The 144,179-nt window shown below is 41.1% G+C and overlaps 3 protein-coding genes across 3 annotated transcripts; 1 reads left to right on the top strand and 2 right to left on the bottom strand.

Annotated features, from left to right (window-relative positions):
* Positions 1-35,185: 35,185 nt before the first annotated feature.
* Positions 35,186-42,294, bottom strand: C1H3orf38 (chromosome 1 C3orf38 homolog). Its single transcript, XM_065423746.1, is given in 4 exon segments — positions 35,186-36,041; positions 39,671-39,891; positions 42,037-42,217; positions 42,220-42,294. Coding segments are annotated over 4 exon segments (1,083 nt in total). The 3' UTR covers positions 35,186-35,435.
* An 18,827-nt stretch (positions 42,295-61,121) lies between these two features.
* Positions 61,122-121,745, bottom strand: ZNF654 (zinc finger protein 654). Its single transcript, XM_065418666.1, has 9 exons — positions 121,614-121,745; positions 98,453-98,598; positions 91,127-91,208; positions 88,836-88,971; positions 75,599-75,801; positions 74,577-74,716; positions 68,173-68,314; positions 62,585-64,883; positions 61,122-62,145 (listed from the first exon to the last, which is right to left on the bottom strand). The coding sequence occupies exons 1-9, from the start codon at positions 121,743-121,745 to the stop codon at positions 62,138-62,140; spliced, it is 3,288 nt and encodes a 1,095-aa protein (XP_065274738.1). The 3' UTR covers positions 61,122-62,137.
* Positions 121,746-123,811: 2,066 nt separating this feature from the next.
* LOC135895535 (CGG triplet repeat-binding protein 1) lies at positions 123,812-124,367 on the top strand. The gene has a single exon (XM_065423651.1). The coding sequence runs from the start codon at positions 123,812-123,814 to the stop codon at positions 124,313-124,315; it is 504 nt and encodes a 167-aa protein (XP_065279723.1). The 3' UTR covers positions 124,316-124,367.
* Positions 124,368-144,179: the final 19,812 nt, after the last annotated feature.

The raw sequence follows: 144,179 nt of genomic DNA, 5'->3' as shown, positions 1-144,179 counted from the left end.
CGTTTTCTTGGTAACCAAAAATGGGGGGGGAAAGCATTTCCTCTAGTAGCTGCAGTCCCAGACAGAGTAAAGAATACCCTTAGCAATGCGTGATATTGCAAAAGAACGAGGCTCCATAGGGCTCGGATTTCAGCAATGGTATTTGATATGGCCTCTTACTTGCCCCTATCTCCTCCTTTGTTGGTATACAGAGCCCTGATTGTTCTCATCGGGTAAATATGGTAGATTTGTGATTATTCAAGATCACTGTAATTGTATTTGCTGAAATACTTGTTACGTTTTTCTGCCTGTGTAACATTGGAGGCAACATTGCTGAGCAATTATTTATGTCTCAGCAGGTGGGTAATGTACACATGCTGCGGGGGCCATTCTGCAACTGGTTTTGCATGCTTGCTTTGGCTGCGTGGACAAGATCCCACAATTAGGCCTAACTAAAAGGTGTGGTCAGTCCCCCTTCCTTCCAAAGTAGGACACCACGGAGTGCATTTCTCCATGTGCTGCATGCCTGTCCTCCAAGAGTGTTATCCTCTGCCGAGAGGATGCTGTGAATTAACAGCCCAGAACATCCCAGGATGCACTGATAAAAATAGTTAGGCAGCAGGATAGGTGTGAAGTCACAAACTCAGTTGACAGATTATTGTGATGTAAAAAAAGCTGCTGTGAGGAGAACTTTCAACCATGTTTGCAGTAACCAGGTCGGGTGACAGTCAGAAGCAGTTACAGAAATACGGTTGTACTTGCAGTACACGTGGAAGCTTAAATCTCCCCTCATTTTTTTGCCCTTCGTGTTAAGCAGTGAAACGGATTTGATCAACAACCATAGGTAGCAGTTATCTTTATCTCATTCCAGCCATGTTTATTGTTAGATCTCCTTAATTGCAATAAATAATTGCTTTTAGACTTCATACATCTTGTTTCATGGTACTTTTTTGGAGGCTGTTCGGGTTTGTCTGCTGTCTTTTTGCTCTCTGTGCCTAGCCCAATAGCCCTGAGTGGGGTTCTCTACACACAACTGCAATACAAATAATAATAGGATTAAATTCTGAGCACCTGCTGCGGAGCCACGATTCCTTCCAAAAATCAAAAGATGACCAGATTCTCTCAGAATTTGACCCAAAAGCCTCACACACTGTTCGGTGAAAATAAAGTGTAAAATTCAGGACACACAAAATTTGACATATTTCAAAAGCTCTTTAATTCCCTAATAATTCCCACATATTAGTCTGTAAATTTATTTGAAAATTACTTTTAGAAAAGTTTTTTTAAAAAAGAGTAATGCTTTCTTTGCTGTAAGAAAAGAGTAAAAACCTCAGAGGCACATCCTCTGAGTATGCAAAGGGGTGTATGGAGTTTTGCCATGTAGCTCCCATGATTTTAATGGGAATCACATGTTTTAAAAACCCTACACAATGCTTTGAAAGCATAGGGAGATTATGGCCTATTACCAAGGATGTCAAATGCACAAGAACATCTGTATTGTACAAAGAAAAATCTAAGCTGCACACAGGAAAATGTGTGCCATACGCATTTATTAGTTTAAATAGGAAAATAGAGACATTTCTTTATGATAGGAAGTGATATAATTGACAGGAAAATCAGTGTGGCCAGTGCCAATCAGAGACCGAATGAGACCACAGTGTGACTCAGACATTGCCTAGATGGGATTGTGTTGCAATAGCTCCACACAGTGGTTACAACAGGAATTGTTCACAATTCAAAAGGCAGTGCCTGCACTTTCATAGCAAAGAGATAGCTTTTCTGTCTATGGCCGAAGAGGAATGGAGTGCAGCACTCTCCATACACAATGTTCTGTTCAAGTCTTCATCCTAGTAATACCTACCAAATTCCTAAGTATTTGTAATAGAATGCTCTGGGCACTACCAGAAACAACAATAAATATAATTGGCCTGGCTGGGAGTTTCTCACAGAGTACTTTTCACCAAGACAGTGCGAGCTTGAGCAAAGAGATAATGTATTCTTCTGTCTCTTCTTATCCCATCCCTCTCTTTCCCCACACTATCTTTTCTGCTTTTCTTAGTTCCCACGCCACCACTGATCATACACCTATTTACGTTTAGAGTCAAAAATTCTCACACAAATTGCTCACTTTCCCACAAGTCTAGCTGTAGTTTGTAATTCCTCTTTAGTTTATCAGGCAGCCTGCGATTTCACCATCAACCTTGATAAATCTCACCCACCTCAATGAATCATGTCATCTTACCATAAATGACAAACAAGATACTCTGAGTGTGAACTTTCTTTTTAACCTATATTGAAACGATTGTCTGAACTCTCCCTTGGTACAAGGACCACCTCCCTTGTAGCTCTGTCATCGCTTTTTTTTTTTAAACTGTATATTTATATCTAAGATGTTATATCATAAAAAGGGGCTTCACAAAACAATGTTTTTAATGCAAAATAAATCTCACATCACTGAAAGCTTTCTGCAGCCTTGTTTAGTAGTTGTGTCCCTCATTTTCCATCTTTGTCCCTTATATGAACTTCAGGAAATGGAGAAGAGTGGCTTTGATATTCTTCTCTATTAGTATTTGCAAATTTATTTATTCACGAAACACCTATGGACTTCACGGTCATAAATAGTATTTAACACACATGATCTTCCATATCAAAAATATCACACCACCCAGTTCTGATTGTGTTAAAGGAATCGCTCCTAGTTGTAATATATCTAGAAGCCCAAGAACTAGTGTGTGGTACTCACATCTACAATGCTATGTACTTATGTTATGATTTACATATTTCAGAAATTCTGCCCCGCAGAGGGCAATGATGTGTACACACACCACCCATGCATGACACATTACATATATCAATTGCACTGGTACAAACAGGCACAATCCCACTAAGGTCAATGGAATTGTGTCCATTTATGTTGACAGTCAGTATGGCCCATTCATCTTAAGTAATATTAACTTTTTCCCCATTACTAGATGACAAGACATTCCTCTCCCTGATAATTTAACGTTGCCATTGAAATCCTCTATCTCCCCTGCCCCCTCCCCTTTCAGTGTAATCACACCAGGACACACCTCCTTCTTACTCCTTCCTCACGGAGCTGCATGCTTTTGTCATCTTGTTGCCTTCAGCAGATCCTCTCCTGTACGATCAGCTGCTTTTATGTTTGAAAAACAACAATCAAACTCCCTTGTCATAACTATAAAGGGAAGAGTAACAGCCCTCCTGTGTACAATACTATAAAATCCCTCCTGGCCAGAGACTCCAAAATCCTTTTACCTGTAAAGGGTTAAGAAGCTCAGGTAACCTGGCTGACACCTGACCCAAAGGACCAATAAGGGGACAAGATACTTTCAAATCTTGGTGGGGGGAAGGCTTTTGTTTGTGCTCTTTGTTTTGGGGGTTGTTCGCTCTTAGGACTAAGAGGGACCGGACATCAATCCATGCTCTCCAAATCTTCTGAACAAGTCTCTCATATTTCAAACTTGTAAGTAACAGCCAGGCAAGGCGTGTTAGGTTTATCTTTGTTTTCTCAACTTGTAAATGTACCTTTTGCTAGAGTGTTTACCTCTGTTTGCTGTAACTTTGAACCTAAGGCTAGAGGGGGTTCCTCTGGGCTCTTTGAATTTGATTACCCTGTAAAGTTATTTTCCATCCTGATTTTACAGAGATGATTTTTTACCTTTCTTTCTTTAATTAAAAGCCTTCTTTTTAAGAACCTGGTTGATTTTTCCTTGTTTTAAGATCCAAGGGGTTTTGGATCGGTGTTCACCAGGGAATTGGTGGAGTCGTCTCTCAAGGCTACCCAGGGAAGGGAGTTAGCACTTGGGAGTGGTGGCAGCAAAACCAGATCTAAGCTGGTAGTTAAGCTTAGAAGTTTTCATGCAGGTCCCCACATCTGTACCCTAAAGTTCAGAGTGGGGAAGGAACCTTGACATCCCTAAACAACAAAGAGTCCAGATAGCTTTTAAGCCTTAAGAAATAGAAAAGCTCAAATAAAAAAGGAAAGGTCAGATACTCCCAATGATTGATTTTCCTCCCTTTCTCCTCCTCTCCCCAATGTGTTAAAATAAAACACAGCCCTGATGGACACAACAAACTTTTACTGTCTTCTTAAAGACTGAATGAGAGACAATAATGTTCTACTGGGATTGAGCAAACTAAATTAGTGAATTAGAGCACGTCCCAAAGTGTAACGGCCCATGTTTCGCATTAAAAACAGAGCTTTAAGAACACGCAGAGTACTCTAATTCCACACCTGCACAAATTCGATTCTGCCACACTAGTTGCTTTTATTACATTGTTAGAGTTGATCTTGGATTTTGTTTCCACATCCTGAAGCACTGTAATGCTGTTTGCAGATCTCACTACAGTTGTATGGCAATTTGGCTTTGAATAGATAAATGGCTGAACTAGGGCCAGAATTCTGAGGTTTGGCTTTGACTGATAATATCTTTTAGAAACTGAATAATTAGAAGAAAGCACCACTTTCCTCAGCCAGTGCCATTGACAACTCAATTACTTCTTCTCCAGGGCCTCTTCTGATGGTGGCCCAACATGCCCTGGGATGGTGAGGAGGCTTTTCTGTCTCTCCTCCTTATGGCCAGTCCTGGTAAGATCCTCTTCCAGATGTTTCTGCAATACCCACTTTTCCGGTATCACACCATCCCCTCCGTTTAGGGGTGAGCAAGAAACTTAAAATCACAGATTGGATTGGAACTCTGTTTATAGGGCCAGATCCTGCACCACTGAAGTTAACTAGAGTTTTGCCATGGACTTCAGTGGGAGCAGGATGTGCACCGAAGTCTTCCAAGCAGCTGCTAGTCCCATTCTTCACTCTTGCAATCTGCATGTTGAGAACAGCTTTTTACCACAATTAAACCTCTACTTAAAGGAGGCAGATTTTAAACATGGGTGTTCACTTATATTAACCCCCTACTTCAATAGTACAAGCAGAAGAGCATTTTAAGTAAGGTCTTTGATCATTCCAGAGTGTGTTAGTCTATTTTATTGATCGAATACCAAATAATCACTATATAACAGTTTTTATAATTGATAGACTGATCAATTGTCTCTTTTTTGTAAAGGGTAATAATCGTTAATTGTGATTAGGGGTGGTATGAACTTTCCATATAGCAAATCTAATTGGGCTTAAATTAAATCTGCTATATTTTTGTCACTACACATTACAATTACAACAGCAAGTTATTAAAGTATAATAGGAACAGTTATCCTGAACTAATACATTTGGTTTTGCGTGGTTGACTAAATATTGACTTTTATTATTAACTGCAATAAGTGATTATATACCATACAGGTGACTGTATCCCCAGTCTGGCCAAAACCAAACAATAACTCAAATATTTGAGATTTGGACAAATATCACCCTAATTACACAAAGAAATGAACATGCAAACTCTGTATAGTATCTTTTCTATGAAATTGAGTTGCATTAGCATTCACTGCTACAAGCTTTATTTGGTCTTTCTTTTTCTTTTTTTTTTAAATGTGCATGTTTTGTTTTTCAGTTGTATCTATTTTGCATTCAGAGAACTAGAGATGACCCAAAGCAGGAACCATTCCCCAGACACCAAGAAACAAAATCTCAGTGGTTTAAATTAAGAGGACCTGGATCTGAATTACTCCCAATATAGACATTTGGATTTACAATGCAAAAAGCGTGGCCAACAAAATTTTACAAAACCCAGTTTTCTCCTTTCTATTATAAAGTGGGTGGCATTCCAACCTTCTTCCTAGCATAGTATATGCAGACAGATCTCATCCAAACTTACCACCTTCCTTAAGTTTGCCTCTGTTAACTCAAACAGCAATAAAAACTTCAGCTCCGTTTCTCCAGAGCATGGCTCTTCCTAGAGGATTTCCCTGGCTGGACATCTCTATACCTTGCCCCTAATTCCCTGTACTTCCAAACATTCAAACCCTTTCATACTCCTGGGTTAGAGCTAACAGAACTACCTGGTCTGCTAGGGTGAGTAAGCAGTATAAGCCTTCATTTCTATGCAGGGTCCTAGCACCTGAGATGAAATGGAGTCCGCAGAAGAACTCTACACATCACAATGGAGATCCAAATCTTAGCACAAATGTGAACTGTACAGCATTGGGGGAGGAGGAGGGAGAGGGAGAAGATCTACAATGAGAGATGCAGACAGCCTGGAAAATCTGTTCATCTATTACAGATGATCAGCCACCCACATTGCATAGCTTGTTTTTAATGAGAAAGTGTTTACTGAACTTCCGTATTATTGTTTTCTCTATTTGGGGTGTGTCAGTTACTGGACAAACGGCACCTCTGACCTGCTTCTGGTCTCGTCAAGTTCACCCCCTCTATGTCTCAAGGCTTGGGCCATCTCCAGCTCTCAGGGTGTAATCATGTTATTTTTTCCCATTCTCAGACTGGGCCCTAGTTGCAGTCCCCTGGTACCAACCAGGATGACCTCAGCGGATCAAGGCTCAGACTCTTACTGAGCTAGCACAAATATAGATAGCAGCGTAGTTGCAGTAGCACAAGTAGCAGCAGTGGAGGCATGGCTGAGCCATGAGCGAGCGTGCGTATGTGTATACAAGCAGGGGAATTAGACCCCTGGCTCGTGGAGTAGACACAGCCTAAAAGAACATAAGTAACTAAAGTGACATTAGGAAGTACTGCAAAGGAGAAAGAGCACAGCTCCTGTGAGTGATGCAATGACACTACTTGAGGATAAGTCTCTGATGTCTTCAAAGATGCAAACTGCCCTACAAGAAGAGAAATTAGACACCCAATACTGTAAGAAAGGTGTCAGGAGGTATAAAAGGCAGATTTTGCAAGGAGCTTGACGGACTAATGATGTTGGGATAGTGAGGGAAACAGAAGAGAAAAGTGCCTGGATTAATATACTATTTTTAGATGAAAAATGATGACCTAAGGGCTGTATGTAGACTGTAAGGATCATAAAAAAACATTTCACGTAACAACTAAGACAGACATTACCAGTGCTACAGCAAGACCAAACTTATTTCCTGTGTCACTTCCAACGTGAAGCTTTTATGATACATCTCTGGCTGAAAAAAGCAAAAAGCCAAATTGCTTTTGATACACGATTTGGCATTGTGTCCTGAGAATGTTGTTTGGCATGCGTCCCCCAGCTGAGATATTCCACAATTAACAGGTAGAAATTGGAAGAATATATTTAGAAGATATTCAAGTTAGCAGATTGCATAAATCAAAAAAGCATTAAACCAAGAAAATAGATTTGAAATTAAGCCACATTAAAGACCAATCCGTTGAGAATGCAGAAACTCATCTACTTCGGAGACAAGCTTGCAACTTAAAAGAAATAGCTGGACCATGAAAAGTTAGCTGTAAAATAAACATTTAACTCAACAGCACTAAACAAACCTTCACATTATGGCTTGGGATTTAAAGTTTATACATCTATGCTTGATTCGGATGTTTGTTCAAAAACTGTATGCAATTAGAAAAAGCACCTGTATTGCTATATACTTCTACAGGCGGCACAATTTACCCTTTGTACCACTCTTCTTGCTTTAGTGCAGAGGCTCTTAACCTTTCAGGAGCCTGATTTGTCTTGAGTACCCCCATGTTACACCTCACTTAAAAACTACTTGCTTACAAAATCAGACAAACATACAAAAGTGTCACAGCAACTATTACTGAAAAAGTTCTTACTTTCTCATTTTTACCCATGTAATTATAAAATAAATGGACTGAAATATAAATATTGTACTTACATTTCAGTGTGTAGTATATAGAGCAGTGGTTCTCAAATTTTAGCAACCCAAGGACCCCCATTTTGATTTAAAAAATTTTGCAGACCCCCAAACTCCCACTCAGCCCCAGACCCTGCCCCCACTCCACCCCTTCCCCCAAGACCCCACTCCCTGCCCCACCTCTTCCTGCCCCCATTTCACCCCTTCCCCCAAGGCCCCACCCCTGCCTGACCTCTTCCCACCCCTGCTCCACTCCTGCCCCTCCTCTTCCCCATCTCTTTCCACCCCCTGCCCCAAGTACACCACATCCCTGCTCCTTCTCCTCCCTCCCAGCGCCTCCTGCATGCTGCTGAACAGCTGTTCCCCAGCGTGCAGAAGGCACTGGGAGGGAGGGGTTGATCAGCGGGGCCCACGGACCCCCTGGAGTACCCTCACAGACCCCCAGGGGTCCGCAGACCCAAGTCTGAGAAACACTGGTATAGAGAGCAGTACGAACAAGTCATTGTTTATATAAAATTTTAGTTTGTACTGACTTTGTTAGTGTTTTTTATGTAGCCTATTGTAAAACTAGGCAAATATCTAGATGAGTTGATGTATCCCCTGGATGATCTCTGTATACCCACAGGGTACATGTACCCCTGGTTGAGAACCACTGCTTTAGTGGATCTGGGAGAGTCTCTCTAACCTGGTTCAGATTTTCCAGATCAGAAACAGTAAAATGACTTGGAGAGTCACTGTTCAACTTTTATCTCTACCCATACAGATGTGTGTGTTGTTTGTGTAACATGCCTCTGTGTATTTTTCATGCCTCATTCTGCCTGAGCAGTCCAGGACAGACAACAAACATACAAGTCATTTTCTTACTGGACATAACATAATGACTCAGATTAATGTTATGTGAAGGGGAGGGGGAAAGAACCCACTGACTGGCTGAAAATTAAAACACTGGAGATCTTATCCAACACCTACATTAGCAGAAAATGTGTGTGCGCATGCACGCACACACACACACACGTTCAAATCAGATACATGTTCATGAACATAACTGGCCATATGCTAATTTCCAGTTTGCATGCACACAATTTGTTCATTCATGCTGAAGTTAGGCATACACAAATTTTGGCATGTACCTAACTGAAAACCCTGCCTACAGAACAATACATATAATATAGCAGATAACTGCTACTGTCCACTATAATTAAGAATCTCACTTTCTATCCAAAGTGTTACGCTACATCCGTCTCAGTAGTGTCTGAGTACTAGGTGATCAGAACTTAATTAATCTCGTGATTTTTGAATGCTTGAGGTTAATATTAGGGCAAGCCTGGTGCTGCTTCCAAGTGCAGGGACTGTAAATCTGCCTGACCTGCCTGTAGGCTGTGTGAGGCAAAGGGAATATAAAAGTACCAGGTGTGTAACGTTAAAACTTCCCTATTTGGATCCAACCATAACCCATTAAAGGGATGTCTGTTCATGGTGATGACAGATATGGGTAGCTGTCCAAAAGCACTATTTAGAAAAACTGCAGGAACTCATTGCGGAGGCATAGGGACTGCAACTAGCCTTTCAGTTGTATGGATGCTTCCATTTTTTGATGCTGCACACTGGTGGCTCTGAGGCCTGGCCTATACCTAAAAATTAGATTGACCTAGCTACTTCACTCAGGCCTGTGAAAAATTTTACACCGTGTGTGACACAGTCAGGTCAACCTAACCCCCACTGTAGATGCAGCTAGGTCGACAGAAGAATTCTTCCATTGACGTAGCTGTCGCCTCTCCAAGAGGTAGATTACCTACATCAATGGAAAACACCCTTCCAATACATTGGCATAGCTGCAGCACTGTAGCTATGGTGCTGTAGCTGCTGTAGTGTAGACATGGCCTGAGATATTAACTGAGCTCTGAGAGTGCTAGTGAGACAAGGTGGGTGAGGTAATATCTTTTATTGGACCAACTTCTGTTGGTGAAAGAGACACGCTTTCGAGCTTACACTAAGCTTCCAGAAGAAGAGTTCTATGTAGCTTGAAAGCTTGTCACTCTCACCAACAGAAGTTAGTCCAATAAAAGATATTACCTCACCCACCTTGTCTCTCTTATGTCCTGGAACTGACATGGCCACAACAACACTGAATGCAACTCTGAGAGTGCTGTCAATGTAATTCTGAAGGAAAGTATTGGAAAGGAAAGTTTTAAGGCCCTATTAATAAACAGGATCAGATGAACATCAAGCATTCAGATTTGAACAAGACATGGCAAACATTCCAAACCTAGAATGCAAATATATTTCTATCTTTGTGGGGACTAGGGGAAGTCTCCTTCCTTACCTTCTCTGGGCTCTACCTGCAAACATTTCTTTTTCCTGTTCCTTTAGGAGGAGCTGTGAAAGTCAGATCTTCACTTCTGTCCCCTCTGAAGCCTAGAGAGGGGAACACAAATAGACGGAGCTGCCCTGGAAGTATTCTTTCCCCTTCTGACAGTAGAAGAACCACCACACAGGCAGAGATAACAAGAGCTCTGACCTGAATTCATATACTGAGTTTGCTGCTATCAGCAGCAGACTGATGAATGGGTGACAAGAATATACAGCAGTCAGATATTTTCGGAATGGGATTTGAACGTATTCAGCCAGTCTAACACACTGATACCCATGCTATTTGGCAAATGCATGAGTTAGCTCACCCACCCCTACTGATAAGCTAGAGGCCAGCCAAATGGGGGCAGTGATCTGTACTCATTTCACCTGCTCTATTGGCCTGTTTTACATGAAGGAAAATTTTTGAATCTTCTTTGGCTTCTTATTGGAAGAGGATTAATGCTGTAGTATAAAAAAGCAGGATCTCGTCTGCACCCACTCAGTCTGAGCTTCACACAAGGCCTGCCTTTGTTGAAATGGGATATAAAAGTGTGGGAGGGCAAATCAATCATTTGTATTCCTAGTACTAAGTTGCTCGAGGTTTGTTTTCCCTTAATGCAAAAAGCTTATTTTACAATGTTTTAATTAGTTCTTAATGGGAATCTTCTTATTGTGACCTAATTGTTTTATTGTAATTGTACTGCATAATTGCCAGATTGCTTAAGTGTGTGGTTACTTGTTTGCCAGCCACTTATAAATAAATGGTACATTGGACTGAAATAATTGCTATTTTGTCAATTGCTTTCTTCTAACTTCCCTCAGAAATGGAAGGGCGGGGAGAGGAGGCTATTTTCAATATTAACTGAACTTGTTAATTAGGCATCATCAATTTTAATTAGTATATAATAAGGCCTGATAGGACCCTTTGAAACTCCCAGCCTAAGTCAATGGTGTTAGGTGCCCCACTCATACTGTAATTCAATTAACTGGGAGTATGGTATCTAACGCCCTTCCGCACCTTTGAAAACCCCAGCCATACTCATTATGTACTATTAATTGACATTGGAATATGCTGCATAATAATCAATCGTAGCTGCAACAGGGTTTTTTTCCCTTCCACATGTTTTAATATTAGTGGTTGAGAAAGCTGGTGACTAAACAGCAGTGGAGACTGATGACTTTTATTTATTATAGCCACACACAATTAGGCTTGGTTGACAGTAGGGAGTTTTAGAAGAATATTCCTATGAGTTCTACCATTGATTCAACTACACCAATGGTAGCCCTAGTGTAGACAAGACTCTGGTGGTTTATCGTCTGTATTTGTATCATGGGAGGGATTGTGGGATCCTACCAGGACCCCATGGTGCTAAGTGCTGTACAAAGACAAGATAAGAATTTGTCCCTGCCCTAAAAAGCTTCCTGCATATCTCCCACTGTGTCAGTTAAACCTTTTCCTCAGAAGCAAGTCTAATTGACTGAGTACTGAAAATGGTGCAACAGCTGACACCCAATCTAGACTGGGACACTCAACAGAACAAATGTTAGTAAGTGAGTAAAATGTTTCAAACATTTCCTTAGCACAGTCAGGGCTCCAAATAGAACAGCTAGTCCCTCTAATGCAGATGGGGCATGGAGATGGAACTTCCTGTTCCATACACATTCTCTGTTGAGATTGCCAGCAAGGGGGACAAATAGTGGTGGTAATTTTTTTTATGATCTAGACACTTGTCCAATAGGAACAAGACTGAGCCCACTACCTGATTTCCTATAAGCCATTATAGAGAGTTCAGACAGCACATGATTTTTGGTCACAATCCATCTGGTTTGGATTTGAACTACAGCTTACAACATTGTCAAATCCAGAGCCCAGCCCCGCACCCAAGAATTTAAAAGTGACAGTACTCAGTATCCTATAGCAAATTCTACACATCAAAGGGCTGATGCTGAGCGAGCTCCACTGCTATTGACTTCACTATGAATTGAAGATGCCAAGATGATCACAAGGTTAGAGCCCTATTTACAACATTTGCAATTTTAATTTAAAACTAGCTCCCTGGGAGGCATGTCATCAATTTACCTTGGAAATAACCTATTACAAAATTCTGAAAAATGTCTATTCATGTCAAATAATTGTCAGACACATGCCATGTCTTGTGAGTAATGCAAGACAGAAAGTCTATTTCAGTACTAAAGCTCTATCGTGAAAATGCAAGAATCAAATGGATTAAAGAAAATCCTAAAGTTCAAGGTAATGCATCACACTAAGCATCCGAATGGGGTTTTCTCACCATTAATCTCGTCAGTACTTGAGGCATTGTGTAAATAGATCTAACGGGTAATTACTGAAAAGATGTTACAGAAGACCGATCCATTTCAATAAAAAATGCAAACTACTATAACAGTTCTTTAATACTTGAAATCAGGACCAGCAATAAATAATATTAATGAACTGAGAAAAGAAATTAACAGGCGAACAAGAACTGACATCCTGTCACCTGTCTATTGCTATTGCAGAAGAATTGGCAATTACTGTGTTTGAAGTTAAATTCTATTGAGGAAACAGCTGGGGAGTAGGAGTGAAGGCTCTTGTTAAAATAAATGATTTAGTTCAATATATATCAAGACTCAACTAAAGGGGAGGTCCAACTAATTAGACAGACTACCAGTTGAGTCTTAATAAGGATATAATACAATTTTAGCATATTAAGTACCACAGATGGTTCACATCCAGGGCCAATAATTTTTAGGCACAATTCACCATAGAGTTCATTCAAATTTCTGCACTATATGTCCTATGGCATACAACCACATCAGTTGGATGTTCATATGATGGTAAAGGAGTTCATAATAGTCTTTCATCTACTGAATGGACATGGATATTGATGGAGAGCTGATGAGACAGATCACAGAAGGCAGAATAATGTTTGCTCACCACTTCCAAATCCTTGTGGGAGCCTCTTCAGTGAGTGAATCCAGAACTAAACAAAATCAGGTCTGCTATTTTAGCAATAAAGAACAGCCCTATGTGATTGTCATTAGAGCTCCTCAAATTCTGTTCAATTGAGGAATACATTGGTAACTTGCCAGAGGCCCTCAGACCACACCAAGCTCTAATCAAAAGTCCATGGAAATCAATAGGAGTCTACATTTACATCTATGGGTTTTGGATTAGGTCTCTAATTTGCATAAATGGAACTTGTAGTTGCTGTGCTCCTCTGTACTGCAGAGGTGTAGCATGTGGCAATGACAGATCCCAATGTGCAGATGCTCAGCCTTGATACAAGCAGCAGGATTGCATCATGCTGGGACACATACTGTCTGTGGGACATGTTTTTCTGCTAAGGCTGGAGCAGCTGCGGATTGCAATGTAGAACTTTCTGTGCCACTTTCATCCTTTCTTGAGAGCATGGGAGGATAGAAGTGCTGATCTGAGAAAAGATTATTTCTGGAAATAGGTGAGAGTTGTCTATTCTTATTTCTAACACCAGATCCACTAATTCTTGTTCTGATTTATTTGCATTATTGGTAGTGCATAGGAATCCAATCAAGCAACAGGTCCCTATTGTGCTAACTGCTGCATAAATAGCAAAACAAACTGTCCCTGTCCCAGAGACCTGAGTCTAGGGTCAGAGGGGAAATGACTGATGGACAAAAACAGAACAGGGTGCATCTGTGTGTGAGGTCAAGGTAACAAAACGTAGAGGATTCAGCAGGAAAAAAAAAGAATTTGTCTCATCCCTGCTCTCCTACGTGCCTTGTTATGCAAGATTCACCTCAACCACTTATGTGCACGCTATTGTGGTTCTTCTGCATTCTCTCCGAAACACAGTTGCGATGTTATCTCTAAATGGTAGGTGAGGTGGGGGAGGCATGTATCAGCGTTCACATCGCACTCCCCGTCAGTACCCAGCCTGGGCCGGGGAAGCTAATGATCCAACTAGTGGACCAAATTAGGTGATGAATCCTGGTCCCGAGCCACCTGAGGCACGTTGTGCATACGCTAAGAAATATGGCGGGAGGGGCGATTTCAATACTTTATGGCATCAGCAAAGCTGGAAGGCTGGAGGCCTCATAGTAGAAGTACTGTTCTGTGTTTTTTGGTCAGGGGACTGACCAAAATGTCTCTGTTTAGCGATGAACATAACTAGGTTTGCCATTTTTAAGACTTCTTGTTTCTTTTCTCGTTCATAGTTGTTGTATAGTTTAATTTTATCAACTGTTTTTAATCACGGCTTGACAAGTTCACTCTCACACATCAATGGTGAGTAGGAAGATTCCTCTGGTGAGTGGGGAATTTACACCCATCTGTTTCTGAAGATATTAGGCTTTCATTAAAAAATAAAATTGAAAAATAATTCTCCATCTCTTGCAGTTGTGAACAAAACTGACTGAGGAAATAGTGCAGGGTTCTCAGCGAGAATCTGCAGAAAGACAACATCGAAACATTAGAGGAGGCAAACATTGCTGACTCCAATTCACAGCGTGAGCACTACAGGCCAGATGTTCAACAGTATTTAGGCACCCAAAGATAGAAATAGGCACCTTACCAAAGTTCCAAAGTGGGTTATGTGCTTAACTCCTATTGATTTCACTGGTTACATGCTTTGTTAACCTGATTGTGCACATTTGAAAATCCCAGTGGGCACCTACCTGAATCTTTAGGTGCCTAACTACCTTTGAGAATCTGGTCCTGAATCCTTGGAGCTACAGTAGCCTCCACAATACTTTCCCTTGCAGTACAAGAGGAAGTGACTGGTGGATCCAAGTAGTAGCATATCCATCTGACCTGCCCTCCACATCACCAGTGGGCTCTAGAGACCTTCCAAGCTGTGCACAGGAACCACACTGGATCTGCTACAAGAGGGCTGTCTGCTTGACCCCACCAAGGGACTAAGTTTAGGATCTAACAGAGATGAGAACTGTTCTCTCTGAAGTCTCTGTATTTGTCTTAATTTTACTTAAAACTGCTATATGTCTGGAACTTGCAGGTAGCTGCCACGTCCCTCTTCTGCACAACCCGAACCCAGCCTGCACTTTGAACATTGGCAGTTAATATGATAAACTGCCGAACTAGCGACCTACTGTGATGATCTGGGAAATGTGTACAGTTCATTAATTCTGCGTGACATTATGAACTCTGTGTGTATCTTTACCAGACGACAGATTCCATTTTGTATATGGGGTTCTTCCCCTTCTTTGTTGTCCTGTTGCCGCCGTGTTGGATTAAAATTCCACAGGTTGGTATCAATGGGCTAACAAAAGAGACTCACTGACATTAGCAACTGATCCCTGAAATGTAAACACTCTGGATAAACGGCTTGCCCTGACCAGGAGAGGCAATTTGGCAGCGGAGAGTCATCTAGAAATGAAGTTACTTGGTAGGACTTTACGGTCACCTCTTGAGACTGACCAGGTGATTACCTGACTGAGGAGATTCAAAGTTTATAAAGGTAGAAAATGCTCTATTCACTCTCTCTGCCTTTTTTTCACCAGTTTAAGAAGAGGGAAGCTGCTGCAGGAACTGGATGAAGCAGGGGGTGGAGGGTGAAAGAGATGGGGACACTGGCTGCCTACCTACTTGAAAACAGATGGTCCCCCAAGGCCTTGCAAGGGAAGAATGAGCTAGAATGAGAGGAAATGTGTGTAGGGTTTTTTTTAATGGGTCTGTGTATTTCTCATGTGATTACATAAAAAGCAGCAGGGTTGTAGAATTCTGTGCAAAGTGCCTGTATGTGTTATATGCTACATCTACCATGTGCCCTCTGAGAGAGTTAAACAGTAACCCAGAAGGCTCAAATCTTAGGTGGAATTCTGGGAAAGGGTGTGTTTAAGCTATAAGGGGCTCTAAGGAGTCAATACTACTCCCAGGGCTTGGGCAGGGGACTGCTAGAAAGAGGATCTGCATTCCAAGAATGTGCCTAGGAGACAAGACTGGGAAAGTGTCTTGGGCTCTGTTTAGACTCCACAGACTTAAAACATGCAGAGATTCAGCGACTGGATTCCCCTCACAGCAGTCTTGGGGGCAGTCTGCTGGGGAATCTCAGAAGAATGGCCATACAGGGTCAGACCACAGGTCCATCTAGCCCAGTATCCTATCTCCCGAAAGTGGCCAATGCCAGGTGCCGCAGAGGGAATGAACAGAACAGGAAATCATCAAGTGATCCATTCTCTGTTGCCCATTCCCAGCTTCTGGCAAATAGAGGCTAGGGACACCATCCCTGCACATCCTGGCTAATAGCCATCGATGGACCTATGAGCCATGAATTTATCTAGTTCTTTTTTGAACCCTGTTATAATCTTGGCCTTCACAACATCCTCTGGCAAGGAGTTCCACAGGTTGACTATGCATTGTGTGAAGAAATACTTCCTTTTGTTTGTTTTAAATCTGCTGCCTATTAATTTCATTTGGTGACCCCTAGTTCATGTGTTATGAGAAGGAGTAAATAACACTCCCTTATTTACTTTCTCTACACCAGTCATGATGTTATAGACTTCAATCATATCCCCCTTAGTCGTCTCTTTTCCAAGCTGAAAAGTCCCAGTTTTATTTATCTCTCCTCATACGGAAGCCTTTCCATAGACCTAATAATTTTTGTTGCCTTTTTTTGAACCTTTTCCAAGTCCAATATATCTTTTTTGAGATGGGGCGACCATATCTGCATGCAGTATTCAAGATGTGGGCATGCAATGGATTTATATAGAGGCAATATGATATTTTCTCTCTTGTTATCTATCCCTTTCTTAATGATTCCCAACATTCTGTTCGCTTTTTTGACTGCACATTAAGTGGATGTTTTCAGAGAACTATCCAAAATGACCTCAAGATCTCTTTCTTGAGTGGTAACAGCTAATTTAGACCCCATCATTTTATATGCATAGTTGGGTTTATATTTTCCAATGTGCATTACTTTGCATTTATCAACATTGAATTTCATCTGCCATTTTGTTGCGCAGTCACCCAGTTTGGAGAGATCCTTTTGTAGCTCCTTGCAGTCTGCCTGGGACTTAACTATCTTGAGTAGTTTTGTATCATCTGCAAATTTTGCCACCTCACTGTTTACCCCTTTTTCCAGATCATTTATGAATATGTTGAATAGGACTAGTCCCAGTACAGACCCTTGGGGGACACCACTATTTACCTCTCTCCATTCTGAAAACTGACCATTTATTCCTACCCTTTGTTTCCTAGCTTTTAACCAGTTACCAGTCCATGAGAGGACGTTCCCTCTGTCCCATGACAGCTTACTTTGCTTAAGAGATTTTGGTGAGGGATCCTGTCAAAGGCTTTCTGAAAATCTAAGTATATTATATCCACTGGATCCCCCTTGTCCACATGCTTGTTGACCCCCTCAAAGAAATCTCAGCTGGAGCTGTGACACCTACAGTATCATAGAATTGTAGGACTGGTAGGGACCTCAAAGAGACCTGCACTCAAGGCAGGACTAAGTATTATCTAGACCATCCCTGACAGGTGTTTGTCTAAACTGCTCTTAAAAATCTCCAATGACGAAGATTCCACAACCTCCCTAAAGCAATTTATTCTAGTGCTCAACCACCCTGACAGTTGGGAAGTTTTTCCTAATGTCCAACTTAAACTACCCTTGCTGCAATTTAGGCCCATTGCTTCTTGTCCTATCATCAGAGGTTAAGGAGAACAATTTTTCACCCTCCTCCTTGTAACAACCTTTTATGTATTTGAAAACTGTTATGTTCCACCTCAGTCTTCTCTTCTCCGGACTAAACAAACCCAATTTTTTCAATCTTCCCTCATAGGTCATGGTTTCTAGACCTTTACTTATTTTTGTTGCTCTCCTCTGGACTTTCTCCATTTATCTACATCTTTCCTGAAATGTGGTACCCAGAACTGGACACAATACTTCAGTTGAGGCCTAATCAGCATGAAGTACAGCAGAAGAATTACTTTTGTGTGTCTTGCTTACAACACTCCTGCTAATACATCCCAGAATGATGTTTGCTTTTTTCGCGAAAGTGTTACACGGTTGACTCATATTTAGCTTGTGATCCACTATGACCCCCAGATCCCTTTCCACAGGACTCCTTCCTAGGCATCATTTCCAATTTTGTATGTATGCAGCTGCTTGTTCCTTCCTAAGTGGGATATATTGCATTTGTCCTTATTGAATTTCATCCTATTTACTTCAGACCATTTCTCCAGTTTGTCCAGATGGTTTTGAATTTAATCCTATCCTCCAAAGCACGTGCAACCCCTCCCAGCTTGGTAGCATCCGCAAACTTTATAAGGATGGTATGTCAAGGGCTGTTTTTTCTGAATATGACGACTCTTTGGTAGCATGTACAGTAAAACTCTTCTTATACAAACTAATTGTGGATTGAGGAGATCATAAAAATTGAAAGTCATAAAATTGAACATCTCAAAATTTCAATAGGTATGGACCTATGCATAGGTCCATACCTATGCATAGGGTGCACTATGGTAGATTGCATCACTTTCTTTTTGTCTTTCAAACCACTGCAAAGACATTTTCAATGCATTAAAGACATCAGAACATCAAGGGATCTTCATCTATATCACCTTCCTTATATATTTTCCCCCTCCCTTCTCCAGTCAGGAAAAATGGTTCCAGTAACTGGTCATTTGTAATAACAATGTTTGTAAAATGGAGGTTCTACTGTATGCCGTTTACTGTTAATTAGTGTATTCAGTGACATTTTAAAATCAGCAAAAGAAAGAAAATATTCAGAATAAAAGTTATGCTGCAGGACAAGATCATCCTGAAGCAACAATGCTAGCATTGCTACACACACACACACCTCTGCCTTGACTCACAAACATTTCAGCCTAGTGATGCAATAGTACAACACAAGGACGTTGCATCAGCTCTGAAGAAATTTCAGGCTGGCATGACCTACATCAAATCTAGCCTGCGAGGTGGAAATGAATCACCTTATTTACCAGCTGGCAAAGCCACACAGATACGAGGATTAAAAACTGGAACAAATAGCTTGGATGTGTTTGGTCTGAGCTGTGTCAGTTCACAAGATACAAAATGCATAATGCTACCTTGTTTCACCAGCATATTCTGGGATGTTTAAATATCAACAAGGGCTTTCCCTACACAACTCTCAGTGAAGTTACTAGCAATTTCACAATCAAATCCATATGCACCTCCATGAATATATACCTAGCAGCCTCCTCCCTACATGAAGTTTTCCTGTCCCCCAGTTAAAAAAAAATACAACTCTGATGCAATTGTGCAGGTAACTAGCACGTTACAGGGCAGCCTGCTATACTTCGATTGCCTAACACTTCCCACTATAATTATTGCAACTTTTTTTTTTTTTGGAGGAACTTCAACACATTCCATTGTTTGCAGCAGTCCTTTGAAATTTGACAGGGAGACAGCCCTTGCACTAAAGAAGAGCCTTTGCTTCTTTCCATTAAATCTATTCAGGTTTAACTGAGTTACAAACTGTTAAAAATGGCCATTTCCTCTTATGTCACTTGCATTGCTCAGCAATATTTTGTTAACATGCCAAAATAAAACTGAGGTTACAAACTCAGGCATTTGAAAGCTAGGAAATGCCAGATTTACTTATGCCCATGCAACCTTAATTTGCCGCCCCCCCCCCCCCCGGTACATATGCATTGTAAGTCCTCAATTATAAGTCATCTACTATTTTTCCTGCACGACCCCTGGCTCCTTCAGTGCACAGGATGGATGCACAAGGGGATAAAACTAAGACCGTCTTGGGGTCCATCTCCCCTTCCAGTTGCAATCCCTCCCACACATCATCTCCCCTCCCATTTGTGATTGCAATTACAGCAGCTGCTTACATAGAAAAGTAATATTAGCTACTGTAATGTAAATTATTATTAATAATTGTAAAGTATTTAGTGTATTGTTAGCTGTCTTGTAATGCAACTTAAAGGCTGGAAAGGAGCAGGAGCCAGTTCAGCTGACCACATAGTTCTCCGCAGACAACTAACAAGTGCTCCACACTCCTTCAGAAGACCACAGCATGACAATCTCTACATTACTATGATCTATGGCACTAATGATCTACATACTATCTGCTCTCTCTCTAAATAGGCCTCAAGAGGACAGAGCCTAGTAGCTCTAGTAGGTCATGGCTAAATTCTAAGCCTAAGTCCTAAAAACAAAATGGAAAGTACTTAACGTATCATATTCTATCCTGAATGTGAGAGTATGTTTTTTGTTAGGTGTTCTTGAGTATGGGTTTTCTCTACTTAAAACAGTGGAAGCATCACAATTGTACACCATATCAGGTATCCCAGCTACTTGCTACCACTGACTGAAATCAATTCCTCTTCCAATTTAGTTTGAGAAGCAATTGTTAAGATCTGCAGTCACCGAGGTAGGCAGGTGAAGGGATATCTATTCTATTGCCATCACGGTTCTCTACATTCAGTCCTGACATTCTAAACCTACTGGGAGCCAGAGTCTAAGAAATGTGTTTAACAAGTCAGTTGAAATGTTGTTGCCAGGCAGCCCTCTCTTTGGCAGCTGTCACAGATAACGTTTCCCTGCACGACCCTAGCAACAATGTGTGTCTCCTGCTTATCACAGCTTGACTTCATTGACCAGAAGGGAGAAGGGCAGGTCTTCAAAACAGTGAGACAGTGTTGTGATTTTTATCAATGGCAGGTGGCTTGCCTCCAAACGTGCTCTCTGATGGGGTAGAAATATCAGGCACTTGGATCGCTGACTGATTGAAAGGATAAAACAGAATGCTGCTCCTGCAGAGAAACCTAGTGCTTTTCTTCTGATCAAGCCTAAACACTTTCCAGTCATTTTCCTTGCTTCCTCTCTCATGTCAGCTCCGGAGATTAAAGATGAGCCAGAAATACAAGCACACAATGAAACTGCCACAAGGTGTCACCAAAATACCATTATGCATATTGTAAACAGCTGGGGGTCTATTATTCAAGATTGCTTGATCTCTATGCAAGGAGTGGAGGAATGTAGAGTACAGTACAACTGTTATCCCCAGTGTGTATTAGGCCTATCTTCCTTAATAGCTCTGACATTTGAAAACTGAATAAAAACCAAGTGTGGTTCTTTGCTAATAGCTTGACTTAGCATTCGGAATTAATTGCCAACTCATTCAGAGCAATTTACATAACAAATTCTAATTCATTCAAGAACAATTAAATTAGTATCATGATAATCAAATCCAGGTCAATGACAATTTCAGAATGTTACAATCTTAGATGAACTATTCAAGGACAATGGCTATTTTGTTGGTATAAATATTCCATCATTTAATCATTGTTCTCCTTCCCTATATGATAAGAACTATTGTAATAACTGCATTCTGATCCCCACCCCATTTCTCATTCTTGCTGGCATTTTGCCTATATATATCACTTAAATATCTGATGTGTCCTTAATCAGAGAGTGTAACCTGCCCTGGTAGGACGATGGGCTCTGTGCTCTCAAGTCCTTTCATCTCTAGCTCCCAAGATCTTGCTGTTACCAGTCTGGGCTGTTTCGTGCTCTGTAAATCTTTCATCTTATCTGTTCAAGTACAGCAATGTTTCCTAAGTGTTGATCGTACAAGATAAAAAATTGCTTTATAACTGAATAGTTTGTGCTAGCTATGAAATATATAGAGCCCCATTTATTTGATGAAGTCCATGTCATTTTACCTAATGCTTCAGCTTTGTTATTAAAAACATGAAAAACGTTGAAATCACAGCAAGGCATCCCCCCCACAATGACACAGCTCTTTAATGCTCACATGTTTAATATGAGCAGCCAGGGGCTCCCAGTCTGGATTTTTTCCCCCTCTCGCTGTACAATAAGCTCCATTCAGAAGGTCTTCTCTCAAGGAAGCAGGAGAACAGCTGTAAATTTAAAACCTGAAGGGCCAATATGGGTGAGAGGTAGTGAATGCTACCATATGTGAATGGTAATGCCAGCAGGCGGTGGAAGTGCGTGATGACAGTGGGAAATTTGACAGCCTCCAAGCACAATGAAAGTGCTGGAATAGAAAGACGTCAGAATGAGGAAGATGAATAATCCTTGAATTTTTCACTTTTAATTGAAAGGCTAAAGGGGGAAAAAAATCTTTTAATTGTGCACTTACTAATACACTGCTTTGGGGAAAGCTCACTGACACTCTGGCAGAACAGGTACCAGCTCATGCCAAGGCCCCTAAGCCTCACTGAACACTGACAAATGCATCGCTGGAAACCAGTCTGGCTCACCTGGGTGCTAGCATTGTTAAAATAGATGTTATGTTTGAACTTTATGAACTGCTTGTGAGTTGCTGCATGCATTAATCTCTCTTATGTTTCCCACGTTATAAGGGAATCTGTAAGTGTTTGCTATGAAACTGGAAAGTCCCACAATCAGGAGAAGCATTACCAAGTGTGAAATACTAGTTTACCACGGGAGGTGTCATTTCCTGCCGTAAAAGAGCAGATCTCTAGAGATACCTGACAAACCATTGTGGAACATCAGTGGACAAAAGACTTTGGTGATAGCTCCCCCACACCCACGAAGAGGGGACATACACAAACCCTCATCGCATCACAGTTTGACTTCTGGGGGAAGAAAATAAAAATACTTGATCCGAAGGAACTGTATCACTATGCTGCTTGGAATCTGGAGATGGCAATACTTCTAAGCTTAAGCAAGGAATCCCCCCAAGCTGTTTAGCTTGGGTTAGCCCTAAAAGACATGTAGAGCTTTCATAATACAGCAGCTTCTATTACACCTTTTTAAACCTAAGACTGCAACTCATTTGTATATGTTTACTGGCTTTAACCTTGTAAATCATTCTACTATTTTCTTTTCCCAGTTAATAAATCTTTAGATAGTTTCTCACAGGATTGGCTACAAGCATTGTCTTTGGTGAAAGATCTAAGGTACAAGTGACCTGGTCCTTTGGGACTAGGAGTAACCTGAATATTATTGTGATTTCTGGTGTAAGGGATCATCTATCACAAGACAGGCTTGCCTGCATAGCAAGACAGACCGGAGTGTCCAAGAGGACTGTCTGTTACTCCATGTTAAGGCCGATCTAATGCTTGAGGAGTTCACTCTTGATACTTGGCTGGTGAATCTAATTATAATTCTGTAATTACAGAACCAACAACCAGTTTGGGGTTTGTGCCCTGGTTTCTAACAATCTGTGCTGAGTTTGGCACCTATGATCGTGAGCCATTCCAGACAGCCTGCCACACACCTCGACACTCACCTCAACTATTGTGATGTTCCCCTCTGGTGTTATCTGGGCCGGTGATCTGCTAGGCCACTCCAATCCTTGACCCTGGGAGCCAGCCTTACCCTGCTCTGCTGTGGGAACCCCCACTCCTGGGCTGTTCACGCACAGCCTCTGGCATGTAAGCTGCTTCCAGCTACTTGCAAGCGAATGACACTAGCCAATATCTCCGGTCCCAGAAACAACCCTAGGAACCTCCATCTTGCAGTGTCCAGTTATGCCCACTGGACGCTGCAAGCTTATATAAGTTCGTCAATTTAACAAAGGAATTGATATGGACCAGGCTTGTTCTCCCAATTGATATGGACCAGGCTTGTTCTCTGACACACTGCAAACCAAATGCACTGATTCAGGTAGAATAAAGAAACAGATTTATTTACTATAAAGGTAGATTTTAAGTGATTATAAGTCGAAGTATAACAAGTCAGATTTGGTCAAATGAAATAAAAGCAAAACGCATTCTAAGTTGATCTTAACATTTTCAATGTCCTTAAAAACTTAGATGCTTCTCACCACAGGCTGTCTGGTTACTTTTCAGTCAGGCTCTCCCCTTTGATCAGCGTTTCAGTCACTTGGCGGTGGTGGTGTCTGTAGATGTAGGTGGAAGAGGGAGAGCATGGCAAAATGTCTCTCCCTTTTATCATGTCCTTGCTTTCCCCTTGGCCTTCCCCACCCCCACTCCTCCTTCAGTGTCAGGTGAGCAATACCTCATCGCAGTCCCAAACTGCCCAAAGGAAGGGGTGACTCCTTCCAGGGTCTAACAGACTCTTTTGTTGCTGCCTAAGCCAGTGTCAATTGTTCCTGTGAGGCTGGGCTTGGTTTGTCCCATCCATGCCCTGACGAGGTGTGAACTGCCTCTCTGTTCTTGGAGAGTTTTTGCATGGGCTTGTTTTAAGCCATTAGGATACATTTTCAGCCTCATAACTAGGTACATGAAATTATAACCTTACTATAACATTACTGTAATAATTACTATAACAGGGGTTGGCAACCTTTCAGAAGTGGTGTGCCGAGTCTTCATTTATTCACTCTAATTTAAGGTTTCGCGTGCCAGTAATACATTTTAACGATTTTAGAAGGTCTCGTTCTATAAGTCTATAATATATAACTAAACTATAATTGTATGTAAAGTAAATAAGGCTTTTAAACTGTTTAAGAAGCTTCATTTAAAATCAAATTAAAATGCAGAGCCCCCTGGACTGGTGACCAGGACCCGGGCAGTGTGAGTGCAACTGAAAATCAGCTCGCCTACCCCTGTACTATAACATCACTATTAACAACCATGCTCAGTGCATCATGAGCCTTCCGAAGACACACAACATGACAAACTTTGCATTGGATACCACACAATCATTTTATAAAGATGAACATGGAGGCGTAGGGTGTTCCCCCAAGGTACAGAGCATCACATCCATCTTTCCACAAACCCTGCAAAAAGGTGTTTAGCAAAGCTGAAACTAACAGCAGACAGGCTGAAGGGTTAAAATCCATGTGCATTTTATATAACAACCTGGTATATGAATTGTGCCAGCTCTTTCTCAGACCCAAAGTCCAGAGTTTGGTCTGGAGACCAGAGGCCTAGCTAATAGTGATTAGCTAAGAAAAAAGCAGAATAAACAAGATGACATTGCCTTTGCTAAGATCTGCTTGGTCAGTAGAAATGCCAGATGTTGAAGCAATAACTGAATAATTATGTTTCATCCAATGTTTCAAATTGAACAAAGGATCCCTGTTCCTATTGTGTTTCTCCTGAAGGGAAAACAGTCTTCCCACAGATCCAACCTTGAGTTTATGAAAATTGGCACATGTCAGTATAATGATATGGCATCCTTCCACCTCCCTTCCAAGGGACCAATGCCCTGCCTTAAGGCATAAAGGAGACAATCTGTATTACCATATCCTTTCACTGTTTCTTTGCTTTATCCCCTAGACATGTACCTGTCGGACAATCAAAGGAGTTGCTCCATTCCTATGGACCCCAAATCAGAATTCAACATATATATTTTATACTAATAACATTTTATCAAAGTATTAATTAAATGTTAACTTGCTAACTTGAGACCATGGGCGGAGACATTATGTAACCTTTTAACCATTGGCTAATGTGCTATCTTGTCTTGCTGCAAAACCTATCCTGGGGTGTGGAACTGCCTATCCCGTCACTTTCCCCCGCCCATGGAAAATCTATATATTTCATTGTAATCAATTGATTGACAGTGTCTCTGAGCCTAATAAGCCAGGTGACACTCCGCCAGCGCTGTGTGTAATAAACCCCTATGCTTTGACCGCTACACGGTGTGGATTTACGTCCTTCAGTTTGGGGGCTCGTCCGGGATACAAGTTTGTAAACTGGCTGAGGATCTGAGACTGAAATCCAAAAGAGGTGAGTATGTTTACTTTAACACCTCATTAGGCCAGGGATAGAAGTCTCATCCCCTTTCAGACACATCTTGTTTCCTTTTTAATTTGTGTGAAGGACCTTAGACACATGTGGTCAAAGCAGTGGGGTTAAATAAGGGTACCACTTGGGAGGGAAGACTTGTGCAAGAGAGTCATGTACTGTTTAAACAACTAAGGGGTGTGTTACGGAGGACTTGAATAACCCACCAGCAAGCGATTGGCCGTGAGTTAAGCCCAGGATTGGCTGGGTACGCAAGCGGTAGGCAGTGCAAACTAGTGGTCCATTTCCTCATTGCACGTAACATTGCAAGTCCTAGGGGAGTGCCCCCCCCCAGGCATGTGACGTACATGCTTTCGAATAGCACAAAGTCTCCAACCAATAAGTCTGGCATGTGTGTGTAATTGAAGACACGCGCGGTATTAAGGGTGGGGAGACGTCCTCATGAAATTCAAGGCTGTGGAGAGTTGAAACCATAGCATAAAAAGGGGGAAAAGTAACTCCTCATAAAGGCTGACAAGCATTTAGGAGGGGAAGACGCACGTTCCCTTCAAGGTCAGCAGCCGGGGTGACGAAAAACCCATGGCGTCAAAAGGAGAGGCAAGAGTACTTGGAATATAAACATGTTAAAACTCAGCAGGAAACAGCTAAAAAAGCAAACTACTCTGCTGCCGGACCAGAGGCAAATCTGGTTACTTGGTGGAATCATCAGAAAAGTGACAAAACAGACAAAGCAGTAGTAGTTATATTGGATATTCTTAACATAAAGAAGAAAGAAATTGCAACTTTAAGATCTCAAAACCAGGCTCTGAAAGATAAGTGCTATGCTCTAAAATATGTAACTGTCTGGAAATTGGAAAAGATCCCAGAGAAAAAGAATCACCCTGCCTGGGACACACCTCCAGATTGGGAGGGGTAGAGCACATTCCTGGCATTTGCCAGCCCACTGCTCCACCGATTAACTATCTGTGGGAAAACTCAGCAGCACAAAGCAAAGGGGAGGAATCAGAACCCCCTCCATACATTTCTTCGCATGACAGGCCAAATTTAAGCACCCACAGAGATAATAAAGGAGCACCACAAGGATTAATTACCCCAGGGGAGCAAGTACAGCGTATGGCTCCAATCAAAACACAGCTAAGGAGGTTCAGAAATGTTAACACGGAGGGTGAACCAGTAAGGGGACTTAGAACAGAAACAACTGAAATTTACCGTCCCTTCACCCCCCAGGAAAAACAGGCACTACTGTCTGATTTACCCGAACTCAAGCGTGATAACAAGACTACTGAGTTCTGGGACAAGCTGGATGGCCTGACTGAAATACATGGCCTCCATAGGAAGGACGTTCACATCCTGGTCAAGTGCAAGTGCCCCAGGGATGTGTGGGAGAATCTAGATAATAAATGGAAGACAGGGCGCTGGGCTGAAGATCATAACCCCAACCCAGCGTGAGGGGATCAGACTGAAGAACCAGCAGGAATCCCAAACCCAGACGCAGGCACTGTAACAGAATTCAGGAATGCACTATCTGTTGTTCTAGGAGCCCAGACCACTAACTGGGGGGCTCTGCAGTCTGTGGTTCAGCAGAAGGGGGAGTCTGCCATGTCCTATGCTGAAAAGAAATGGAATGCATTCCGAGCTTATTCAGGTCTGCAGAATATAACATCCCGAGACCATGATGTATTCCTTCAAATCCTAAAGGAAGGGCTGTCTGCAGATCACCAAGCAGTCCTGGCATTAGGCATCTCAGTGGGGGAGACATACTCAGCAGTAATGAAATGGGCCACAGAAGTAGAAAACAAAAACAAAAAAAGAGGAAGGTAGCAGCAACCACACCCTCCGAAGAAATTGTAGCGGTTCATGCAGTCAGAACCACTATCTGCTTCACATGCAATAAGCCTGGACATCTGGCACGTGACTGTAAAAATAAAAATAAAATCAAAACATGCAGTAGTTGTAAAAGGAGCTCGGGGGAGTAATCAACCCCAGAGCTAGCTGCATTGAATGGGCCAAAGGGTCCAAGCAGAAAAGATCATCTCAAAATTGCCAGTAATAAAGTAATAATACCAGAGTGGGGGGGAAGCCCAGTAGAAACCCTGTGTTCCCTTCACCCTGAAGTGTGGGCAACAGATAAACAAGATTGTGGGCTAGTAAACATAAAGCCTATATCTGTAGAAGGACCAACTCACAAAGCCCACAGGCAGTACCCAATTAAACCGGAAGCCTTAGAGGCAGTTAAAGATATAGTCACTAATTTGGAATTCAGAGGGGTAATTAGAAAAACCACCTCCACAACTAATTCCCCAATTTGGCCCGTCAGGAAGCCAGACGGGACCTGGAGGTTAACTATAGACTACACCCACCTTAACCGGGTGACTCCAAAGGCACATCCTATTGTGGCAAGCCCTGCCACGATTCTTAATTTGCTAACACCAGGACATTTAATATTCACAGTCCTGGACGTAGCGAATGGATTTTGGAGTATTCCCCTTGCAAAGGAGAGTCAGGAGAAATTTGCATTTACAGTAGGAGACCAGCAGTACACTTGGACCCGAGTACCTCAGGGGTTCCATAATTCTCCCTCCATATTCCACAGGACAATGGCAGAAGTAATAGCACAAGTGCCTTTGGAAGGGGATACTGTGATACTGCAGTATGTAGATGATTTGCTAATTGCCAGTTCAAATGAAAAGAACCATTTAAAAACCCTAAACAGACTGTTCATGTATCTTCGCGAGGCAGGATTTAAATTAAGCCCGAAGAAAGCCCAATTGCAACAGCAGCAAGTTTTATACCTAGGGCATAACATATCACAGGGAGAAAAGGCACTCACAATAGACAGAAAGCAAGCAATTCGAGGGTTAAAGAAACCACGGACAGTTAAGGAAGTCTGAAAGGTCCTGGGACTCCTTAATTTCTGTAGAACCTATATAGCGGAGTACTCAGAGATGGTGGAACCAATTCAAAACCTCACTAGAGGGGGAAAGCCTGCAAGTGAGTTAGTAATATGGGGCACAGAGCAAGAGGAGGCATTTATAAAAATAAAACAGGCTTTAGCCTCCGCCCCCAGCCTGGGCTTAGCCGTTCCACCTTTACTGTAGCCATAGCGGGACCCAGTATTCTGCTGTACTAACCCAGCTTCACGGAGACAGACAGCGTCCGGAGACAGACAGCGTCCGGTAGCATCCCTATCTACCATAAGACCCCTTGTATCCCAGGGATTACCGGAGTGCGTAGCAGCTCTAGATTGTGCTACGTGGGCTGTGAAAGCTTGTGAATCATACACTCTCATGGGGAAATTAGTGCTTCATACACCCCATACACTTATCGATCTCCTCAACACCGGGCGATTAAGATCTGTAACAGATGCCCGCAGGAGTCAGTGGGAATCAACATTGTGCTTGCAAAACCCTAACTTCTCCATAGTAAGAGACAAGGGAATAAATGTAGCCGAATGTCTGAACATAGAGGGAGAGGTTCATGAATGTCTTATAGATGGAGAAGAGGAAGTGTTGGGAAGAATTAAAGAAGAGCCATTAGAGAATCCAGATATAGTTTTGTATGTAGATGGATCAAGGAAGTATGAAAATGGAGTGCCACACACCGGATGGGCAGTGGTACTCAGTGATGGGACAGTGATAGCGTCAGGTCAGATGGAAGGATCAAAGTCAGCACAAGAAGCGGAGCTAACAGCCCTCACAGAAGCTTTGAGAGTGGGGGAAGGCAAGAAGCTCACTGTATATACAGACAGCAGATATGCATTTGGAGTAGTGCATGACTACATGGACGTGTGGTCACGCAGAGGTTTTATAACAACAACTGGCAAGCCAATTAATAATATGGAAGCAGTTCAAAGACTAACAAAAGCTGCCAAACTACCATCAGAACTAGCAGTAGTAAAGATAAAAGCCCACAAAAAGATCTCAAGTGAGGAACAAAAAAGAAATTATTGGGCAGATAAACGTGCCAAAGAAATTGCACAAGCAAGTCCTATTAAGATTTGTGCAACTAAAGTGCCAGAAGAGGAAGTGAATTTAAGAAAGCTATATGCAACCATTAGCCCAGAAGAAAAAAGTAAATTGGAAAAACAAGGCTGTGTATATAAAAATCACCTCTGGTATGGGCCGGGGGGGAGGAGCTGGTAGCCCCGGAGTGCATACGGCTCTACTGCTCCATGCCATCCACTCTCCAGCTCATCTGGGGTGGAGACAAATGAGGGCCGCCTTGGAATACTGGTGGTGGCCAGCCATGAAAAAAGATGCTTTACAATTTCTCAAAAGATGTGTAACATGTGCACAAGTGAATGTGGGTAGAAGGAAAAAGATGCCTCTAAATCACCAACCACGACCAGAGGGACCATGGCAAAATTTGCAAATTGATTTTACTGGACCCTTGCCACAAAGCAGAGGGTATACTTACATTTTGGTAATTATTGACACTTTTACCCGATGGGTAGAGGCATTCCCAACCAAGAATTGTACTGCTACAACAGTAGCTCAAATCCTAGCAGAAGAAATAATACCCAGATGGGATTTACCACTGTCAATAGACTCTGACCAAGGAACTCACTTTACAGGGCGAGTAATGAAGGAGGCATGCAAGGCACTAGGAATAAAGCAAAGATTCCATATACCATACCACCCTGAAAGCTCGGGAATGGTAAAAAGAATGAACAGAACAATGAAAACAGTCTTAACAAAAGCAGTACTGGATACAGGAGAAGGGTGGGCTCGTATGCTTCCTGCTGTATTGTATCGAATCAGAGGCAGCCCAAATAGGCTGACTCAATTGACACCCTTTGAGCTAATGACAGGAAAAGCAATGAGAATGCCTAGCACTGTGATCCTCCCTGCGGGGGAGTCAGGGCTTTTTGCAGACAGGCTGCAAAACTACATCAAGGCATTGGACAGAGAGTTGAAGGATTTATACAACCAAGTGAAGGAAAATCAAACCCAGCTGAATAATAATAGCAGTCTGGACAAACCTGCATTTAAAGTTGGGGATTTGGTAATGTGTCGCATTTACCCAGAGGTTAAAGGAATTTTAAAGCCAAGATGGCAAGGCCCTATAAGGGTCCTTCTGACTACTACTAATACATGTGCAAAGATTGGGGGAAAATTGGGAACATTTTGGCGTCACCACAATCAATTAAATTGTTTAAATCAGCATCTGTCAATACTAACAATATTTCCACAAGTGTCTCCACAGGTAAACAACAAAAGGTAAAGGAGGAAGAACTGAAGGGTGACCAGAACAACCAGAGCGACCATGGGGAGGCTTCTGCTGTGGCTCCTGCTGTCCCTGTGGTGCATAAGGAAGAACGCAAGTAGCGTGCCATGTGCGAAGGGGAATACAAAGTCTTGGGCTATCCCTCATTTGAACACAATTACATGGCATATTGCCACGATGGCTTGGGAGGAAACACACAGACCTCGATACTAGAATTTGTGTGGGATTTTGTGGGAAAGAAACCAAACACTCATGAAAAATTATGTGCCAATTATACTGACATGGTACCAGTGAAGGTTGGGCCTGCTGAATCAGAATGGGGCTTACCACTTAAAGCACGGACGGAGGTAACCCCAAAGGCATGGCATACATTTGTTAAAAGATGGCCCAAATTAGAATGTCCACGACTGGTAACAATTAACCGGGTTATCAAAGACAGAATGGAACCACCCGATTGTGTGTCATGCCCTGAACAAATCCCTGTTCCAAAACCAAAATTAATAATAATAGAACCAGCCCTACCGGTCCTCACCTCGGTGGTATTCTACACTTACAGGGTCGAGGTGCGTATTCCTTTAGAGGAAGTGAACAGACAATGTGCAAAGGTCAGGCCTCGAATGAGTAGAAACATCACTAGCCTAACAAACCAAATTGGTGAGCGCTTAACTACACAGAAGAGAGGATTACTAAATACCCTTGCAGGATGGTAACCTCCCTACCAGTATGGAGGAGGGGTCATGTTATTAAAATAGATGTTGCATACACTAAGATCGCTGGAAGAGCATTGTATCCTAGTAAAGGTTGCACCCACTCTGATAAGAAAATTCTGTGTACATGACCATATAATGTTCTAACAAATCTGTCTAGGTTTGAAGTGGCCATTACTGAGAAACTAGCGCACACGGAGCTGGTCCAAATGAACGGTACCTACTGGTGTGTGACTGCCCAGAACCACTCCATCGAGCTAAATGGAAAGCCCTGCCCCTCGAAACATCCATCCGTGTGCATAACGGTCCCCCGAAGGTCAACCCTGACTGTTAACGGGACGCAGCTCCACCGTACTCCACCAATGATGGGTAACCGAACATGGGATCCGGAATGGCACTACGGCAGTAAGTATCTAGAGAAGGGTCTACAGGCCCTGCAGGCGAAGATCGAGGAGTTGGTGGCCGAGGCCCAGAGGCATATTGGAGAAGGCCGTCTGAGGTACACTCAGATAGGGGAAACCGTGGACCAGGCCGATGTGAAGTACTCAGAGGCAAGGAACCAGGCAGTGGAGGTTAAAGCAATGATTATGGGCAATGCCATCTCAGGTGACAAGGTCCCCTCGGAATGGATCTGGGTGCTATTTTGTCAAGTTATGTGGGGAGTGTCTATCCTAACATTCCTGATGGTACTGGTGCTTTATCGGCGACTCCGCAGTAGGCTGGGTACATTAAAATTGGTATATTTGACCTGGCGGGTTAGGGAACCCTAGGGTCAAGAGGAGGGACTGAAGGGTTAAAATCCATGTGCATTTTATATAACAACCTGGTATATGAATTGTGCCAGCTCTTTCTCAGACCCAAAGTCCAGAGTTTGGTCTGGAGACCAGAGGCCTAGCTAATAGTGATTAGCTAAGAAAAAAGCAGAATAAACAAGATGACATTGCCTTTGCTAAGATCTGCTTGGTCAGTAGAAATGCCAGATGTTGAAGCAATAACTGAATAATTATGTTTCATCCAATGTTTCAAATTGAACAAAGGATCCCTGTTCCTATTGTGTTTCTCCTGAAGGGAAAACAGTCTTCCCACAGATCCAACCTTGAGTTTATGAAAATTGGCACATGTCAGTATAATGATATGGCATCCTTCCACCTCCCTTCCAAGGGACCAATGCCCTGCCTTAAGGCATAAAGGAGACAATCTGTATTACCATATCCTTTCACTGTTTCTTTGCTTTATCCCCTAGACATGTACCTGTCGGACAATCAAAGGAGTTGCTCCATTCCTATGGACCCCAAATCAGAATTCAACATATATATTTTATACTAATAACATTTTATCAAAGTATTAATTAAATGTTAACTTGCTAACTTGAGACCATGGGCGGAGACATTATGTAACCTTTTAACCATTGGCTAATGTGCTAACTTGTCTTGCTGCAAAACCTATCCTGGGGTGTGAAACTGCCTACCCCGTCACTTTCCCCCGCCCATGGAAAATCTATATATTTCATTGTAATCAATTGATTGACAGTGTCTCTGAGCCTAATAAGCCAGGTGACACTCCGCCAGCGCTGTGTGTAATAAACCCCTATGCTTTGACCTCTACAGGGTGTGGATTTTTGTCCTTCACAGGCATATGCAGAGAGAACTGAAGGCAACCACTCTCCCCTCAAGTTTGTATGGTGGTGTTGCTCTCTGCTTTCCCCATTCTCTTTTCTTGGGAAAAGTCTTAAACACCAGAAGGGGAGCACAAAATGCTTATAATGTTATGTAATTGAAGAAAGTTCTGTACATGCTAGTTAACAAACACGAATGAAATATAGAAGTTCCATTTGGCTGTATTCCTCTCTTCTGAAGTTGTTTGTTTGTGCACTTTCTGTAGATGTGAGTAAAGTGAGTACATAAAGCATAAATACTAGCATCATTTTAATTTAGCAAGGACAACTAGTTACATTTTGAATGTAATGTTCATAAAGTCATGTTCATATTATTAGTTAGTGCATGTTTAGAAATACCATGAATTTTAGCAAGAAGGGAAGGTACAGTACACTTCTACCGGAGACAAGAAATTTGCTTTAATATTCAGAGAGGTAGCATCTCTACATAATCAAAAGAGGCACTGTTTTTAGTCTTTGGTTTTCACAGTTATTTCCTCCTCTGCACTCCAAAAGTCAAAATCACGAGTATGTAGAGACTTCCCCCACTCCCTCCCCTTTGATAGGTATGCATGACTACCAATAACTTGAAACTAGTAGATTACACGCACGCAAGGAAAGGGAAGTGCTTCAAAGGAATTTAAGAATGAAAGCTACTTTTTCTTAATTAGAAATCAGTAGCTGAGAAAGCCCTCATTATCTCAACAGTTCACTAGGAAACAATGTTTCAAACACTGTCCTTCACTCAGTATATAATCACATTCTTTTTAAACAAATCTTGTTGTTGTTAAAGGGACAACTAGAAATCAGTTGGTTCACAAAAGTGAGTTCAAGAGCTGTTTTCTAGGCGCCACACCTGCCTCGTGTCTTCCTGCTACTTTTTACTAGTTTTAACCACATTTAAACATTTCTTTAAAGTGCAAACTTCTCTCCCACCTTGTGTGATAGACCACACAAATAGGAAATAATTATTGGAGAAATAATGAAATTGACTAGACAAACAACTGTCAAATACTCGAAGCAAGTAAACAGAAAAGATTTTACATAATCTTTTGTGTTACTTTTAAACACATTAAGAAAACAGAGAAGTGTAGTTATTGAAGTTACCTGAATTCCCTTTAACCTCTGAATTGCTATTACTTGTGGCAATGGAAGAGCAAGCTTATCTGGAAAATCTACTTCTTGTTCCAGCTTCCGTGTTTTAAAAACCTGACATATCCAGTTTAATAAGTCTGCAGTAACTGGATACACTTCTTGATTTTGAGAGAACGTACAGGAACCACCACATGTAAGCTATTACATTAAACTCTCCTGTAAGTTGTATACAAAACAAATACCCTATCAAAGCATTTGGCTTTATATGAAGCTTAAATTGATTGACTAAATTCTAATGTTAACCCCTTGATCCCCCAGAGAGTCAGTGCAAGAAATGGATGCAATGGCAACCATTTAACTTTGGAAGCGGGGTGTTGTTTTTTATCGCAGAAGTGAGGTAAATGCTACTGGAAAATGAAAAATAAATGACAACACTGGAAACTTAATTATTAATTCAGAACAGGAAAAGCATTGTCAGCAGCAGGGCTAGCTTTCCCACATCATCTTATTAAGTTCTCTCTATTTTTTAGTGAAGGAATCAATTTTAGGACAAAGAGGAAAATTCTCTTCATGCATTCAGTACTTGACTTCTCCCCTGAAACTGCCAACAAGGCTGCCAGTTTTGTGGGGGTTACTGGCCCATTAAGAAATTAGACCAAGAATCCTAATGCATTTTTAAGCAGCCACCTGAAGGCAACGACTTTCCGACACAATTGGGGTCCAACTTTAACTAGTGGCCTCGGGAGAAGCTCCATATGCTATTGTAAGTCCCCGTGAACTTATGTGATGTGAAGAACACATCAAATGGAAAGAAAAATAAAGTTATTTCATTTCTAAACATGTGTTGTGCAGTTCTAAGTCCTGAAGCAACTTTTTCAATTACATGTTAGTATGGAGGATGGGTACCCAAAAGCAGTGGGGCTCTTTAAGTGTATTTCACTCAGTACTTTGGCACGTCATCAACTTAGCAACCTGACTAAAGAAATAGACATCACCACAAGTCTGAAGTCATTTAAACATTCAAGAATGCACAACTGCTGTATTGTTCTTCAAACAACTGTTATTCTCCCAATTCTGTACGCACATTCCTCAGAATTTGAGGTTCAACCAAGCTCAGTTCTTTCCCATCATATAGCTCTCGCAGTTCATTCGATTCATATTTTATGGAAGGCTTTTGCACTTGTGTCCCAGGCTCCAGAGCATTTTCTCCAACTATTTTAAGGTTCACTAATTTTATTTTCCAGGTATTCTCGCTAACTGGACAGCGGATGAGTCCAAAGATTTGTTCAAAGATGCCCAAGCAAATGTTGCCTCTATGTACTGTGCCAGCTACCGCCACCACTACTAACCCATGTGGAGAAATTACACACTTCAGTCCACCAGCACCCAAGTTGGGGTTCAGTAAGAGATACTCCTCTTTCACCAATGAGAGTAAACGGAGGCTCACCAATTCTGCACCAACGTATTCTTCCATGTTTTTTTCTAACGTGTTGTAACAAAATTTCAGTTTGACATCCTCCCAGAAATGCTGTGGTCCCCACTGTTCTTTGGATTGTCTCCCCAAAGGATGCTGAGAGTTGAGAAGTTCAAAGAACCACTGACAGAATTCTCTTCCTAGTCTGTGCCAATCATTCTCTTCCTGTTGTTTTTGTTTCTGTTCATAGCTCTGTAATCAAAGAAAAAAAATGCACTTATTTTTCTTAGAAGATTTTAGCAGCCTTTAATACAGAAGCTTGCTACTTACTACACACAAGTCTTTAATACACCTCAAAAGATTTGCTGTGCTAAAATTTTATTTTCTATTTTGCACATTCCTGAGTTTTCCAGACAGAATGCTTGAGAAGGAATAAAGCAAGGAAGTCAAACCTAAACCTCTCTTCTTAAATAATGAAGATTCTGCATGCTTGTCCATAGTTGGTGCCCAGAAATCTCTTTAATAGTCACTTTAGAAATACAGTACTTGAAGTAGTTACTTTTAAGAGAAATGAGAAAGGTACTTAAAGTTGGTTTGAGTAATAAGCTCAACAACTCTGGATGAAATCCTAGCTCAATTTAAGTCAATGGCAGTTCTACCACTTACTTCAATGGGGCCAAGATTTTTCACACTGTTTCTAAAGAGTATGATTTAGACTTGCTGTGTAAAAAGGAGTTGTCTGTACAAGTAAATTCTAGCTAAGATTTACACTTAAAACCTAAGATTATGGCAATGCCTTGTCAAACGAAGATAAAATACAGAACCAAATGGCTTACAATACATATCTTCAATAAATATCTCCATTTACTTGGGAGCAATGGTAGTACTTCTAATACTAAAGGTGGCCACAGTAATTACCTCTACCCTTAATGTCTCCCTTTATTGTATTTGTCTTTGACAGATACTAGCAAGCTGCCTTTATGCTTTGGACCCTCAAATGACCAGATGGACACAACCAATCCTGATCAGTATCAGTCATTTTGTGTGTGTCCTTGATGCAACATTTGAAACTGCTGGAGTATCTCAGAACCTACCTGATATTTCAATCCAAGGCAGTAGAAGATGCTAACAAAAAGAAAATCAGTAACCCAGGAAGAACTGGGTAGATCAGAGGATTATTGGGATATAAAACTTTTCACTTCTAGATTACCTACTTGAACCTAGATCGGTTTTGTTAGTGACAGAAAGTCAATACCACCGGAAAGCTGTCTGGTCAACTATGTGAAGGGAGTCTGATCTTCACCATGTTTCTAATAGAGAGGTGTCCAAATCATAGTCTCCAAGGGTATCATTACTGCACTCTTTCATCAGCACTAAGTCTACTGGAAAAAATATTTTAAAATAGTAACCCAAAACAAACATTAGCAGCATGAAAGAATACAAAGAATAGTCTGAAGAGATCAACACAGCTCCTCACACAAACTAAATTTAATTTGTTTAAAAATCTCAAGGCAGCATGGTCCAACAGAAAGAGCAGAGGACAGTGTTAATACTAGGTTCTCCACTAATTCACTGTGTATCTTGGGCAAGTCACTTAACTTCTGTATCCCTGGTTTCCCTGTTTTTACAGGTGGGAAATTAAACTTACCTGCCTTTGCAAAGCATTTCTAAGATCTACAGAGAAGGAACTGCTAAATATTAGAAATAAAGGGACCAAACCAATACTAACCTGAAGGGTTATTTCCTTGAAGCAGCCCGGCGAGGCTGCAGTCTGTCCTGCAAATGCAGCTGAGAATGATGGGGATGAAAGCAGAAACTAAGTTGTTATACGTAGCCAGTAGCAAGGGGAAGATCTCATTGAGGATAGAATAGGGATAAATTGCAATAAATTTAATAAAATGAAACCAAGAATAGCAACTGTTAAGAAAGCTATTGGGGGGATAATGAAAATTAGAATCTTGAAGTGTTTTGTGGCTGTGTGTGTTACCGTGTGCAGAGGAGGAAGAAATATGAAGACTTAAATATTTGGGAAATAAGTTGTTATATTTTAAGTACAGACTGGCAGGTTACTTTTAAAGATACCTTTGGCTGATACTGGGATTCAGAAAAGGAAGTTTTCGGTCATCTAGAGGAAAAATACTTTCCCAGATAAAAGGGAGAGTGAATTCATGCACGTCAGGGATCTGTATAAAGGAGGACTAGACAGTTATCCATTTGTCTCCCAGGTAGGCGCACCTCTCGAACCAACTTTGTTCTTAGGGACATATCCTTTGCTTTCTCTTACAATACTGGCTGGTTTCTTAACTGAATATTTTATGACTGAAACTTTGTGACAAAAAGATCCTTAATTTTCCAATAAGTTCTAGCCTAGTAATGCCAAGCCCCACGTTCCAAACAGTAATTAGATCTATAGGATGAATTGCTCATTTTTCTGTCTGCATTTGTTGAGTGAGATACCAACAACACATATCTACATCTCCTGGTACTTGCCAATTAACAGCATTCCTTAAAAGCAGGTCAAGCCAGAAGCAAGTTCAACTAAGCTTCTGCTAAGGTCGTGATCATTAACTTCTGGAATCAAGTTCGGGTAATAACTTCTGTGTTTGAATTTCATATTTTAGATTAAATATATACTCCAGATTTATGATGCCATGACTTCTCACCCTCACTCCTGCCGCAAAGGATAAGTGGAAGGAGAAGCCTGACCATAAAGCACAGCTGAATTTCCCATTCTTTCTGCATTTCTCTGAATGAGTATTTAACTCACTTTACTTTTAGTGTATCTAATTTCCAGTCATCTATCCTTCACTTTCTTAAATATTGCAAGTTGTTTTCACATCAGTAGCTACAGAGCTCTTTGACAGGTTGGTGACCATTATGTCTTTGAGTCACATAACTACTTAATAGTAACCATGGCCACCTCGAGTTAGAAACTTTAGATCCAAGAAGAATGATAAACTAAAAAAAAACCAACCAAACAAAAAAATATATTTTGCAAAATACAATGAGGAGGAAGTTCAGATCACCCACAAACTTGTTGATAATGAGGCAAATCTAGTCACATCATATTAAGCAGAGGTTAGAAAGAGACCTGTTCAGTAGCAGGGGTAGCACTGCTGCCAGTCCTAAAGTTTCAGAAGAGTTACAATTTTTCAACCTCCATCGTGTATTTCACTCTCCACTTTCCTTAGATACCAGGAATGGAAAGGAACATGGCTTGCAAAAAGTTAACAGCTATTGGAGCATCTAACCAAATGATTTGTCATGTGACCTGTTAGTTAAAAACTAAGGGCAGCAGTGCTGTTTTGGTGCTATTGTTGCTAAGCAAAGTGGGAGAAGGGCAGCTTAATAAATAAAATAAATAAATAAATAAATAAAGTAAGTAAGAGAGAGGGGGCGCATAGTTTATTTTCCCAACAATTGAGACTAAACTTTCAGAACACTTCTCAGAACATTTGTGACCTTGAAGCTTATGGAGCGTCCCATGTCCATTAACATTGTGGCAGTCACATGTCCATCTTTAGAATTATCCAGACTCTGATGTACTATTTTGTCTTAATTTGTGACCTACTGATTCCACTCATTGCAATTCAAAGTCAGTTGTTGTGAGGAAGACACAACACGTTAATTACATACTCAGACACCAACAAAGGGCATTTTATCTATCAAGATAGTTACAGAATTTCCAGATATGAGATTCAATGAGAGGATAATTTTTTTATTAAGTGAAGCTTTTAAATCAAGAAAAAATTCAGTTCCACTACAAACACAGGAAAACACAACCATCTCAGTTTGGCTGAGAAAAAAAAGTCAATGAACTTACAAGCAACAGCTGTTCCACACAGGCAATATTCTTAGGCCTTTCAGAACATAAAACTCACCTGTTTATTTGGATTAATATCCTCTGTCTCTGCAACACGATCTGTCAGCTGCCCACTCCAGTATTGCTTTGCATGATGAATGAGCTGGTGTTTTTCAGAACAAGGTGGCACCACAACTCCTTCTTTTGCCAGGTATTTAAAAATTATTTCTCGATAGACTTTTCTTCGTTTCAAGAGTTCTTCTACACTTTGACTGTAAACTAAAATTGCATGGATGGCTTCTGGAAATAAAGAAAGTTAAGTCAGCAACTGCTTCTCTCATTAGAAAACCAATCTGTTGATTTTCTAACTAAAGTAAAAATTTCAACGAACATTTTCCTCAGTGATGATCAGTAACAAACTCATGCAAATATGGTTGAAAGGCATTCAGCAGGCCATATGCAAAAGCCTGAAATTGATCTGTTGCCTCAATTGCCTAACAGAAACTGATGCTTGAAACAGACCTAACTGGCTGAACTAGAGCTGAACAGTTTGTTTGGGGGCTGAATTGAAGATCCCCAAAAAATGAGTTCAAACCTAACCTGATTTTTTTTTTAAACTTTCCTCACCAAAAAGAAAACCTAAAAAAAAATTCATTTTGGATTAAACAAAATATTTTTTTACTCAAAAGGATTTCAGGGGGATTCATTGTACAATGTAGGAAGGTGCCATTTTTAATACATAATTTTTCGGACAGAAAGCACATTACTATTGGAAACCTTTATTTTTCAGGGGTTTATTGCTCAGTTAGGAAATATTATTAAAGAATATTTGAAAAATAAACAGTACAGAAAATTTGAGGCGTCACAAGCTCAAATTTGCCCTTTAAAGAAGTCAAAGTAGCCCATTCTAATTTTGGCTGATGTTACACATCAAGCACTTTAGTGTTTGACTTAGAACACCTTATATTTAAGAAACGACTGTTTAGTTAAAGCAAACTTTACTTATCCTTATTGTATTCTACAAATAGTACAAAAATCCTTAAGTTAAAGCAAAGCAAAACAGTCACATAAATCAAAATGAGTCCACAAAAAGGGGTGGAAGATGGACAAATGAGAGATACTTTGCCCTATGGGCTAGTAACTTATTTACTACCTGACTGTGCATGTTTCTTTCAACAACTGAGAGCAGAAGTTACTCATGCCAGCAGCAGCATTAACTGGTATTTCAGTTAGCTGTAATGCACACCTGCTCCTTACCCTCTCCCCCCACCTCCCCACTTTTTTTTAAAGGACATAGAACTTACACGAGACACACACTATTTGATAAAGGATTAAAAGGCTTTTAACTCCAACCGTTGTCAAACAGAGGACGGTAAGTGTTGACTATCTTGGTAATTTGTTCAGAAGTCTGAATGCCTCTCAGAGGAGAGCAATCCATGATTTTACTTATTGAAAGCTGATTTGGGTATGAACATGTCTCCTGCTTGTGCAGAGCCTAGCATAATGGAGTACTGATGCTGTTTGCATACCACCACAATACACTGATAAAAAACAAGCTTAAGGCACAGAAAGATCCATGGAGGAAAGAGGCTCTAAACAGGGATACAATCAAATGAAGTCTGAAGGGTTCATACATGGTCTAATTTTGGGGTTATGAAAACAGCTATGGCATTTACCTAATCAAGGAATTATGATTTATTATTTTCGTTGAAAATATCAGAAATCTACTTATAAAATGAAAAAAAAATCTAGAAAGTCCATTTATCCCCCGGGGTTTCCTATTTAAATACTGCATCATGTTTGAAAAGCACAGGCATCTGAGTGATGTGATTACTAAATGAACTGCGTGAAGTCAACAGCTGGGTAACACCACATGCATAAGAGATCACAAAGGTTTCATCCTCGTCCCTGCCCTTGCTCCCACATGCTCTTCCCACTTGTTAAAGAAGAGGACAGCTGACTAGCCAAAGCACAAGACACTTTAGGGGCTGCTCTTGTAGAACAAGGCAGGGCAGCCGGGGCCTCGCATAGGGCCGACTGGGGGAGAGGGGAGAAGTGCTTGGGATACAGCTAACAGCTCGTTACTTGTATTGCGGCCGCGCCTAGGAGCCCGGGCCGCGGACCAGGCCCCCTGTCCGGCACGCACACAAGCACTTGATGGGTGAGGCGAGAGCTGAGCAGGGTCAAGAGCCCGTGACAAGGCCGGGCCTTGAAGCCAACCCCCCGGGGGAGCCGCGGTGACATGGGCTGGGCGAGGCCGGGCGTTCGCGGCTCCGGGCCGGAGACCCAGTCAGTCCCGGCGGACAACGAGCCGCAGAACCCGGCAGCGCCAGGCGCCGCGCGACCCCCAGCCCCAGAGCAAGGCGGGGCCCGGCTGGATAAAAGGGGCGGGGCTAGCGCTAGGACCCGCCCCTTCCCGCACAGCGGGGCCCCGGCCCCACCCACCTTGTCGGCTCTGCGGCAGCACCAGGCGGTTGGTGATCGTGTCTGTCAGCGCCATCAGCTCGTCCGTCGCCATCTGCTCCAGCAGGACCCGACACCCGGCCCGCTCCCGCTCGCTCAGCCCCATCGTCCGCCCAGCGGCAGCCGGCGCCGGGCCGTAGGCAGCCCTCGCGCTCCCCGGCTCGCGCAACCCTGACAACCAGCTAGCGGAAGGAACGAAGCGTCTACAACCTGCGTGCGTGGCTGTAAACAGCCCCTCATGGGCCGCCTGGGAGCAGCAGCTAACGTGGCCCGGCCGGCAACAGGCACCTCCCGGCACTATAGTTCCGCCCCTGGAGGCCGCTCGACCGCTGCGGCGGGGAAGGAGCCGGCGGGGGCGGGGTGTTGGTGCTTTCATAGGGGTCGGGGACACCCCAACCTGATCTCAACCCAGGGCAGCTTCTGCCCCACGGTCAGGGTGATACACCCCCATGTCGCCTCCCACCACCAGGGCAATCAACTCAGCCGCTCTCTCTGCGCAGAGATCAGAGGTTCAAGGGCAAAGGGCAGGTCTACACTTCAGACCCACAGCGCTATAATGATGTTGTGCAGGGGTGTGAAGAAGCCTAACCTCCCCCCCATAGCAAGCCCTGTCAGCAGGAGAGCTTCTCCCATCAACATAGCTACTACCTCTCAGGGAGATGGATTAACTATGCCAAGGGGAGAAGCTCTCCCATGGGTGTAGGAGTATGGAGCAGGTACACGGCTGGAGCACTGTACAGGGAGACAAGCCCAAAGATTCTCCTTTCGAAGCCTTTAGTTACAGGCTGAGTTCAGTTCTGCACAAAGGCAACAGGCATAGGCCAGGCACTCCCTGTGCCACCACCGGTAGAGGGTAGTCCACACCCCTGCCTGACTCTCACTTCAACCCTGCTACAGCTGCACAGAAGGGCTTCCTACCCTGGTGGGATTTTTTTTTTTTGTCACATGGCTACTTGTCCTGGCCTTTGGGAGGAAAGAGCCACCTAATAATAACAGCCTCTCTCTTCACGTGTTTGGCTCGCTAGTTCTTGGTCATATGAACAGGGTCTAACTGATCGCCATATGTAGGGTGGGGAAGGAATTTTCCCCAGGTCAGATTGGCAGTGATGGGGAGGGGGAGTGAGAGAGAAGAGGGGTTGCCTTTCTTTGCAGTATAGGTCACTTGACAGAATTTAATCCTTACCTAACCTTTGCAGGGGCCTGCGGTATTGGTGTTTCTCAGTCCCTACGGGTCTCTGCCTGTTGCACAAAATAGTCTAGGCTCTTGGGGTTTGTACTACTTCTATGTTCTAATTTCAGATGCTGGGTCAGTGTACAGGTGCTGGTGGCCTCTCACATACAGAAAGTCAAACTCACTGAGCACATGATTTCTTCTGGCCTTAAACTCTGTACATCTAGGTCACTTTCAACCCAACCTTGATTTCAAGCATCTCCTTTCAGGTATAGGCTCCATACCCCATTACCAATCCCTGGTGATAATGCATCTTCCTAATAAACTAAACTACAATTTTAATCATACAAATGGTCTAATGTTTAATAATCTTGCATTTAGAGAGCCTCATCAATCCAAAGGGATTCCACAATATTTCCCCTACACATTGTACAAATTATATATACACAGGAATCACTTCTTCAGCAACTGAAATTCAAGTCTCTGGATGGAAATTGATTAACTGGTAAAATAGGAATAGATCTTAATGTCACCTTTTCAGCACAAATGAAAACCATAAGCAATGGTTTTGCAAGTTTAACCCAGTCCGATGATGAACAATGTAACTACACCAGCTCATCAGCTCCTGTTTAATTACTTCAATTACCTTCTTTTTTGCCTCTCAGACATCCATGTTGCCCTTTCCATTGTATACAAAATGCCACTATCTTCCTTTCTCTCATTTTCACTAAGTCACATTCGTGTACCTCAGTATGCCACGCTACCAAATGGGTTAATTTATTAAAACAATTAGAGATCATTGGATGAGTTGCAAAGTACTATGTATCTGAGGAGGATGCCTTTTGACTATTACAGAAGTTGGGTGGTATGCGCCAAAAGCAGGAACAGTGGTTCTAACCAGATAGTGCAGTCATCCATGACAGAACCAAAACGGAAATATAGCTCTATGAATAAACTGATTATCTGGTCATTATGGGAAGAGCACTCAATCTTCTATATTTTAGGTTGAAACGTTCTTCCTGCTAAAGAATGAATTGCAACTCTACACTATTTAACCTAGTTTATTAGTGCATGTTTCTCTTCAGATGCTTTGGAGAACATTTGTAGATTGAATTGTATGTTTATATTCTTATGACCAGCCCTTGACACCAAACAAGAATTATATACAAGATGGTTTAAAAAAAATCAGGTTTGAGTAAAGAAATTCTATAAATTGATGTTTTTATGGTTATAACTTGTTAATATTGCACATGAACTATGTTGCATAGTACAGGTTAAATTATAGACATATGGTTATAATTGTATAGCTAAGGCTTTTACTCCCTTTCCAGCTAAATTTTGCAATCTCCTGCTACTTTACTTACTAAAAAAAAAAAAAAAAAATCCTTTCTACCTTAAACTTCACATGTGTGGGCTCTACCAAGAGAATTTTGTAAGTAATTTTGGAGTTATCTAGATGAGGTATTGAGTGATGGGACCTTACATCAAGTGAAGTGTACTTAACTGTTTTGTAAAACAAAGAGGTCAGAAATTTAAAATGAGTTTTATTCATTAGTCATGTATGAGATCTAGTTCTCATGATGTCTGGCACAAAATTTGAGTGCAAGTATTTTGAGCATTGACCACCCTGTCAGATAATGGAAGATTTTATATGGTTTTTAAGTTTTGACACTGTGCTAATAGAGTTTGTAAAGTATTCTGGCACTGGCTGAAATACTCATGTTAAAAAGTTACAAACTCTGTCACAGTCGATGTGTGTTTCAGTGACTATTGTCTTACATTTCAGTGATTATTTACACCAGTGGTTTTAAAAAATTTTTCCTGGTGACCCAGTTGAAGAAAATTCTTGATGCCTGTGACCCAACAGAGCTGAGGATGAGAGGTTTGGGGTGTGGGAGGGGGTCAGGGCTCTGGGATGGGGCCAGGGATGAGGGCTTTGGGGTGCAGGAGGGGCTCCAGGTTTGGGGAGGCTCAGGGCTGGGGGTGCAGGCTCTGGGGTGGGGCCAGGGATGAGGGGTTCCGGGACTGGGGGGGCAGGGGATTGGGGCATGGATTTACCTTTGGTGGCTCCCAGTCAGCAGCACAGCCAGGGTGCAGAGGCAGGCTTCCCACCTGTCCTGGCTAGGGTCCCTGGGTGCTGAGCAAGGCCACCCAGTGCCTTACATGCCACGACCCAGTACTGGGTCGCAACCTGAACTTTGAAAAACACTGATTTACACAACCTTTTACAATTCTAGCAAAATACGTTGAGAAGTCAGTCTATGCAGTTTCCATAAATGTTTTTAATTACTGTCTAAAAAAAACTAAGAAATTCTCAGTAGAAGTTGCACGGATGTAGAGCTGAGAATTTCAACTACAAACTGTACCGAATAAAGTTATTACAAAAAACAAGCAATTGGTAACTTGGAAATTAGTAATTACGATTGCACAGCCAAACTTTATGTAAGAACATAATATAATCTGTATAGCTCCTCCCATGTTCAAACCACATACATTAACTACTCTTCAAAGCCTTGTGAAGTAGGCATTGTTGAAGCCTGAAGGCAAAACTGACAGAGAGGTTAAGGGGTGGCCCTAGGCCACAGAGGGAATCTGTCAGAGGCCGAAGAAGAACTCGAACTCCTGATTCCCAGTCCTGTGTTCATACCAGCAGATCAACATCCCTCTCTGTGTAAGGTAGATCTGTTCACACCTGTCCATAAACCATTCCTCTTACTCAAGATGTCTGCTATAAGCCACACTCCCTCCCTGTCAAGTTACCTGTTTCTCTGTGCTCTCTCTTCCCTCTGGACCTAAGCCCCTTTCTACCCCTTTTTGGATAGCAGTAGCTGTCTTCACCAATAGCTACCATATGAGGAGATAGGTCAATGACTTGGAGATTGAGGAGGCTGCCAACTACTTTCCTCTTCCTGTGGGATCAGGAGAATCAAAGTCTTCCTGCATTGGGTAATTGGGATGTGCACAGGGATTTGCCAGCTTTGTCCAACCTCTGCTGTTCCCACTCTGTTCCCCTATGTTGCAACCTAATCAAAGTAAATGATGCTGGGACTGGACGACATGGGATGGATCATTTGATAATTGCCCTGTTCTGTTGATTCCCTTTGAAGCACTTGCCATTGGCCACTATCGGAAGACAGGATACTGGGCTAGATGGACCATTGATCTGACCCAATGGCCATTCTTACATCAAATGGTGAGGGGAAAACCTTGCAGCCAGATCTTGGTTCTTTGCTTCAGTGGTAGCCTCCTGTTGGGCTCCTGCTACTACTGTGAGGACAGGATTTACAACTGACTGTCCTTATGTTAATGTTTTATCCTCTACCTATCTGCCATCAATCTACCTATCCCCAACAGCCAATCACCAAATGACCATAAGTGATCTAAGCTTCCCATACAAACCCTGAACTACCATACTGAAAATACAATGAAGATAACTAATCGCAGTGCCAGTTCTTTATCAGGATCAATACCAGAGTGACATTATTTTTGGCTCCAGTTGGTCCAACATTACCTCTTATTACAGTAGATAAAATACCTACCACCTCCCCTTCCACATATTTGTGAGCCAACTCAGACATACTTGGGTCTTCCAATCCTATTGCCCATTAGCATCAGAAGCTCACCACTTCTGGATTATACTGATAAATGGAGAGAGAAGTACCATTTCTTAGCCTACATTCTATGATTTGATGAGGAGTCTCATTTACTCACTAAAATATGCAGTCTTAAACACCCACATGTTCTGACTCAAGTACCACAGTTAGCTGAATTTGGACCATGAATTTCCTGATTTTTTTTTTTTTTTTTTTTTTTTTGCTTTAAAATAACTACAGTATTCTATTTCTAAATATCTTTTTCCAGCCTTATCTAAATTTATCTGTGAATAAATTAAGATTGATATTTAACCAGGAAAACAAATACAAAATATTGTTCTGTGGTAAGTTAACATTGTGATTTAACAGTTAACTTTTGTGTGCTTGATTTCTCAACTCAGTGCTGCCTATATTTTTGATTTTAACTTACCTTTTTTCTTTAAAGGGAAGAATGCTGCAAAAGGGTTAACTACCAAGCCTTAACTGAAGACAGTTGACATAATATGAAAAAACAACATGCATTTCACCTATGTTTCAATGTGCTTCACAAGTATCATCACTAGAGCTACTCCAAACTCAGGATTTCCGTTCCACTGGAAATGACATTTTAAAATTTCCCTTCATCCCAAATCAGAACAAAAAGTTAAATTTCCTATCAAATGAAATTTGAAAACATTTTGTTTCAACAATGTCAAAGCATTTCATTCAGATTTTTATATTATAAATTATCTCCCACAAACTGGAAATTTCAAAAAATAGTTTCAGAAATATCAAAGTGACCTTATTGAAGTGCTCTGAAATGTCTTGATAGGATTTATTTCTAATAGCTGTCAAAAAAAGTAAGTCTTCTGACTTCTAGATGTAGTCTAGACATAGCGATAGCAGTACTAAATCTATCAGTTTATAAACAGGTAATTAAAGCAGTACAACCCCCTTACATGAACACAGTAATATCAATATAATGGTGCTTATATTTACATGAATAAGGTATGGAAAGATAAGAACCTTTATACACACTAAGGGCTCTATTGATTTAACTGCATACATTTCTAAACAGATTGTGTTTGTACCACTATAATGCTGAACATAGACTAGCCCTTAGTTCTGAGTCTAGACAAGGGAATCTTCCTCCACCTTAAACCTCTCTAGGTTAAAAGCAACAGGAAGAAATCAGATTGAAAATTCTAATGCACAGAAATGCTAAATCTTAAATAAATATTAAAAATATTAATAATGTGGTAATAAAAGGCATCGCCTACCCTGAAGACTTTGTAACCTTCCATTAAGTTTTATTTAGACAAGTCAGATGTCTTCAAGTCTGCAGGGCCTGAAAAAACACATCCTAGAACACTTAAGGAACTGGCTGAGGAGATCTCTGAGCCATTAGAAATTATCTTTGAGAAACTGTGGAGAATAGGAGAGATCCCAGAGGACTGGAAAAGGGAAAATATAGTAGCTATCTATAAAAAGGGGAATAAGGACAATCCAGGAACTGTAGACCAGTAAGCTTAACTTCAGTACCTGTAAAGCTACCGGAGCAAATAATCACTTTGTAAGCACCTAGAAGATAAGGTGATAAGTAATAGTCAATGTGGATCACATCAAACCAACTTAATATCCTTCTTTGACAGGATAACAAGCCTTACGGATAAGGTGGGAAGCAGTAGAAATGATATATCTTTACATTAGTAAGGCTTTTGATATTGTCTCACATGACTTTCTCATAAGCAAACTAAGGAAATATAGCACAGACAAACCTACTATAAGGGAGGGGGGTGCACAACTGGTTGGAAAACTATACTCAGTAGTTATTAATGGTTCACAGTTGAGCTGGAAGAGCATATCCAGCAGGATTCCACATAGATTTTTCCTGAGTCCTGTTCTATTCAATATCTTCATAAATGATTTGGATAATGGCAGAGAGGGGACATTTTTAAAGTTTGTAAATAATACTGAGCTAGGATGGTTTGCAGGTGCTTTGGGGAACAGGATTAGAATTCAAAATGATCTGGCCAAACTGGAGAAATGGTCTGAAGTAAATAGGATGAAATTCAATGAGGACAAATGCAAAGTACTCCACTTAGGAAGGAACAATCAATTGCACATCTAGAAAATGGGAAATGACTGCCTAGAAAGGAGTATTGCAGAAAAGGATCTAGCAGTTATGGTGGATCTCAAACTAAATGAGTCAACAGTGTAATTCTGTTGCAAAAAGAGGAAACATCATTCTGGGATGTGTCAGCAGGAGTGTTGTAAGCAAGACAAGAGAAGTAATTCTTCCACTCCACTCAATACTGATAAGGCTTCAATTGGAGTACTGCATCCAGTTCTGGACACCACACTTTGGGAAAGAGGTGGACAAACTAGAGAAAGTCCAGAGAAGAGAAACAAAAATAATTAAAGGTCTAAACAACATGACCTACGAGGAAAGATTGAAAAAAAAAATTGGGTTTGTTTAGTCTGGAGAAGAGAAGACTAAGGGAGGACACGATAATAGTCTTGATACATAAAAGGTTGTTATAAAGAGGAGGGTGATAAATTGTTCTCCTTATCCTCAAAGGTCAGGACAAGTAGTAATGGGCTTAAATTGCAGAAAGGGAGATTTAGGTCTGTCAGGGTTTCCTCCCCAATCTGAACTCTGGGGTACAGATGTGGGGACCTGCATGAAAGACCCCCTAAGCTTATATTCCACCAACTTAGGTTAAAAACTTCCCCAAGGCACAAATTCCTTTCCTTGTCCTTGGATGGTATTGCTGCCACCACCAAGTGATTTAAACAAACATTCAGGGAGGGGCCACTTGGAGCCCTATCCGCCAAAATATTCCCCCAAGCCCCTTCACCCCCTTTCCTGGGGAGGCTTGAGAATAATATACTAACCAATTGGTTACAATGTGAGCACAGACCAAATCCCTGGTTTTTAGGACACTGAAAATTAATCAGGTTCTTAGAAGAATTTTATTAAAAAAAAAGTAAATGAATCACACCTGCAAAATCAGGATGGAAGGTAACTTTACAGGGTAGATAAAAAGATTTAAAACACAGAGGATTCCCCTCTGACTCTGCTTCCCAGTTACAAAACAGGAATGAAATTACCTTTTAGCATAGGGAAAATTCATAAGCTAAAACAAAAGATAATCTAACACATTTCCTTGCTTTACTTACAATTTTTGTAATCTTAGATGCTCATTTCAGGTCTGTTTTTAGGAGATTTTTTTCCTGCCCTGGTCTCTCTCTTTGTTCGAGAGGGAACAAACAAAGAGAGCACAAACAAAATCTCTCCCACCCCCCAGATTTGAAAGTATCTTATTTTCCCATTGATCCTTCTGGTCAGGTGCCAACTAGGTTAATTGAAGTGATTGACCCCTTACCGGTAAGGGGATTCTGTACCTCTGGCCAAGAGGGATTTTATGTTACTGCATACATAAGGGTTGTTACCCTTCCCTTTATATTTATAACAAGGTCAGACATCAGGAAAAACTAAGAATTGTTGAGCACTGGAGGTTGTGGAATCTCCGTCATTGGAGGATTTTAAGAACAGGTTAGACAAATATATCAGGAATGATCTAGATCCTGCCTCAGTGCAGGGGATTGGACTAGATGACCTACTGATGTCCTTTTCAGTCCTACATTTCTCTGATTGCACAAGTTGTTTTCTATATACCGTGCCCAATTTTTGTTTAAATCTATACCTACTTTAAGAGTCTTTTACACTGTCAGAGCAGCATAAAGCAGCATTAGGGTTCACAGTGTATAAAAGCAGCATTAACTCATCCACTTTGAGCACATGTATTATCATATACATTTCACAACAAAAATTAAGCTACAGATTCAACTGGAAAGGCAGGAATAGAAAACATTACTTATGTGCAAATGAGATGATTGCTGTTGAGACCTTCATTTTTGCACTTCCATACAGTTAAAATTAATTGTACAGTCTTAAGGTTGCATTAAGGGATGGTTCTGTACAGTAATTTTCTTTAAACTATATATATATATATATATATATATATATATATATATATATATATATATATATATATATATATATATATATATAAATGCTCAATGTTTGCATTTGAATGTTTCCAGCTGGGTGTGGGCACTTACATCTAACTTTAAAAAATGAAGACTGATTCTGAATATTGTAGAATTCAGCAAAAAAAATTAAGACCCCATAAAATCAAGTGATTTTTGGTCTTTCCACACTCATAATTTTCTTGTTCTGATAAAGGCACTTTTTGGCGGAGAAGATAATGCAGTGTATTCATAAGATACTCATTTTCCTCATGCATACTGCTCCAGCTTCCATCCTTGCCCAATCTCAGACAGGAACTAATGTGCTTTGTTGACACAAAGTAGGAAAAGCTTCTTTAAGTTTTTAGATGGCCATTCAGCATGCTCATGTTCAGAAGTGACTTTTCTAGTGTTTATTGATATTTAAAAGGCTGATTTAAAAAAAATCAAGCAAGGGCAGTATTCCTTAGCAGGACTATGTCAATACCTATTCACTAACCTCTGCTGTTTCTGCTGTAGCCCTCTTAAAACAACTGGTTAAAATTTTTACTGCATGAAAAGGATTCCTCCCCCCCCCCCCCACTTTCCCAAACTCAAAATTGACTATAAAGACTGCTCAAACTTTACATTAAAAATGCCTTTGGCTAGTGACCAAGAATGCAAAACAACATGTCCAAAGGTGAAAGCTAAGGAAAATTATTAACCTGTAAAAACAAGGGTGTATTGCAGAAGCTGTGTTGAAACCTTGAAGTGCACTTGTGCTCTGAAGAGTAACTACAAATGGCACTCTTATTAAACAGATAATTCCTGTTCTTATTCAGTCATATCTACTTAAATGGTCAATTTGTCATTTACTCCTGTTGACACTGCAAAGCTTACTCAAATATCGACTAACATTGTACTTAATACTGTTGCATGAGAATGAATATAGTTCCAAATGTAGGAACAAATACTGCTGTTTCATGTGTACATCCCCAGTGACCATCAATAAGGTTGCACAATTTGACTCGGATGCCAGTTATAGTGCAGACCTTGCAATTTGGAAACAGCTTTTTATTTGAAAACTAAGCAAATTTGATCTGGAAGTTACTGAAACTAAACAAATGTTGATCACGTCAATTTTACAGTCACCTGGTAGAGTAAGCATTATACAGTGGGCACCATCAGTGACTACAACGAATGGCGTAAGTGCAAAATTTTAGTACATTACATGGGAACACATTTAAATCATAATGGGATTTACATTAACCTCCTCTTTACCATTTTGTTATTCTATATGAAGTGTCCCAACAAAATTTGTCATACATATATCAATCCACATTGTTTATATTAATACCTTATTTGTTGTAACATTGTATATCATCTGCAACTATGTACTATATTAAAGCTCAACAAGATACACTACTTTGTTACTGTGCCAAACATAACTTCCAGATTTAACCCCTTTTTCATGTTCATTTTTAGATTGACCTATTTTTAAAGCAGCCAGACTCTCCTGACATTCTATTACCCATTTTTCCAGTATCAGTGTTAATAGGCAATATAGAACACATTTTCAAAAACAACCTCCTTCATTGTATCAAACATAGCTTTTGCTCTTTTCACAACATGAAATCTAGTCTTCTCAAAGCCATTCATGGTCTTCTATCTACCTACGCAGCCTCCTACATCCTCTTTCAGATCAAGGATGCATTTAACATTATCATAACTTTCTCAATATCTTTGATACTTTACTAATTGTTAAGAGTTCCACTCATCCAAAACCCTAGCACCTTCACCTCCTTCCTTGACTCAGATCTCACATTTGCCCCCTACAACCTGGAATTTAAGTATTTGAATCAGGATTAGAGAACATGCCTTATAGTGATAGTCTCAAGCAGCTCAATTTATTTAGCTTAACAAAGTGAAGGTTAAGGGGTTATCTGATTACAGCCTGTCTATATGGGAAACAATATTTGAGAAGGGACTCATCAGTCTAGCAGAGAAATGTGTAACATGATCCAATGGCTGGACAAATTCAAACTGGAAATAAGGCATACATTTTGAAAAGTTAGAATAATTAACCATTGGAATACTTTACCATGGTCATGGTGGATTCTCCATCACTGGCAACTTTTAAATCAAGATTGGATGCTTTTCTAAAAGATCTGCTCTAGGAATTATTTAGGAGAAGTTCTGTAACCTGTGTTATACCGATCAGACTAAATCATTACAGAGGCCCTTTGAATCTATGAAAATAGGAAACCTCCATACTCTTTTGCCACATCTGACAGCTCTAGTAATCTGATGTTAAATTAAATGGGAAATTTGGCATGCAAATTTATGCCAGCCACATGGGGTTACCAAGGAAATATATTACACAAATTCCATCGTATTTTGGAGAGGATAGTTGAAGCTCTGTATTTGACTATATGCCCAAGAGGTAGTTCATATTCTTATTTTTTGATGTTAAACTCCTGTAATTCTTTTATAGGCTAACCAAAAGCCTTTTATTGGGTGCATCTATATATTTATTGCCCTATGTATGTTGAAACTAAAGTTTCGTCCTTCAACTGAATCTAATGTGTGAAAGGAAGATTAACTCAAAAATGAAATGCAATCTTTTAACTCAGCTTTTTTGTTCTGATTTTACTAATATAATCTGGGAGCACAGGGAAGAGACCCCTCAACCTAATAAAAAGTGTCTACAGAAGTAGGTTATAAACAAAACTGGGTGATTGAGAAGTACTTGTTATTACAGATGGGTTTTATAATGGATATGACCCTTGAAAGATATTTAACTCATTAACTGGTGGTTGGCGCAGCTGTTAGTAATAACTGGATTGTAGATTCCCTTTTTTACTCAAGCAAGTAAACGGAGGACCATAAAAGGAATTCCGTAAGTAATTAGAAAAACAGTACACATGGTGAAATTAAATCCTGGGAAAGTATTTTTCCCCTCAAAAAAGGAGTTTGTCTCAGGCCTTATAAAACGAAAGAGGGTTGGAAAGTTAGTTTGGGAAATGAATATTGTCAGCATTCCACCAGGTACAGAGGAAGGGAACAAACTAACTTCTCTTCACCATCTACAGGGCTTGGTAAAGTAGGTCTTGTTTCTGTGTTCTGTAGTGTGCTAATTAATCTGATTAATAATCTGATTAAATAATTCCATTTGAGTCTATTATTTGACAATGTCCAACCCTTATTAAATTCAAACACACAAGATCATTTTCATTTTTGTAGACAAAGGAATGGGTGAGATAATTTGGAGATTAGAACTTCAAAAGAGGAAATATTTCAGTTACTTTGCTAACCTGTGTTACTAATTTAGTGTTTGTTCTTCAGACGCTTTTGTTTTCCAAGCCTGCTTCAAGTTGCATTTTCCTAGTTTTGTATCCTCGTGAATAGGTCAGTAGCAGTATAAGATGAAGTTAGTTAAATACTTATCCATTTTCCCACAAGAGACTACTTTGTTTTAAAGAATGGGATAGAACCTAGAATAAACTCTATAAGCAAAAATCAGCAAGGCTACCTTTATCCTGGGAAAATTTAAACACAGACTATTAGGGAGCCATGAAAGCAAGTTATTTTCCCTACAGTAAAATCATCCAAACTTTACCATGCAGCCATCTGAATAGGTCATGGGCATGTCTGTCTCCAGAACATAGCCCATATGAAACACTTCGGTAGCCCTCTTCTGAGACTGGTTATTCAGGCCTTCCTCTGGTCTTCAGACAAATTCTGGAAAGACATGTGCATGTCTTTGTACATGTGCGGAGAATGTAAATACCCTCCTCCCATTCTCGGATATCTATACTGACTTCCTTCCTATTTCACAGCATTAAGGGAAAGATCTACTCTAAAAGATTCTCCCATTTGCCTCCAATTCCTCAATCTCTTACTTGCCTGTACATTACAAATGCTCTTTAAAAACTGGCTTTTCTTCACAGTGGGTAACAGATCATGGCTTTTCAATAAGTTTGTGGAGGGGATGGTATAATTGGATAGCCTAATTTGGGCAATTAATTGGTCTTTGACTATTAGCGGTAAATATGCCCAATGGTTTGTGATGGGATGTTAGATGGGGTGGGATCTGAGTTACTACAGAGAATTCTTTCCTGGGTGTCTGGCTGGTGAGTCTTGCCCACATGCTCAGGGTTTAGCTGATCGCCATATTTGGGGTCCGGAAGGAATTTTCCTCCAGGGCAGATTGGCAGAGGCCCTGGGGGGGTTTTCGCCTTCCTCTGCAGTGTGGGGCAAGCCTCACTTGCTGGAAGATTCTCTGCATCTTAAAAGTCTTTAAACCATGATTTGAGGACTTCAATGGCTCAGACACAGATTTTATACAGGAGTAGGTGGGTGAGATTCTGTGGCCTGCGTTGGGCAGGTCAGACTAGACGATCATAATGGTCCCTTCTGACCTTAAAGTCTATGATAATAGCCTTACCTGCTGAAACAGCTTTCATTGCAACCGATTTAGTTTCAGACTATTCATATCTCAGAATTCATTCTCTCTGGTGTATAATTCTTTCCCTACCTACAAGTCAAATCTTATTCACTTATCCTACTGGTTTCCCTATACTGACCCACTCTCCCTCATTTAGTATTCATAGTTACCAGGCAAGCTGCACCTTAGTCCATTTTTGTTCCTCAAGTGCACACCATTAGTGACAAACTTGGCTTCCTGCACCTCTCTCTAGATGCAACTATGCAACCCTACCACAGGATATCTTGGCTGCATCCCCCATTTCACAACTATGTTAATCTGACTGGCCCAAATGAGTATGACACCTGTAAGCTTTTTTCTTCAGAATCCTGTGACTGTGGTTGATTAAAATGACAAAAAAACAGCTTCTTTAAAACCAAGCATTCTTTCTTCACCTAAACAACATAGCATGCAGAGCAAAAGGTTAAAGCAAACGTCTACATGCATGATTCTCTTTACCTAATCCTTAATCTTTCATTGTAAACTTTGATATGTTTCATCTAGACCAGCTACGTCCATATCTAACTGGAAGAAGCATGCGTGTGTGTGATGCTCTGCATGCTTGTCAGCTCTCACTGACTCACTGAGCAGCCAAGCCCTGCCCCACCCACCACACATACACTTCCCAAAGGAATCTTCAAGGTTTTGGATCCTTTGATCCTAGGCTTAGCCATGGGAGAACCAAACCATTCTATTCTGGATGGAGCCAAATAATTGGCACTCTCCAATAAACCCTTTCCCCATGTTTTTCCTCAAGGATTCTTATCCATGTGTCATTGTCTTTCCTATTAGGTTCCTTTAACAACCCTTTTGATTCAACTCTATGCACTCAGGCAGGATATTACACAGGTAATCTGAGAGGTATACGATTTGTAAAAACCAAACTAAAAGCCCCAACACATTCTCCTTATCACCACTTTTCACTTCTATATGCCACAAGTTTTGTTTGTACTTGCACAATATATTCTAATCCACGTCTTGTGTTTGCATATATAAGTGCTTCAATGTAGACACTCACTACCGGGTGCTGGAGTTAATCTGCCTCCCCAAGAGGTTGTAGTGAGGTCGACAGAAGAATTCTTCCATTGATTTAGCAAGTCTACACTGGGGGTTAGGTTAGCATAATTACCTCTCAGGGGTGTAGATTTTTCACACCCCTGAGACACAAAGCTATGCTGATATAAGCACCATCCCATAGACCAGGGGGTTCTCAAACCTCATTGCACCGCGACCCCCTTCTAACAAAAATTACTTCATGATCCCAGGAGGGGGACCAAAGCCTGAGCTTCACCGCTCTGGGCGGGGGAGGGGGGGGGGAGGTGGAAGCAAAGCTGAAGCTCAAGGGCTTCAGCCCCAGGCAGGGGGCCTGCAACCTGAGCCCAGCCACCCAGGACTGAGGCCCTCGGGCTTTGGCTTCGGCCCTGGGCAGTGTGGTTCGGGCTTCAGCCCTGGGCCCCAGCAAGTCTAAACCAGCCCTGACGACTCCATTCAAAGGGGGTCACAACCCACTTTGGGGTCCCCACCCACAGTTAGAACCACTGCCATAGACAGATTGAGGAGTGCTGATTTAGTTTTGTATGGATGCTATACTATATAGTATCATACTGCGTGCCAAGTAATGGTAGATACTGTGGTCAAATAATTTTATCAGGCACATTCCCGAAGAGATCACAAGCTCACTTTATATTAACAACAAAGACAATGTTTTATTGAACAAATCTATGTACAGTACAAAAAGGTTTTTAAAATGAAACACTACTGTTGATTTATTGCAGTTTGACGGCTCAGTTTTAATTTGTACTCTTATATAAATGAAAAGTAAAATAATTTAACATTCAACAAGGAAGCACTAATTTCCTTTCTTGCTGAACCTTTAATAGCTTTTACAAATTAACAGAGTCCCAAAATGCATACACTGCATTTAGTCAGAAAGGTGTTATACAGTACCAAATAAATTAAAAAAAATAACACTACTACCCCTTTAAGTCTTTCATCAATACCACTGATGTTAAACAATAAAAGTAAATGAGTACAGCTGAACCTTCACTGTGATATTAAAATCACAAATTTAATGTTATAAATTATCCAAACTATACAATTTATAGTTTTTTTTTTTTTTTATAATGAATATGGCTAAATAACCCAAGTACCAGTAACCTTTCCCCACAGATATGACCATTTTCAACCTACTTAGCACAATTATTTGTGGAGGGTGCCTATCAAGCAGCAACTTTTGAAAATTAGAATTTACATGACCTTTATAATGGAGTGGGTTCAAGTAGTAACAGATGAGCTCTAGAAAACTAACCGCCAAGTCAAACCAAGTTAAGTCCACTTGGAGGAAGATGATTAAAATATGATAATCTGCACAAAAAGCACACAGATCTTGATCCAGCAAAGCACTTCGGTGCATGAATAACTTTAAGCACATCAATACTGCCATTAACTTCAATGGGACTATTTGCATGCTTAAAGTTACACACATTCTTTGCTGGATCCAAACCATACATCAATGTTGGAGTAAGTGTATTTTAAATTACACAATATGACACAGTCTTGGAAAAAAAACAAATCCTAGATTTGGAAACTTTTTTAAACTCTAAAAATTGCCAACTCAATTAAGGATGGTGTCTTACATGTCTCTGAATCCTATAAAGCATGTATAATAATCCCACACATTATTTTCAAATTATAGTTACTTAATACTTCAACTGAGTATGCCAACAGGTAACATTTTACAGAAGGGACAACTACATGTCTTTTGAACTAAAATCTGTACTTCAAAATGTTACCTGCCACTTACTCCTTTAAGTGTTCACCTAAGTGAAATAAAAAACTAGATTTTTCAAAATTATATATACTGAACATGTGATATAAACAGATGGTTGTGTGCAACACAAGCATCTTTAAACAAAAATGAGTTTAACAGGTAGAAAAATTATGGTCACAGTTATATGCATGTACATAGATGCACATAAACTACACACTTTAAACCAAGAAAATACAAATCCCAATCATGTTTTTGAAGCAACACGTGGCGCTTTAGTACCAGCAAAAAAGCATCAAAGACTAAGTACACTTAAAGATTTAATACATAATTTTTTTGATATCTACTGACCAAGTTTTCAAGTTTTTATAACTTAATACTCTAAAATAACCTTTATTTTTTCCAGATGTATTTAAGCAATTTAACTAGACTAAAACTGAAGCTAAAATACAAAGGGGAGCCTGGGAATATTCTAAAGAAGATAACCAGGTTCTTAAAAGTTAGTTGGGTAAAAACTTTACAGTAGATAAGTGGAAGTATGGAAATGCAGTTGACTGACTTGTTCCCTTAATTTCATTTATTTAAAAAGCTAATAAATTTTATACACATGATGCACTTTATCTTGTAAATATAAAACAAAAAATGTGTTCTTTGGTGCCTCAAATGTCATGCAGATCTTTCTAGAAGCGCCCCAGACATTGGTATTAATGTAATGCACACATACCTGTGATCATAATTTTATACCCTTTTACTTTTGGCCAAATCCAAGTTAGAGAATCATTTTCTAGGATTCAAGTAGTAAGAATCTGAGTTAGCATTCTTTTTTTCCCTAAGTGAGGGGAAAAGGAGGGAGAAGTTATATGAACATCTATTTGATTTTACAGAGGATTACTAGCAGAGTAATTTTTCAACTATAGTGTTTTAAGTGCCAGAAATATTTAACACCCTACTTTACAATGAAACCTTTCTGCGTTTCCAAAATGTGAGTTGTTGCTACAATGAACAGATCCTGTATCCATATTTTTAACTAGTACCAATTCTTAATCTGTTGAGTAAGCTGACTGCCTTACTATACTGTACACACATTGTGATGAATCATTCAATGAGCAAACTAATTTAGCTGAGAAAGCCCTTCTGTGTTGTCCTAGATTACTGTGAAAATTTGACTCATGCTCACTGTTTTTATCAACGATAGCTTCTGGCTCTCTGAATGTACCCAACCTTCTAGCTAACAGCACCAAGCAGGGTCCGAAATAAACATACAGTTTGTATGATCTACAAAACAAGGTAGCATTGTTAGTGGGTAATTTTTCATTGCAGTTGAAAATCTGAGCACTTGCAACATTCTTCTTTGATGAAAACTCTACTCCTGGGGGAATTCTGCGCCTCTCTGCATGCGCAGAATTTATGTCCCCTGCAGATTTATTTGCTTCCCTGCAGAAAAAATGACTTGACAGGGAAGCAACAAGAGCAACCAGGAGACCCTGCCTAACAATATGTTTCGGGTGCCCAGGGCAGCTAGCAGAGAAGTAAATCACTGAGGGGGCAGGAGCCGGGACTGGGGAAAACCCAGCTGGTGGCACCTACCCTGTGCCAGGTTCAGCTGCTAGTCCCAGCTGGGCCGGGGAGGACAGGACTTCCTCTTCCCCTGCATGGCATCTAGGGCTGTGTCAGATCCACCCCAATTTCTCCCCTGGCTGTAGGACGCTCTGAAAACTCTCTCCTCCACGCTTCCTGTGACCATCGCTCCTCAGCTGCAGGGGGGAGGGTTAACTGTGCAGGGAGCTGCTGCTCCCCAATCCGCACAACTCCTTTGCATCCAGACCCCCTCATGCCCAGACCCCCCCGCCAAGCCTCACCTCCAACCCACCCAGAACCCACTCCCTCTGCACCTGGAAAACCTCGACAAACCACCAACACCTGAATTCCTACCCTACCGAGCCCCAACCAGCTGTACCTGGATCCCTACCCCACTGAGCTCCACTCCCCCAGCATCTGGACCCCCCCATTAAGCATCCCCCACCAAAACCCCCCTGCTGAGCTCTATTCCCCCCCCACACTGAGACCCCCCCTCCACTGAGCCCCAACCACCTTTACCTGGACCCCCCTGCAGAATCCCATTACCGTTGCACCCAGACCCCCCCCCAAGAAGCCCCTATGCATCCAGATCTCTCCCGCATGCAGATCCCCCACTGAGCTACCCGCACTCAAATCGCCCCACACAGAAATCTCTCAACCCAAACCTAGATCCCCCCACACTAAGCCCCTCCACACTTGGATCCTGCCTTGCTGAGTCTGCCTGCCCACACCTGGTGCACCTGGCATGGACGGGCAGGACTCTGGGCTGTTTCTAGGGCAGGTCCTGTCCTTGCGCTGTGTTAGGGGTGGGTGCAGCCTCATCGCCAAGTCCGTAGCGCAGGGTGGAGGGGGACCTGCACAGTGATCTACCACCTCCGTGCAGCCAGTGCCTGTGCTCTCCAATGCCATGCAGGAGCCTCCACATTTATTTCACAAATAAAATTTGCAGAATTTTAATATATTGTGTGCAGAATTAATTTTTTGGCAAAGAATTTTTTATTTTTTGAAGCAGAATACCCTCATTAGTAAAACTCAGGAATGCCTTTTTGTTTTGTGTGTCTTTAGGTCTGTTACATACAGGTGACATATTGAAACTTTCCATCCTTTCAGACTAATTCTGGATGTCACTTTACCAGCAATCTTTTGCTGGCCAAAGTACTTAAACACTTTGATTTACATTGCTGAGCTCTTTCATTCGTTTCTGATAAGGACCACCACTTTTTTTTCCAGAGAGACTGCTACTGCTGGCTGTACTGTGTTTTAAAGGTTGACCTGTTAACATTTTCCCAGAATTCCTCCTTTACATGACAGAGCATTACTTGGTAAATCAAAACTTAGTGCTGTATTACTGCAGGATGCTGAGTGGGTATAGAAGTTTCTTCCTGATCTATTTTTGCTAACTGACATTCTTTGCTTTGTCTTCTGTTGTTCTATCTTCATTTAACTCACATTTTTCATAGAAAAGCGTCTCTATTAAATTCTGTCCATCAGTCATACTAAGAATTGAAGGACCTTTATATTTGGATATTATTTTAGCGCTATATGCCAGCTCAAATTCATCTTTATTCATGCCGCACATACATTTATTTTTTAGCCTCAATCTGTACGTGTTAGTACCAGCAGCTGCTGTACACATATTACTTGTGTTAAATCTCTGTGCCTGTAATGGACTTTTTATTTAACATTTCCAAAAAGTCAGTATGTGTAGTTTTGCCATATATTTTAAGTGGGCTTTTAAGTGCATCTGAATTGTGTCTTGTACAGCTGACACATCTAATATCAGACTGTTGATACAATTTTCATTGTATATGCTGTACTTTAACTTTTTGGCCATTGGTACACACTGTCCATCTTAGACGTTTCTCTACATTCTTCATTTTGGATTCTGAACACAAGTTTATTAAATGACCTCCGTGATTTTTCGTTAAAGACACAAACGCTGAAAAAAGAATGTCCGTTTCCTCTATCAGATTTTTATACATACGCTGAAAATACATGTAATGTCTCTTTAAATTAAATCTTTTTAATAATGTGGAGCGACACCCTTTCAACTTCCATGGATAGGAAGGGTTTCCCTTATTATAACTTTTTAATCCAGTGGCACAGGTTACAGTGGTGTTTCTTTCTCTACGGCAACAGCCACTTCTCTTCTCTGCCTGCTCAGCTGAGTGTTTTATTTTTCTTAAGCGCTCATGCCAGACACTCTGCTGCTGTTCTTTGATCATACACTGGGAATTCATGGGGCTTTCTGGGTAACTGGTACTTTGGGGAGTTTGTAGCAACCTTTCTGGACTCAAAACCTGCACAGCTCCTACTATTCCTCTGTGAGTTCTATCTAGAAAATGTGCTTTGTCTTTTATCAAGGTCACACTTTTCTTTAGTAATTTGAGTCTGCTTTATGATTAAGGCCATCTGGGAAACAGCAAACTGATGCTTCTTCATGTAGTGTTTTCTCACACCACTCCTCAATTGATACATCTTCCCACAACGTTTAATCAGGCACCTGTAAAACAGATTAAGTTTGTTAGGTTTCATTTTGTTCCCATGCAAATAGTGCTTTAAATTGGAATTTTGCTTGAGTCTGTCAACATGCCTAGTTTTGAACATGCAAGTAGAAAATGCATAAATTAAACTACCCAAGTCTGTCTTGTCTGAATGCGCTCTCATCAAAGCTGTCTGCTGATTTTCAACTCTCATTTCTTTTCCTAAACACTTAGTTTGACTGAGTTTATCTTCCGGTTTATTAAAATACTTGTTTTTTATTCAGGTCATTACCACTCAATTCTAGTACATCTAGTACAGGTTCGAGTACACTGGAATTGGTTATGTGCTCTATTTGTCTTTTTTTAAATCGGTTCTGCCTTGAAGCCTGTTTCCAAGGACCATTTCTCTCTTAGTTTCTATCTCTAAACGTCTGCATATAGAAGCATTGTAAGACTTACTTTCATCATCTGAATCAAATCCAAAGAGCGTCTGACATTTCTTTTGTGCAAGGTGAGCCTCAAGTGCTTCTGAGTTACAGTAGGTGGTCAGACAGTTCCCACATCTAAATCTTTCTGCTGATTTGCTACAAGCTTTATCTTGCTCAGAATGGGCATCTATTTTATCAGTTACAGTTTTTCTACGTTTTGGCATGCTAATGTATCGTTCATCAAGGTAACTTGGAGGCAACGGTCTAACATATGGTTTTGTCACAATTAAGCCATATGAAGTGTTTTCAGTTGTCTGATTTGGTTTGGAAGGTGACTGAGAGACTGCAGCAGTATTGTTTTGTGGTATATCATTGCAGTTCTGTAAAACTGGTATTGACCCATTTTCTGTCCTTGTTTCATCTGCCACTCTGTCCAAAGCTGCATCCGATGAAGCTGAACAAGTCTGCTCCAGTTCAATGTGCCCATTGACCAGTTGGTCACGAACATTACAGTTTTCAGTTTTTGGCTGTACTATAGGCATCTTTTGGTCTATCAAGCTTAAAACTGTAGCAGTAACATCAGATGAATTTTCACTCCCATTCTGAATTACATTGTATGCTTTCTTCTCAATACTCTGGATATATGTCTTTGGTTCTGTAGAGTCTTTCCTTGCCTTCCAAGTTGGAACTGGTAAATCTACAGCTTCTTTTTCGCTACTAGATGCATCTTTTTCTTGAAAACCACAAAGTGACTCTGATAGAGTATCTGATGAATTTTTTTCATTTACTTCAGAACACTCTGTTTTGTTTAAATAATGCTGAGCCTCATGTTCATACAGCAAAGGAAGCTCTTCAAAAAGCTCGCAGCACTCTGCAAAATTGCACTGAGCCTTAAAAACACTGTGACTTTTCGTATGCTCTGCAAGCTCAGTGGACAACTTAAATCTCTGATTACAGTTGAAATGTAAACAAAAGTAAACATTTGGATATACGTGTCGCTTCAGGTGGTCTATGAAATGCTGAGAATCTGCAAACTTTCTCTGACAGAACCGACATTTTCCTTTATTCCACTTCATTATATGCTGCTGCACCTTCAGATCAGTTGGGTGAGCTTTTCTTGCATGTTTATTGAGAAATCTTATCTTTTTAAACACTCTAATGCAACTGTTGGCAGGGCACTTGAAGTTACCTTCTTGATCCATAACATCCAGATCCTTTTGAGAGCACAAAGCTCCATTTACTTTATGAAGTATAGGAGACTCTTGACTTGGGCTACCGCCACCCTCAGGCAAACTCTCTGTAGTTAAAGGTTCAGGAGTATTATTTAAACAGCTGTCACAACTGCCATTTTCAATAACATTATCCTGTTGGCTTACATGATTTTCAGCCACATCCAAGTCCTGGTCATGGTTTTGTACTTCCATATCAATACTTGGAACTATTGCAGCCTCTGATTCATTATCTTTAGAACTGTTAGAATTCCCATTTTCAAAAGAGACGGATGCATCAGAGCAATTTACTTCATTTAAAGCAGGGGTTTCCTGATCATCATGATGGGTAGCAGCAAGATGCTGTCTTTGTATTTTCTTGACATGATTCCTTAAGTGCTTCAGCATGATTCCTCTTTGCCTGAATTTCCTACAGCATATTACACATGAAAAACTGCCCTTTTTCTGGTGAGCCTGTGCATGCCTCACAATGTGACCGCCAAGAAATTCCCTGTTGCATAACGCACAACGGTGTCTTGGTACATTATGATCTATTTTAGATGCTGCAAGAGCTACATGGTTCTTTCTGGCGTGACCTTTAGATTGGTCTTCAGAGGGGTCTTCAGGGTCAAGCTCCCCATTACTTAGATCTGTTAAAGAGACAACTTCTTCACTCAAAGCCTGACGTTCCATCGGCTTCTCTGTATTAGCAACAGATTTTTCCAGTGTACTTTCACCTAAGCCAACGGATGCTTTATCCCCCAACAGTGATAAACAATTCTGCTTGATCATCAAAAAATTCCAAAACTCAGGATCAAAAAACAAACCTTTCTTCAAAATTGGAAGCAACTCAAAACGTACACGGTTCTGAACAGAACTAGTGTGCTCATTATACTCTTCATCTGCACATTTATATAGATGTTCAACAGTGTAATATGATTCTAAGGTGCGCTCAAGAAAAAAGATAGAAAGAGCACAAATTCTGAGTATCTCCAAGTCATTTGGCAAAAAATGAGCAATCGTTTTATATATGAGACATTTCATAATTGGATCATCACGAAGGTCCAACTGCAGAGCACAGCCACATATTTCAACACAAATCTGCAAACCATCTTCTCCAACCTGCAGAAAAGAAATTAAGATTAATTATACATCATCCCCTGCTTTTATTGTTGGCTTGCGACAGAGGCACGTTTGAATGCAAAATAAAGCAAGAGCAACAAACAAAAATTCAGTTCTAAAACAATACTTGAATTTCAACATATAACAACTTTGTATTAAAATATTTCAAAGGTAAGTAGAATTCAGAAGGCATCTCAGTTGTTAATGTAAATGTTTAAATTTGCAAAGTCCTCCAAAAGCAGATTTTATTAAATGATATATAAATAAAGCAATAAAATAAACTACAGCTATGCCGAGCATAACATTTGGCTTGCACTGCAGGCTGCATATCTAGTGCTGTCAACAAAGCTTCCGATACTTTTGCACTGCACACTTTCTGTGTTAAAGAGACAGCAGGATAACCATTTGGGCATGTTTTAGTTTCAGTTTAGAGAACTGCACGCAAAGGACCATTGTGCAAAACACTATTCTGCCATCCGTATCCTGATTAATTGGTCTATATTTCATAATATAGCTGAGCATACAGGTCTGTCGCATCTTACGCGCATTTAACATGCGCGATTTCAGCTTCACGCGGTCGGCAAAAACAAAACAAAAAACAAAACAAAAAAGAGAAAAATAATTTTAATACTGTACCTGTAGTGCGGGCGATTCCGCCCACCATTCAACTCAATGTAATTTTTACTATACGCGGTTTTCGCTTTACGCGCTAACCGCGGAACGGAACCCCCGCGTAAGATGAGACTCGCCTGTATTCTAAATATACTTTCACAGACTCTAGGGAAAGAAGAATATAATGCAGTGTTTTGGTCAAGGTTTGCTGAAGCTTGGGCTCTCTAAATCTGTCCCCATTTTGACTCATTTAACTTGTACTGCATAAAAAATGAAAGCTACAAACGTGGGCGTAACTTTTCAAAGGTAACAAGTGATTTTGGGTGCCCAAACCGACACATCATAATGGCCTGACATTTCAGAAATGGTGAGCTATCACCCTGAAAAATACTAATCACTTGAAATTTAAGCTAGGCCCTTAACTGAAATTTATAATTAAGATGTGTTTCTGAAAATGCCTCCTATCTGAGATATAAAATATTTTGATAAAGGAAAAATTTGGGAACAAGTTTTTATTATAGCTATATGTTGCATACATCTTCAATATCTATGTATTAACGAGTACATACATATTCACATATTTGTTGGGGCATTTAAAAATCTAAATAGCAATTGAGTGTTTAGTTAAATCTTACTAACAGAGCAGTACCAGATTAACATAACCACCAGGAATATTTTTTGGACTATTTACTTAGTGTCAAGACATGGTGAACATTAACAGAATTGTTTCACTTGTGTATAACTATACTGTAACGTTAACAACATAGGTTTACTTTGGTTCAAGTGAAAAAAATGATTACACTCTTCATGCACCTAAGTCTCAGAATGCCAGGAAGACCTAATACGTTCCTACTACTATAAAATCTGCTGTCAGCTGTAAAGTTAGTCAGATATTTGATATGGAATTTGAGCTATTTGGCACATTAGGATGTGCAATGTTGCACTTTATTACAAACTTCTGAGAGACATGGGAAAGCATATAGGACAAGTACAAGCTGAACCTGGTACCAAATGTCATCAAATGAGTGTCTGAAGTACAATGTGTTTTAGCAAATTGGTCTACTCTATTAGCTCTTTTGCATGGAGTTTGTAGTACTTTCTTTTTTCCAGGATCCAGGCTTGATTCCTTGCCAAAGAATTAATAATCCCTCAGGACACTGCCACTATCATACAAACTCAAGGTTCATGTTAAAAGAAATAGATCTATACCTTGGCTACAGATAAAAAGGCAGAGAACCAACTAAGTTTACCATGTCTTCTGCTTAGAACCTTGTTTGGCCAAAGGTAAGTAATACCACATTACATTAAACAGTCCAATTCTTCAGCAGATATATTGCCAATAACAAGGCTACAATTAATCATGTCAGTTCCTTAATTCAAGAGGTCTCAAATGTACATAGGGTGGGCCTTATCTTAGTAGAGGCTGTCTCACAGATCACACTTTCTCTCATTTGAGACTGCATGGGTCATCAGCTCTCCCACCGGCAAACAAGTAACATCCTTCTGTCAACTACAGCAATTGCTTACATTGCAAAGGAGTATTAGAAAAGCATTTAGAGTACTTTTAGCTCCTTTTCATATAAACTATGAAAACAGCACCATGTAACCAGTCAGGTGTTTGCAGACCACCAGCTAGTGCTGTAGGGGCCACTTGTAGTTGATGGATGATAGTTTAGCAACTACTGATTTAACTGATAATACCTGCCTTGAGAATTCAAAATCTCTATTCGCCTCCTGAATGGTAAATATATACAGCTTGCTTGGAGAAGTATTTCAAAAAGCTTTAGCAGATGTGCTCTTCTGGAATTAGGATGCCAACGGACACAGGACAGGTATGAGAGGCCCAGTGAAAGCCATTAACAATAAATGGTGGTACATTTAATCCAAGCGGAAAGCAATTATATGGAAGATACTATTTAATCAAAATGACAACTGAATCTCAGCTGAAATGAAGAAAACCCAACAAAAATACTGCAAAATGATCTGATATAAAAACACTAAAGAAATCAGCCAAACCCATCTTCTAGATGAGAAATATAAGTCTACAATTTTTTCAATCCCATTTTCTTTTGTAAGTCTACAGATGCTTTGATCATTTAGATCACTGGACGTTTAACTCCTCTCCGTGTGCTACAGACAAGTTACTTGTACTGATCTATTGACACGTACTGTGTTGTAGTATCCCATTATAGCTTATTGTAGAGTGGCTGTTGCTGAAGGAACTCCAAAAGGAGCACAGTGTATCAGATTTCTGCATGAAAGCATGTTACGATCATTACAACACTTAAGATTACGAGAACAGCAGTAAATTAGAAAGCAAGTTATTTTTCTTTTTCTAGTTTGTTTACTTTGTGCATTTATTTATTGTAAATGATGCCATTTCTGTTGTGTCAATTTCCTCTTTTATTTATGTGGGCTCCTCCCAACCCTATAGAAATATGAGAGAAAAACAATTTAAATAATAGGAAAAAGTGCATTTGTAGAACCACAACAATGGACAAGGGAACTCAGGGTCATATGAAGTACCCAGAAGTTCTTTTAGCTAGTTTTTTGGGTCTTGACTTAATTTGAAATTAATATTGTCTAGCTATCCCTTCTTTCCCCCTTTGCTGCACACAAGAAAATGAGGTAGCAATGACTAAGTCAAATTGGTAATGCAAAAAAAAATAACACTTACTTCATCCTTAATGACTTTCATGAAAGGGAAAATTACTCTGACATTTGTAGCTATCCTTAAAAGCTGGTAGCACTGATCAACAAATACTTGTTTCGAAGGGTTAGATTTAAGCTGCAGTTTACTCCACATAAATATCAGGTCCCTATAAATATAAAACAAAACAGTTTTGTTAAGCTATGGTTGAAACAGAGCTGGCCCTAAGCAAGATGTGTTTCTATAAGCAGCTTGACTATGCATATTGTTTGCATGCTAGTAATTCTGTAACTATAATCATATTTGACAGTTAAGGGCAAAGCTAATTATAACCACAAATATATGCATGAAGTTACATGATGGAAAATGTCATTTTTAAAGTATCTATGGTATACCCTATCATGGACCCACTAAAATATGCAACAGAAGATTAATGGATCCAGTTTAGTATCACAGAGAACTGGACAACAACACAGGAAGCTTATAGCATTTACCCCTGCTTTCCCAAGATTATAGGGAAGATGACTGTCAGGATGGCCATGCCAATATATTCTGGGATTCAATTACATTCACTGTAAGGTGGGGAAGCTTTCAGGAGCACAAATGTCTGCGGGTGACAAAATGAAAGGATGGTAGGGACATGCTCTCTAATTTATTCCATTATTAGGGGAAGCCTATGGGTTACCATTTAGAAGATATTGAGGTTTTCCATGTGCATGTCTATCACTACTATACTGTCCTTTTCTGACCGGTGATTTCTTCTGTACTATGCAGTGTTGTAGCCATGTCGGGCACCGGATATTAGAAAGAGAAAGTGGGTGAGATAATATCTTTTATTGGACCAACTTCTGTTGCGAGAGAGACAAGCATTCAAAAGCTTGTCTCTCTCACCAAGAGAAGTTGGTCCAATAAAATATTACCTTGTCCAGCTTATCTTTTGTACTAGCCCTTTTAGCCTATAACAGGTATATGGCAATATCAGGCCATCTGTTGAGGATGTATGGTAGGGGAAATTTCTGGCCTGCATCTTCAAGATGAATATAGAAAAAAGTCTCCTGCCTTTATATGCAGCTTCAAGTCTTTGATGTTATCCATCCCATAGTTGGGTGCAGGGGGAGTGGAATCTTGTGTAGAAGGAAATGAGGTCTTTGGTCTCTGGTCTATGCCATACAGGTGGACAGCCCAGTGAACCTCTAATGAGCAGGTACATTTGCAATTTACAGGATAGTAGGCAGAGTTTTCACTGGGATACGTATTTCACAGTTGAAAACTGGTAGAGCTCATGGGCAACAGGAAATAAAGGCAATTTCTTCCAACTTTAACTATGGAGTCACTTGGTGGAATGAGGATAATCAATGGGACACAGTAATACCAGGGTACAAAATATACTGGAAGGACAGAACAGGTTGTGCTGGTGGGGAAGTGGCACTATATGTGAAAGAAAGCATAGAATCAAATGAAGTAAAAATCTTAAATGAACCAAACTGTACCATACAATCTCTATGGATAGTAATTCCATGCTTGAACAATAAGAATATAGCAGTAGGGATATATTACAGACCACCTGACCAGGACGGTGATAGTGACTGTGAAATGCTCAGGGAGATTAGAGAGGCTATTAAAATAAAAAACTCAATAATAATGGGGGATTTCAACTATCCCCATATTGACTGGGTACATATCACCTCAGGAAGGGATGCATAAAGTTTCTTGGACACCTTAAACGACTGCTTCTTGGAGCAGATAGTCCTGGAACCCACAAGAGGAGAGGCAATTCTCGATTTAGTCTTAAGTGGAGCACAGGATCAGGACCAAGAGGTGAATATAGCTGGACCGCTTGGTAATAGTGACCATAATATAATTAAATTTAACATCCCTGTGGCAGGGAAACCACCACAGCAGCCCAACACTGTAGCATTTAATTTCAGAAAGGGAGACTACACAAAAATGAGGAAGTTAGTTAAACAGAAATTAAAAGGTACAGTGCCAAAAGTAAAATCCCTGCAAGCTACACGGAAACTTTTTAAAGACACCATAATAGAGGCTCAACTTAAATGTATACCTCAAATTACAAAACATAGCAAGAGAACCAAAGAAGTGCCACTGTGGCTAAACAACGAAGTAAAAGAAGCAGTGAGAGGTAAAAAAACATCCTTTAAGAAGTGGAAGTTAAATCCTCATGAGGAAAATAGAAAGGAGCATAAACTCTGGCAAATGAAGCGTAAAAAAATATAATTAGAAAGGCCAAAAAAAATCTGAAGAACAGCTAGCCAAAGACTCAAAAAGTAATAGCAAACACATTTTTAAGTACATCAGAAGCAGAAAGCCTGCTTAACAACCAGTGGGGCCACTGGATGATCGAGATGATAAAGGAGCACTCAAGGATAAGACCATTGCAGAGAAACTAAATCAATTCTTTGCAGTTGAGGATGTGAGGGAGATTCCCAAACCTGAGACTGTTTTTAGGTGACAAATCTGAGGAACTGTCCCAGATTGAGGTGTCATTAGAGGAGGTTTTGGAACAAACTGATAAACTAAACAGTAATAAGTCACCAGGACCAGATGGTATTCACCCAAGAGTTCTGAAGGAACTCAAATATGAAATTGCAGGACTAGTAATTGTCATCTGTAACCTATAATTTAAATCAGCTTCTGTACCAAATGACCAGAGGATAGTTAATGTGATGCCAATTTTTTAAAAAGGGCTCCAGAAGAGACGCCAGCAATTACAGGCCAGTAAGCCTGACTTCAGTACCGAGCAAACTGGCTGAATCTATAGTAAAGAACAAAATTGTCAGACACATAGATGAACATAATTTGTTGGGGAATAGTCAACATGCTTTTTGTAAAGTGAAATCATGCCTCACCAATCTACTAGAATTCTTTAAGGGGGTTAACAAACATGTGGACCAGGGGGATCCAGTGGATATAGGGTATTTAGATTTTCAGAAAGCCTTTGACAAGGTCCCTCACCAAAGGCTCTTAAGCAAAGTAAGCAGTCATGGGATAAGAGGGAAGGTTCTTTTGTGGATTGGTAACTGGTTAAAAGATAGGAAACAAAGGGTAGGAATAAATGGTCAGTTTTCAGAATGGAGAGAGGTAAATAGTGGTGTTGCCCAGGGGTCTGTACTGGGCCCAGTCCTATTTAACATATTCATAAATGATCTGGAAAAAGGGGTAAACAGTGAGGTGGCAAAATTTGCAGATGATACAAAACTACTCAAGATAGTTAAGTGCCAGGCAGGCTGCAAAGAGCTACAAAAGGATCTCTCCGAACTGGGTGACTGAGCAACAAAATGGCAGATGAAATTCAATGTTGATAAATGCAAAGTAATGCACATTGGAAAACAATCCCAACTATGCATATAAAATGATGGGGTCTAAATCAGCTGTTACCACTCAAGAAAGATCTTGGAGTCATTGTGGATAGTTCTCTGAAAACATCCATTCAATGTGCAACAGCAGTCAAAAAAGCGAATAAAATGTTGGGAATAATTAAGAAAGGGATAGTTAATAAGACAGAAAATATCATATTGCCTCTGTATAAATCCCATGGTATGCCCACATCTTGAATACTGCATGCAGATGTGGTCGCCCTATCTCAAAAAAGATATATTGGAATTGGAAAAGGTTCAGAAAAGGGCAACAAAAACTATCAGGGGTATAGAACGGCTGCCCTATAAAGGGAGATTAATAAGACTGGGACTTTTCAGCTTGGAAAAGAGACAACCGGGGGGGGGGGGGGGGGGGGAGAAGATATGATAGAGGTCTATAAAATCATGAGTAGTGTGGAGAAAGTAAATAAGAAAGTGTTATTTACTCCTTCTCATAACACAAGAACTAGGGGCCACCAAATGAAATTAATAGACAACAGGTTTAAAACAAACAAAAGTAAGTATTTTTTTCCAAACAACACACAATCAACTTGGGGAACTCCTTGCCAGAGGATGTTGTGAATACCAAACTATCACAGGGTTAAAAACAGAACTAGATAAATTTATGGAGAATAGGTCCATCAATGGCTATTAGCCAGGATGGGCAGGGATGGTTTCCCTAGCCTATTTTTGTCAGAAGCTGTGAATGGACGACGGGGATGGATCACTTCATGATTACCTGTACTATTCATTCCCTCTGGGGCACCTGGCATTGGCCACTGTCGGAAGACAGGATACTGTGCTAGATGGACCTTTGGTCTGACCCAGTAGGGCTGGTCTTATGTTCTTGGGCTCTGAAAGTACTTAGTCCTCTAGTGTGTCAAGGACTGCTCCTCCAAAACATTTATGTGCAGTTGTTCCTTCAGAGACCAAGTGCCGCTTTGTGTAAAACACCTATATGTGGGTGTTATTTCAGGCAGGATGCATCTGCATTAACTACAATTTGGATCAGCAGACTTTGTTCCTTCTTAACTGCAGATTAAACTGATGGCAGCCTAGAGACTGAGTGGCTCAGAGGCCATCTTTCTCTGAGAGGGTATGTGAGTGAGTGGTTCACATTAAGAGATCTCAGGATAGACCAAGCTTGCTTCAGGTGGAGGTGTGCCACAGATACTGACAATATATGTGGCCATCAGCCCAACGTCAGTATTATTATCCTTGCAGATACTTGTTGGCCCTGGCAAATCCTCTCTGCTAGATCCATAGTGCCCTGGATCCTGACTGGGGGCAAGATGGTTTCTTCCTACACACGACACAAGCTTAGGCATTCCAGTGGCCTCAGAGAAAAGCTGAGACTTGGGGTACTTTAGCTTGAACTTTATGGTCTCCAGCCCTCTAATAATGGCACCGTGATTCTCAGATGTCTTCACAAATGTTGCCCGTGATGACTTAACCTTTTGAGGTCTGAAGAGTTATTCTGCAGTATGTGCAGGTGAGACAGCTAAGCATTTTATAAACAGCACAGTAATTATTCCAGCTGTGGACACAATTATTTGCCCCAGAACCTTTAGAAAATTCAGAAGCTTTTGCTGCTTCTGCTTAAGGACGCCAAAGCACCAGAAAATGGTAAAAGTGTTGCAATTCTGAAGACAAGTGATAAAGCATGAAGCACCTTTACTGGAATTTCACAACTCTGACCCTGAATGCAGACGTGAACGTGAGGATGAGGAGATCTTTGGTTATAGTTTTTACAATGGACTATGTACAGTGTCTAACCCAAAGATCAATTGTATAAAACATTTAAAAAACTTAAGGTAAAGGAAACATATGGTTAAAAACAGGTCTGAAACCCAAAGTGTAGACAAAAATTATTCATTTGTAATCATGAATTGTTGGTAAAAATCTGCATTTGTATCTTTATATGAATGCCAAAAAATAATTTCAGGTTCAGAATTCATTCAACTTTTTTGCTTCATCATAAGAAGTAACTCTTTTACATATGAGATATAATACAAACTTTAGCCAGAAAAAATAAAGATCAATCTTTGTGAACTCCTCTTTAAAAGGCAAAACCTTCTCTTGTCTTTCTCATCTCCCTTGATAAACCAGGCAAATACTGGGATCTGAGGATCCTGGAAGACTTATTTTCCATTTTTCAATCTGATTTTAAACCCTCTCTTGATCCGTCACAAAGCAGATCAGTAGGATTCAGCAAAACTAACTGAATCTTCTTGCTTCAACAACATGTTAGACACAGATAAACTAAGTGTACTTTTTAATAAAAGTCTGTCAAATTTTACCTGGTTTAAGAAGAAATTTCAAAAGTAAAACAGATTATTCTCTGGTAGACACCTTTCAGACCTCAGAGGATGGAGCAATACTTGTTCTGATGTATTCTAGAGAATACATGTTTTCAAAAAAATCTCAAGCCCTATCTTTTCTCTGAATGCATGGAGATTTATTTTAATTATGTGAATCTTATCTAAATGGATACATTTAACTTTGTGATTCTGCAGGTTCTATGGTAACACAATAGCCTAAGGGAATAAATTAAATTGGAATTAACAAAAAAGGATTCTCAAACACCGCAGATTTTCAGAGAAGATTACAGATCCTCTGTTAAATATTAAAGCATACATCCATGGGATGCTGTAGGTAAATTACAATAATGTTGGTGTGACTATTTAAAAAGCTGGATAGCAAAATACTTGTGGTGCCAGAAAATTTGTAAGTAGGTTATATTTACTGATACTGACAGCAGTGCAAGTCTCTAGTTTAGACACTCACCCTTCTGCTGCTACTTTGAAGCTATCATCAAGTATAATGAATGTAGCATGCACCCACTACAATGAAAACGATTAGGGGTACAGAACGGCTGCCTTCCATGTACAACTACATAGACAGGCTAGATATGCATAACATGCATACTGGAAAAGTCAGAACAGTTACAACTGCAGTTTTAAAGTTTAGCTGCATCTTAAAGTTAACACACTTCACTTCTATCTTGGCAATAAGCATTTATCTTCTAAGCTCCTTCACCAGAAATAAAGTATTTACCAGATACAATACATGTCCCCATTTTGGAGCTGTGGGACCAGGAACGATTCACACAGCTGTAAAGCTAAGGTAGTCTTCCCTTCTTTTTCAGTGTTGCAGATGATCTCAATTCCACTCTTGCAATCAGTCCTCAATAAGTGCTATGCAATTAAAATAAGATCAGTTTAGATAAGTTTGCTAATGCGGGGGAAAAAAGTTAATCACACCTTGCTATGCTAAAGTAGTCATTGATATTTCCGGGAATTGCTACTGACAGGGATTCTTTGGCAAAGGTTTTGTGTTTTTCTGCAGATAATCATCAGACAAATTGTCTTATGCCCAAATAAATTTGTCTCTAAGGTGCCACAAGGACTCCTCGTTGTTTTTGCTGATACAGACTAACACGGCTACCCTCTGAAACCTAAGACAATTATCAGATATTTAGGGTAAAGTTTTCAATGGGATTTAGGGGTCAGTACATATAAAACCTATTCTTTCTAGGCATTGTGTTGCACATATCCTGGAAGCCCACCTGAAAGTTTTATCTTGATTTTGACGAATTAGACACAAAATGCACTCATTTGTAACATGTACGATCAATACTAAAAGGAGAAACTATGTAGTGCCATTTCACATATCAGCACAAATGAAAAAAAACCACTTTTTTAGAAGTTTAAGAAATTTGACAAGGCAGAATTAAACTGAAAGTAATCTAAAATTAACCTCTTCTGCTATAGCCCCGTTGTTTTAAAACAACTATTCGACTTTGTTACAAAATGTCTCTGAATCTGTTATTTAGAGAATATCTGGGGAAAATTGTGTCTTCAGGCAAATGTAAATGACCAATGAAGTCACTAGGTGTTGTATGTTCAGACTTCAGCCCTCAGAAAATAAATTCAGATGGATACCAATCAGGTCACCTGCTGTGCTGACATTTGGCTGCAGTACAAATAAAAAGTTTCATATATGTTTCTCTTGATGACTATACAGGAGAAGAGTATAATATATTGCAAGAGGCATAAAAATGTACACTGGCACAGTACCTCCTGGAACAGCTGATCTTCTACTGGAGACATATAAAGACAGGTGAAAAAAGCTTGATGGAAATACAAATCTTTACTGATTTCTGGATGATTTATGCAAGATTTGATAAAAGCCATTGCCTCTGGGATGCGTTCGCAGGCAATAAGGTATCTGGCACGTAGTTCAAAGAATAGTGGATTTTCAGAGCTTAAATATTTGTTAACTGTATGGAAAAGAAAAATTTAGACGTAATTAGAATCTCAAGTCCCCATAAAAATATTTAAATTACACGCTCATTTTTTACAGGACCTTATCTACAAGTCGTATAATCAACTATCTGCAAATGAAGCCAACCATATATTTAAATACCATATTCAGGGATCTAGCTTTCAGTTTGGAGTGAGAGGAATTACTATGCTGACAATACTAGTGGTCTTACTCATTTAGAATCCTGTCTCCAACAGTGGCCAATACCAGCTGCTTCAGAGGAATGTGTAGTAAACCTTGCAGTAGGCAATTATGGGATAACATGCACTCAGACTTTCTCCCTCACCCCCAATAGTTAGAGTGTGGCTCATATCCTGAAGCGTGAGGATATATCTCCCTTCCAAAACTCTCTTTAAAATGTCTAACAATCCTGGATGTTCTTGATATCCATAAAAATGGGGAACGTGGGAATGGGAGAAGATAATCAAATATAATTTAGCTTCAGTTCAAATACTGCATGTTTTAGTTTTTAATACAATTGTATTTTACCTGCTTAGATAGATGGAAAACTATAGCTTCTGACAAATATTTTTAAGATTCTGATTTACACTGGGCTCTTTTCAGTAAATACGGCAGGGCGTGGAAACATTTTGAAGCTGAAATTCTGAACTGTTACAGAGAACTGAATTAAATAAAAGCTAGAAACTTCCAGAACTGTTCAAGCTGTTATCCCTGCAAATACATTCCATAAAAATAAAGTAAAAGCCAGGGCATTAGTGCTGTATTAAATGACTATCTACAATGTTACGCTGTGGACACCAGATTTAATGAGTCATATAGCAATTCCAAAGCTAACTTAGATCAGTGGTTCTCAACCAGGCATCTGGGGACTCCTGGGGGGCCACGAGTAGGTTTCAGAGGGTCCGCCGGGGTTCAGCAGGACGAGTATTAGACTTGCTGGTGCCCAGGGCAGAAAGCTGAGGTCCCACTGCATGGAGCTGAAGCCTGGGGCCCTGAGCCCTGCCATCGGGGGCTGAAGCAGAAGCCTGAGCAACTTAGCTTCACAGTGTCCCCTGTGGCACGGGGCCCCGAGCAATTGCCCTGCTTGCTATCCCTAACGCCGGCCCTGGCTTTTATATGCAGGAAACCAGCTATTGTGGCACAGGTGGGCCGTGGAGTTTTTATAGCATGTTTTGGGGCCTCAGAAAGAAAAAGGTTGAGAACCCCTGATTTAGATCACCCCAGCTCTACTGTCAAAATGCATTTCTATTTGAAATTATAGGATAACCTCAGACTTTAGTCAATATATAGTTCTCATATTAATATCCCCACAAGCCACAATTAAGTCTAATTCCCTCACATATCATTTAAAAAAAAAAAAGATGATGATTAGATAGAGTTTATTTCATCACTTCATTGTATCAACCCAAGGTGTCCTTATAATTAGGATTAAGTTAATCTCAGCCTTAAAGGTGCACTAACAGAGTATGTTACGGTTTACTTTCAACAAGGACAACTGGACTAGAATACTACTTATGTGCAACACAACCAAGTTAAAGTTGCAGTAGAAACCTTAGAACATATTTCTAAAGATATTTAGGAGCCTAAAAATGCAAAAAGGCACTTTGTAGACACTCAAAAGCACCTAATTACCTTTAAAAATCTGGCCCCCTGACGGAGTACTAAATTTTCAATCTGAAGATTGAACTCATGCTAGATTTTACATTTAATTTCTTCAACTTGAAATGGAAAAAACTTAAACGTGTTAAAAAAAATAGGAAAAAATAAAACACACATGCAAAATAGCAGATTTTAGATCAAAGTTTACATTAACATATTCTCTTTAAACTTGAACAGTTTAAGTCTCATTCCAGACTACAAAATCTCAGTGTGATGCTTCTAGTTTGAGGAGCACATGTTGCATCCTGTCTTTTGTGTACATTGTAAGTACTCTGGGGCGGAGACTGTTTGTTACGTGTCTTGGACAATGAGGCTGATTTTTAGAGGGATTTTTAGGTGCTATCAAAACACAGAAATAATAGGTTTATCATAATAGTGAAGTAAATTACTTAAGCGTACAAAGTTGGATGACAATCTTCTGTAATGCAAATAGTCTAATTCTACCTCAACTTTCCAATAATAATAATAATAATAAAAAAATTCTAAGGTACCTGTGTGAGAAAGTTATGAGCAAGTGAAAAAGGAGTGGGAAGGATTTAAATGGAAGGCAGAATTCAAGCATGAACTACAGTAGTTATTGCAGACTACCACTAGAACCAAAATCACTGATATTTCCAATTAAATTAAAAACACATGATGGGACTACTTGTGTAATGCTATATCTATATTAAAGGTAACCGAATCCTCAACCACCTATTTTACATGCCAAAAAAGTCCCTGACAAACTATGAGATTTGATATTTAACTCCTACCTCTACTCATGTCAAAAGACTGTGAGCATAATGATTTGGTACATTATCCATTTTCACTGAGTAATGAATGGAAAGTCTGCAGTACTATTTTAGCTTATTTATAGAGTTCCCTTTTTCAGATGATATAGCCATGGGCCACCATGCCCCAGCATCCAAAGGTGAGAGAGTTCAATTTCACAGCAGGAACCCCTGACTACTGACTCTCTCACCTACATGGGTACTGACCACAGCTATTCACAAGTCACTTCTCAGACTTTTAGGTGCTTTTTGGCTGATTAACCCCACCTGTTTTCCTTTCCTCCCCTCTCTAGCATAAATAACAGGAGTACTTGTGGCACCTTAGAGACTAACAAATTTATTAGAGCATAAGCTTTCGTGGGCTACAACCCACTTCTTCGGATGCATATAGAGTGAACCATATATTGAGGAGATATATATACACACACATACAGAGAGCATGAACAGGTGGGAGTTGTCTTACCAACTCTGAGAGGCCAATTAAGTAAGAGAAAAAAATCTTTTGAAGTGATAATCAAGATGGCTCAGTACAGACAGTTGGATAAGAAGCAAGTGTGAAAATACTTACAAGGGGAGATAGATTCAATGTTTGTAATGGCTCAGCCACTCCCAATCCCTATTTAGCCCTGAGTTGATTGTGTCTAGTTTGCATATCAATTCCAGCTCAGCAGTCTCTCCTTGGAGTCTGTTTTTGAAGTTTTTCTGTTTTAAGATAGCCACCCGCAGGTCTGTCAAAGAATGGCCAGACAGGTTAAAGTGTTCTCCCACTGGTTTTTGAGTATTATGATTCCTGATGTCAGATTTGTGTCCATTAATTCTTTTGCGTAGAGACTGTCCGGTTTGGCCAATGCACATGGCAGAGGGGCATTGCTGGCACATGATGGCATATATCACATTGGTAGATGTGCAGGTGAACGAGCCACCGATGGTATGGCTGATGTGATTAGGCCCTATGATGGTGTCACTTGAATAGATATGTGGACAGAGTTGGCATCGGGCTTTGTTACAAGGATAGGTTCCTGGGTCAGTGTACCCAGAAGTCACCTCCTACAAGACAGGGCCAACAAAGAAAATAACAGAACACCACTAGCTGTCACCTTCAGCCCCCAACTAAAACCTCTCCAGCGCATCATCAGAGATCTACAACCTATCCTGAAAGATGATCCTTTACTCTCACAGATCTTGGGAGACAGACCTGTCCTCGCTTACAGACAACCCCCCAACCTAAAGCAAATACTCACCAGCAACCACACATCACTGAACAAAAACACTGACCCAGGAACCTATCCTTGTAACAAAGCCCGATGCCAACTCTGTCCACATATCTATTCAAGTGACACCATCATAGGGCCTAATCACATCAGCCATACCATCGGTGGCTCGTTCACCTGCACATCTACCAATGTGATATATGCCATCATGTGCCAGCAATGCCCCTCTGCCATGTACATTGGCCAAACCGGACAGTCTCTACGCAAAAGAATTAATGGACACAAATCTGACATCAGGAATCATAATACTCAAAAACCAGTGGGAGAACACTTTAACCTGTCTGGCCATTCTTTGACAGACCTGCGGGTGGCTATCTTAAAACAGAAAAACTTCAAAAACAGACTCCAAGGAGAGACTGCTGAGCTGGAATTGATATGCAAACTAGACACAATCAACTCAGGGCTAAATAGGGATTGGGAGTGGCTGAGCCATTACAAACATTGAATCTATCTCCCCTTGTAAGTATTTTCACACTTGCTTCTTATCCAACTGTCTGTACTGAGCCATCTTGATTATCACTTCAAAAGATTTTTTTCTCTTACTTAATTGGCCTCTCAGAGTTGGTAAGACAACTCCCACCTGTTCATGCTCTCTGTATGTGTGTGTATATATATCTCCTCAATATATGGTTCACTCTATATGCATCCGAAGAAGTGGGTTGTAGCCCACGAAAGCTTATGCTCTAATAAATTTGTTAGTCTCTAAGGTGCCACAAGTACTCCTGTTATTTTTGCGGATACAGACTAACACGGCTGCTACTCTGAAACCTCTCTAGCATAGAGGGCCCTACCTTCCCAGGCAAGAATATACATGCTGCTGATCTAAGCCCCAAAGCAACAGACAAATCCTAATTACAGGCACAGCATTTGAACAAGTGTTAATTTAAAAAAGGTAAGAGAAAAATAAAATAAAGCATCTATTCTTGTCCAGACAAGGACTATACAGAATCTTGCTTGAATTTACTGGATGTTCTGATTATAAAGGTTAAAGGTTGGTAGCAGAAAGCTTTTATGTCAGAGAGTCTCTACCCCTTCTAATTTTAACTTCTCCTGCAATTCATGGCAGGCTGCTTTGGAGACTCAATGGTCTGCCTAAAAGGTCCGTGTATCTGTCTCCAGGAAAGCACTTTTTCCAATAGTAAAGCCCAGATCTTTTTCTAAAGATTGCCCTCCTGCATGGCCATCCGGAAATATTGCTGAAATGATAACCATTGCTTATCCTAGCCTATTCCTCTGTCTACTAATTGGGGGACCTGACACAGCGTAATAGGATTTATTCATACAGTACACACTGTCTAAGTATTACATCTATGAAAATCAGTTGATGATAAATCCTAAATCCATAGCTAGATGGACGACAGACAGGCAAGATGGATAAAAATCCATTATTTTAAAGAACAGGGATTTTTTAAAATTTAAATTGATTTTTTTATTTAAATACAGGTGCTTTTTAAAAATAAACCTACTTAAAGTTATGACAGCCTATAGAAAGATTTAAACTTACTACAATCTAACATTATTAAATTAATACAAAAAATAATATTAAGCAGTAAGTTTGCTGCTAAGTTGTTTTTTTAAACTATGTATTTAGGAAGTTTTGACCAGTACATATCAGAAATAAATCATTACAAGACTTCACTTTTGTTTAAAGAGACATACAGGAATATAGTCATCGGATCTTTCTACTTAACAGGGTATTACCATAGTACAGAATAAGTATCATTACAATACCTATGACATTTCTAGTGATATTATTAAATTGAGTGAACTCTTTACACACACATTTAACAGACCAGGTATGTCTATCAAATGTTAAGATCCAAAAAAACTGGATTGGTGTGCTGGATTTTTTTCCGCAGGTGAATGCAATCTGAGTACTGACGAAAAGATAACCAAATATATAAGTATCTGTCTTCTGCTTATTTTACTGGGTACATAATTGGTGTGAATTTTTCCATAACCACAACCTCCTATTTTTTGAACCATTCTGCAATCGTTGAGCTATTTTTCTTTTTCCCATGAAAGGCTACCCACAGTTGAGCAGCTACTAGCAGATGAGAGATTAATTCTTCATGTCCTTGTGAGAGACCATTTCCATTAGGAAGCCCCAGGAGCATTATCAAAGGATCATTTGGCAATAAATATCCAAGAAGTTGTGATATTTAGCTACCAACTGTATCCCAACACTCTCAAGTGACTGGACATGTCCATCATATATGCATAAAATCTCCATTCTCGCCACAATTTCTCCAACATTTATTCCAGTTCGTTCAGCCTATTTATATTTTTTAACCTGGTTGGTGTGAAGTAGCACTGAAACAGTATTTTAAATACATTTGCTTTTATTGTGCTGCAGACTGAGGTTGCTGGTCCTCTTTTCCAGATCAAACCCCATTCCTTTGGCGTGATTGGTCTATCCACATTTTCAAAGCATGTCATATAGGGACACTTTTCTGTTAGGAAATCTGTCTGCACAGATTGAAATAAATTAGTTACAATTTTTTGTTCCCTAATTGACTAGATGCCTTTGCTTCTATTAAAGTTAGCTTTAAACAGTTTTTCTGGAAAGCTGATAAACTGTGTCTGACTTGAAAGTACTGGTATCAGGGAAGAGCAGGCCAGTTAAAGATATCTTTAATCTCTAAATAAGATAGAAAAGTTTCTTTACTGAATAGTTTACCAACTGTGTTTATTCCAAGGCTCACCCAATCTTTGAAGCTCTCTGGTTTGCGATTTGAGTTAAGATCTGGATTATTTGCAATTGGTGTCATTGATGAGGAAAAAACTGATCTTATCTCTAGTTCTATCCCAAACCCACAGAGTAGCCTTTGCTAAGAGATGTGTGTACATTTCTGGCAGATTTGATTCTTTATTAATCCATAATAGCCCAGCAATGTTTACACTGCCACAATTTTCTTGTTCAATACAGACCCAGTGTTTTGCTGGGCTAGAGCACCTCCAATTCACTACTGCTTTGAGCTGGCTGGCTTGATAGTACCATAGAATATTCTGAACAGCCAGTCCACCCTATTTAATGGGACTGTACAAAGTACTGGCTCTCATTCTTGGTCTTTTCTGATTCCATATAAATTCTAACATCCTCTGCATTCCTGCTAGGGCTTTGTCTAGGATAATTACAGAAAGATTTTGAAATAAAGATATCCTTGGCAGAATATTCATTCTCACTGTTGCTATTCTTCACAACCAAGGAATTGCATACTTCTTCAGCAAATGAACAGATCTGGAGTGCTGGAGTAGTGTTTGACATTTAAATCATACAGTTCTTCTAGGTTGTTTTAAGACTTGAATTCCCAGGTCTCTTATAGAATACGTTGCCCATCTGTAACCAAACGTTTTCTGGAGGAGGAACTTTTCAGAGTCTGGCAAATTTATAGCTATCACTTCAGATCTGGCATTATTTTCTTGAAATCCAGACACTTTCCCAAAGTCCCAAATTTCTTTATAAGCTAATTTTAGGAAAATATTTGCTTTAGATAAAAATATTACATCACTTGCATATACTGCTATTTTCTGATGTGTTCCTGCAACTTTGATTCCTGTGATGGATCCATTGTATTCTCTGTACAAAAGGCTCCACAGCTAGTGCAAAAAGTAAAGGAGACAATGGACATCCCTGCCTAGTCCCTCTGTAATTCAAAAAGAAGTGATTTAATCCCATTAACTCACAAACTTTGTTGCCAAGTTTTGAAGAAAATCAAACCAGGTATAAGGGGCACTGCCGGCCCCAGGCCCTCTCAGTTCTTTCTTGCCGGTAACTCCGACAGACGGGTAGAGGGTGGGTCATGGAATAGACATGAGCAACACATCTCCAAGAATAGTTACGAAAGTTTAGTAACAGTTTTTCTTTGAGTGCTTGTTCATGCCCATTCCATGTTAGGTGACTCACAAGCAGTACCCTTGGAGGTGGACTCAGAGTTCATGGACGTGCTAATTGTAACACTGCCCTTTCGAAACTGGCATAGTCTTGGGCCTGCTGGGTGATGGCATAGTGGGACATCAAAGTATGAACTGACAACCATGTTGCGGCCCTGCAAATGTCCTGGATTGGTTCTTGCATGAGGAATACCGCTGACAAAGCCTGAGCTCTCGCAGAATGAGCCGTCATGATGGCCGGAGGTGGAACCTTCGCCTGTTCCTAGCTAGCCCGGGTGCAGGTGGTTATACAGGATGAGATTCTCTGAGATGACACTGGCAGACTTTTCATCCTGTCTAGTCAACAGTAGATCAGTCACCATACAAAGCTATGTTGACTTGTGGAAGGGTTAGTCCTTTCAATGTAGAAGGCCAGGGCCCGTCGAATGCTATGGTATGCATCCGGCATTCCTTTTCTGTTCTGCGAGGCTTCAGAAAGAAGACATGCAGAAAAATGTCCTGGCTGTTGTGAAACTGCGACACCACCTTTAGTAGGTAGGCCGGTTGGGGATGTAGCTGAACGCTCTCTTTGAAGGACACCGTATAAGGGGGTTCTGAAGTCAAGGCTCTGATCTTGAAGATGCTGCTGGCCAAGGAAACCACCACAAGGAAGGCAACCTTCCACGAGAGGAACAGTAGAGAACAAGATGCCAACAGCTCAAAGGTGGACTCCCGGGAGCCTTGACAGCACCAGGTTTAAGTCCCATGGGGGAATCTTGCAAACCTGCAGGTAGAGCCTCTCTAAACCTTTCAGGAACCAGACCGTCATCTTGTGGGAGAAGACTGATCTACTGTTGACCAGAGAATGGAAGGCCGAGATGGCTGCCAAATGAACCTTGATCAATAACAGAACTATCCCTTGATGCTTCAGGTGAAGCAGATAGCCCAAGATGGACTGCAGGGATGACCAAGATGGAGAGAGATTCCATTATGAGGCCCAACAAGTGAAATGCTTCCATTTTGCCAAGTAGGTTGCCTGGGAAGAGGTTCCTGCTGCTTAGCAAGATCTGCTGGACCTGCTCCAAGCAGACTTGCTCTTCTGCATTCAGCCACACAGCAGCCACGTCATCAGGTGTAGGGAGGAGAGGTTCAGGTGGAGCAATCGGCCTTGGTTCTGCAAGATCAAGTCCGGGGGTGGTGGGAGCCCCAGTGAAGCTGCTACCGAGAGGTCCAGAAGCATCCCGAATCAACGTTGATGAGGCAATACCAGGGCTATCAGGGTAACCTTTACCTTGTCCGTCTTGATCTTTAAGAGAACCTTGTGAACCAGGAGTATCGGTGGAAAAGCGTACACAGTAGTCCCCCCACTGCCCAGGAGAGCAGGAAGGTATCCGAGAAGGAGCCCTTGCTGAGCCCATGTGCCGAGCAGAACTGATGGTATTTTCTGTTCTGTCTGGTGGTGAACAGGTCCAACTGGGGAGTCCCCCACTTCTGGCAGATGGTGCTGACCACCTGTGTATGAAGGAACCACTCGTGGCGAGAGGAGAAGGACCTGCTGAGGGGATCCGCTAGCACATTCTGATCTCCCGGGAGATGCACCACCTTGAAGTGGACTGCGTGATCCTCACAAAAGTCCTACAACCAGAGGGCCTTCTAACACAGGGCTGAAAAGTGAGCTACCCCTTGTTTTTTGGTGTAAAACATGGAGGCCGGGTTGTTCGTTAAGACCTGCACTACTCTGCCTGACAGATGGGGAAGGAACACCTGGTAGGCTAAGTATATGACTCAGTTCCCTGATGGGGAGGGATAGCTCAGTGGTTTGAGCATTGGCCTGCTAAACTCAGGGTTGTGAGTTCAATCCTTGAGGGGGCCATTTAGGGATCTGGGGCAAAAATCTGTCTCGGGATTGGTCCTGCTTTGAGCAGGGGGTTGGACTAGATGACCTTCCAACACTGATATTCTATGATGTTTATATGTAAGGAAAGTTCTTCCTGGGAACAGAGGCCCTGGGTTCTGAGACTGCTGAGGTGGGCTCCCCATCCCAGGTCTGAAGCATCCAAAACTAAGGTCACTGAAGGATATGGGGCAGCAAAGGGCACCCTGTTTGTCACCAACCATGGGTCCACCCACGAAGTCAAAGACACTAAGACAGCCAACGGAACTGGGAGAATCATGTCCAAATGGTGCCTGCCTGGAAAATAGACTGAGGCCAGCCACATCTGTAGGGGTCTGAGATGCAGCCACGCATACTGCACCAAGTAAGTACACACTGCTATGTGACTCAGCAACCTGAGCCACATCCCAGTGACCATGAGTGGGTGGGCCCTGACGAGGGGACTAGGTTCGACATAGATTGGAACCGGGCCTCCAGTTCTATTCTCTGAACAGGGGCTAGCGTTGACTGTTTCTCGTTTATTAATAGGCCCAACTCGACAGGTAGCCTATACGAAGTCAGCGTTGCACTGGACTTAAGTTTGTGAACGGCCCTTGATCAGCCAATTGTCGAGGTACGGAAAGATTTGGACGCCTGAAGCCCCTGAAGATCTTGCACTTGTCTTTGATGTGAGCTTCCCTGAGGGACTTCAGACAAGCTGAATGCATGTTGCTCATAGGCATGGCTTTGCCGCAGGTAGAGCACGGGCTTGAAATGTGCAGACCGGAACATGCCCAGTCCCTGGGACCAAGTCCCTCAAGACTGGGACAACTATCTATACTTTAACGTTTACTGTTTTAACTAACCTAACTAGAGAGAACTATACATAAAAAACAAGTCCATACCACCAGGGTAAGAAAACCATATGAGAGCAAAAAGCCGTTCCAGCAACTGTCATGGATGGTAAGAAAGAACTGAGAGGGCACGAGGCCAGTGGCACCCCTTATACCAGCGCATAAGCGCGGGGCTCCCAGGGGCGCTAGGGCCGGACCTACGGAGACCATTAAGGGGAAAATCTCCAGCAACTGCACACCTACCATGGAATCAACATGAGCAAGCACTCGAAGAAGAACCTCTTCTGCAAGCGTGAAGAGAGTATGTTCTTCATTTCAGTTTATTCAACTAGTTCAGTTTGATGACTAGTTCATTCAAAATTAAGAAACCCACTGGGAGTTGAAGAAAATGCAGGAAAGCTTGTTTTCCTCTTCCAATCTATGAATAAAAACTAGGTGTTGGTGAGATCTATGGGTTCTAAAATCTTGAAGGATATGATGACCAGAAACAATCAGTTCATTAACTAGAGATAATACTGCCTTTGATTAATAAGTCAGTTTTAAATGCAAATCATGTTTGATCAACTTTGAAACTTTTTATGAATCTTTATTTAATAAAAGTATTACAGTGCTGTTTTTGTGCATTTTTTAATTGAATTTGAATTCCAACAGGCACTTAATATAAATCACAAGAAAAAAGTTAATCTAGTAAATAAGAAATGCATGGTTCGCCATTTTGTAACAAGAAAAATGCAAAAATTAAGAATTTGAATAAAAGTAAGGTAAGCTATTTAAATTGCTTAACTAAAGGTGTATAGATAAAGTGTCCTCCTGGTTAGCAAAAAAGCACCACATTTAGTGTAAAGGCTATATTTAGTTGCAAACATGTTTTAATAATTACCAAATAATGAAAAATCAACCTGTCTTTAGGAAAATAAGTACAAACACAAAACATGATTAAAATCGATTATTTAAATCAAGATCTTCTGCTTGCTGATTTAACTCACGATTTAAAACAAACCACCCTGACCAAAAGTGCCCACTGTGAAAGCAGTTTGGTAATGTTTTAGAAAGATAAATGTAGCCTGAATGTATTATTTTTGCAGTACTGAATTGCTCACACTAAGGATTCAAAAATCCTCCTATGCTCACTGAAAGCTCTTTCCAGAAGATTTGGGCTTTAGAGGCAGCCAAATTTAAGTAGCAATAAAATATTTTTCTTTTTTAAAACAAGGAGTTATTTGCCTAAAAGGAAATAGAAAACAGCATAAGGATGTGCTACCATCTCAGAGATAGATGTGTGAGAGAAAGCCAGTAGAAAATATAGGAGCTAAAATACTTAGCAATGGCAAGGAAGGGAGATCCAGCCTGCAGTCATCTTAGGTAAAATGATCTTCTAAAGGCTACAGCTAATTTTATTCTGGGAGAGACAAAGAACCAGGTAGCAGGAAAGCATGCTGGGGGAAGCTTCTGCATAATGACTAACCAGGCAAATCAGAAAATAAATAGCTCTTAGGAAAAGGACCGATTATTTTTATTTTATTTTTTTGAAGGCCAAGAATTTGGATCAAGCCACCTGAAACGTCCAAAACTGAAGAGGAATGTGCTATGTACCTGAGCGCTCTCCATCTCTCTCAGAACATCCTGTTGATATTATAAAAAGCCCAGATCCTTTTGGACTTCTATCACTTCCATTGCTTCTATTACTTCCTTTACCACCAGATCATTACAAACAGAAATTCTGGTGGAACTTGCAGTGTGATACAAAACTCTCCAATGACATTTCCACCCCACCCATCATTCTGCTTTCATACAAATTTACTTATAATGAAAGGTACACTATTGACACCTCTGAAGACCCAAGTCCTTTTGTCCACAGATGAGGTATAGCACTCAAAGCTTCCCTGCATTATCTTACTAAATTCCCTCCACTTTGTTCTGGAACAACCATCTATGCTTATGGGAGGCCACTCAGTTTCCATGGCCTTTCAGTCTTTACCTTCTGAATTAATGCTACCATAAAAGGTGACAATTATAATGTACACACTTGTCTACTGACTGAACCAGTCTGTCTCAAGAAAGATACTCTGTTGACATGTAAAAATTGGAAAACTAGTGAAAGATAGTGGCATCCTTTAGTCAATATCAAATTGAGCCACTTTTGAACTAGTAAGCAAGAGGTAAAAAGGTGCCATAGACCACTGCTAGCAGACCACATTCCCTAGGAGGTTAGTAAAGACATTTTTGTAATATAATTTAATGTAGTTCATAAGGCTGGTGGTGAAAACCTTTCACCAATCACCTCAAACCTCAAAATCAGTTTTATTTTCTTGTATAAAGCTATGAATACTTCAACTACCTTGATGTCTTGTCTTGATAGAAATTTAATGAAGAGCTTTTGCCCCTCCTCCCAAACTACTGAGTTGACAGGTAAATACCTGGCTCTAACAGTATTATATGTAATTACTTCAATTAAAAAAAAAAAAAAAAAAAAACAGCCTCAGGGTAACTAGCTCATTATGCCCTACAGGGTGAGCGAACAGTGAACAAGTTTTTCAAATTAGTACCTATTATATAGGACACCAAGTATAACATGTATAGTAAATTATATCAAAAATACAACTTACGTACTATTGACACCACACTTTCTCTGTCAGTATTGCCCCAATATGCAAAAGTATTTGTAAAATAATACTTAAACATGCATGTTTTAAAGTCTTTTAAAAATGTATGTGTGTTAAATCAAGTACCTAACTCCTGAGATACAGGCTTTGCTTTAAGAACTGCTTGTAATACTGGATCTTCCCATGGCCCTCCATCTCTGATAATTCGAGTCACTAATTCCAGGTTGACATTTCCGTATCTGCTTAGGAGGTTCTGGCATTCCTAGGAGTAAAAAAGTGGATTAGATTTAAAACTGTCAAGAGGTCTGACAGACCTGTTTTAGTCATTTAATGGCTAAAAAGTCAAACTTCGTAAGAAGGGTTTAAAAGTTATCGTACAAGTTAAATACATATTATAAAATGTTGTAAACAAGTTTCAAGAAATATTTATTTTGAGTTAAAACTATGAAATCACATACATGTTGACTGAAGCTATATATTAAGCCTTTAAAAAGGTACCCATCTAGCTTTTCTATAATCTAAAGGTTATACGCAAACCTTGGTAAACATCCTAACAATGCCCTCAACTAAGCCTGACAAGTTTGTGCCATTTCCCAAACTTTTGGGGAGCTGTCTTCTAGTCTCCAATTAAGAGATATTTAAGTAGAACACATACTAGGGCAGTTCTTCAGCTTGCATAAATCAGCACTGATTTATAACAGGTGAGGTTTGGTCCAGTCATGCAGTCTATACTCTGCTAAGTTAATTTTAATGGCAGAAGTGAATAAATGCAGTACAAAAAAGAAGTTACCCTGGAATTATGTGGTGATTATGGAATGTCCTAAAGCAGATATGTTTTTTAAACCCTATAAGTCTTATATCAAGCCAAATGTTTACTTGTAGTAATCTGATAGCAGCAGCCACAATTTTCATGCTGCCCAAGTTATTCTTTCTTTGTAATTTACTGGTATAAAGTAGCCTTTGCCACCAGCATCAATTAATAGCTTAACACAACACCTGGTATCAGTCATCCGCAAAAAGAAACAAGATACTAAATGGAAAGTAAGATGGTATCTGAAATTCTTTTCAGATCATTCTATTCAAGATAATTTATCTATCATTAGATTTTATTGCACACTGAAGTGTCTTTGGGACAATCCATATTTCATGAAAGCTAGAGAACAGCTTCCAGGCATTTACAATTCACTGCTTTAACGTTCATTTCTGCTGTAGGTTATTTTAGCTACTATGTTCTTCAATTCATTCCTAAGTTTGTCTATTATGTCTGAGTGAGTTGTGTTTGACTGTCAAGGAACTGAAACGGATTTATTTTCATCAAGACAATTTGTATGTAGGTGTTCGGTTGAAAAGCAAATCTTACAAGTTTCCTCATTAAAAAGACCACTTTGACCATTAATGCACTATTGATTTAAAAGAAAACAAAACTAATGTGTGTCAAAATGCAAAATGACAAATGAGAGGCAAATGGTTTAAGTAAATCAAAAATAAAAAAGGACAAACCAAAAAAGCTAAAATAAAAACAAACAATTTAAGGGTAAAGAAAAAATATGGGCCTTTTTATCAGTTTCCTCTTACATCCCCTGTCTATGTTATAAATTCTTTACGGCAAGGATCTGTCTCAACTTGAATCTGACGTAGCAACCATTCCTTTGGGTACCCTAAATATTAACAAAAAACAGTCCCACAAAACTTCAGCAAAACCATGACATGCTTCATTCTGTGTGTCTAAATCAGCTCCCTTCCCCCACCCAATTCTGCAGCATGTGCCTAGGTAACTCATGTCAGATGGTTAATGAGAACATTACTGTACAATTATAAAGCAGTTACTAGATGTTAGCATCCTCTAATGCCCAACACATAAGGCAAGTAAGTGTGAACACAGCCTAGTCCTAAACAATAAAATAAGATAACAGTTTTGCTTTTTCAGTCCACTGTCTAAAATTGTGGAGGAGGAAACTGTAGATTTAAATCATAACCTGGAACACTTGATTACTTGAATGACACTAAACTCTGGTCAGATACTTAAAGGAAAGCTGTCAGAAATTAATTTGGTGATGGGATCTTTATTTGAATTTTTTTTCTGTCTCTTAAAGCAAATTCACAAAATAGAACCTTATTAATAATCTGTTCATCATTACAAAACAAGGATTGTGCTCTAGTTTATTTAGGCTTTTGATATGAACAGTAGTAGCAATGGCAAGTGTACTAAAAGATTTTTCCTCTGATAAAATTACAGAGACGGGAAGTGTAAGTAAAATGGCTCACTATCTTTCTTCACGCTACTGAAGTGTTCTACCAATGCTTGTATCCTCCAAACACTCATGAAAGCATGACTTTCTACAAACAGGCTGATCTTCAAAAACCAAAAATTGTGTTTTACAAAAACAAACATAGAAGCAAGCAACAACTGGTATTACCTGGATTGAACCTAGAATATCTTTTAAAGGATCTTCATAGAATTCATCTTTTCCAAAGAACAGCAGCAATTCAAAAAAACTCCTACAAACACAAGTAAATAACAAGTCAAAACCAAACCAAACAAAAGCAAATCATTTCAGCTGTCTTCACAGCTAGGGATCCTGAAATTATTTGGTACTTAGGCAGTCAAACTACAAAAACTCTATTACAAATTGTATTACATATCACAGCAGTTAAAATATAGAGTAGTGTTTTCCAAAGCACTTACCATTTGTTTGACTTTGACCCAATTTATACTAATAGTAAGAGTTAGGCAAAAAATGCTCAACGTTGAAAATCCCACCCACAATGTATGGAAGCTATCCTCAGTTCTGCATCAGTTAACTCAATATTTTTGGCTGTAAATGAGAAACTCAGGTCTGGCCCACCCCTAAAAACTCAAACTACTGTGTAACTCCTCAGATGGTAAAAATCACAGACATCATGTAAATGAAACCAAATTAAATAGAGATTTTTACTTCAAGAGTTAACTTAAACAGCTGCTGAAAGCAAGAACATAGATTGAAGACTTGATACTTCTTCAACTTTTGGATCTGAAAACTCCCAATATGATTATGATCTCAGTCCCCTCATTTTGCTAGAGAACACAGGAATGGACCTATCTGATATTTCTCAACACAAACAGAAAAAACCCTTTGGGGACAGAAAATCCTTTTGACTTCCTTTATATATCAAGATGATGCTATAAATTAAAACAGAACCGTGCACATCACCTTTAACTTGGTTTCTGCTCACTCTAGGCATGTGACATGGAGATGGAAATTGAACAGAATGAGGTGAAATTGTCTCCCTTCCAGATGCATAATGTACCATTGTAACAAAAACATGGCAATACAATTGCATAATTTATATTTGAAACTCAAAGCCACACCACTCAGGAAAAGATTCACAAATTTCTTATTTTCAGATTTTTGAATCTCATTAACAGCAGCTGCTAGATGGGATTAATTTTAATTGCACTGCACAAAGATTTAGCCCTGAGTTATCACTAGTCACTGCTAAGTCGCCATGCAATGCTCTGAAGCTGTATTTCTACAAGCCTGAGTATTCGAGTGTAAGAAAATTTAGCAATTTGAATTTTCACAAATGATAGAATAATACTTCCATGATGCATAATTCAAATCCCTGTGAAACATACAAGTCTTGTAGGTTAGCCTAATACTTTGCACAGGACTTTGGGTGATAGAGACTTAACCCCTAACATGTTACTTTCTATTAAATGTCAAAGTCACAAGTAATTTACCTTCTCACCCACAAGTTTTCCGTTCCTTATTTTGTCTTCTCACTACATACTTATTAATTGTCAAGGCCATGTGTGATTGAAACTGTTGTACCAGAAAAATGACTAAACAGTTGATAATTTGTTTTGTATTGTCTATGGAAAACTTTTTAAGGTGGTTTTCAAGAATGATGAAGTGTTGTGTTCACAACCCAATGAGACTTAATTTAGCTTCTGTGTGACCAAACAAACTGGCATACAAAATTGGTATGTCTTAATTCTGACTTATTTTCATTGCTCCTCCCCTATATTTGTATAGTTTCTACAGCTTGCCCCTCACTCTATCCCTTTCACACAAAAGATTTGATTTAAAATTTCTTTTATTACTCTGAGTTTTTCTTGCAAAGATACTGTGCTCTACTCACAGCTCAATCCTTGACAAATCCTGCAGCAAGTCACTAGCTAGAAGTATCCCACTTGCCACTATGTGATCAGAGAAGGAGAGCAGTGAAGTATCCAGTGGCAAAGCTCCCACACTCTGCAAGATGCAGACTAACTTCCCTCCTGAGACAGAACTGCTGGAGTACTGCTAAGCACTGCTCTGCCACTCTACTCTATCGATTTTAGCTTACCACACTACTTGAGCGGATTTCTGTAAGGGTCCACTATATCTAGTTCTAAAGAAGAGTCACTAAATTTTTTTTTCCCAGTACCTTAAAGATAAACATAAAAGTACAGAAATTAACTATCTTAACTGATAATAGTATTCTGCTATTTGGTAAGGCAACAACAGGACTAAAAATCACCCTCAGTGTTAGAAATCTTGAAAAAACTAACAGAATGGTTCGAAGAAATATCAAAGGTGGTTATGAAAAATTAATGCACCAATGAAGTACCCAGCAAAATAGACAGAGGACAAACATATTTGGTTTACCATTTATTCAATGCTCCAACAAAGTACATTCACCGCAAAAAAAGAGCACAATTGTTCAATTTTTGGGAGAATATTAACATTTGATAGACATGCCTGGTCTGTTACATGTGTAAATCAGAAATTTCACTCAATTTAATATACACATTAGAAACACGTTATGGGCATTGTAATGATTCTCACACTATAACATGTTAAAACCTGTTAAACAGAGAGATCCGATGACTATATTACCGTACGGTGTCTCTCAAAACAAAAGCTTACTATTGTAATGATTATTTTGTTTCTGATATTTACATGGCAAGGATTTGTAAACCTGTTAAAACTTCCTGAACAAACAGTAAAAGAAAAAAATAAAGGCTTCCAAAATCAGGTTACTAGTATGAGTAACTTTGTAGCAAAAGGGCTGAGGACCCGAGTCATCAATTTTTGCTGATTTTAAGATTTCATTTAAAGAAAGTTAAATTTCTAGCCGTTGGGGTTACAAAAGTAACTTTGCAAATACAGTACACCATTGCTATAATGAACCCACTGAGATCCATGCCATTTGTTCATTATAGCCAGGGGTTCATTATAGCAAAAGAGGGGTGGTACAGCTGACAGCTCCTCCAGCACTGCCACAGCCATGGGACTGGAGGTGGGATCCAGGGACCAGGTTTATTATAGCCGAAGGTTCGTTATTAGGAAGGATGTTATAGCGAGCAGGGCCGGCTTTAGGAAGTGCGGGGCCCGATTCGAATAGTTTTGACGGGGCCCCGGCAGGGATCACTCACCCGGCGGCGCTCTGGGTCTTCTGCAGCACTGAAGGACCTGCCGCCGAAATGCCGCTGAAGACCCCGAGCGAGTGAAGGACTCGTCGCCAAAGACCCGGAGCGCCACCAGGTGAGTAAAAATTAAAAAGGCGCCTAAGTTAGGTGCTCATTTTTAGGGTGCAGGGTCCTCTTAGGCGCAGGCCCCAATTCGGGGGAATAAATAATTCAGACAAAGCTCCTTTTCCGTTAGAGAAGCTAGTGAGAATGGAGCTTGAAGTTTGATACCAGCCATGGGCTGTCATGAAATATTAAGGCCCAAACAGGGCTTCTGTGCAAGTCCTAGCATCCTCTGCAGCTGCTGGAGGTAACAGGGGACTGATCTTAGAACTTACTGGTGGAGACAACTTATCCCTGTCTAACACTTTCTCTGCCTGGAACATTTATTCCTCCAACTGTAGGTATCAGATAAACTTTAAGTAGTGAAAGAGAGTTTCAGAAATTATTATAAAACAGCTTAAAAGTTTTGGTCAACTTAACAGTTCACAAGGTACCTAGAAAATAACCAATTAAAATTCACTTTCTATATTCAGTACTTTTGAAATTCAGTTTCCAAAGATCTCCTAAAGTAAAAGCAAATTGTTTTACTCAAGCTTCAACACTAAACTGGTCGAAAGGAATTAAGGTATGTACAAATGCCAAGAAGATCTAAGGTGAACAGTAAAAGCATATCTACACTACAGGCGGCAGAGCTGCACTGCTGTAGTGTAGGCACTTCCCACATTAACGGATGTGGTCTTTCCATCAATGTAGGTAATCTACCTCACCAAGCGGCAACAGCTAGGTTGATGAAATAATTCTTCAGGCGAATTAAGTCATTTCTACGCTGGAGGTTAGGTCAGCTGAGGAGGTTGTGAAGGCTAGGACTATAACAGCGTTTAAAAGAGAACTGGATAAATTCATGGAGGTTAAGTCCATTAATGGCTATTAGCCAAGATGGGTAAGGAATGGTGTCCCTAGCCTCTGTTTGTCAGAGGGTGGAGATGGATGGCAGGAGAGAGATCACTTGATTATTACCTGTTAGGTTCACTCCCTCTGGGGCACCTGGCATTGGCCACTGTTGGCAGACAGGATACTGGCCTGGATGGACCTTTGGTCTGACCCAGTATGGCCAGTCTTGTGTTCTTAGCTTAACTTCAGTGCTCGGGATATGAATTTTTCACACCCTTGAGTGACACAGCTAGGTTGATCTACATTTTAAACGTAGACCAGGCCAACAAACATTTCTGTAAAAGTCATGTTCTTTATAAAGGGAAGAACATTATCTACAATAACAGGCTTTGTTTGGAAGTAATTAAGGGTTGAGCTACTTCTACATTAAGATGCACCTAATTCTTCTTTATCCAATGATGAATCAAAAGGTTACTCTGAATTTGTAAAAAAAATATTTAGAGATATTCTACATTAGAGTCTCTTATTTTTAAAATGGCATGGTCAATTTTTGCACCTTCCTTCATATTCAAAGCTGTAGTGGTTCTTTTGCACAAGGGCCCTTTAATCTCAATCCTAAAGGAAAATTTGATCAATTTTGCTAATTGAAACAACAAATACTTCCTGCTAACCACAAATTCTCATTGCCAATCTGAAGTGAGATCAGTAAGTTTAAGTAATACATTTTACTTGCAGCAGAAGTCACGTGTCATGTGATGGTTTGGAAAACTACCAGCCTCGGGAACTCACACACTGCTTGGGAAAGACTACACTAACTCTAAGTATGTGTTTTTATTTGATTTCTGATTGAACTTGGGATCATCTGCAAATACCTTTGTTCTAGTTTTTATTAAAAGTGAATTGCAGATCTAAATTTCACATTTCTTCACCTTCAATATGTGCTGCATGCTTAAATCAGCAGGCTCAGATGGGCCATTCAAAACAAGACTTAAAATTTCCTTCTCCATCAATCTTTGTACATGAATATCAAAATTATCGTAGGCAATTTCATCTCTCCTGATGCTCCAAAATGTGATCTGACCTACCACGCCGTTTTAAAATATAGGTATCTACATTCATGTTGTTTACTGCCATTTGCCACACCATCTTTTCAGATAACATAGGTGCTACAAGTCAGTGCTTGTATATGTTGTTTACCAATGATCCCAGTACACAACTCCTGTATTAAAGTGACTATAGATGCTGCCTCATTTATTATGAATGGTTTGCTTAGTAAGTGCACAGAGAGAACAGCAGTCCCTGCTCTCAGTAGTTTACCATCTGGTTACCAAGGAAACCCTGATCAAGTATGGAGAAAGCCCATATGGGGTCAGGCAGATTCCTGTTTTATCTACTTTCCCCCCCCCCCCCCTTTCCCTCCCTCCCTCTCTCTCCTTTAAGAGCTAGGACTATGTATTATGTATGGTATATTTTCCGAAAGACTAAGACTTCAACACCCTTAGGGCTAACATACTTCAGCAATGTTTCCTTGGTAACTGTTATGCCCCAGAATCATTTTGTGACATCACAGCAAAACTAAGCCAACAGTTTTTTTGGGGGGGAGGGAATACTTTGTTTTGTGCTCAATGCTCCTCAAACTCATAAGCTGGGGGCAAGCAAGCTATAAAGGACAATCCATCCCCAAACTCATGTGCATAGATTTAACATAAGGGGTGATAGCAGATGACTGAGAAACTCATTCCCCCCCTCCCCCCCGGCAATTGGCCCCAATTTCTGATCAGTACCTAATCTAGAGTAGGACAGACACTAAATTTGGTGTGACAGTTATTTATTATGTGTGTTGCAGTAGGACCCATAGGCCCCACTCAGGATCGAAATGACATAGTGCTATGTGCTGTACAGACACATATGAAGGTATTGTCCCTACCCTGAAACACTAAATCTTTCTTAGAATGTATTTTGTTTTTACAAGATTCACAGTAGCTAATAAGCATCAACTATGAGCCAGGTATTAAACAACCTGAATCACGTTTCAGACAATAACTGATCTTTCTCTAAAAGCAGATACTATGACTATATTCATTCTACTCTATAGGGGCAAGTAGTTTATCCTCAAGTACTTGACCACCATAGTTTGATAAATCTATTTTTTCTGGTTTCACTCAACAGTTATTCACTTTTAAGAGTTATATTTCCACATATTTACTCTACCCTACTCTTCAGTTTCACTTTTTTAAAGTATATCATGAGTGCACAAAATAGAAGCTTCTAGTCTCCTGGGATTAGTGATGGTAGTTCAAAGACAAGGTAAAAAAAGGTGGGTCTGCCAGCTCACTCTGAAGATGCAAGCAGGAGATGTAAAGACCAATAAAGTGTTCCCTTACAGATATTTTTCTAACCCTCAGTTCATGGAGCTAACACAAAATCCCACATTGAGATGACAAATTCTGACCAAGTAAAACTAGTAACAAAAACAAACTAACAACAGTTAAAACCAGAGCTCAGCAAGACAGAGCTGTTCCACCCGCTGGACAAAAAATTAACTCATTTACTCAGCCGGAACTCGCTCTTATTTGTGAAAGCAGCACTCAGTATGCTTTCAAATTTCCTCTCTCCACCTACTTATGACAGGAGCCAATATCTATAGGATACAAGAATTGTTTGTTTTTATTTTGACATTTTCAAGTTTTTGGCATCTACTTTATTGAGTTAGACAATAAATGTGATGGTGAGGAGGATTTTGTTAGGGCAAATTAAAAGGGTAACAAAATCATCAGTTGAAGATGTGTATAATTAGCCATAAACAAATCTTTTCCTCAAAAGAAAAATGTTTTCTTAACTATCTTATGTAACAAACTCTTCTCCAAAAAGTGTTTTGTTGAAGAATCAGATTTAGAGTCACAATTTAAACAAATCTTTTCCTGTTACAAAAACCTTAGGCCATTACAGTAATTTTTAGTTTATTTACTTTTTGCATCTCTCTGCTTAGACAACAGAAGCGTACCAGTCAATTTCACTTTTGTTCATGGCCATTTATTGCCACAAGGTTTGGTTTGCAAATATTTCAGGAGAACATAACATTTAAAATGTCAGTGAAATATAAAATGATCACAGACACACTTCTATTGTTAATTAGGTGGTTTTGTTAAAAGAAACTGTACAACACTTTCACAAGTTTGACCTGAGCATGTTCTTTGAGTAAATGTGATATAAAAAGAACAGGCTAAAGTCATCCCTTTCAGAGCTTCAATTATTTAATTCACTAGGAATAAGTTTGGTCTTGTGTATTTAAATAGTAGAAAGTAAGACTGCCTTTACAAAACAGGACCTCTTTTGACATGCTGCTTTCATTGCAAAAGTAGAACACTAACAGTTAGCCTGTAAATGGAGTTAATAGGAAAAAGGATGTACTTACAAAGCTAGGCTACTCAAAACATATTGTACGTGCTCACATTCAGCTGGGAATGATACACAGGCAGACGTGAAACAACAAAGAGCTGTCTGAAGCACCTGAAGCTGAGGCAAAGGAACCTGCCATCTTCCAGCATAGTCTTCAACAATCTATAGGGAAAACAGTCACAAACCTGTATTACAATAGAGAATGTTCTCTTTCGCCAGAAATAGTAAAAAAAAAAAAAAAAAAAAAGTCTATAGTTTATAAAGGGGGAAAAAAGCTTTTAAGTAGCAGGTTTAATAGAGGATATCAATATAAAACCACAATTCATTCCTCTAGGATGCAACACTTTAAGATGTTTCATATATGTAATTTTCTCATGTTCTTTCATTTTGATAAAGCAAAAATATAAAGGAAGAAGCCCTGTCCTTCTTACCCCACAAAATATGGACCAAAAAGCAGTGGAGGAAGAATTCTTCTTACATGCTATCAGATTAGCAATTACACCTTTACCTCGATATAACGCTGTCCTCGGGAGCCAAAAATTTTTACTGCGTTATATTGAACTTGCTTTGATACACCGGAGTGCGCAGCCCCGCCCCCCTGGAGCACTGCTTTACCACGTTATATCCGAATTAGTGTTATATCGGGTGGCGTTATATCGAGGTAAAAGTGTATGCTCTACGCTTAAATACAAGCTTTTGTTTTGCAACAGAAGAAAAAGGCATAGTCTGCAGCCATATTAACACCTACTACTTGAAATGTCACTAAGTGGGGAAAAAATGGGTTTGTGCCCCTTTTGCTTTTTATGACAGAGGAAGGCTAAATATACTCCTCAGAAAAAAAACGGTTGTTTTCTGATTGACATTCCTTATTCCTAAGGTCAAGAGCAAGTCTGTACCTTTTCCTTGAAAGGCACAAATACATGGAGAATTGGAAGTCTCACCGCTTCCAAGACAAGGGAATTTTAGATAAAGGGCTTTTCTTCCAAATGTACTGGACATTTCAGTTAACTGTTTACAAAAAAGACCAAACACGATAAACTACATTTGTTCATTGGTTTAATGGTTAGAAAACCCTTTAAAAAGAAGTTCACATCTTGTGTGCAAACATTTTTTCTATGTATGTCACATTTAAACTTATTGACTACTCCAGTTTTGTAGGAGAAAAAGTACAATTAGAGAAAGGAAAACAAATTTAAGATAAGTACTTACAAAAAATATATATATACTGATAGCACAATGTACTTTTCTGCAGAAATTACTCTTTCCTAACTATGAAGTACATACAGGTACAAATAAAGGGTTTGATAGGTAAATGTATTCATCATCATAAAACACCTCAAGTGCCCCTGAATATACAATGAACAGGTTAATGTGTTCTCATTGTCAATTTTTGTCAATAATGCTTTGGCAGAACATACAACAGGTTGACCTTACAAATGCAAAGAACTCAAGTGTATGTGCACACACCATATACACCTCCCTTGATAAAGTAGTTTAACACACCAGTTCAAAGCCTTGGCCAGTTAAAATATGAGGCCAAAATCATCCTTGGTTTAATTTCTCTGGATTAATAGAGTTATCCTATTTTTATTAGTCTGATGTGTGTCTGCATGCAATATGTTTACAACTGTTAATGACTGAAGCCTAAGCAGTCCTGGCTTTTTATTTTTTTACACTATTAACATTTGTAAAACGCAGCCAGTTCAAACTAAACTCCAAACAATTAAAATTGAGACTGTGGTCATACTAGGAACACAAAATAAACTGTTGATGAATCTTATATATCACTAAAGCATTACAATGTTCTAAGTAGGCTTTAGAGAATTCAATTTTTATCAATGTAAATTCACACTTGTGGGAAATTATGGGGAGGTCAGACAATTACACCTCTACCTCGATATAACGCTGTCCTTGGGAGCCAAAAAAATCTTACTGCGTTATAGGTGAAATCGCGTTATATCGAACTTGCTTTGATCCGCCCCCCTGGAGCACTGCTTTACCGCGTTATATCCGAATTCGCGTTATATGAGGTAGAGGTGTATTTAATTAAAGCAGATATTGGGATTTAAAAAGGTAAAGCTTTATAACCATTAAAACACAAACTATCAACATCACAAATCAAAATATACAGAGTAAATATCCTTAAATAAAAGTCTATTAAGTTCTTAAGTAGCATTTTTTTTTATTTTGCCTATTTGTAAATTTCTATCATCACTGATGGAAATTTGTGTTTGTTATTTTGTGTGTGTATGATGAAACTGACATTTACTGACATTTAATTGATAAAAATCTAATCCTTACATGCCTAAAGTTATCAGAAACTGAACTACAATGATATACTACTGTATCTAAGACTATATGAAACACAAATTTAGAAATACATCAAAAATATTCCTTAACTGCTTAAACTTAGGATAGGTCATCACCACAATAAAGAATGTGAGATTAATATGAAGGTCATTTAATTCCCATCCAAGGCCGTGTCCATGCTACGGCTTTCAACGGTAATCCCCATATCAGGTAGAGGTCACATTAACCAGTTACCAACAACACTGTTCCATTTGTGTCCACACAGTACCATTTCTGCTACAACAGTTCATGCATTGACAACTACACCTCTACCTCGATATAACGCTACCTGATATAACACGAATTCGGATATAACGCGGTAAAGCAGTGCTCGGGGGGGGAGGGGGGGCTGTGCACTTCGGTGGATCAAAGCAAGTTCAATGTAACACGGTATCACCTATAATGCGGTAAGATTTTTTGACTCCCGAGGACAGCGTTATATCGAGGTAGAGGTGTACCATAAATTGCCTATGTTCTTTTCAGGGCATCTGGGAAAATCTGAGCAATTAAAAGAAGAAAAACAGAATGTTCAGAAAATATGTACATTTGGTGGCAGTGCATTCGGATGTCCTACCACCGTTCTCTCAGCTCTGTGAGGACCAACCAGACCAGCTACACAAACATGAATAGGGTATCCATTCTACGTTACAAAAAAAAAAAAAAAAGCATGACCATTTACCACTAACAGTTCTAAATATGCTGTAAGCAAATATAAACCATGGTTAGAGCCAAGCCAAAAATGGTAGTGCAGAAAAAAGGGGATGATCTGGTGGCTAAGGTACAGGAATGGTTTATAAAATGCTGATTCAAGTATACGCTCTGACTCAGGCTGTGTCTACACTACCAATTTCAGCACTAAAACTTTAGTCCTTCAGGGGTGTGAAAAAACACCCCCCCCCGAGCAACAAAAGTTTTAGCACTGAAAAGCGCCAGTATAGACAGCTACCACCGCTCGTTCGGGGTGGGTTTTATTTTTATCGCCAGGAGAGCTCTCCCTCAGAGATAAAGCGTGTCTACACTGCCCACGTTACAGCGCTGCTCTGTGCCTCAATTCTCAACTTTAAAAAGGGAATATTACTTTTGTGTATCACAAGTATGCAAAGAATAAGCTCCTTTATTTTCTGTGTGGTGCTCAGATGTTACAGTGAATCCTACCACATAAATAGTAGTATGGATGAGGTCCAAAGCTGTGATGGGGTTCCTTTTCATCTCAGATTATAACACATTCAGAACAGATCTAGTCTAGAAGAAATTGTGTGCATTTCCTATTTTACTTAATTAGAATGGACTGGGTGATGGGATATGAAAATTTTCACTTGTACACCTCTGGATCAAATCAGTAGTTACCAAAATTCATTCAGACCGAGATGTTCAGTTACCTATGGGATATGAGTAGGTGGCATCGGTCCTGGTTGTAGCAGATATCTGTCTGAAACATGAACACCTCAGGCACAATTGGAGCCTTTGGCAGATGGTTGAAGGACTGAATAGTCATGGAAACTAAACTATGTTTTCAAATTAAGATTTAGTCATATACAGAACAGGACTGGGATTTAAGGATGGTGTGGAGAGGCTTTTTCTGTTTCTACTATATAAGCAAATGAAGATCTTCCATCTCTAGGATATTATACCAGTATGTTTATTTACACTATTATATTAACTTCCAAAAATGTCATTCATTTGCAGATAAACTGATCTTAGTATTACACTTGTTTATAGACTTTGACAGAACTGGCAGAGGAACATATGCATTTTTCATGCTGGATCAGAACAGTCATTTAGTTCAGCATCTGTTCCTTCAAAGGAAACCCCATAGTACCACCTTATGGGATAACATGCCTAGGGAAGGCTCAGGGGTGCAGGCTCCGGGCGCCGCTTACCTCAAGCGGCTCCCAGAAGCAGCGGCATGTCCCTTCTCCAGCTCCTTACAGGGAGGCGCAGACAGGCAACTCTGCACACTGCCCCACCTTCAGGCACTGCCCGCGCAGCTCCCATTGGCTGTGGTTCCTGGCTAATGGGAGCTGCAGGGGCGGCGCTTGGGGGCTGGGGCAGCATGCAGAGCGGAGGCCCCTGGCTGCCCCTACAGGTAGGAGCCGTGGGGTGGGGTGGGGGATGGGAGCCCATGTGGCTGCTTCCGGGAGCGGCCCCCGACCCTGCTCCCCAGTGGGAGCTCGAGGGTCGGATTAAAATGGCTCACAGGCTGTAGTTTGCCCACCCCCGGTCTAGTGAGTCCAGCATGCATTCATCACCTGTCAAAATTCCTGTCCTGCCACCCATCCGAAGAGTAACTGTAAATAACCAGCACTCAAGAACAGTACAACAATCAAAAGGAGAAGTGCTTTAAGTACAAAGAGTAATATGCTTAGGTACAATCACTATCACAAAATAAAGGAAAAACAAGATTGAAAAAGATGAAACACATGGTCAAACGAGAAATATAGACAGGAAGACAGAAGTTAGCTAAACAAAAGGGAAAGACTAGAATAGCAATCCTGTGTTCCTTTTCTCATTTTTCAATCTACAGTTGTAGGTCTCCATAAGCTCAAATCTGTGAAGTTAGTCATTTTCTTCACCCGGCCAATTGGAAGCACCAGTACAGTATGTGGAGGGGAGAAATATATTAAAGTATTTGTTAAGGAAAGAGAAATTCCAGACCAGATTGAATATTAGTTTTTTGGGGGAAATAATCCATATTTATTTTAAATTTGCTTGTATACTTCAAGTTTTATCTGAAAGCCCTCTCAATGGCTAAGCCTCCTATATAAATATCCTGAATTTTTCAAGTTGCATATGCTGAATTAGTATGCCATACATTGCATATCTTGAAATTGTCACACTACTCCTCTGACCTTGAAAAATAAATTTGGACATACATTTATAACCGAGACTACACGACTATTGGGCCAGGTCTACACTAACCCCCCCACTTCGGACTAAGGTACGCAAATTCAGCTACGTTAATAACGTAGCTGAATTCGAAGTACCTTAGTCCGAAGTTACCGCGGTCCAGACGCGGCAGGAAGGCTCCCCCGTCGATGCTGCGTACTCCGCTCGCCGAGCTGGAGTACCAGCGTCGAAGGCGAGCACTTCCGGGATCGATCCGGGGCACTTCCGGGATCGATCCGGGATCGATTTATCGCGTCTTAACCAGACGCGATAAATCGAACTCAGAAAACCGATTGCTTACATCCGGACCCGGATGTAAGTGAAGACGTACCCTTGGTTTACAAATACTGGAGAAAAGAAGAAAGCTCTGTAATTCATAGGGTCTACCAAAATTCCTGGAGCAAAGAAAGTATCTGTTACCTAGTGTTTAGTCACTGTTTAAAACAGAAAGATTGGCTCTCCTGACTTCACTACTCTGATCAGTTTCTCAAAACGAATGACAACTAAATAAAATACCATCAGAGACCAGACCGCAGCAGACGAAAAAGCCTGGCTAATCACTTCAAATTCCTCTGTCTGCAAACCTGCACTTTGGGAACGGCTCTACTCCAGTACCAACAGTGATTTTAATTACAGTAACTGATGACTAATACGTGGCCAGGTCATAGCAGATTCCACTCTTCAGTAGAGCTTTATGCCAGAGCAAGGAATTATGACCCATTTCCACCACAGGTTATTAAAACTGAACTATTTAAGTTTAACTGTAGTTTTAGTTGGAGAAGTTGCTCATTGCCACTCCTAACATATGCGTAGTGTTGTCAGTGCAAAATGGATGCAAATTTTCACCCCGGAGATCAGTACCTTTTAGTGGCGGGTATGCACTTAGTAAGACCCTTTACGATCCTTAAGAAAGAAAATGGGTATTATCTATGTACAAGCAACTTTCAACTAATGCAAACATTTTTAACCCAAGTTTTAACCATTTGTGATGCTCCCCAGGATTGTGAGGCAGCTCCGCACCTTCCCTTTGCGTGCAGCAGTCTTGTCTGTGCCCGTTGTGGATCAGCTCCCTGAAACCACCCGTCTCCGGCAACACAAGCACTGCCTTCCAGGCCTTGTTCTCTCGGTGTAGGCACACTCTAGCCCCCCAAAACTTAGAGGATTCCCTGCAGCATCCTTACCCAGTGAACTCTCAGAATTACCAGGCTTACAATTGGCAAGGGAACAGTATATCACGGTTTGTAAGATTCAACCCAGGACCATCATTTTGCTTAACACCACAGCACTGATATATTTAATGTGAAAACAAGAGTAAGTTTATCATCAAAGAAAAAAGATTTGAGTAATAGTAAGAAAGAATATTGGAAACAAATGGTTACATAAAAAAAAGTCCTAACACGCTTTCTATAGACTAAATTTAACTAACAAGTTACTCTTCTCTAAAGAAGCTTCTCTCACCCAAAGCTCTCGCCAGCATTTTCAACCAAGCCTCGTTAAAACAATTTTTTAATTAAGCGAAAGCACTGTCCTCTTACTTCCTCAATGAAGCATGCCTGGGTGTCTTCTAGGCTCCCAAATATAGTGAAGCAAACTTTGATATGCACCTCAAGATAAGTTCATCTACCCCTTGCTGTGTTGTTCTTTCCCTTTGTTTCTTTCTCAAGTTTTCTTACAATCCTACATTTGTATTCAGTTCAAAGGGGTGATCCAGGGGACACACTGAACAAGACAACAGTCAATTTACATGTAAACAGATAGATGACCGAACACCTCCTCTGACAGAAAACCTGTTTTTCACCATTGCTCGGGACCAGTACCTTGACAGACATTAAGAGCATATTTTCCTGTGCATACACACATCTTCTCATGCAGTATCTGTACATACGTTTCATGACCAGTGTGACACTAGCTTTCATTTGAGGTCACACATGACATCATATGGTGAACTTTAATGTACACACCAGTCTCATGAGATTCCCTCTGCATCACCTTGCCAACTGGCATTAAGAGCTCTTGGGTCACAATTTTTAACAGTGATTTAAGATGTTAATTTGAGGAAAAATCTTAACTTGTTAAAGTGTATGCAAGCTAATTCTAATAAATCAAATGCCAGATCATTTCCTGCCCTGCTTCCAATGTGAAAAGCTGCAGGAGGGAACACTTTCCACAGGAATCTAACTACAAGGATTCCTTTACAGAAAGGATTCCTCCCATAAAGGCTGAGCAGCTTGCCCCCAGCCTTGGCGTCCTGTGTAAAGGCCTTAGACTCTCATGCTGGCCCTGTACTCCTGGCAGTATGGCTCCATACAATATTACTACTAGGTGTTTCAAGATAATTGGTAATAAGAATAAATTCCAGTAACCAATAAATAGCAGTAGGTGGACAAAGACTATCATCCACAATAGTATTCTCATTTACTCGTGTTTACAATTACTTTTTTCCATGACAGTGTACTTCAAATTATAATGGAAAATTTAAAATTTGATTTACTTTATTTTTACAGCCTAAATTAAAAATATAGTTCTATTTCTATTACAAATTTTCACCTACCACTGTGCTGCTGTCTTCAGGAATTAAGAAAAAGAATATTGCAAACATTCTGACTCAGCAGGCATTAGAGGTCAAGTTCTGCTCCTAATTACACTAGCCTAAATTAAGAGTTAACTCTACTGAAGTAAATGAAATTATTCCACATTAACACTCCTTCACTATGGAGAAAACAGTGTTACAAGATACATGCTAAGGTAAATTTAACATGACAAAACAGAGGCACTCATTATCAGATAATGAGGCTCAATGTTGTGATTATTTTAAACTAAGTTGTCATGGGTGAAGGCCCTTAAGGCATGAAAACTAAGTTTTGCCTTTAAAAAAAGCCATCCAGGTGTTCATTGGCAGGGGTATTTTTCTTGGGGCAAAGTTTTGTTCAGTGAAAACAAACATGGATTTCAATATTAGTGTCATTTTGAATATTTATATTTATGAAAGAGTAAAATCATATTTCCCCTCACTTTACTAATATTAATTTTAACTTGTTTTTTTAGGCCCAGTTTGGATTGTTTACACACAGAGAGTTGCTGACATTTTTATAAAATGGCTACTTTATACAGAGTAACTGATTTTGCAAAGATGAAAGAAGCACCTGAGATCACCTCCAAATCAAACAAGAGAGTACAATGAGATTGCTAGTACTCATATAAGAGCAGTTTCTAAAATGTGAACCATTTTGCTGTCAAAACAATTTAAGGGACAAGTGGCATAGGTACTACAACAAATGCACTATTCACCTTCTAGGTGTATCTAACTCACCTGACATTAAGGCAGAGACAAACTTTGCAAGGATGCAGTTGATTATATAAACAACCAAACAGTATATACAAAGAAAACTCTTCAACTAAAAACTTTTTAAAAGAGAAACTACAATTTAAAAGACATTTGAAGTTTTGCCAATATTCTGCACATGCAGACTTGTGGCTCCACTAATAACTATATCTCAGCCCACTAGGATTATTCTGTTTAGTTTATTTAAAAAACACACAGCATTTAAAGGGACACCATGATCAAGAGAAGTCACTGCATCTTTTTTTATTTCTATTTTCTGTGATTGACAGCACTTTGTGTATAGTCAGTTTCACATTTCTCCTATATATGCAGTTTCCCCTGTTTGTATACATCCTTGCAATAGAGGAAATAAATATTTTTGGACTACAAGAACATGATTATAAAGCCACAAATATCTGCAGGGAGAGTCTGTGATTCTACTTTTAATTAATTTTTGTTTTGTTTGAATTATGTAATAAAGAATTTGTAATTAACCTATTCTAAGCTCAACAGATGGGTGCTTTTGGTATATAAAATAAATCTTCGTTACAATTCATGTTGTCTGACATCATACTATAGTAAATCTACAACTTCTTTTTAAAACACTAAAAATAAAAATCATCCTAATGTGCAGGTTCTCACACAAATACTGTCTCAGTCAAGCAGTGAAATCTTGATGAAAGACAAATATACCGGGCTCAATCATACAACATAAGTAAAGCTAAGATTTTTTCCAGTTATTTTTAGTAAAAGTCACGAACAGGTCACAGGTAAAAACAAAAATTCACTGAGGTCATGACTTGTCCGTTACTTTACTACAAATAACTGAGTGCAGGGCTAGGGGAGGAATGGAGTCCCATGGGGGGGGGGAGCGGGGGCGGCGAAGGGGAAGAGACTGACAGGCCAAGCCCCTCACCATGGTGGGGGGGCACAGCCCCGACTCCAGTGGCCGCAGCGAGGGGCACACAGCCCCTGCTCCAGAGCTGGCCCAGCTGCGGGACAGGGTTGTGCGGTCCCCACTTCAGCCCCTGCCAAGCCCCGGTTGCAGGGGGGGGGGGGGCGCACACGGCTCTGGGAAGTCGCAACGGGGGCTTGCAGCCCCAGCTGCAACCCTTGGCGAAAGCAGCGGGGCTAGGGCACATGGCCCTCGCCAAGCCCAGGACGCGATGGGTCTGGGGCACACGGCCACCGCCAAGCCTGGCACATGACGAGTCCCAGCCCTGGCTGCAGCCCCCCAGATGAAACAGCGGGGCTGAGGCTGCAGGGTCCTTGTTCCACCCAGCCCATTGCTGGGCAGGGGCACAGTCCCACCGCCTCCTCCTGAAGCCCTAGAAGTCAGGGATCTCCGTTAAAGTCACGGAATCCGTGACTGCCATGACCTCCGTGACTAAATCGTAGCCTTAAACATAAGTAACAGTTATGTAGAAACATTTGCTTCAGACAAAATATATTAATGCACTATTCAAGTTAAATCATGTTGCAATTGTCACCATCAATATATTATGTTTAACAGGGTATTTTTCATTCTTTTGAGAACAAATCCTGTTATAGCAGAGATATATTTTGCAAACTGTTTTTCAAAGAAGCAATCAAAAAAATACAATGAAAGCAGTCTTCTTAGAGCATCTAGTTTTAACATAACCTAGCTTCAAATTGTCTGAAAGCCAACTGATACTTCCTTTGCATATAGGATATACTTTTGTAAAAGACTGGGTAATCCTTATTTAATGGGTAATCCTTCTTTACATACAGAATACATAATTGTACTTTAACTGGAAAGTTATCAATATCTGACTTAAAAATAAATAAAACAAAAGTAGATTTCCCCCCATAAGGTGAGTATAATTTGTTTTCACATGCTAGCATTAAATATCAGCTGTTTTAGCAGCACCAAAAATGTTGTACTTGTTGAGAGTTTACGTAATTTAATTTAAAACCCATAATTTGTCAGCACCTCTATCAAAAAGCTAAATCCTAGAATTTTACACCTATAACATCTGGTTAATTAATATTAAAATATTTTACACTAATAACTTATGTTAATGTCCTAATGAATCGTCATTACCACAGCTCCCCCTAAACTGTGCAAGCATGTACTTATGCACCTTGCTGGAATGTACGACACACTGACTAGTGAGGGTTACCACACAAAAACTCTTTCAGCAGGAGACATCTACTTTGTAGCTGGGGAGGAGTTGGCTTTGGGGCTCATTTTCCTCCCATGCCAGCAGCCACTGCTGCACCTGGCCAGGAAGAGGATGCTGGTTCTCCCACTCAAAGAGATGCAGCTCCCTTCCTCCGACACCCACTGCTACACTTCCTGGCTGAGGGGAAAAGGGGTGAGTTGTAGACACAGGAGTGATTATCGAAGGCTTGATTAGCCCCTTCCTACCAGAGCTTGTGGGAAAAGGAGAAAAGATTCAAGCTTCACCTGTTCCATAAGCTTGTGGGATAGTAAATAAAGAGTGAAGATCCCAGTGCCACCACTGTAGAACAGAAGAGGAAAGAGAAAATCCTAGCACATAGAAACATAGAATATCAGGGTTGGAAGGGACCTCAGGAGGTCATCTAGTCCAACCCCCTGCTCAAAGCAGGACCAAGCCCCAGACAGATTTTTGACCCAGATCCCTAAATGGCCCCCTGGAGGATTGAACTCACAACCCTGGGTTTAGTAGGCCAGTGCTCAAACCACTGTAGTGTATTTTTTGTCAAATCCCCCCTTCCCTCCCCCCCAACTGCCCACCAGCTCCCCACACAGAAAGTAAGGTGACCTTATTTCCCTAAACTGAAAAGGGGACAAGTGGGGCTGGCGCGAGCTGGTGTTGCAACTCCCCCTCCCAGGGAAGAGGAATGGCTATGGGCTGGGATCTGGCAGCAAAGTAAGGTGTGAGTACTTCTGAGTCAGAGCCAAGAGGTGAAGCTATTGGACTATGATCCAGCTAGCGGTGCGATGCCCCTTTGGGAGCTGGGATAGCAAAGGGGCAGGAAGGAAGCTCCAGGTAGCAGGAGGGAACAAGGAGACTTCAGATATCAGCTGTAGGCAGATGGGGGGAGGCCAGGATGTGGCAGAAGCTGACTGGAGGCAGACTAAGGAAGGAAAGAGACTGGTTGGGGTTGGTGGGAGGGACTGGAGAGGGCTCTGGGGACTGGCTCCAAAGGACAGGGGACTGGAGAGCACATGAGGACAGGGTGGGAGACTCCAGGGAAAGCAGACAAGAGTTTGAATGAGGTCCTGGACAGCACTGCCCTCAGATTGCGCTGAAGAGTGAGCACATGACACTCCATTATTCCCTGACTGGAGGGGCAGGGTGTAATGGAGACACATTAGGCTGCCTGTGGGGGAGGTGTGTGTGGAGACATCCCACTGCAAACATTGCTGCTCGCCCCTCCCCCCATCACTGTGCTGCTGCCAGTGGGGCTGGGGTTGCTCAAACAGCTGCCCAGGGACACACCATGCCCCACAGCCCCACCCAGCAGGGGGTGGAGGCCCTGCTCTAGGGAGCAGGGACAGCCCCGGCTCGGCTTCAGCCCACATGGCTCACTGGAAAACATCTGGGGGTCCAGATCTGGCCTGTAGTCCACCTATTGACTACTCCTGTCCTAGCAACTTCCCGTCTCCTAGCACACACAAGAGCAATAAGAACACAGACTCACTAGGGCCTGGTCCACACTACAAAGTTAGGTCGATGAAAGCTGCCTATGGTCAACCTAACTCTGTACGCATCTATACTAAAATGTAGCTCCCACCAAAGTAACTTGCCCACTACACCAATGTAACTCCACCTCTGGGAGAGGCATAGCGCTTAAGTCAACGTAATCAGGTAGACACTGTGTTGTTTACATCAACTATTGCTGCCTTTCAGAAACCATCCCACAAAGTCCCACACTAGCAGTTAAATCCGTGCAAGCACTCCTTGTAAGGACACACACCACCAACACAAGGAGCGTAGCGTGTACACGTAAAACCAATTAATTTACTGCAATGGCTGTATGCTGACATAACTTAGCTTGAATTAATTTTGTAGTGTAGACTTAGCCTAAGACTGGAGGAAGGACAAACACTAGTTTATTTGGGAGTGGGAGTAGCCAATTACCAGATTTTTTTGGGGGGGAGGGGGCGTCAGTGGACGGGATGGTACAGGGTCATCAGCAGTTAACTGACTTGGGGATAGGCATAAAGCAAAAGTGAAATAGAGGGTTAGGAGAGACAGTATGAAGTAATTGAAGGGGAAAATACTAAACAAGGAAAAGATGAGTGGGCATGAACGTGGGAGAATAAACAAGGATAGAAGAATTCAATTCAGGGGAGGGTAAATAGGAACAAGTAAAACAAGTGAATAATTTGGTAATATGAATGGGAAGAATTAAGGGCTTATGCCCACAAGTATTAAACATCTCCTGCATAATGTTTAGAAATCAGTGGTGACTACAATTAGGCTGGTTTTCTGGAAGAAGTCCCAACAAAACAGCAAACCAAAGAAACTGTGCACCAATGTGGTTCACAGTAATTTTATTTTTCATATTAACAGTGATTTGCACAAGATTTGCAAGTATCTGAGCAAGGAGCCCGGAGTTCTACTACACCAAGTTTCCATTTGTAAAATGCTTGTTTTTCCATTTGTAAAATGGGGCTGCTAATTTACACCCAAATAGTCATTGTTACATAAAGTGCTTATATGAAAAAGGTTTGTAATAGACATTTTCATACAATCTTTAAAAGTGGTGACAAATCTAAGTTTAGAAGGCGTAAGATTTTCTAAAATTTAAGACCAAAAGAAACAATTTAAACAAAAAAAATCCCATGACAATTTTAAATACACCCTTGTAATGCTTGACACTCATGCAGCACTAAAAAAATGGAATGTTTATTATAAGTGAAATGAACTTCATTCCTTTTTACTGACCAACCAGAGAAAAATGCAGTAACTATGTAAAGTGCAGTGACAGGTTAAATGAATTTTTAAATTCCATCAGCTTCCAATAATCCAAGATGTTACACACAAGTTTATTTGCAACATATGATTTGCCCTTAATAGGTCTGAAACAACTGTATTAGATCAATTCAAAAATAAAATTCAATAATACTTATTCTGAAATTTGCAAAATTAGCTTCTATTGGACTTCTGCATATGAAACAGCCCGAGAATCAGGCCCTACACAAAAAGAAAAGCATGTTAACAGTGGCTATAAGAACTTCGATAGATTTTGTATTATCAGATATTGATACATAATTGATACAAGGGCTGTAACATACATTCTGAGGCCTTAGGAACTACCTTTTTACTATGTGAGAGGGTTAAGATGCAGAGTAATGCATAGGGATTGAGCTCTGCAACTCCGTATAACGTCAGTGAGATTTCAGTGGTTAAATTCCTACGCACAACTTTGAAAAAAATATATTAGGTATGAGACTGATGAGGGTCCCAAAAAACATGAAGGTAACCAGGGGTTGACATAACCCATTACGCAAAGTATCAGGGGGTAGCCATGTTAGTCTATATCCACAAAAACAGCAAGGAGTCCAGTGGCACCTTACCCACAAAAGCTTATGCCCAAATAAAACTGTTAGTCTTTAAGGTGCCACTGGACTCCTGGTTGCCATTACACTAATTTTTTTTTTTCATGTTTAGAAAGTGAAAACACTGTTGAGTCTTACTCTCTAGTTTAAACTGAACACTTTTTAAAAAAAGTTGTATTTAATAGAATGGTAATAAATGATTTACCAAAGACAAAAACAACTCAAACATTCAGAAAGATTCACATTTTCCTACCTTAAGGACATATCCAATGTCTTTGTATCTAAATTCCATATGAAAATGAGGCACACACTCAAAACAGATATAGATAAAAACTATATTTAAGACACTACCTTAGCTATTTTATTTCCTGTGAAAAATGCAACAGGTTACAATATTTTGGCCTAAATGCTTACCAAATTATCTTTTTAATTCCTAGCCTTTTATTTTTAAATTAGAAGCACTGACCAAGTTTTTCCAGTATTGTCTTAAAAGCTTTTATAAACAGTATTTTAAAAATTGCTCCCTGGCTAAAACATTTATTAAACCATTTCAGCAAGTAAGTTTTCACTACTAAATTATCATCTGAGAACAGAAAACCATCATAGACATGCTGGCATCTGCAAAAACAAAACAGAACCAAACTGTGGTGCAAATGGTGCCACCTCTCTCTATGCAGGGCTGTAAATTGATCCACAGTAGAGGACAGCAGATAATGTTCAGTCCTTACACTCCTTTGCTATTTAAGACCAGTATCATTCAGTAATTATTTTAATGAGTTTTGAGCAACATTTTAAATAAAATTTAGTATCTTTACACAACCATATAGACAACTATATAAACCCAATCACAAAATATTAGCTATGGTGAACATGAATTTAAGTTATTAACATATATGCTGTAAACTGATCTACAGAGCTCCCTTTAACCAAGTCATTAAATAATAAAGGAGATTTCCACAAGTATTTCTTAGGAAGATAGAAAGTACTCTTCTCAAATTTATGCACATTAAGTGACCTAAAAAAAATAAATAAAAAAAATCAAGTCACAGCAGTGTTGAGTAACATAAAAACGTTACTATGCACTCAGGGGGGCTTACTCACTACACTGATAATGCATATCGTGATATTGTTTTCACCAGAATTGCAGTGAACTGTCATGATATTTCCATTTTTATGTGCTTCCACAGTTTACCATTAAAATTTGTTTTCAAAGCAGCTAACATTGGAAATACTTTCTTTTGACAGGACAACATCTATAAACACACTTATAACCCTATAGAGTGTTGCCTTAACCTTCTACTTTAGCCTATAATTTGTCTGGAGCCACCATTCACTGTTTTGCACCCAGAGGTAACAACTTCCAAATGAAAAGAATAAAAACAGAAGTCCTTGAAAACAAACCATGTGTTAATGACTTCAAATTTTGTATGCACTATTACTAGTTTTTGTCAAGCTCTTTCAGATACTCAGTTAAAAAGATGCTATTGAAGGGCCATGTATAAAATATCAAGACGACTATTTCACAGAGGTGGTCACTTGCAGCTAGTACTGGTATGCATAAGTTTTTAGTTAAAGATCTTTAATTTTACAAAGTAAGAAAGTTTGAATTAGCTCTTCTATGTGAAGAAAGCATACTGTATTGACATCAAGAACAAAAACAGCAATCTAGGGCACAAAAAATAGTCTAGAAGCAATCCTCTGCAAGTAATCCATTGCGATAAACGAGTGGTCCTAAATGAACAGTGAAATTAACAAGAGTGTTTAGGTCCTTGTATATATGTTTATTGTTTTATGTTACTAAATACATTCTACAGAGCTTGAAGAGTTAGTTGTGCACTCCCTTGTTTTCTACCAATTTGGTAAATAAGCACAAACATGTACAAAAAGATATATGGTATAGATCGATGTATTTTAATACAGATTTAATGGACGTGGGTGAGTACTGCAATAAGTCATGCCAGAGTATGACATAATAGGGTACTAGTGCAGGCTACCTAATAGGCTGTCTTGGGTACACTGTGAGGCACAAGACTGAATGCCTTCAGCCACCCAAGAAATGCAGCAATTGCCTACTAATACACAATCTGGATGGCTGACTGCTATTGAAATATGTATGGCTCATTCACTTCACTTTTAATTTATTTTTTCAAAAGCTTTTTTAACATTTGTGTGTAGGTTTAAGCAACACATCGCCACCCTATAAAAAGTACTTCAGAGTGAAAGAATACGAGAAATTAGCAGGGAAATTATATATACTGTCTCTCTACTATTCTATTATTTTCCTAACCTTTTGTTTTAAAGTTTCCTTGGATTTTTTTTTTTTTTTTAAATACCTATTCACTACCACCAGAAGCCCATTTACCTTTTCAGCAGCAAGTGTTAACTTGCTTTCTTTTATAAATTTAAGTCCCCAGGTCTGCAGCCATCTCCACCTACCCAGAGTCTTTGCACCCTGAAGAGCCCCTTGCAGAATCATGACCTATATGTGAAATATTAAGCATCTATACTTTACCTTTCACCCTAGAAAGTCTGGCACAAGTGGCTGAAATGGCTACATACTGCTTCAGAAAAAACATTGTCAGAGAATGAGACAATGTAAAACTGTCACTTACTACCTCAGCCTCCTATTGCCTCCCACCCACACAAACTGTGCTGGATTTGTCTTTCCCCAACATTCCCCACCTCCATTCCACATAATGGGATCAGATATTTTGTGAGGAGGTTTCTTCTGATAAGATCCCAGCTGCAAACTATTGCATGCTGGTGCACATCTATGACATCATGAAAAAAAATTAAGCCAATTGTCGTTTTAGAGCAGGGGTCGGCAACCTACGGCACGCGTGCCAAAGTTGGCACGCAAGCCGATTTTTCCTGGCACGCGGCATGGGCTGAGCCGCTCAGCCCCGCCGCCACTCTGGAGTTCCCGCTGCCAGCTGCAGGCTCCTGCGGGACCCGCCGCGGGTCCAACTCAGCACCTGCTGCTGGCCTGGGGGGAAGGAACCCCAGGCTGGCAGCGGGCCGAGACCCCGGCTGGCAGGAGCCGCCGATGAAAACCCCAGAGCGGGGTCGGGCTGAGCCGCTCAGCCCACCCCGCTCTGGGGTTCCCGCTGCTGGTCCCACTCAGCACCCGCTAACGGCCTGGGTGAAGGAACCCCAGGCTGGCAGCGGGCTGAGACCTCAGCTGGCAGGAGCTGGGGGCAGAAACCCCAGAGTGGCGGCAGGCCGAGCCAGTCGCTGCTCTGGGGTTCTGGCTGCTGGCCCCTCGCCAGCAGGGGTCTCTACCGCGCAGCTCCACTCACCTTGCTTCCGGTTGGAGGCTCTCTTGCAGACAGGGTCCAGGCCTCCAGCCCTGCTCAGGCCTACCAGCCACCTACTCCCCTCACCTCAGCTGCCAATCTTGGTTTCCAGCCCTTGCTCAGCCTGCTTTCAGGCCTGGAGTCCCAGCAGGCCACCCTGGGCTCTGCTCCTGGCCTTGGATCAGTCCTCTTCAGCCTCCCTGCTGTGGCCCACTGTCCCCAGCCTGGGACAGTGAGGATTGCACACCAGGCAAGAGGGGGTGCAGCTCAGCACCCCATCTTAAAATTGCTTATCTTAGACCACACTGCCTTGGACCTTGTGCCTGCCTTCTATTGCCATTTTTTCCCCCCACTGAGAGTTGAAGGGAACATTTGACAAAATGGCAGCTCCTAAGAAAGCGAAGCTAGATGTCCGATCATTTCAGCCTGCTTGGACAGATTCATTTGGATTTATTGAAAAGAAGGACCGTGCTATTTGTGCTTTCTGTTATGAAGGTGGTGTTTGTCGCACATCAAGTGTTCAACGATATTTTGAAACGAAGCACGAGAAAACCTCTTGATGAAGCAGACAAGACTGAATCAATCAAAAAGGCAGTAGCAGCCTATGAAAAGCAAAGCACTGTTTTTAAAAGCTTAAGTGTAAGTAAGTTACAAGATTGCACAGTGCATTGCAAAAAACGGAAAGCCATTTACAGATGGGGAATATATAAAAAGTTTTTCTCAGCAGTTCAGAGATTTTGTTCAATGATTTGCCAAATAAAGATACAATCATATCTAGAATAAAAGAACTGCCCATCTCTGCCAGAACAGTTGAGAGACGCATAAGTGAAATGTCAGAAAACATTGAGGAAAAGCAGACGATTGCATTGAAAGACACAGCAGTGTTTAGTGTTGCAGTTGATGAGAGCATGGATATAAACGACGTTCCACATTTGGCAATTGTTGCAAGATACTGTGCTTCCGATGAAATCCAAGAGGATCTTTGTTGCCTAAAACCCCTGCATGGCATAACAAAGGGGGAAGATATACTGGAAAGTTTTGTAAACCATTTTGAAGAACGAGGAGTTGACATCAGAAAAATATTTTGTGTGACAACAGATGTTGCTATTGCCATGTTTGGAAAACAGAAGGGATTTGTAAAGTTACTTGAAGATCAAATTGGCCATCCGACAGTCAAATTTCACTGTATCATCCATCAAGAAAACCTGTGTGCAAAAATTTCTAATTCAGAGCTTAATAATGTGATGAATACAGTGGTGCGAAGTGTGAATTTCCTTGTTGCTCGATCTGCTTTGACTCACAGACAATTTCAAGCACTGCTAGAAGAGATGGACAGTGCTTATAACGACATCCCACTTCACAGCAACATTCGGTGGCTAAGTCGTGGCAAGGTTTTGGTGCGCTTTGTAAACTGTTTTGAGGCAATCAAGGCCTTTTTGTCGGAAAAAGAACAAAACTACCCCGAACTGGGTGATGACAAATGGCTGTGTAAGCTCATGTTCCTAACTGAGATCACTGCTCACCTGAACAAACTCAACCTCTGTCTCCAGGGTGCAGGGCAAACAGTTCTGGATCTTTATGAAGCCTGGAAAGCATTTGTTGTGAAACTAGCAGTTTTTTCTAGGGATATTCAAACTTCTACTTTCCGCTACTTCCAACACATAAAAGAGCTATCGACACGTTGCACTGTCAGTGTTGATGAGATTGGAAAGTACATGCAAGAACTGGAATCAGAATTTTCTGACAGATTTCAAGATTTCCAGCGATTTGGCCCAATGCTTTCTTTTCTAATTAAACCTGAAAAGTTCAACGAAAGCGACTTGGATTTGTCTGTATTTCAGTGGATGGGTGTTGAAGATTTCGAAATGCAACTCATTCAGTTAAAAAGCTCAGAATTGTGGATATCAAAGTTCGTGGATTTGCGGAGCGCACTTGAAGCTATCGAGAGAGATCATGGGGCCTCTATTCTGACCTGCTGGACGTCCCTGCCAGTGAAATTTAACTGTTTGAAGAAAACTGCATTTGCAATGCTTTCAGCATTTGGATCCACATACCTGTGTGAACAGGTATTTTCACACATGAAATCTGTCCTCTGTCCCTCTCGGAGCCGGTTAACAACTGATCACTCAGAAGCCTGTGTGCAGCTTAAAGTATCCAAATACGTGCTAGACATTGGAAAACTCAGCAAAGAAAAGCAAGGGCAAGGATCACGCTAAACTGATAAACATCTGCATTTTAATTTAATTTTAAATAAAGCTTCTGAAACATTTTGAAAACCTTGTTTACTTTACATATAACAGTAGTTTGGTTATATATTATAGACTTCTAGAGAGACCTTCTAAAAAGCGTTAAAATGTATTACCGGCACGCAAAGCCTTAAATTAGAGTGTATAAATGAAGATTCGGCACACCATTGCTGAAAGGTTGCCGACCCGTTTTAGAGAATCCATGTACACCACCACACTAATCTGTTCTGACCCTATTAAAATGTAGGCACACCTATCTAGAAAAGCACTATTTGATATACAATATACAACAGAGATATTGTCATAACTGCCTCTTCAACCACTATCTTAAATTGAAATTCCAATACAATAAAGCACACTTCAACAGAGTAAGGGGTCCTTCTGTTCAAATACATGGTACCTCTTTATAACATATCCCAACCATAAAAAAACATCTGTGTACACATTTCTCAGATTGCGTAGCGGGATTATACCTGGACCAGCAATAATAAATTTGGTGATGCTGATTTATACCATTGTCCATATTAACTTACAACCTAGTTATTTTAACAGTTTACTTGCTATTTTGGAAAGGAACAAATCGCTTCCTTTAGGCAGTTCAACCTCATAGCATCTTTTCTAAACAATTACCCACACAGCTGCGTCTTCTCTTTGACCAAGGAACAGGAATATAGTGATGTTAATTAAATTCCACACTACTTAAGAACTTTAGAAAGGAGAAGTACAAGCTTTTTTATTGGTACAAAAGGGAGGGAGGAGGGTAGGAGGTTGTGAAGTGGCCTGTCTCTTGGTCCAACTAAATCAGCACAAAGCTCAGATCAGGAGCCTAGAATGTTGCGATGGGTTCTGAACTGAGTGAAGAGAAGATATTGTTTAGAGAAGGAAGAAAATATCTAAATGAGAAAAGGAATGCCAAAGTAAATAGCATTTAGTAGCAAGATGGAATGTTTTTGTCTTAGTTTTAAAAGGAGACAACAAATTGAGACAGAATTATAAGTCATTGGGATCTAGAAAAGTAGTAACAGGAAAACAATACATCTCGGTCATCATTCTATATTAGTGAGCAGTTCGGCTGCTTGCAGACTGAGGTTGAGGGCTTTTTGCACCACTGCAAACCTCACTATAGATGTTCTGCATTGATTTAATATAGGGCTTGTATCTATGCAACTTAATCTGTTTCCAAACTATGATAAATCATAGCTGCAAACCCTGCTTTACACAGCTGCAGCTCCTCTATGTTGCGAGTCTGGAATAATGCAGCTACACTGGTATAGAAATCCCTTATGCCAGTGGTTTTCAAACTTCTTAGGCTGTGTAACCCTTTCCAAATAATGTAGTCCGCCTTGTATCCCCATGTGAGATATGTAATGACTCTAATCATGATTGGATTGCCAAATCTTATTAAATAAAATGTGTTGTCCACCAGTATAGGATTTTTTTTGCATATTTCTTGACAAGAGCTCACATATCCCAGTGTGAAAACCACTGCCTTATGCTGACAAACCTTGAGACTCAAGGATACTTTCACAAGACTCCAAGGATTATGCCTTGAATAAGCACACAAATGTGCATTTACTGTTCATCTGGCCAACAATAAAAATCCGATAGAATGAAAACAAATTTTACTGACACTCACTTTTATTTGGATTATTGAAAATTTGTATACTGACTGAAGAAAACTGCATCCTTCACACACTCAAAATTAGCACCCACCTCTACTCTTCAAACAGAAGAGTAAGAGGGTGGAAAAGTTTTGTTAAAATCTCTAGCCAACAAGACTGCAGCAAAACCCAACTGTTTGGGGATTTAAAACACTGTATTGCTAATAAAATGGATTATACATTTTTATATCAAAGTTCCCTCTCTGGTCTTGGCCTCTTCCTGTTGCCTATTAATTCATCTCCGTATGGGTGGTGGTGGGATTAGCATATACAACTATCACCTCACCAGCACCTCTTCCTGAGGCAAAAGAGTGCATTACAAAACAAGTTTCACTGGAAAGATTTAAAGCAAAACCCCTATCCTTGGATAAAGAAGTTATACCATTCCCTGTCAAAATTAACAAAACCCATCAATTTCAAAGTCACAACTTCTGTCTGAATATTTTTGCCTACTATTGTCGCAAGCAACAATTAAATCATTATAACTGAAATATTTGACAGATTTTTCAGTTTGTACTTTTGACATTGTGTACTGGCAGTTTATGTTTATATGAGTGTCTCACAACAAAGGGGAAAAGGAATGTTTGAACAACAGAAATGGAGCTGTAAAACCACTACCAAACTATTTTCAACTCATTTGTTATTTTTTATTTATACTACCATAGCGCACAGCACTCACAGTCATAGACCAAGACCCTGCCGTGCTAGCCTCTGTGCAAACACAGAACAAATGGGCAGTCCCTGAACCAAAGAGCTTAGTCTAAATCTCAATACACTCAATGTCAAGTTAGTGTCCCATTCAACGAAATAACAGGAAAGCAAATTACTGAAAACACAAAGTATCTGGCATTCTGGCACTATCTGTTGAGAAAATATGGTACTTTGGTAAACGACTCCCCTCCCCCCCCCAAAAAAATCTCCTGGAGTTGTATGTCAGAAGTTTAGAAATGAAATAAATTCACAGAAATGTTCTAGGCCAGATTCTAGATAGCTAGCTGGGTGGCACTTAAATGGGACAATGGTTCCTCAATTGTACTGCCTGGTGTCCAATTAAACCATACAGGAAAAACTACCTGCAGTTTTCTGGTTAGCTAGTCAGGAACCCACTTCAAGATCAATGTCGGAGGCAATCCAACCATTATGAAAGGCGTTAAGAAGAGGGCCCTGGTAGTACGCGAGGAGAGACGCTACATGTAGACGGGTGTTTCCTATTGACGGTCAGTGTCAGAAATCTCCCCGCCGCCTCCAAACACCCCCAGTCACACAAAAGCCACACAACCTGTTTGGCCCCCAGCGCAGGAGAAAACAACCACCCAGCACGTGCTGCCAGTTCTCGGGCTGGGGGTGTGTGTGGGGGGTACCAACGCCTAACCTGGGGTGGCTGTACAGCCCCCCCACCCCCGCTGTGGCCCGACCCATGACCCTTCCCCCCACCCACCCCCGCCTGTCCCAGGCCTCACTTCCCCAGCGTAGACACACCCGAGCCCGAGCCCCGGCCAGCCCTCGAGCGCCCAGCGCTCCCCTCCGACCCCACCCGTGATACCGGGGAAGGCCACGGGGGGGATCCGGCAGCCGGGGGAGAAGGCCGCACACAGGGCGGGGGGAGAAGGCCGCACACAGCCACCGCCGGACACCGCCAGGGCTCGGATCCAAACGGGGCTCCGGTGACGGGCAGAGGCCCCAGACCGACCCCTCGGAGGGGGGAGGGCGAGACTGCGCTCCCCGCTCTGGGGACGGGACGACACCCGCCGGAGGGGCCCCCTCCCCCTTCGCGGGCCCGAGGGAGGAACCGAACCGCCCTCCCCCCCCCCGTGGGAACCGAACAGGCCCCAAGAAACCAGACACCCCCCAGGCTTGGGGGAGGGGCGGGGAGCGGCCCGCAGGCGGGGCGGGGCTCACCTGGCAGAAGCGGCGGCAGTAATACTGGCTACTGAGCGCGGGCGAGACCCCGGCGAGGATACGCGGCCCCGCGATGGCCTCCAGCTCCTCTCCGAGCCGCTCCGACTCTTGGTCGCTCTCGTCTTCCGCCATGCTGCTCCGGCCACCCTGCGCGTACCGAGCCCCCCTCCCCCGCCCCGACACACCGGATGGCCCGCCTCCTCGCCAACTACCTCACATCCGGCACCTCCCACCGGCCGCGATCTCACGGGCTACTGAACGTGCCAATCATCTGCTAACGGTGGGGCGGGAGGAAGAGCAGCCAACGATCTCTCATCCTTAACTCCTCTCTTCGCCCTGTCTCGGATCGCCTGCGTTTGATTGGATGAAAACTATCTTCATTACTTCAGTTCTGCCTTGTGATTGGTAAGAAGTGAAGTCAATCAATTTCAGTCCATTTTTTCCTACATATGATTGGGTTTTATAGCCGTCCATCATAGTGAGTATTCCCCTTCTCCAGATTGGACGAAAGAGCTCTCAACCATAAGATTTTTCCCGCCCCCAACTTTGTAATTGGACGGAAGCTTTGCTCATCTTTTTACAATCTAGCAAGGCGACCAGTCCCTCACATCTTTCTTTAGGTTAACAGCTCACTGATTGGAGCAGACGTTGCTAGGTTGCCAAGTCCCGCCTACCGCGGCTGGTTGGGTGGGTAAATCGCTGTAGCCGCTGGTTGTGCAGGGCCCGCTCGCCAGGGGGCGGAGATCGGGGGCTGCCCGGCCGGGCCCCGTCCGCTCTGCGGCGGTAAGATGAGACAGGGGTGCGGGTGGGGGAGCGCTGCGCTCTTGGCCCTGCGCGGGGAGCCGGGATCGGCATTGCCTCCGGCCTGGGTGGGGGAGCTCGCGGCTGGGCGGGTAACGGTGCCGGGGGGCGGGGAGATAGACGGGGGCAGGGGGGAGAGAATGGGGGCGGGAGGGGGGGGGTTGCAGTCCGGGGTGATAGGTCTGCTGCAGGGGCAGGATGGGCGGGTTCCGGTGGGTGGGTGTTAGCGAGAACCGGACATCATCACTCTAACAACCCCTGTTCCAGTTTCTCATCCCTCCCCAGACGCCGGCTGTACGCTGCTTTTGTAACAGCAAACGCGTTATTCTGAAGGGTTTAGGCCGAACAGAGGTAACATCTGTGCATTCATCTCAGAGATACATCACCTCATACTTGAAAAACCTAGGCCCCACTTTTGCAATGTGATGGATTCAGGTCGTCTATTGATTTCAGTGCGGCCTTGTCAAAGCACAAGGCGTTGCCTGTTCCTTTCTAATGCTATGATCAGTAGGGCTTTCCGTTGCTAATTGCTTAAAACTCAACCCAGATTCTACTTTAAATACATACATATTTGGGATATGAGCAGATAAGGGATGGATATTCTCAAATCAGTTCTGACAAAGGGTCAAGCGTTTCCATTAGCAATATTTGGCAATGTCCTGTTAATACTATTCGAAGGAGGTAAACAGAATGAAGCAATGTTTACTCTCAAAACAGCACTTAGGCATCAAAGTGCAATGTTTGTCTAATAAAAGTAGTTGGGAAGAAGCTACATTTCTTGAACAGTAAAAATCTCTTCTTAAAGTACACATCTAATTTCCAGTGATGAGCAGTTTTAATTTATTTCAAACTGGGTCGTGTCTGTTCCGCAGCTATAGAAACTTTTGAACATTTTACCCTAGTTCATGAGAAATTTCTGCCTCAACAGAAACCTTTTCACCATGACATGAGGCTACACATCCTTCCATTCATGTAATTTTGTCTCAGCTCCTGGAAATTTGTCTGTTGTTCAAGATAAATACCATGTCAGCCAGTTGGTGTAAAAATTTTAAAATAGATAGCTGTAGGGCCTTGTGTCTCCCACAGGCTGTTCAAGGTGACTTATTAACCAAACAAATCTGAATCATAAGTAAAACTCAGGATTCCCCAGACTACTGTGGGATAGTTGAATGGGATATCTAAATTATTTTGAAGTTTTTATATGTAGTTTCTTAAGTACACTTCTCTCACATTGTCTTCCTGGTGGTCATATCTAGCATGTACAATATTTTGCACAGTTATGTCTAAAGTGAATAAAATACATCTAGATATATAAATGTGGAGCCTAGGACACTTGACTTACATAAATCTGATATGTGTTTCTCTTGTTTTTTAAAAGAAGCTTAGTGAAAACAACAATGGAGCAATTTGGAGTGAAAGCTTCTCCTTCCCATAACCGTTCTAAGACAGCTTTGTACGTGACCCCTCAGGATCGTGTAACCGAGTTTGGGAGTGAACTGCATGAAGATGGAGGGAAATTGTTCTGTACTTCCTGCAATATGGTCCTGAATCACGTTCGCAAATCTGCAATCAATGACCATCTCAAGTCTAAAACTCATACAAAGCGGAAGGCAGAGTTTGAAGAGCAGAGTGTCAGAAAGAAGCCGAGGGCTCTGACTGCTTCTCTCCAATGCAACAGTGCTACTCAGACAGAGAAAATCAGTGTCATCCAGGACTTTGTGAAGATGTGCTTGGAAGCTAACATCCCACTTGAGAAAGCTGACCATCCATCAGTGCGAGCTTTCCTGTCTCGCCATGTGAAGAATGGTAGTTCCATTCCGCAGTCAGATCAGTTAAGGAAAACATACCTGCCTGATGGATATGAAAATGAGAACCAACTCCTCAGTAGGGAAGACTGTTGAGAAGATGACTATTTTGGGGATGGCATATTAAAGTTACATATTGATGGTGTGGTTTATTTTTATATTCATGCATACACTGTTATATATTGATTTTACAGTTTATTTTGTATTACTGTAGAAATGACAATCTATCACCAAAATTAATGATGTGCCACAGACTCTTGATAACCCTACTGTAGAGTTTATATCCACTGTGATTCAGAACTCATTTTCAAGATAGGGAACATCTATGTAAAGGCCAACCATAACTGTGACATTAACAAGCACTCACTTGTGCATGGAGGACTTTCCATGCCAACTCAATCACCAACATGTCATCTTCATTACACAAGAAAGGACCAAACAGTAGGAATTACTTTACTACATCAGACATATTGACCATCTTTGTTCAGTATTCTGTCTCTGTCAGTGACCAGGAATAAGTCCTGTATTGTTAGCGTGCAAAAAGTCATATAATGGCCAGTTACATAATAACCTGCCCACAGAAGCAAATTCTAACCGCTGGTAGAGGTTGACTTATGCCTTGCATCATGGGGACTTACATCCTTTTAAAAAACTCTTTTATCCTATCTAATGTAACTCTGGATGTTCTCGTCTATCTAAATACCTAATTATGGCTTCACTTTTCTCTTAAAGCAGGGAGTTCAATAGGTTTGTTACGCATTGCATAAAAGAAAAAGCAGTTTCTTATCTCAGTTTTAAATTCACTGTCTTGCAGTTTCAATGTGTCTCCTTATAGTAAGCTGAGAGACTAGTGTCTTTGAGCAAGGTGCCTTGTGCAGCTGCTGGCCTATGAAACACATGCCTGGTCACAGTCCCTAATAATATAGTTTGCTGTGTGTTTTCCTAGCATGACAGCAGAACATCTTCTTTTCAATCTGTTAGCTATAAACCAGAACCCAGTTGGAACTGATCAGGACACGGGAGTAGCAGTTCAAGAGTCCTACTTGAGTATGGGGTTACTTAAGCTCTTGCACTCATACCCTTTTCCTGAGTATGGGGTCACTTAAGCTCTTGCACTCATACCCTTTTCCTGGGTCTTGTGCTTGTCGCAGACTAAGTGACCTAAATGTGTTTTTAAAACAGTTAATGTTGATGACAAATAGTTCATGTAGTGTAGCTATGAGGTAAGTGTACCAAAAAGGATGCAACAGTAGAATAAGTGTTACCTGGGTTACAGTTCCTTTTCCAAGCCAGTGCCATATTCACTGGATCATAAAAAAAGTGACTTACTGTATATCAGTAATGTGTGTTTCTTTCTCTAAATTGTGTAATTCTCAACCCTTTTCACAACTTTTTGGGGGAGTTGAGTATTATGCCTAAATTAAGTATGGTGGTAGCCCACTCAACTTTAGTGTCCAAGAAAGCTCTTGGGTGAGGAGAGAGAATATTGTGCAGAGGCAAGTAACACAACTGCCTTTTCTGCCTGCCTCCTCTGGGCTGTGATTTTGTGAGGTGCTGAGCATCTCCTAGGCAGTGCAGCATGCCTTCCACTCACCATAAGTGTGCTGTCTCTCAGGTTTAGCTCCTCCTATTTTGCTGCTTTTTCCCTTTCTTGGTTTTCACTAACTATATTTCTCATTTTTCTTCATTTTGCCCATTTCATTTTAGGGTGCTGACAGTAGCATTAACTAATAGTGCTTACAGGTGGAGTTGTAGAGGGACACAGACTAGCCTGCTATTAATTTGGTTTGTTTCTGCAGTTCTCGGTAGTGTAAAATACACATCAGCTTGAAGAGAGGAAACAGTTTAATGCTGACTATTTTTATGCAATCTTCAAGAACTTGTCAGATGAATGGCTCAAAATGTATTCACACAATTTAATCATTTCTTTCTTGCAACTGGTTGCCTGCTGTGCGAGGTGTATTTGTATAGACACAGCAAACTAAATGAATAGTATGCAGGCAAATTGTTGCACTGGTGCTGAGCCCCATTGAAGCCAGTGAGGCTCTACACAGTTAGAGCAGACTGCCCATTCAATATCAATTGCTGGTTTAGGACTTCAGATAGAAATAGTAGTGGAAATCTTTCTCTTGATCTTGGATGTCTCAATTTGCCTTCACAAGTGTGACTAGCTATGGGATGTGCTTAGGATCATGCATTGCGTAGGGCTGGTACTGTTTCATATAAATCCTCTTAAGACACATGAGTATAAGTTACCACTGCCAATAGCCTTTTTTATCTTAAAAAATTGTGTTCTTCCATGACAGCTCCTCTTCTTGTTTCAGTGGAGTCATGCTATCTGCACTTCATTAATCAAAGTTAGATATCTTTGAATTAGTTTTGTACTCCATCCGTACAGTTGTATTAGGGTTGAATCACAAAGGGAAAACAGTTGTGAGTATTGAGAAAACAGCTTGAGTATGAATTTTTGAAATCAGTCTTCCATTAAAACAAAAAAGTGCTATTTTAGGTACTAGTTTGAGATGACTAATTCTGGCCTTGATGTTTTTTAATAATTTTACAGGCTATTGTTGATATTAAAGTCGCTTTACAAAAGACCTAAACAGAAATGTTTTTCTCTGCTCTCTACTATCAAACTAATAAACCCTCTTCAAAAAGCTGTGCTAGCATTATGGTTAAGCATGTTGGTACACAGACTAATAAAACAAAACAAAAAAGGCCGCTTCACTCTTGTGTTAGAAGAAATAAAAAATAACAGACAACTTTGGTAAATAAATTATGTTGTTTTTCAAGTATCTAAGGAGATTACTACAAATAATGGAAAATAAAGCATTAGTAATATGATTAAGATACACTTGATGTCAACCTTTTAAAACACTATATTTATCTATATAAAGTGATAAAAATCTGTGGTCTAAAATTAGACTTCAATTATATCAATTTACAAGTTTGATGTAATTCTTCACAGGCTTTCTAGAATACTTCAGTGCCAATTTTTCTTTTTTAATCTAAAGTCAGTGCTAGCAGCACAGCCCTTGTAACAAACCTTAGGGTTTTCCCAGATATCTTGGTGTCATTAAGGTTTCACAAATAATGTCCCAAATAATAATTGAAATACAGCAGGTGTTATGAAAAGAATAAATAGACATGTTAAATACAAGGCACATACTGTCTATATGAGATAATGGGGGCTGTATAGTGAAACCTTTCTTGAGCTTCACTAGCTGTACTAGTGGAAAAATGATAATTTTTCTCTCTTGAAACTTTGTTTCAGAAATACCAGACATCAGTTTGTTATGGCAAGTGTTCATAAACAAAATATTAAAAATACAAATGGCATTCCAGGCAAATTTGAGTCGAGAAAAAGTAAGTGTGACAGGCACATGGTGAGTTAATTTATTCTGTTTCTTATGTAATTCTAAACATAATCCAAAATGCCTGTGAGACACTTGTTTTCTTTTAAAATTAGAAATGCGTCCCATGCAAAATCCCAGAAAACCCCGGCAACTTTGTCATGGTCAGATTTTGCCCTTGTCTAATTACACTTGATTTGGGGGGGAAATTTCAATCAAAACTTCATCTCTAACTTTCATAAATAATAGACCGTATCCTAGGATTACACTACACCTCTACCTCGATATAACACTGTCCTCGGGAGCCAAAAAATCTTACCGCGTTATAGGTGAAACCACGTTGTATCGAACTTGCTTTGATCCACCGGAGTTCACAGCCCTGCCCCCCCGGAGCACTGCTTTACCGTGTTATATCCGAATTCGTGTTATATCGAGGTAGAGGTGTATTTAATGAAATCGTTTATTTAAAAATCCCGTGGGTTTTCCTTACTTTTACAAGAAATCCGCATTATTTTTCCAAATGCTTCCTGCAGAGAGAGCTCTTAGTCAATGGGGTGGGGTGGTAGAAACTTCTAGTTTTCAATTACCTCTAATATGGTAGAGTTAGGGGCCTGCTGCAAATGGCTTTGCCACTGTTAAAATATTTGCTGGTTATGGTTGTTGTTTTTTTTAACCTTGTAAATAAGCTAGATTTACTAATTGGCATCTGGACACTACTTTGAAATGCATTTTTAAAAGCCAGTTTTCAGAGTAAGAAGGTGGGCAAAAACAACATTCCATGTTTCACAGTAGTTTGTGAGTTTATGCACCAGGTTTATTGTAGTTTGTTCAGGCAGTTTGTGTGTCACCAGGACACAAACAATTCAAGTTCTTGATTTTTTTTTTATTTTTTTTAAGCTCTAATTATTTTAAAAGCATTTAGAAACCTCTAATTTGGCTGGTCATTAGTTCATAGGAATCATGAAACATTTTGCATAGTTGGAGAGAGACTGGTTTTCAATTAAAAGAGAGACTTGGTTCTGCAAAGTGTTGGACATTCTCATGACAGAAAAACTCATTAGCCTGAAAAGGATTATTTTAGTCTGGGTTTATTTTATTTTATTTTATTTTATTTTTGTACTGCTTCTATGGAACTGAACAGTGAAGCACTCCAGCCCTGATTGTTTGATACCATATTGACCTAGTTTTCAGAGCGTCTCTGGAAGTCTGGCAGTGAGATATAGTCCTTGTTTATTGTGTTCACTTTGTACTCATTGCTAACTTTTATTTGCTCGAGCATGTAACCTGAGCACTCATTGTCTGTGTAAAATTTTAAAGTTGTGTGTTGAATTCAATAAATGTTTTAAGCAAAAAAAAAAGTTTACATTACCAGCTGTTTGAATGCACCATCTTGAGTCACAGAAAGCTTGAAGTGATTACTAAAGAGGCCCTCCTAGGCCTGTGTTTAAAACTGAAGATTTTATACTAAGTCAAAATGGCATGGAAAGAGTTGTTTCACAACAAGTTGATGTTCAAGGAGGAAGGACATCCCAGTGATTAGGGTGCTAGCCTAGGAATGGAATTGGATCCAGGTCTGCCAAAAGTCACCTAGTCTCTCCATGCCTCAGTCTGCTGGTGTAACATGGTGATAATGGGTGTTGTGAGGATAACTATATTAAAGATTAAGAGGTGCTCAGATATTATGGTAATAGGCCATAGATATAGTCCTTTCGTTCTGTAAACAAACACATTTATGTATAAACTGCATTATCTTATAATACTTACATTTCTTCCTTTGTAATGCTATTTATAAAATTATAAAGATAAATATAGAACAAACAAGAATCACTAGATATATAAATATGTCTGGGGATGAATAAAATATTCAGAAGTTGCTGCAGTTCAGTCTCAAGGAAAGGCAGTGGCCTGTCTCTGGAATCCTGAAAGAGGATGGCACAGAGGCTGGAACTGTTACTGACAATAAAGGATATAGTCATGTGGCAACCCTTTTGCAGATCCCCCACTATAAGAATCTCACGATTTGCTACATAATCCCACGACTGTTCTAATGCAGTTTAACTATTTGAGTGCCTATGCAAGGACCTATGGATCAGATGTTTCATCCATGTTTATAAAAAGTCCTACCTCCCCGTTATCATCATAGTGTAGGCCTGATAAGAACAAGTATTGTGCATTGGCTGAAGCAGACCACTTCTGGTCTAACCCAGGAAATGTTATTTTAATTAGCCTATGTTCTGTTTCATCTGGTGATAAATGGAAAGATTTCTATATTTTGTACCAGTTTTTCATAATGTAATTAAAATAAAAGCAAAGTTAAAATTACAAAAGAATGCTTTAAGAGCAAATACTTATAATACTAATAATACGTAGTCCTGCCATTAATGCAGGGGACTGGACTAGATGACCTCTTGAGGTCCCTTCCAGTCCTATGATTCTATGAAAGCCATTCCATAATGTTGGATTACAGGCTGGTGGTTATACCAGAGGAGGTGAGCTTGCGCACGCTGATGCATACTTTAAGCCTGGTTTTTATAGTGGTTCAAAAAATTACAACTATTGCAGTTTTGCTGGGTGATAAAATTGCAGCAAAACAATAATACAATGCAAATAAAACAAACTGCAATATAAAAAAGGAAACCAAAAACAGTGGAAGGTAGGCCTGGCTTGACATACGTAACGACATGGGTGAGGTCTCATTTCTTAGGAGAAAGGATTAGGGAGGTAACTGAATCAGCAGCCTGGAAACAGAATGGCTTTGCTAATTAGGATACGTTAATGGGTCGGTAAGCTAAGAGACAGAATGTCTGTACTAGCTAAGATAAGGGAAGACACTCAAGGAAGCATTTATAATAGACAAGATAAGCCTAGAACACAAGATGAGGTACAGAGAAAGTTGTGCATGGACAGTGCTTCTATTGAGCATGCTATAACAGGGACTGGTTCCTACAAAGTAACCAAGCCAATCCCTAAGTGTGTATGATGTAAGTATGATGTGTATGATCCCTAAGTAACCAAGCCAATTCCTAAGATGCTATGTATATGCAATGTAGTGTGTAAATGTACATAAAGGAAGAGGTTTCCTGTGTATCTTTAGATGTATGGATTGCCCTATACCCACCCCCTACGCCTGAGTCTGATCAACTCAGCGTAGCTTTGCTGTATGCCAAATAAAGATATCTGAGTGATGAAGTCTGGATCGAACTGACTTCTTGAAAAGGCGAGTGGAAAGAGGTGTTGGCGAGAATCCCAACATATAGGTTCCGCCTCCTACTGTCAGAAGCAGTCCCTGAAGCATCACCTCCATCTCAACTGAACACTGAGTGAGTTAAGTCTAAATTCCTGAATTTAGGTCTGTTATAAACGTTAAAAATAGCGTGCAGTGTAGTGGGGGAAGGATAGCTCAGTGGTTTGAGTATTGGCCTGCTAAACCCAGGGTTATGAGTTCAATCCTTGAGGGGGCCATTTAGGGAACTGGGGTAAAAATCTGTCTGGGGATTGGCCCTGCTCTGAGCAGGGGGTTGGACTAGATGACCTACTGAGGTCCCTTCCAACCCTGATATTCTATAATTCTATGTCAGTCCCAGGATATTAGAGAGACAAGGGGTGAGGCAGTATCTTTTACTGGACCAACTTCTGCCTTACTTACCTTGTCTCTCTGATATCCTGGGACTGACCTGGCTACAACTACACTGCATACCACAATACAGAAGTTGGGTCAATAAAAGATATTACCTCACCCACCTTGTCTCATTAAAAATAGTAATTAGATAAGATGAAGAATAAAGATCCACAATCATAAGTATCTCCAGGCAAGTGATATGTGTACTCCTGGCACCTCAGAAGTAGCGACCTACCAAAAGAACATGTAACTCCATGTGGAAAAGATTTGTGATCTGGGGCAATTTGGTTCCTCACATGTCCTGCCAAAAGCTGCTCATATCTTCATGACCCAAGTCTACTAAAGATTAACTTCATCCACTCGTAAATTGAGCAGATATTTCAGCCAATCATGAACTAATCAAAGATAGGTTAGTGCCTCATCAGCCCTTCCTGCTGCCTTTAAAACATATGTCAAAATATATGCAGTAAATATCCTTAAATCAAACTCTAATATGTTTTCAAATAGCATTTTTCTTACTTTGCCTATCTGTAAATTTCTGTTGTTATCAATGGAAATATTTTGTGTCAGTTTGTGTGTGTATGGTGAAACTGATGTTTACTGACATTTGCCAATAAAAATCTAATCCTTCCATGCCTATATATAATCTTTTTCATCCCTAACAACACTAATTTCATTTTCATGGTGATCCTTCACCCTTATTCAATTACACGCTTCATATTACTCTTTTTCTCTCTAACGTATGCATTTTAAATAAACCATCTCAGAACTAGCGTACTACATATTAAACTAGAAATATTTACCACCTTTTGGAGATGGATGCTACTGAAGAAGAACTTATTCTTTTTCTTTGAGTAATGTCCCTATGGGTGCTCCACTGTAGGTGGGGCAGCTCCGCCTGCGTCTGGGTTTGGAGATCTTCATCAGCAGTGCCTGTTGGACCGCACATGCTCACCTCCCAGTCTCATGCCATGAGCGGGACATAGATATAGCACTGTGCGGTCTGACCACCCTCCCGGTTTCTTCTCTACTGCCTTTGGTCTGGGATGGAATCTGCAGCAGAGCCTGTTTCTCATTTTGACCTGTTAGATAGTGCCTTACCTGTTAGTTTTAGTGTAGTTTAATAGTCACTTCTTCCTTTCTTGTCCTCTCCCTGAATAAAAAAAAAAATGTTTTTCCGTTTCCATTAGTTTATAGCTTAGGTTTTCGTTTTCCCACTTCCTGCCTTTCCTGACCAGGAAGCTTTTCCCCTCATCCTTATGCCCAGATTGCCTGGGTTTAAGAGGAGCATTTCCTGCCAGGATGCCTTCCTGGTAATTGATGGTCACCTACAATGCATTCTCTGCCTGGGAGAGGGACACCTCCTGCAAAGGTGTACTCATTGCCACAATCTGACTCCCAGGGCCAGAAAAGACCGGGACATTTGGCTATGACTTCTCTGTATGGAGAAATCACTCTGTGCAGCATTGGACCCTGGCCTGGACACTTCCCCTGCACAGCTCTCAGACGCCGCTAGGTCATCCACTGAACCTCATTCACTGCATCCTTCTAAAAGAAAATCTTCTCTTTCCTGAGCTGATGGGAAGAAACGAGCTCCCTCATCTCCCTCTAAGGCACCGCCTGCCAGAACGCCATCCCCTGCGAGATCAATTGCCCCAACATCTTCCGAGAGGGCACATAGCTCCAGGGACTGTCTGAGTACCTCTGGTGCCAGAGCTAGGTAAAGGTCTAAAGACCCTTACCAGGCAGACCTACAGCTGTCAGCACCATCTCTTGGCACTGGAGACTGAAACATGAGACCTTCAAGAACGGTGCCAACCGCCCGACCAGACCAACTTTAGGCACTACGGCACCGGCACCGGCACCGACAGCTCTACCAATGCTTACATCCATTTCAGCACGAAGCAAGTCCTCAGCACTGAGAAAGTCCTACACCCCAAGCGAGTCTTCAACTCCATCTGCTGGCTGCTCAAGAGAATGCACCTCTCCCTCAGCACCGATACATGTGAGATGCTGATGATGCTCCTCCCTCCTCTCCAAGAGTTCAGATACCCCAAAGATATACTTGTATCTGATATGCCTGAGTCACCACTACTCAGACACGACTTCCTCAACTTCTGTCCTCCTCTCCGGAATGACACCATTCTTCCTTTTCCCTTCTGAAGATGGCACTGTCCTTCCCCAGCGATGCAGAGGTGGAGGAGTACTACGTTACACCCTCATACATGGGACTGGCACAAAAGTCATCCTCTACACAGTCTCACTATCCACAATTCTAAATATCCAATTATGAGACTCTCATGAACAAATACAATTATCTGAACTATTCTAAAATACAGACTTTCCTACCAAGACCTTCCTCAGGACAAAAAAGAGAAACTCTAGGCCCTCGTGTCTGAAGGACACCTCTCAGCCTGTACAGTTTTACAAGGCTCTTTGGACTCTGTGGATACTGCTGCCCATTCCATCACAATTGCTGTAGTCATGAGAGGAGTGTCATGGCTGCACCTCTTTGGCCTTACTAAGGAGGTATAAACCACCGTTGAGAACCTACTCTTTGAAGGTCCCAAATTATTTGTGGAGCGTACGGATGAATCTCCACACTCCCTTAAGGACTTTCAAGCAACTCTCCGCTCTCTCAGTATTTACACACCAGTGCCAAAGAGATGCCTGGGGAAATACCAACTTCCCTCATGACCCTGACCACTGCAATACACTCTCCAGTGACACTACAATACTCAACACCGTTGACAGAAGCCCCCTACCAAGTGCAGATATACGACTGCTCAAGGGGCTACCTCTCATGCACGTTCAACCAAACAACAATTTTGAAGGGGTGGTTGAGGCCCCTTTATGCCGTCCAAATGACAATGGATCTTTTCTTGAGCCTCAGCCTTCGTGTAAACCTAGAGAAATCTACACTAACAACTGTGCAACATGGGAGTTTATAGTTGATTTTGTATTCAAGGAGAGAATCTGCCCTCAAGTCTTAGCCAGGACATGTTTCCAGCTTGTACGGGGAGATTTTGGCAAACCAGTAAAGTTCTTGAAACCACTATGGCTTATTGCTAAAAGCAGCCTAGTCAGCAGTCTCAGCTTGACCAAGGCAGGAGGGGAAAGGGTTTTGGGTGCCACAGAAAGGGCAGCTTGACCCCACGTCCTTCCTGGTAAGAATTGTGTTGAATTTGCTGATACATGCATTTTAGGAGAGCAGGATGTGCCCCAGGAATGTCTATTGGGGCCTCAAGGCTGAAAACTCTGGAAAAACCCATTGATTGGTTAATCAATAATCAGAAGGAACCTCTTGCTTGACCATTGAAACTGCTTACTTGACAAGTTTTCTTTAAGGGACATGTCACTCTATTACTAATGTATAAATAAGGGGGAAAAGTTTGAGGTAGTTGGACTCTTTTGGGACTTGTTTGGACTTTCCCTCTGGATACATCTTGCGGTCCCCACCGGCAGACGGAAGATTTGGCTACCGGAAGCCTGCCGCTGTGTCACTCGAGAGCCATACTCAGCTTTGGTAATTATCAAGGGTTGGGGGTCTTTAACCGAATCCGCCCTCACATCAACCTCCTAGAGCTATGAGCAGTCCACAATGCCTGCCAATGCTTTCTCCCACTGATCGCACATTGCACTATCAGAATCATGATGGACAATATTGCCTGCATATTCTACATCAACAGACAAGGCAGAGTGAGTTCCCATTCTCTATGTTTGGAGGCAATGAAATTATAGAACTGGTGTATCCAACACAGCATCACCATCTCAGCCGCATACCTTCCTGGATCCAGAATACTACCATGGACTCATTAAGCAGGAGATTCTCCCACGATCATGAGTGGGAACTAGATATGTTAGCCCTTCAGCACATCTTCAACCACTGGGGATTCTCCACCATACATCTCTTTCCCACACCGGAGAATGGCCTCTGCCCTCAATTTTGCTCAAGAGCGGGCTTAGGACACAGATCAGATGCATTCCTCATCACATGGGATGCGCTGCTACTCTATGCCTTTCCTCCCTTCCCCCTTCTGTTCTGAGTACTCCACAAGATCCCATGGGATTGAGCCCATGTCATCCTTATATCTCCACCATGGCCACGACAGATCTGCTATACTTACGTCATTCACATGATGGTATGCCTGCCAATCTCTCTCCGTCCGACTCTGCAACTTCTTTCACAGGATGCATCCTCTATCCCAATCCACAGCTGCTCCACCTGAAATCATGGCTCGTCCATGGTTCCAGGACTCAGAAATAACCTGTTTAGAAGCAGTTAAACAAGTACTCTTGAACAGCAGGTGTGATACGACTAGATGCACTTACCTCCACAATTGGACTAGATTCAAATCCTGGTGCACCTCCAATCAGGTCAAGGCAACAAGCACTCCATTACTACTTATCCTGGACTATATTTGACACCTTAACAATTGGGGTTATCCAGAAGCATTTTGGAACCATCATGACTTTCCACTATGACATAGATAGCCACTCCGTCCTCACCCACCCATGAAACTATTCCTGAAGGACCTCCAAAATCTTTACCCTATGGGATCCAACTCCAGCTTGGGACTCTGACCTTATCATATGCTTTCTTACTAGACCTCCATTCAACTCAATGGCAACATGCTCCTAATGTCCATTTATCTATGAAAACAGCTTTTCTTGTCTCTAGCACCTCTGCCCGGTGGGTTGGTGAAATTGGAGCACGGTATGGCATACCCCCTGTGGACAATTTTTTCATAAAGACAAGGTTACACTATGTCCATATCCCAAATTTTTACCCAAGGTACTGTTGGGGTCCACTAGGCATAGCTACCAGGTAACTCGGGAGAGCGGAAGACCAAAGTGTCGATGAAACTCTCTTGCTCTGGGCCTATCTGAACCCCCAAACTCCATCTTGTGAACTCTCACCTACTTCTGTGTTTACTGCTTTACATGCTCTGTAGCAGGCTGAAGCAGAAATGTATTGGTCAGCGTTTCTAGTAGATGGCTGCAGTTTCACTCACACTAGCAGAAATAATAGAGATAAGGAAGAGGGAACCGAGGGGTAGTTAGTTTGCAGATGTCTAATTCAAGGTCGCAGAGACTGGGAAAGTTTTCTCACAAGCGTATTGTAACAGTTGTCTGGAAGGGAGGGGTGGGGGAACAGCCAGACAAAGAGATGTATGCAAACAGTTTGGGGTATAAAAGGTAAAAGTTATTTGTATTTGTTGCACTGGATTTGAGACATGCTGGTCTCCTAGTGCCATTTCAGAGCTCTGAAATAAACTTGGCTTGCTTTCTCCCCTCGGTGTCTTTATTGGTGCCAAGCACACCGGGCGACGGACCATTGATGTCCCCTCGAGCCCCTCGAGCGGCCAACAGTTTTGGCGTCCCTGGGTGGGCTCGAGGCTGAAATTCAGCCTTGCCCGGATCCCTCCTGGTGGCCAACGGATTACGGCGATGACCGACGCCCAGCGCGCACCGGTGACTTCATCGGGGGCCTCGGCAGAGACGTGGTTTGCTCGACCCCGGAGGGCACAACGGTGCAACGCACACAGACAGTGGAGAAGCAGCTGCGGGCGACGGTGGGGAACCGGTCCCGTGGATAGGGCGACGGTGCAGAACCGGACCCTTGGATAAAGTAGGAACAGTCCAGTGGGGACTTTATCTGTCTTGACCTGGGGACGCCCAGTGTCTGTCTGTTGTGACTTGGGGACGCCCAGAGTCTCCCTCAGTATGGGGCAGGGACAGAGTACAGCCGGCAGGGTACAGTGTACACCTTTAGAATGCATTCTGGTGAACTGGAAGGTGTTTGGATCTGATCAGTTGATTAAAAGTAAATTGAAAAGGTTCTGTACAGTTGATTGGCCTCAGTACCAGCTGGAGTGCCAAGAAAGGTGGCCACCGGAAGGATCACTTAATTACAACACGATCCTTCAGTTGCTTTTGTTTTGTCAGAGAACAGGTAAATGGAATGAACATCTCTATGCGTATACGTTTATGGTGTTAAGAAATAGGACTGATATTTTGCTCAAGTGCCATTTGACTCCGACAGGCTCGGTAGTATTGGCTGCTAAACCCCAGAACCCTCCCACTGTTGTAATGCCAGAATTGGTGTCCCCTTCGGCTCCTCCACCCCCACAGGCTTCAGAGAGTACCCCCCCCCCCCGTGGGATTGTATCCGTTGATTACTGAGAGTGTGGTAGCCTGTCCAGGAACACAAGAAATCTTTGAAGGATGTCTAGCTAGCCATAAGCCTGACTGGGATGATTGTAATATACTTATGAGAACCCTGTTGTCTGAAGTGGAGCGGAATCAGGTTATAGCCAAGGCTAAGAAGGAAGACAGAGAAGGCATTTAAGGTTTAAAAGGGAAAGCTATTGGACTCCAGAGGTTGTACAGAGTGGAATCCTCAGAAGTGAGTGTGCTCATCCTGGTTTGTTGCTTCAAAGCTCTGCACAGCAGTTATGTTACTGGAAAGGTGTATGATGGCAATGTGTATGTGTTAATGGTTGGAGGAAAGGTGTATAAGTGAAGAGTGGAAGGTTCCTTTGGAAGTTAGAAGAAGCCGAGAAAGGGAGAAGAGGAAAAAGCACAGAATGAGTTAACTGAGAGGAAAATACAGCTAGCAGGCTCATCCAAGGACAGTGTACACAGCTAAGACTTGGCTGACAACCAAGAGAAAGGGGGGGCCTGAATGTGCCCAAGCGGCTGTGAGATCAGCAAAATACTGCAAGGCATGATGAAGACAACAGAAGGGTTAAGAAGCAGCTTTGTTGGACTGTATTGGCTCAAGGATTCAGACAGAGCCCTCCTGCTGCAATATGTAGATGACTTATTAATTGCTGCTGTGGGTCTAATCCCTTGTCTCAGAGCTACTGTGAGTCTCCTAAACTTTATTGGATTGCGAGGATACAGGGTATCTCAAAACAAAGCCCAAATTGCTCTTACAGAGGTTCAATATCTGGGATTTCACATCAGGCAGGGAGAGAGACAGCTCTCAAACGAAAGAAAGGAGGCTATCTGCCAAGTTCCCATCCCCAGCAACCGTAAACGGCTTAGAGCATTCCTGGGCATGGCAGGCTTTTGCAGAATATGGATTCCAGAGTTTGGACTGTGGGCTAAACCTCTGTATGAATGTGTTAAGGGAGCGGATCAAGACCCCTTTCACTGGTCCCCAGAAGCGGACAGGGCATTTAAGATCTTGAAAAGGAAGCTAATGGAAGCTCCAGCCCTCGGCTTGCCCGATATATCTAAGCCGTTCCAACTGTATGTGCATGAACGAAAAGGGGTAGCTTTGGGAATGCTTACCCAGCTATTAGGTGCCTGGAAGCGTCCTGTAGCATACTTTTCTAAACAACTGGATCAAGTTTCAAAGGGATGGCCAGCCTGTTTGAGGGCGGTCGCAGCTACTGCTCTAGTGCTTGGGGAAGCTGAAAGCTGACACTGGGAGGAACTGTGCAAGTGTATGTTCCCCATATGGTCCGAGGCTTGCTGGACACTATGGGTGGTCTTTGGCTCACACAGGCTCGGGTTGCTCGGTACCAGGCGAAGCTGTTAGAGAATCCTGAAGTCACCCTACAGATCTGTCCCTCCCTTAATCCAGCTACACTGCTACCAGAGACAGAAAAGCAGGAACATGACTGTTTAGAAATCATAGATGTTCAGTATTCTAGCCGCCCAGATCTAAAAGATCAGCCACTCCCAAATGCTGACTTGGAATGGTATACAGATGGAAGTAGTACTGTTGTGGATGGGCAAAGGAGGGCTGGTTATGCTATTGTGTCTCTTCATGATACCGTGGAAGCTGAGAGTTTACCGGCAGGAACGTCTGCCCAGCTTGCTGAACTAGTGGCCCTGACCCGTGCCCTCGAGCTGGCAAAAGACAAACGGGTTAATATCTTTACTGATTCAAAGTATGCTTTTGGGGTATTGCATGCTCATGCTGGTTTGTGGAAGCAAAGGGGAATGCTAACAGCTCAAGGCTCTCCGGTCAAGCATGGGTCTCAAATTCTCCGGCTTTTAGAAGCAGTACAACTCCCCTCAGCAGTAGCAGTGGTGCATTGCAAAGCCCATCAAAGGGAAGATCAAGATGTAACCAAGGGCAATGCCAGAGCAGACAGGGAAGCTAAGCGAGCTGCTACCCTGAAATCACCAATAGAGGAGAATGCCCAAATGCATGCCCTTATCCCATCAGTGGGTGAACTTGCAGCCCCTCAGTACTCCCAAGAGGACAGAAACCTGGCTGACAGTCTCAGTCTCCAGGAAAAGGAGGGATGGCTTTATTCCACAGAGGGAAAAATCCTCCTGCCCAAGGGCTTGATTCGACCGGTGTTGCAGAAACTGCATCAAACCACACACGCAGGCAGAGAGGCTCTTACCCAGCTCATGAATAAATATTTTCTAACTTCTAGACTTAAACCCCTAGCATCACAGGTACAAGCTGAATGTTTAATCTGCCAAAAGAATAACCCACGACCAGGAGTAGCAGTGCCACCAGCCACCCTGAAACCTACCCCAGGCCCAGGATTGGTGTGGCAAATAGACTTTACTGAGTTTCCCAGGACCCAAGGGTAAAGGTACCTCCTCGTCTTAGTGGATCGATTCAGCGGATGGCCTGAAGCCTTCCGATGTCGCAACAACACTGCCAAAACAGTGGCTCTTAAGTTTGTCAAGGAAATCATTCCTCGCTTCGGCCTCCCGCAGTGGATGGAATCTGATAATGGAACGCACTTCACATCTCAAATTGTTCAAAAGATATCAAGTGCTCTGCAAATCCCCTGGAAACTCCACACACCCTGGCGACCACAAGCCAGTGGAGTAGTGGAACGCACAAATCAGACGCTCAAGAGACACCTCTCAAAGGTCTGTCAGGAGGCCTCTCTTAAGTGGCCTGATGCCTTGCCCCTTGTGTTACTTCGCATTCGTGCTCTCCCTAAGGGTAGGATAGGGCTTAGTCCCTTCGAGATTATGTTTGGAAGAGCATGGCCTATGAATGGTACCCCAGTTCTGGCAGGGGAATGGGAAGTGGGGTGAGGTTTCTTGTCTCAGTACATGTGCCCTCTGTCTGCTGTTCTTTCTTTTCTTCACAGGTACACCAAAGATTCACAGCCTCTTCTGCTGGATACCTCGGGTCCACTCCCTGCAGCCTGGTGACTCCGTTCTCGTGCGGACCTGGAAGGACAAGCCTCTCCAAGAGAAGTGGAAGGGACCCCACACCGTCCTGCTTGTCACCCATACAGCGGCAAAGGTCGAAGGACACAAGAACTGGATTCATCACTCCCGACTGAAAGCAGTGCCCGCTCCTAAACAGTGGACTGTCCAGCCTGCGGAGAAGACTGCTAATGACGATTTGGGACTTAAGCTGCTATTCAAAAGACAGTAAGGGTCACTGGGAATGCGTTGTGATCTTTCTGAACAGTCACAGCATTCTCCGCGAAAACCCTGAGCATTGGTTTTATTTTCTCACAGAAGGCTGACCTGGTCTATGTATTTGGTCTTGTTATTTTTTGACTTGTTTAGTGTCAATAATTCTTTTTGTCTTCTGGGTATTTGGGTTTGTGGTACTAGTGCCTACAAATGGCTTCCTAATGGTTGGCATGGTAGCTGTTACAAAGGCTATCTTGCTCCTCCCCTCCGCATTCTACCCAAGGCTCCCTCAGGTCGTCCCAGGTACTATCGGTCCTTGAGAGCTACCTTAGAACCCATCAGTGAAGGAGACAGGTTTGGGATGATAGCCCTCCCTTCCTATGGGGTGGGACGACTAGCCCAACTTTACAGAAGACTATCTAAATTTCTCACCCAGTTTGCCAATGATACCCTGGCCATAGAGGAAAGCAGAAGTTCTGAGCTGTACCAGCTTCGACTGCTGGCTTTGCAGAACCGACAGGCCCTAGATTATGTGTTAGCCTCACGAGGCGGGGTCTGTGCCCTTATTGGAGAAGAGTGTTGTACCTATGTCCCAGAGTTTTCACAGGACATTAACAAGCACATCTTGTCAGCAGAACGGGCCTTTAACCAGTGGAAGGCCCAGGAAGGGGAACCCACTATTTTGGATTCCCTTTGGGGTTGGATACCTGGTTTAGGGGAACTAGGGGATATAGGGAGAAGCATTGTTCGCATCTTGCTCACAGGTGTGGTGATATGTTTTGTTCTTGTTCTTTTGCTCATTTGCTGTAAAGTGCTCATATGTAAGAGTTGTACCTCCCCCTCCCCAGAGGTTCCTTTATACCCTCTTATTGATAATCCTGATTGTATGGAGCTTAATCGCATTTTGTCTTTAGAGTATGAGAAAACTCTGACAAAGGTTTGCTGAGTGTTCTCAAAGGAGGGATTGTTGGGGTCCACTAGCCATAGCTACCAGGTAACTCGGGAGAGCGGAAGACCAAAGTGTCGATGAAACTCTCTTGCTCTGGGCCTATCTGAACCCCCAAACTCCATCTTGTGAACTCTCACCTACTTCTGTGTTTACTGCTTTACATGCTCTGTAGCAGGCTGAAGTAGAAATGTATTGGTCAGCGTTTCTAGTAGATGGCTGCAGTTTCACTCACACTAGCAGAAATAATAGAGATAAGGAAGAGGGAACCGAGGGGTAGTTAGTTTGCAGATGTCTAATTCAAGGTCGCAGAGACTGGGAAAGTTTTCTCACAAGCGTATTGTAACAGTTGTCTGGAAGGGAGGGGTGGGGGAACAGCCAGACAAAGAGATGTGTGCAAACAGTTTGGGGTATAAAAGGTAAAAGTTATTTGTATTTGTTGCACTGGATTTGAGACATGCTGGTCTCCTAGTGCCATTTCAGAGCTCTGAAATAAACTTGGCTTGCTTTCTCCCCTCGGTGTCTTTATTGGTGCCAAGCACACCGGGCGACGGACCATTGATGTCCCCTCGAGCCCCTCGAGCGGCCAACAGTACCATCCTTTTTCCAGCTAAATCAACCTATTCACTTTCCCTGCTTCTTTCCAAACTAACACAGCAACCAACAGGAGGCAATGTTGCACACCCTGGACATCAGACGAGCATTAGCTTTCTTCCTGGACAGAACTAAACCTTTCAGAAAATTGCCACACGTATTCCTCTCGACAGCTGAAAGACTGAAAGGCACTGCCACTTCTAAGTAATGCCTTTCCAAGTGGATCTAACAGTGTATACACCTGTCCTATCAACTACACAATAAACAACCTCTTCCTGGAACTCAAGCACATTTCACTTGCTCTCTAGCCACCTTGATTGCCTTTCTCAACAATGTCCTGATTGCTGACATTTGCAAAGCAGCCACATGGGCATCCGCAGACACTTGTAGCTGTCACTACTCCATTACTCAGGACGCCGCATCAGACACTCTGCTAGGACACACTATCCTATCATCGACCGTAAATGCTGCTCCGAAGCCCCAGCCTTCCAATGAGGGGCACTGCTTTATAGTCACCCACAGTGTAGCACCCATAGGGACATCACTTGAAGAAGAAGAAGAGAAGGTTACTCACCCTATGCAGTGGTGAGGTTTTTTGAGATGTGTGTCCCTATAGGTGCTCCACTACCCACACTCCTCCCCTTTGCTGCAGAGCTGAAAGATAAGCTCTGTGGCTGAAAGGGAACTGGGGGAGTGGGGGTGGGGCAGTCAGACTGCACAGCATTTTATATATGTCCCTCTCATGGCATGAGATCGGGAGCTGTGCACGTGTGGGCCGATGGGCCCTGCTGATGAAGATCCCCGATCCCAGGTGCAAAGGGCGCTGCTGGACCTGCAGTGGAGCACCCAAAGAGACACATCCCGAAGAACCTCAGTTATTGCACAGGATGAGTAACCTTCTCTTTTAGTGTTTCATAAGCTGTTTTCTAAAAGAAATTCACTTAATTCATTTACGTTTAGAGGCCCAAAAGATGTAGAAAATGTCAGAGTCTAAAACAAAGCCCAGAAATGCTCAGGATGGGCAGATGGTCCAAAAATTGCCCAAAACGGTTCAAAGAGATAATCAAATACCAGCCCCCATACAAGTTGATGCAAAAGCCATCACACAGAGAGATCCTCCACAGTCAGTTTAGTCACCTGCTCCAATGCGATCCCCAATAATCGGCTTGAGAAATACCACCCAACAATCAACCCCCAAAATACTCCCAAAACCACACACACTACACAGTTCAGGAGATGTGGCCCCCCAAAACCCACTGCCCATAACCTAGGTTTCAGAGTAGCAGCCATGTTAGTCTGTATCTGCAAAAAGAACAGGAGTACTTGTGGCACCTTAGAGACTAACAAATGTATTTGAGCATAAGCTTTCGTGGGCTACAGCCCACTTCATCGGATGCATAGACTGGATCATACAGCAAGAAGATATTTATACATATAGAGAACATGAAAAGGTGGGAGTAGCCATACCAACTGTAAGAGGCCAATCAATTGAGATGAGCTATCATCAGCAAGAGAAAAAAAACTTTTGAAGTGATAATCGAGATGACCCATAGAAGGTGTGAGGATACTTAACATGGGGAAATAGATTCAATTAGTGTAATGACCCAACCATTCCCAGTCTCTGTTCAAACCTAAGTTAATTGTATCTAATTTGCATATTAATTCAAGTTCAGCAGTCTCTCTTTGGAGTCTGTTTTTGAAGTTTTTTTGTTGTAAAATTGCCACCTTCAAGTCTGTCACTGAGTGGTTAGAGAGGTTGAAGTGTTCTCCCACTGGTTTTTGAATGTTATGATTCCTGATGTCATGTCCATTTATTCTTTTGTGTAGAGACTGTCCGGTTTGGCCAATGTATATGGCAGAGGGGCATTGCTGTCACATGATGGCATATATCACGTTGGTAGATGTGCAGGTGAACGAGCCCCTGATGGCGTGGCTGATGTGATTAGGTCCTATGATGGTGTCACTTGAATAGATAGGTGGACAGAGTTGGCATCGGGCTTTGTTGCAAGGATAGGTTCCTGGGTCAGTGTTTTTGTTCAGTGGTGTGTGGTTGCTGGTGAGTATTTGCTTCAGGTTGGGGGGTTGTCT

This window comes from Emys orbicularis, chromosome 1 (assembly GCF_028017835.1).
Source record: "Emys orbicularis isolate rEmyOrb1 chromosome 1, rEmyOrb1.hap1, whole genome shotgun sequence".
Classification (NCBI taxonomy): domain Eukaryota; kingdom Metazoa; phylum Chordata; order Testudines; family Emydidae; genus Emys; species Emys orbicularis.
This window is presented reverse-complemented; position numbering and strand designations above follow the sequence as displayed.

Coding starts and splice junctions, on each gene's coding strand:
- ZNF654 (XM_065418666.1), bottom strand. CDS start 121,745: ATGGCGGAAGACGAGAGCGACCAAGAGTCGGAGCGGCTCGGAGAGGAG. Junction 75,802..88,835: donor GCCTGTATCTCAGGAGTTAG/GTACTTGATTTA, acceptor TTTTCCATACAG/TTAACAAATATTTAAGCTCT. Junction 64,884..68,172: donor TGAAAGTCATTAAGGATGAA/GTAAGTGTTATT, acceptor TCTTTTCTGCAG/GTTGGAGAAGATGGTTTGCA.
- LOC135895535 (XM_065423651.1), top strand. CDS start 123,812: ATGGAGCAATTTGGAGTGAAAGCTTCTCCTTCCCATAACCGTTCTAAG.